General features: G+C 42.2%; 3 protein-coding genes across 5 annotated transcripts; all 3 read left to right on the plus strand.

Annotated features, from left to right (window-relative positions):
• Nucleotides 1-252: 252 nt before the first annotated feature.
• RHOA (ras homolog family member A) lies at nt 253-32219 on the plus strand. Its single transcript, XM_048489820.1, has 5 exons — nt 253-405; nt 24903-25060; nt 27699-27819; nt 28470-28600; nt 31399-32219. The coding sequence occupies exons 2-5, from the start codon at nt 24905-24907 to the stop codon at nt 31570-31572; spliced, it is 582 nt and encodes a 193-aa protein (XP_048345777.1). The 5' UTR covers nt 253-405; nt 24903-24904; the 3' UTR covers nt 31573-32219.
• A 15245-nt stretch (nt 32220-47464) lies between these two features.
• Nucleotides 47465-52541, plus strand: GPX1 (glutathione peroxidase 1). Its single transcript, XM_048491698.1, has 2 exons — nt 47465-47772; nt 51209-52541. The coding sequence occupies exons 1-2, from the start codon at nt 47539-47541 to the stop codon at nt 51557-51559; spliced, it is 585 nt and encodes a 194-aa protein (XP_048347655.1). The 5' UTR covers nt 47465-47538; the 3' UTR covers nt 51560-52541.
• A 2775-nt stretch (nt 52542-55316) lies between these two features.
• Nucleotides 55317-108995, plus strand: USP4 (ubiquitin specific peptidase 4). 3 transcript variants are annotated; one of them, XM_048488708.1, is made up of 22 exons: nt 55317-55508; nt 55800-55927; nt 58549-58679; nt 59599-59725; nt 63812-63957; nt 65780-65841; nt 73624-73764; nt 74954-75071; nt 79530-79703; nt 81051-81209; nt 83348-83572; nt 87575-87658; nt 89396-89490; nt 97921-98112; nt 99955-100043; nt 100647-100865; nt 100943-101013; nt 102756-102871; nt 104648-104797; nt 105682-105785; nt 106746-106834; nt 106968-108995. In XM_048488708.1, the coding sequence occupies exons 1-22, from the start codon at nt 55378-55380 to the stop codon at nt 107085-107087; spliced, it is 2871 nt and encodes a 956-aa protein (XP_048344665.1). In that variant the 5' UTR covers nt 55317-55377; the 3' UTR covers nt 107088-108995. The 3 variants fall into 3 exon arrangements, 2 of the variants coding, with proteins under 2 accessions (XP_048344665.1, XP_048344666.1); XM_048488709.1 differs by lacking the exon at nt 73624-73764; XR_007243859.1 differs by lacking the exons at nt 99955-100043; nt 100647-100865; nt 100943-101013; ... (3 more) ...; nt 106746-106834; nt 106968-108995 and adding an exon at nt 94830-94952 and having other exon boundaries at nt 97921-98046.
• The last annotated feature ends 1648 nt before the right edge of the window (nt 108996-110643 follow it).

A 110643-nucleotide genomic window follows, 5' to 3' on the forward strand; every position in this document is an offset into this window, starting at 1 on the left:
CTTCTCTGGACCACCACCTGAGTATCCACTTCGCCAATACAGAACAAGAGGCACAGTCAAGCAAAAAAACACCCTATCGCGGGGCCTCAAGCACACCCGGATATGCACAACCGTCCCTCGCGCTGCCCCACCCAGGCTCTCCACTGCCGGGGAAAGTTACCGCTCGGTCGTAAATAGATTGCAGGCTTTTATAGCGCCCTTTCCCGGCAGCCTCCGCGCGCCCGGTCGTGGATTGGTTGCCGGGACGCGAGGGCGTGAACGCGCACGTCGCGTTTTGTAGAAGGGCGTGAACGCGCCTCCCCTCCCGCCCCGCCTCAGCGGTTTCCGTTCTTAGCCGCTGTCGGAGTTTGGGCCTGTAGGAAAATAAGGAAGCGGCGCCCGGGAGACGCGCAGGAGCCCTTTCAGGTAGTGGGGGGGAGGCGCGGAGGGGCTCCTCGGGGGCCCTTCCTCTGGTCCAGGTGGGGGGGCGGGAAGGGGGGAAGGGGTGTTGAATCCGGCCCTGCTTGGTGGCCGCTCCCTCTGCGGCCTGCCCCACCCGCCCTTCCAGTGGCCACGGAGGGAGCGGGAATCTCCGCCGCTCTTCCTGAGGGGGCGGTGAGAAGAGGAAGTTTTCTCGAGCGGGGGCTGGGGTGTGGGGGGAAGAGGTGGGAGTCGGGCTTGTTTTAATGCGGCTGCGAGTGGCGGAAGTGGACGGGGGTTTGTTTTGCTGCTTCTCTAACGTGAAGTACCTCGGCTGCCGCCTTCACCCTCTGGGTGGAGTTCAGGAGCTCCTTGTATCTGGGGGAGGAGAGAGAGGACCGAGTCTCCAGATGGGCCTGGGTTTCTAAGGCATCGTCATTCGGGCGAGCAACGAGTGGGGTTTTCCCCTGTTTTTGAGCTTGTTCTTTTTCCCCGTTCCTCCCCCCATTGTTCACGTATCCTATTAAAAAGGACAGGGAAAACTAAGCTCAAAACTTTTTGATTTCACACTTGTGGTGGTCTATCTTTGAGTCTTTCTCTTTTGGGGGATATTTCATACAATTTGACTATAGCCTTTGGGTTTTAATTAAAATGTTATCAAATAATAGTTAGTAATTCCTTGGTAAATTTTTTAACCTACTTCTGATTTAAATTTGATCATCCACATTTTAACTTTCTGTTATACTTTTTGTTTTGTCATTATGGAGACTTGTGTATTTTAAGAATAAATCTGATCTGGAATTAGCATTCCCAAGATAAGTGCTAATGAGGTAGCCCATTGTCATTGAGCTGATAAGTCGGACAAAAATCGTTACTGAAAGGTTACTGCAATGTAGATGACTAAAAAGCTCTCTTTCTCACTGATTATTTTCTCCCTAGTGACTTGAAAGAGGCATTAGTAACATTCATACAATTCTTCATGGTTCTATGTTTTGAGGCACCCTTTTTGTTGAAATATTACTTAGTGGTGGTGATCCACTTTTAAGTAGTTCAGCTTAAGGATATTAAGTGTTTCATGGGCACCATTTGTTTAAATAGCCTTAAAAGGCATACTAGTGTCCCCAGATTGGGGTCACCAGGAATGATCTTGACTGTGAGATCTCCAACTGAAATTTATCAGAAACTCCTAAACCAGGGGTCTGCAACCTGCGACTCTCCAGATGTTCATGGACTACAATTCCCATCAGCCCTTGCCAGCATGGCCAATTGGCCATCATGGCAGGTGCTGATGGGAATTGTAGTCCAGAAACATCTGGAGAGCTGTAGGTTGCAGACCCTTGTACAAACTTCTTTTATGGACTGCTTAAGAAGTGGGGTAACAGAGAGTATTGTAGAAGCCTGAGTTCAAATCCACAACTGCCTAGGAAGCTTACTTGGTTGCCTTAGCCCAGTTACTGAATCCTGGACTAAATATCTAGCCTACTTTACACATTGTTAGGATAAAATTGGAAGACATTGTCATGAAGGAGGAGAGGGATACAAATCTAGTAATAAAATACTCAGTTGTTGACATTTATATAAACATATGTATAAAACACTTAAAATCTGAACAAAGTGACAGATGTTAAGTGTTGTATATGGTGTGTTTGCTAAAAAGAAAAATGAATAAAGCTAATTTGTTTTTAAGGGGGAAAAGACAAGATCTATGCTAAACTGATTCTCTAATATCTCTGCCTAATTTAAAATATGTAGTATCTACAGCAGGTGTCTGTATCATACCTGTAGTAATAGTGTAATAGTGTAAAGTAATATACTTTTGCCCTTGAAATGGGGTTTAGGCCCTAAACCTGTACTGTAGTGTTCATATGAGTGTATAAGGAAACTAAGCCTGAAGTACTGCTAGTGCAAGTGTCACTTCAGGAAGTAACAGGCAAATACTGGTCAACACCCCTGATCCTAGGTAGCTCATTCAGTATACTGTCTGTTGAAATCAACAGACTCTTTCTGATACCCACCTATCAAACACTATTGAAGGACTTCACTGTACTGTTGTTGTGACTGGAATTGCTATGGCAATATTTTGGTGTGTTGTTGCATAGCCTACCTTTCCATCCCAATCACAATTAGAAAGACAGCATTTGTACAATATTCTGTATATAAAATATTGTAAACATAGGAAGGATTGAGAAGCTGCAGTTTAAAATTCATAATCTTAAGTGGCGTTGTCACTATAAACTGTAAATCTTGATAATTTGAACATCCATGATAAGCTATAGAAGTGACTTGGATGCTGTGTGAAATTCATCGCTGAGTGTTTGTCATGTTCAGTGGTATGTGCTGATGTTGAATTAATAAGGCCAACCATAGTTGCCTCTTGCCTAGTAGAAGCCCTTCTCAAGTATTCACATACTCCAGCCAATAACACAACCAGTTCAAATGCTGTTAATAAACCATTGAAAACTCCCTCAACTTCATTTCCAGGCAGTGCCACACTCTTGCATTGAGTACTGTAGACTTATTACTTGCCTTTTCCTGTTTATCTAAAAAGTAGCTAATAAACATATATTATGGCTTTGACCTGAAAAATGTCCATGTAAGCTTCCTTTTCTCCTTCCACTTTGTGTTTAGGTTTTGTTTTGGCCTTTCCTGTGTCCACGTAATGTGCCAACCATACTGTATTAGTGTCCTGGCTGTTCCATTCCAAAGTGTATGGGGGGGGGGGTCCTCCACTGATTTTATCCTTTTTTCTTATCTTCTCCCCTTTTGTTTTGGTGATTTTTAATTCCAAATTATCCTGGCTTTTCAATCAAGAGTGCTAGTTGAGTAAAATATGTCAAATGTAACTTGGAAATACACAGGTAAACTGTCTTTGAGCTAGGGGTGAAAGTAAGCTGGTATGTGCTAGTATGGTATCCTGGAGCTCTTTTCTGCTCAAGAAGTAGCACCAGCAAAAATGTTTACATTACTTTCAGCCCTGCTTCAAAAATTAATTCTTAAATGGCTATTGGTATTTCTTAATGACCAATAGTTAATTACCATTTGATGTTTGTTTTTTATGCCTTGAGATCTGTCTTTGAAACCAGTTGTATTTAGACAGTGCCTTGTTGCAGAAAAAATTTTCATCCCACAGCTGAATGGAGAAAGTTAAAGGCCATTTAAAACAGTTATTAATCTTATTACTGCTATTCTGCAGTAAAGGAAAAGAAAGCTTAGTTGATGGGATGGTATTGAAAATGCAAAATGTGGAAGTAATATAACCTGTGTTTTGCTGTTTCCCAGTTCATTCACTTACTTTTTGGCAGCAGCTGATGCTTCTTGCACAGCTAGGAAAAAGGAGTGGGGAGTGGGAAACTCTTTTGTTGCTTAACAAACTGCTTCTTGATTATGTTCTTTGCAAGTTAGGAACCTTCTTACAGCTTCAGGTAGTCTTCCTCCAATGGAAGAGGCACAGGTTGGAGGAAGGCTTCAAATTTAGAGAGGTGATAGGATCCAGCCCAGCAATTTCTAATATTTATTTTCCTTTAATTTATTTAACATTGTTCCTTTTTCATATTTGATTCCTATTACATGAACAATAAATCATTGTACAACCATTTTGAAAGGGTCACCCTGTTGAGAGTAAATGTACTGCTTTTCATGGGGAAGTGGTACTTTAATCCTCCTTTCTTAAATAGAAAATTTATCAGTAAATTAATATAAATCTTATTGATGGGAGTACTCTGGTAAATTCTCATATCTGTACAGTTGGGTGCAGGAGCTTAACATATGAAAGATCCCTGTTAATTATATTTTCTCAATTTTATTCTAGTTTACATGGTTCTCCCTCATCCTTCAACTTTATCCTCATAGCAGTCTAGTGAAGTAGACCAGAGGTTAGCTAAGTTTGGCAGTCTAGTCAAATAATAAAGGCTTAACAGTTTGCTTTAACAGTTCTGTACTGAATTCAGTAAAATCCAAAAATGAGCATGCTTTACAATATGTAAATTAAGCAAGACTCCACCAATCTTACAAGGGATGAAACCTTCTAATTAACGCAAGATATTCTCTGCCCTTTTTTTCCAACTGGGAAAGTCCTACTCCCCATGCCATACAGTTTTAGAAGTAATGGAAGCCACAAAACACTTTTACTGATTCTGCCTTTTCCAAAATGCTATTGTAATTCAAGAGCAGCTCTCCATGTGAACATTGCTTAGTCTTGTAGCATCCCAAAGAGTGTGAATTCCTACAGTTCATTGGGAAGTTGTTGCCATAGAAAGGTTCTGATAAGACAATCAAGACAATCAAGATCCAGAAGTACTAGCAGAAAGGCAAGGCATTTGTAAGGGTTTACTTAGGGTACATGAGACCTCATTTCCTCTTTCTCGGTTGTATTCTCACATATGATATTATTTTGGTGTTGAAAAAATCTTATCCCTGACAAGCTGGTATATTCTGACATGACTCTAAATGAAATGAAGGAACCCTCTTGACTGGAGTTAATACAAGAGATTACCTGTATTGCTTCCCATGAGGAAACAGTTGGTGACTTACATTCTGTATGTGTACAGATTCAGTCTACTAAACAAGCAGTATCATTTCTAGATACAGGTGATCAGATGTTTCCACTGTTGTTTAAAAATTGCATTGTAGTCATACATTTGGGGCCTGAGTCTTAACTCTTGTACCCATGTACAGTTTCACTTAACCTCCTGCACCATACTGCTGTCTACTACGGAATGGCAAGAGGTATATAATCGGCTCTTCTCCCTTTTCAAAGCTGGTGGTGGTAGGGGCAGGCAGTTAATCAGTGGAATCATGTAGGGACCAAAGGTTATACATTGCACCATACACAGGTGCAATTTATAACTGGATCAAAATGTTAAGACCTGTTTTAATATTATTAAGCAGGGGTTTTTTTTCTGGGCTGACAAAATAAGCATCTTGGTATTCAAACCCTACTGTTAGATTTTAAATTATTTCCCTTAATGTTATAGACATCACTTTGAAAGCATTTAATGCCTGCAGAAAAGTCAATTTCCCAAGGGAGCACTGCAGAAGGAGAGTTGGATGGAGCGAGTCCAGTGTCTTAGATGTGTTCATGTGGTACTTAGATGTGTTCATGTGGTACTTGAACCCTGCCACTGCAGTGATCATGTTCATAACTGTTTCTGAAAGAATTCACAAATAGTGAATTCAGGGTAAAATGTGCATTTTTGTATACTTGCTAATTTTGCATTTGTCTGACTTTAGGCACAGTGTTAGCTTTCTTGGCTTTGAATTTTGTGTGTTGTCACTAAACATAAATGCTCTTTGTCCTACTGTTGCATTCTGAAAGCAAGACCTCATTATTTTTATATAGCCGGTTCACAAAAAGACAGGCACAGTTCTATGTATACTTGGAGGTATGCCCATTTCAGGGAGCTCAGAATGAATTTTTCTTTGTCCCAAGATCTCAGAACTAGCAACTAAGTGCACAGTCAAAAATTGCATGTAGGGTGTCAGACCACTTTTTGGTTTGTTTCCAGTTGTGTTGAATGTGATTGAAATTGTCCTGTTTGATTCTGGTTCAAACCAATAATGTCTTGAAAACATGTGTTTGACAATTCTGAAAGACTTCCATTCTAGTTCACATAGATATAAAAATTCTCATTGTGATTTGTGAACGATACAGGACAAGTTAATCTGTTTATTTTTAAAGTATTTTAAAGCTACTTGCCTCTAGCCTTTTTAAAGCCTGTGGGTAGTTACTGTATTCTGTCTTGCAAGCCTGCTATGACAGAATACAGCCCATCTGTAAGAGAAACTAATACTTGATGTGTGTGTGTGTGTGCTGCACACATGCATGTGGGCACACCTTTCTTTGTGTCAAGAAAAGTGAGATTTTGATTGCTGTAGTATGAGCTCTGCACTCTAGGAGGGCAGGGGTCTGCAACCTGCAGCTCTCCAGATGTTCATGGACTACAATTCTCATCAGCCCCTGCCACCATGGCCAATTGACCATGGTGGCAGGGGCTGATGGGAATTGTAGTCCATGAACATCTGGAGAGCCGCAGGTTGCAGACCCCTGCTCTACGGGAAGTAGACAGTACTGCAAAGGAATACTGTCCTCTCCCATTCCTTCATCAAGCTTATTTATCTTCCGTTTGCTAGGTTGGTTTAAAGTCCTCAGAACACAATGAAAGTTGAGTACAGAAGCATGGATAAACCCCAGATGTGTTTAGGCCTGTTGAGTTTATCATAACATCAGTGTGTGTCAAACTTAACCAGAAACTTGACCCCCACCCCCCCGTTCTCTAAATAATGTTTTGAGTTCATTTCCTAGTCAGATTTAGTTTAGTCTTCTGGATGTGCAACTTCTTTTGCAGGATGGATTTGATTTAGATCACTGATCAGTAAGGTAGTCCCCTGTGCAAGCACCAAGTCATTTCCGGCCCATGGGGCAAAACAATATCCCAGTGTTTACCAAGCGGAGTATTTTATGGGGTGGTTTGCCATTGTCTTTACCCCCAGCAAGCTGGGTACTCATGTAGCAGGCCACCAGGTCTTGTATTTCTTTGTTGCCTATTTGGGGAGGAACTTTATTCCGATAATATTCCCAAAGTGGGGCTCTTTTACAGCCTGCTTCCATTTTAGTTTTTTTCCTTCAGGGAGAGAATAATATAATAAATCTCAGACTATACATACAAAGATCCAAAGACTTGTGAAGTATTCTGTTTGCCCACTCCTCACAAGCCACCTCTGTCCAGCTGACACCAGAGCTCGTCCACAACAGCGACCAGAACTGTCTTGGTCCTGTGACTACAGCGGAAACCAGACTGGAAGGGATCCAACACCTTAGTATCTTCCAGAAACTTCTGGACTTGACTCGCCTCCGCTCTCTCAATTACTTTATCCAGGAACGGAAGGTTCGATTCTGGGTGGTAATTGGCCAGATCCTGAGGATCGAAATTTGGTCTTTTCAGGAGAGGGTGGACCACTGCCTCTTTCAGCTGACCTGGGAAAGCTCCTTGCTTAAGAGAGCTATTGATGATATCCAACAGGTGGCTCCATAGTTCCTCCCTGCAAGCTTTCACTCTGCAAGCTTTCACTAGCCAGGAGGGGTACGGGTCAAAAGGACAAGTGATAGATCTTACAGCTGACAGAAGTCTGTCTACTTCAGAGGGATTTAGCAGGTTGAAATGGTCAAAGCTAGGACCAAAAGATGAGCAAGGGACCTCCAGTTCTCTTATTGTATCAACAGTGGCCAGCAGACCTTAGCAGACAGACAAGATCTTGTCTGCAAAAAAGCCCACAAATGCCTCACAGCTAAAAGCCAATTCATGAGTTTGGGGGCCAATTTTCTCTTCATGCGACTCTCAATGTCCGAATCACCCAGAGGCATAGCTGGGCCAAACTGCGCCCGGTGCACAGTCTGTATTTTCTACCACCACCACCCCCAGTTGCGCCCCCCCTTCCCACTCTTACCTTATTTCCTTTCCTTTTCCTAGAACTTTTTCAGGCTGAAAAAAAGACCTATTTGCAGTTTAGGCTTAAAAACGGCCTGATGGGAACTATACTTCCCAGAAGACCTTGTGAGCCCCAAGGTCTCCTGGGAACTGTAGTTCCTCGTGCCGTTTTTAGCCTGTACTGTGAACAGGCCTTTTTTTCAGCCTGAAAAAGTTCTAGGAAAAGGAAAAGAACTTAGGTAAGTGTGGGAAGGAAGGTGGGGGGAATTGTGTAGGGGGAGGGGCATGGGGTGATTTTCTGTGCACGCCCCCAGGCGTGTGCATGGCGTGTACCCCCATCCCCTTGTAGCTCCGCCACTGGAATCACCTTAAATAATTGTGCTGGGCTTGAGCTAGCAGCCAAGATGGAGGATGCAAAGTACAATCCAGTGGGAGGAGCATCCTGCAAGATATTCTGGAATCCTTCAGGATCCATAAACCTCCGTGGACGGGCCCAAATACACCATCACCTAGACAGGAGGGCATGACAGCATCAATCCGGGCCCTTAGGACATAGTGGCCGGACCAGGGCACTCTGAGAACATTGTAGCGATTAAGGACTGCAAAATGCAAGTCAAGATTTGTTACTAGTAAATCAGGTCAAGCTGAGATTTTGTGCAAATTCCTCTCTGTAAAGCAGTACAAATTAAAGCTGAAAAGAGAGGGTCTTACAGTTCTAAGGACAGAAATACCCTCTGTGCTATTTAGCAAGAGTGGTAGGAGACAAAAAGACACTGCAGATCTTCCTAATGGCTAAATCTTACCTTTGAATAAAATATGTCCCTGAACATACAAAGATAAAAGTGTACACTGTTCACAATGTGGTGCTAGCAAACAGTATCTGCTTCCTTTAAAAACTGCCTTGCTTAATGACATTTTAAAAATTCTAGTGAGCCATTTTTGAGGGAGGCCTTGTGGGTACTCACAGTCTTTGGCATGAAGCAGCCAGGCAGTCTCCCTTCTTGCCTTCATCCTGTTCGTCCTCTGATCGTGAAGATTGCTTTTAGTCAACTTTTCTTACAACCAGTGAGATACCTTCATTAATTTTATTGGTATCTATTTTATTTTTGAAATTTACCAGTAGTCGCTGCATTTCCCACACTAGACTTATACTCGAGTCAATATGTTTCCCAGTTTTTTGTGGTAAAATTAGGTGCCTCGACTTATATTCGGGTCGACTTATACTCGAGTATATAGGGTGTATCAATGAAAGTCCAGATCCCTAACCCTGCATCAAGAAGTGAAAACAATTATTTCATGGGCAGAGAGTCATCTATTGTCAATTGCTGCTGAACATATTCAGGGTTCTCTTAGTATTTAGGCAGAGTGACTGAATAAACACAAGATAGACGAGAACAAGAGAAAGACCTTTCAGCAGATTGTGGACATTTGGACAACCAAAGTGATCCTCTTTACCTCAGCATCCAGTCATCAAGGGCAACGAGGATGATTGAGGGATTGGAGCACCTTCCCTATGAGGAGAAGCTGCAGTGTTTGGGACTCTTTAGTTTGGAGAGGAGACGTCTGAGGGGGGATATGATTGAAGTCTATAAAATTATGCATGGGGTAGAAAATGTTGGCAGAGAGAATTTTTTCTCTCTCGCAATACTAGAACCAGGGGGCATACATTAAAAATGCTGGGGGGAAGAATAAGGACTAATAAAAGGAAACACTTCTTCACGCAACGTGTGATTGGTGTTTGGAATATGCTGCCACAGGAGGTGGTGATGGCCACTAACCTGGACAGCTTTAAAAAGAGCTTGGACAGATTTATGGAGGAGAAGTCGATCTATGGCTACCAATCTTGATCTTCCTTGATCTGAGATTACAAATGCCTTAACAGACCAAGTGCTCAGGAGCAGCAGCAGGCCATTGCTTTCACATCCTGCATGTGAGCTTCTAAAGGCACCTGGTGGACCACTGCGAGTAGCAGAGAGCTGGACTAGATGGACTCTGGTCTGATCCAGCTGGCTTGTTCTTATGTTCTTAAGTACTGCAGTTCTTCTTCAGGTACCACCATTTTCACTCGGAGTAAGTGGATGCACTGACAGCTTAGTGGCCTTTTGTATGCCTTCCTGCCATTACGTGTGATTCCAAAAATATTACAGAAGATATGCCAAAAACACATGGAAGTGATAGTTGTGACTCCAGAGTGGCCTTTCAGACCAAGATTTCCATCTTTAATGGATTAGCTCCACGGTGTATTCCAGGGAGTCCAGACATGCTCCAGCAAAGTCTGTTGTGGCATCCAGATTCAGCATGGCTATGTCTGACCATGTGGCACTTAAAAAGAAATCTGCTCCTTGATGTGAAATATCCATCAGAGGTAGCTAAAAACATTATGGCTTCTAGGGAAACATCCACCAGATCCACATGTACAACAGCATATGGAAAATCTTTGCAAGATGGTGCCAACACAAATACATTAATCAGTTAAGACCATGGTTGTGGCAACTTCTAGACTTTTTACAAAGTGGGGTACAACACTATCTGAAGGTGTTCACCCTGTATTGCCAGGTAGTGGCCATCACAACCATTGTTCCTAGGATTACAGGGGGTTCCCTTAACAATACATCCTCACATCCTCTTAGCCCTATAATAGCAAATTTTTATATGGAACACTTTGAGGAGCAAGCCCTGGAAACAGCACCAAAAAAACCCGCCATGTGGTTTCGTTATGTGAATGACACATTCACCATTTGGAGCCACGGAGAAGAAGAACTCAACAAGTTCCTGGACCATATCAACAAGATTTACCCAAACATCCAATTTACTATGGAAAAAGAAAATGAAGGAAAACTGCCATTTCTAGATGTCCTAGTCAGCCGCAAACCAAACCAACAATTGGGCCACACAGTATACAGAAAACCTACACACACTGATAGATATCTACACAAAAACTCCAATCATCATCCAGGACAAAAAAGGAGCACCATAAAAACTTTGGTAGATCACGCAAACAGAATCTGTGAACCCCACCTCCTTCAAGATGAATTGAACCACCTAAACTGGGCTCTACAGGCTAATGGTTACTCTGCTATAGACATTAAAAGAGCTGCAAGACCAAGAACAAGCCACATGAACAAAGATAATGAGCCATCTAGAGGGAGAGTGTTCTTACCATACATCAAGGGAACCACTGACCGCATAGGAAAACTGATGAAGAAGCATAATGTTCAAATTGGTTATTAGCTGTGAGGCATTCATGAGCTTTTTTGCGGATAAAATCACGTCGCTTCGCCAGGACCTCCCCACCACATTATCTACAGTTAGTGAACTGGAGGCTCCCTTGCCGTCTTCAGGCCCAAGTTTGGCCCAGTTCTCCCTGCTCTCCAAAGCCGCTGTCAACAGGGCCTTGGCTGCTCTTAGACCTACTACCTGTCCTCTGGATCCGTGCCCCTCCTGGCTCATTAAAGCTTGCCAGGCGGAGCTACGACCCCATCTGTTGAACATCATCAATGGCTCCCTTGAGCAAGGAGTCTTTCCGGATGGGTTGAAGGAGGCAGTGGTCCGCCCACTCTTGAAAAGACCATCATTAGATCCTGGCGATCTGGCCAATTACCGCCCCGTTTTGAATCTTTCGTTTCTGGGGAAGGTAATTGAGAGAGTGGTGTTGGAGCAGCTTCAGGGCTTCCTGGATGACGCATCGGCCTTCGACCCCTTCCAGTCCGGCTTCCGTGCTGGGCACGGGACGGAGACTTCTCTTGTCGCCATCACAGATACACTCCGTATGCAGCTTGACCGAGGCGGATCGGCGCTGCTGGTTTTGTTAGATCTTACCGCAGCGTTTGATATGGTCAATCACGACCTTTTGACCCACCGCCTGGCCGTGTCCGGGGCACTGTCCTTCAGTGGATTGCCTCGTTTCTCCGGGCCTGGAGCCAGCAAGTGTGGTGCGGGGATGAAGCCTCTCGGAAGTGCCCGCTTTATTGCGGAGTACCCCAGGGGGCACTACTATCCCCGCTATTATTTACCATCTATATGCGACCACTTGCTCAGCTGGTATGGAGTTTTGGGCTGATCTGTCATCAATATGCCGATGACACTCAGCTCATTCTGTTGATGGAGGGGGGAGCAGTTGCCGCCCCTGCGGCTCTACAGCATTGTTTGGAGGCGGTAGCTGGTTGGTTGCAGCAGAGCAGGCTGAAACTGAATCCATCGAAGACGGAGATCCTATGGCTGGGCCGTGAGGGAGAGGCTCGGGATTTCCAGCCGTTGGTGTGGGAGGGGGCCTCATTGGAGCCGGCCTCCTCCGCTCGCAGTCTGGGGGTTCACCTGGATTCGTCTCTTTCAATGGAGACCCAGGTGGCCCTTACAACCCGGACTGCATTTTTCCATCTTCGTCAGGCCCGGCGGTTGGCCCCCTTCCTCTCCCAAACGGACCTAGCCACCGTGATCCATGCAACGGTCACCTCCAGGCTAGACTATTGTAACTCGCTCTACGCGGGCCTTCCCTTGCGTTTGATTCGGAAACTAAAGCTGGTCCAAAACGCAGCTGCGCGCCTGCTCACAGGAGGCGCCTTTAGAGAGCATAACCAGCCTGTGTTGCACCAGCTGCATTGGCTCCCGTTTGAATTCCGAATCATCTTCAAGGTGTGGATTCTGACCTTTAAGGCATTACGCGGTCTGGGACCCTTGTACCTTCGGGACTGCATCACCCCATATGTCCCTACTCGGCCTCTGCGTTCAGCCTCGTTTCTCCGGGCCCGGCAGAGGCCAATTTGCTGGTGGTCCCCGGGCCCCCAATGATGCGGCTGGCCTCCACACGGGCCAGGACTTTCACAGCGCTGGCCCCGGCCTGGTGGAACACCCTCCCACCAACTGTCCGGGCCCTGCGGGACCTTGGTGAGTTCCGCAGGGCCTGTAAGACTGTGTTGTTCCACCGGGCCTTTGGAGTGTCCAGCCCCTGATATGGTGCCCCCCTCTGCTCCTGCTTTGGCACTGGTACAACAGAGCTCCTCATATTGAGGGGCCTGCCGTCCCCCCCTTCTTGGGGTGGGTTTTTAAATTGAGCCTGGACGCCTCTTGTTTAATTTGCTAATTGTTAGCCACTGTTTTTGTGTATTTAAAGATGTTTTATTGACGGAGCCTATGTTTGTATTGTACCGGATTTGCTCCTGCTTATTGTTTATATATTATGTTGTTCACCGCCCGGAGCCCTTTGGGGATCAGGCGGTATAGAAATTGAATTAATAATAATAATAAAAAAATAATCTACAGACCCACTAAGAAAATTCAAGAAATGCTACGTTCAGCAAACGATAAGAGGGATCCTCTAGCTACTGCAGGAGTCTACCGCATACCATGTAGCTGTGGACAAGTCTACATAGGAACCACCAAACGCAGCGCTCAGACACGAATGGCACTGCAGACTATTTCAGCCAGAAAAATCAGCAATAGCAGAACACATAATAAATCAACCTGGACACCGAATATTATTTAAAAACACAGAAATTCTGGACCACTCTGACAACCACTACATCAGACTACACACAGAAGCCGTTGAAATCCACAAGCACATGGACAATTTCAACAGAAAGGAAGAAACCATGAAAATGAACAGAATTTGGCTGCCAGTGTTGAAAAACACTAGAGTCAAGACAGTGACTAATCAGCTCCACACAGACACAGGATGACTATAGACAATCAAAGGGAACAAAGCCCAGACTACTTCTATTCAGATGCCTCACCTATTGACCTTGCTATCTCCATTGTTACTCACATGCTACACTTCATTGTTACTCACTTGCCAGGCCACTCCTATTCAGATGCCCTCACCTATTGACCTTTACTCCACTTGCTTTCCTTTCCAACTATCAGATCCTCTGAAGATGCCGGCCACAGATGCAGGTGAAACGTCAGGAGAGAATGCTGCTAGAACACAGCCATACATCCCGGAAACCACACAGCACCCCAGTGATTTCGGCCATGAAAGCCTTAGACAATACATCCTCACATAGTTCAGTTCCTCAAAGGGGTAGCAAAGACCAGTCCCCATTGTTTCATTCATGGAAACTATGTGTAGTTCTATCAGCTCTCACCACAGCAATATTCTAGCCTTTAGGGGAGGTTCCTTTTAAATAGATATACATGAAGACGGCAGTGACCTCAACTAGAAGGGTATCGGAAAGAGGTGCCTTATCAGTCACAAAAGGACTGTGTGTTTACCATAAGGATAAGGTGATAATCTGACCAGAGTGCATTTTTATCTCTTAGGTTCATTCCTCTTTCCACAGCAGACAAGAAATTCACCTACTGTCATTCTGCCCACAGTTCAGCCATGCCAAAGAAAAGGTCTGGCACATGTTAGATCCAAGGAGGGCCTTTAAAATATGTATCCCATGCACAAAACCTATCAGGAAAACAGACTTCCTATTTATTTTCCTAGCAGCACCAGATAAGGAACAAAAAATGTCCTGATTGGCTGTCAGTTATAACTTCCGCTAATGTATCTTCTAGGCTTATAAGGCCAGCAATGTTTCAGTACCCCAGACATCACAGTGGACTCAGTCCATAGCACAGCTACCAATTTGTCAGACACTGCAAGATTAATTCAGTCTTATCAGCTGAAGCTGCCTTTGGAAGTAGAGTGCTACAACATGTAGAGGACAAAGATGAGTACCCAGCCAGTTGAGGGACTCTGCTATTGGAAGTTCCAAAGATAAAGATGCCCTCCCTCCGAACAAAAATGGAACACTGAATACTCACCATGAGGGTTCCTTCTGCTCTGAGGTAAGGAGGGCATCTTGCCCACCCAAATAAATAAAGGAACAAGCAACAAGAACAAAGAACAAACACTGTGTCAAGCAGGTTGCCGAGCGGGAAAAATACCAGAGTCCCTTCACTGATCAGTCAACATCTTAGACAACCAAGCATCAAAGGAGGATAGATGATACAACTAACTTTCACCCTAGAACAGTTTCTCTTATTCACTAACACCTTCCTACATTGCAACAGCATTAGCAATTGTTCTTGGTAACATTCTGTGTTTGTTATATTCCTGTTATTGATCTAGCTTGGGAAGTATTAAAACTGAGCTCTAGGGTTTCCTGCACAGGAGACAGGAAATAAACAAGTTAGCCCTGCATTTCTGAGCAGCTGGTAGGAATAACCCAAAAATCAAGATGTTCTCCTTACCTAAGAGCAGAAGGAACTCTCAAGGTGAGCATCCAATGTTCCGATTTATGATCCATTTCCTGACAGTTTTGAGACTTCATTGTCAAATTGTGATTTACTAGATGTAACCTTCAAAATGCTGTTTCTTTGGAATCTAGCTCATGGTCCAGGAGTAATTCCTAAGTACATTCAGCCCTGCTGGGTCAGACCAGTGGTCCATCTAGAGGACAATTGCAGGGCATAGAGGCCAGTGCTTTCCCTTGTACTACCTCCTGGGTCTGGTATTCAAAGGTTTACTGCCTCTGAATGTGGAAGTTCCTTTTAGTCACCTTGGCTACTAAGCACTAATTACCCTGAAAGAGGAGGGCGAGGTGGATAAATTATGTTGGCTAGTAAATAGGAAGGGGAGAGGCTATGGGGGTTTCGTTAAAGAGGAAATAAAGGGTGAAGGGAAATGTGATGCTCTCCCAATTGAATATTATAATATTGGCAGTTTTATTCTCAGTCTCTTTTCTAAGGATCCCAAGTATGGAATTTGCATTAGCCAATGCTGCCACACACTGAGTCAGTCTTTGCTCTAAGCTATCCACTGTGATCTCAGCTTCAGAACCCATCAACACACTAAAAGTTGGGATTCCTTGTGAACACTTTAACTATTCTCCCCCCTCCCCCAGTTTTTTCTGTTCCTAAGAGCACTTTCTTTGGTATACTGCTACAGCCACCTATGCATTCCCAACTACTCCACAGTTTCTTTTGGAGGAGGAGGAGTAGTGCCTGAGCATCAAACACATAAATTGCTTTTCCCTCATATGCCACAACATATGAGATTTATTTCTATTTGAAATATTTGTCTGCCTCCTTTTTATCCAAATATGGTTCCCAAGATAGCAAACATTAAAACTTTTCAGCTTTTAACAAAAACCCCTAAAATAAAGTATCTGTATTGTAATTGTAAAAACCAGGAAAGAGGGCAGTCAGTTATTGGCTTTGCCCTATCATTATCAATTAATATGTAGTAGCTTATTGAAATCTAGAATGTTGCAGTAATGTATTGCAGTGTATTGCAGTGGAATACTTGAATTTCTGAGATGCTTCAATCTAATTCCTCTTAGTTATCTCAATGAAGCTATAATAATGAACAGTTCTGTTCTTTCAGTCATTTTTACTTGAATTTTTGAGTAAACATGTTCCAGAGACATTTTTTGATTTGCTCAGAAGATTTTCTGCAAATAAGGCTTTTAATGTAAGCAGTCTCTTTCCCAGCTACCATCTCCGTATTGCAGGAAAAAAACAGTTGCCATTACAGCCTTTGTGATCTCTAAAATCCAGGTCAGGATTTATAAGAAGTATTCTTTCCTCTTGTCAGAGTGAAGCAATTCATGCTAAAATTGAAATTGCCTTAATTATCAGAACAAAAAAAAATGCAATTTACAGCAGTAATTACATAGCCCCATTAGCTGATATAACACTGGTCATTATCCAAACAACCATGCAATCGATTCTGCTTGCTCAGTAGGTTTGCCAAAACAGCAGCCCCCTGTGCTGAGCAAATGCCCCTAAGAATCTTCTAAGCCATTTGTGAAGGAGCGTAGGAGGCCATTAAGAGGGATCAGCTTCCAATGATCATGAACAAGTCCTTGGTTATGCCTCAAGTTGGTCTGTGGATGCTAGCTTATGTATATTTGTGGTATTAAGGGCGGAACCTTGAGTACAACATCTAAAGGGTGCACATAAATCATTATTTCTCTGCCAGAATAACCCCCTTAGCCTCAGTGAAATAGATTTGTGGATACAAGCTTAAACTGATTTTCTTTTTCAGTTTAGGTGGTCATGCAAGATAGCCTGTTCCAAGGTTGAAATATTGACTGAGTGAACAATTGCAGGTTAACTAAAACATGGCAAGCTTTAATGTAAGGTTTTGTTGAAGTCTCCTAATTTTCGTAAAATGTTGATACAAGATTACTCAATGCACCAAAACCAGAAATTGTGTGGCTTGGCGAAATTATCTAAAAACTGATATTTGATGCTTTTATGTAGAATTGCATTAGGTTAATTCTAAACTTGGACATTTTGGTGCAGGGCTTAAACAGATGGAACGATCTGTAGACCTTTTGTCATTGTGTATGTTGTAGTTGAAAAGCTGACATAAGTTGCCAAAGTAACACATACAAGGCAAGTTTTGTTCTGTTTTAAGTCTTTAATTTAGACTGCTAACGTAGCATTTGGCAGCTGGCAACAGCTTACCTCATACACTTAATTTAAGCGCAAGAAGCAACTTTTAACTCACAGACAACAGGGATTTTTTAATACATCATTTAGTGAACAACAGAGAAGAGATTTTGCAAAGCTAGCAGTGCATGCATGTATTATTTTTATTGATTTATGATTAGGATACTTGGCCTTTTATTGCATATAAAACTTGGTAGGAGAAGAAGAACCTCTTCACAAATAACCCAAGGAAGATTAGGAAAATAAAATGGAACAAAGGCCGTTTCCTAGTCAAGCCAAGACGGCGGCGGAATCTACAGGTCGTGCGCGACAGCCGACATTCGAAGACAGCTGGGACCGCCTGCATGGAGCCCGGTCCTGAGAGCAGTTAGGCAGCCCGAGCGCCCAGCTGAGGCGCCAGGCAGCCCAGCCTACTCAAGCTGTCCATGGCCTCATTTTATGCGTCGCCGAGGAGCCCGGGGATACTTCAGGCCCTGGCGCGCCTGCTTCCAGGGCCATGGTCATCCCAGGCTCGCGACGCACCGGAGGTCTCGGGACCCGAAGGTGAGTGCCAGGTGGGGAGGGCCGGCATGAAGCCGCTGCGTTAAGCTCGGCCGGTAGCGAAGCATGTCGGCTTCAAAAGCAGCCAGTTTGGGGAAACGCCACCAGTCGGGCCGGAGCGGTGGGCGAGACGCCGCCGCGCTGCAGCCGCGCCTTCGGTAGACGGCTGCCTGGAGACGGTGTTTTTACCGCCTCCAGGTCGCCATGACTGCCCGCAGAAACGCCTAAAGGCGTTTCCTTGCGGCGGCAGTGGCATTCTTGGCGCCCGACCTGAAAACGCTAGGACCGTCTGCATGGGTGATCCTTGAAAGCTAACTGGGCAGCCCGGTAGCATGACGCCAGCCCAACTTGACTGTATCCCTGGCCTCCCGGCGTCGCGAGCCTGGGGACCGCCTATTTCTGGCGCCTGCTTCCAGGGCCAGAGTGTCAGAGCACCGACGGCAACCGAGGAAAAAAGGTGAAGTGCCAGGTGGGGGGAGGCATGAAGCGTACGTTAGGCGGCTTCATGCGGCGATTTCAAAAAGAGGCGGCTGGGAGGCGCTCTGGGGAAAACGCCAGCCTTCGAACGACCCGGCAGCCGGTCGCGAGAAATGCCCGGTAGCGGCTGCGTTGCAGCTTCTGCCCCGATGCGAAGAATAAAGCTGACCTGGAGGCGGTGTTTTTACGTCTCCAGGCATACATAGTGCTACGATGCAAGCCTTGGCCTAAGAGGAAGTACTTGCATGCATTAATTCTTCCCAAATGTACACCTTCATAGATTGTATTTTCCTTCTTATGCATTCACCATGGATTCTCATAGAACAGGGGTCTGCAACCTGTGGCTCTCCAGATGTTCATGGACTACAATTGGCCATGCTGACAGGGGCTGATGGTAATTGTAGTCCATGAACATCTGGAGAGCCACAGGTTGCAGACCCCTGTCATAGAAACCTTTTATACCATAGCAAGAAACAACTGAAATATGTAACAACCTTTTATGTAACAATCCTTCATCTTATGTAACAATCTTACATCTTAATTTTCGTTTCTCTTGGCATATTGAAATAAGTTGGTGCAATAAAATCTGCACCCTGAATTTGCTTTTGTTTGTTTGCTTGCACTAGGAGGTTTGTGTGAAATGGCCCCCACATGAAACAATTTATCTCATCAAAGAGTTAAACTAAGTCCTTCAAAACACTTTTCAAATGATCTATTTCAAACTAGATGAAGAATGATCATCTTGGAAAATGTTAATGGATTGTATTTAATGAATTGTTTTAGTTCTAGTGTTCTTGGAAAATAAGTATTTGTGATGCTACACAGTCTTGAAAATCTACAAGTTACTAGCTCACAATTCTTTTTAGCCCACCTGCCTTCATAATATAACCTTGAAGAAAAATAAGCCTTATCTTTCTGGAGAGGGTGGCTGCATTACCAGTGTCATCAATAAACCAGAACTTATTCATGATGTGAATAAACCTCAAATGTTCAGGTCTCTGCATATCCCTGGCCTTGTACACCATGAGGTTTCCCAAATTCAGCTTTCACAGCTCTTCAACCTTACATGGCACACAGTATGAGTAGTAGTTTAAAAGCCTGAGGATTTGGGAGTTTTGTTCACAGTACAAACAAGTTGTGGTTGGTCCATCTGAATGTTGGCAACGTTTAACATGCTAAAGGCAGTTGAGCGAATGACATGGTATAAAACCTGGTGGTGAGGTTGATACCCAGCTTGGTAGGATGATAATTGGAGTCCCTTCTAATCTGTATCTTTCAAACTTTAAAATTTTATTTTTGCTGAAAGGAAAAAAATGTAACTAACAAATCATCAACAAAGCAAAATTTTGGGAAAGTTTTCGCCCTCCCAATTTCAGAATAAAACACATTTATATATGCACACACAAAGATTGTGCCAAAGTGTCATAATTCAAAATATAAATCAACAAAATAATTCATGGAAGTGGGATAAGTGGTATTGTGGACCTTGCTATATTCCAGTAATGGAGACCGTTCTATTAAGAAGAAGAAGAAGAAGAAGAAGAAGAAGAAGAGGAAGAAGAGGAGGAGGAGGAGGAGGAGGAGGAGGAGGAGGAGGAGGAGTTTGGATTTATATCCCCCCTTTCTCACCTGCAGGAGACTCAAAGGGGCTGACAATCTCCTTGCCCTTCCCCCCTCACAACAAACACCCTGTGAGGTAGGTGGGGCTGAGAGAGCTCCGAGAAGCTGTGACTAGCCCAAGGTCACCCAGCTGGCGTGTGTGGGCGTGTACAGGCTAATCCGAATTCCCCAGATAAGCCTCCACAGCTCAGGCGGCAGAGCTGGGAATCAAACCCGGTTCCTCCAGATTAGATACACGAGCTCTTAACCTCCTTACGCCACTGCTGCTCCTAAGGTGGCTCACAAAAAACTCCATAAAACAATATAAACAAAAGACCTGTCACCAGGGTCATAAAACAGCATTCAGCAACTTAAAATGTTATTCGTAAAACCCTCTCTGGCATAAAAACAGGTTTATAAGATAAAATCCCTCATTTAAAAGCTTCAGTTAAAAAGGAACATGTTTTGTCCTGCTGCATAAAGGTCAGTGTTCCATTACCATCTGGCTTTGGTGTTGTGATAGACTCTGTGATTGGCACCAAGACTTTGGAACTTGTTATCTTATGAAAAGCATTTGGTGCTATCCCTTTGAGACTTGGCTTTCTGAGAGTGATTCTGTTCTGCTGAGCTTTTAACTTTGGCTAGTGATTTATGGTTTTCCAGTGATCCGCCTTCTGCTAACAAAAAATCTTCTCTTGGAAAAGGCTTCTTCCATTAGATATCCTTCATCTAATAGAAGTCTTTTCCAACAGAAGATTCTTCATGTAGGCAAAAGGAATAATTAGCTCTAGAAGCTGATGTTGGTTTTGAACATGGGGACCTGCAAAGATGTCACAGGGGAGAGGGAATTCATTTACTCACTCACACATACACACAACCTGCTTCCATTACCATGATGTGTCCTTTCAATCGTCATGCTGCCACATTTTGACCCTCCCCAAGCCAATCTTTATTTTATGTTAAACATATCATTATAATGCTGATCATGATTTCACAATATTCGCCAGCAATTTGTTGTTTGACTTGCACAAGTGCAAACTTAGCTGTTCACTTCAGGAGGTCCCTTAAAACTTTTGTGGAGACTTTTCAAATATTTTTGCAAACCCTGGAGGTTCCCTGAGTTTGAAGAACCTTTCCCCTTTGTGTGGATTTTTTGATCTGCCTCTGGGGCTACTTTTGTAATTATACAAGTAGCCACATTTCAAGTGCCTCTATTTACTGTATTAGCCACTTTATTGTTTTGTGTTTAAATTTTGACTGTACTGTAAGCTGCTTTGTGGGTTATAACTGAATATACAAAATGTGAACATCATTATCTCTACATGCTTCTGCAGAATATTTCTATGCTGCCTCTTCAGAGTCTTGCACAAAGAAGCTTCCTATTAAAAGCCACAGCATAAAACACAAGCCATTAAAAATCAGAAATCATCAGACGTCAACAGCATAAAAATCTCCATAAAATAGGGCAGACCATTAAAACGTTGATAAAATAAAAACCACTGATTAAGAGTCTAGGTAAAAGGGTGTGGTTAGCATGTTGCCTGAAAGTAAGTAAATTAAGCTGTTTAGGTCCTTAAAGATAAGAACGTCAATGGAAAAAGAATTCCAAAGGCAAGGTACTACAAAAAATGTCATCTTTAGTTCCCACAGGGATTGAGAAGCAAGTCTTAACTGGTGGGCTGGATAGTGCAGAAGGAGTATCCTCCGCCCTTAAGCTGTTTAGGCCCTTAAAGGTAAAGTTCTTTAAATTGTGCCTGGAAACAAATGGGTAGCCAGTGCACATCTTTTCAACAGAAGTGCAATATGGTCCCAGTAACCAACCCTTGACAGTAGCCTGGCCAATATACTTTAGACCAAAAGTTTCCAAACAATTTTCAAAGGCCAGGATCTAGTAGCTCCCCCACCCCCAGCTATGACCATGTTCATTCAGCAGCAGGCAACCCCCTCCAGCACAGTGTGGCTCTCCTTTTTTTAAATTTTTGTCTTTAAAAGCATCAGAGAAAGAGGTAGCCAGTTATAGTTTCCTTTAACTCTGTCTTGCTTGGGTTCTTTGTAGGCTTTCAGGTATTGGTGTACAATGCAAATCTTCTGAGTGCTTAGTGGGAAAGTATTTCATTGAACTCTAAGCATGGCATATTGTTTAATTTTCAGGGCTGACTGTGCCATTGATTCGATTTTCTTGTGTGAGTTGACAGCTTGAAGGCATGAGAGTGCTCCTGTTAACATCTTGTATTTTGGTGAAATATCTTAGACTCAGTAAGATGCTCTAAGTAAGAAGCCCACAGTATGCCAGTCACTTCTATGTGATCTGTATGAAGACATGTTTTTACTAGCAGCAGTTTACAGATCAGATGACTGTACCTTCTTAGTCAAGATGCCAAGCACGTAACAGATTTTTGGAGGAGTAAATGAAGTTATGTCTATCAATTCTGTACCCTCTTAAAGTACTGCTTGATGTTGATTCCCAGTCAATTTCTTTAGGTTAAACAGAGCCTAGTGCCAATCACACAAGCAAGTAGAGACAGATCCTTAGTGCGCTATGTGAACTTGTCTGTCAGCCAAGAAGTAGCAGATACTAAAGCAAAACAAAATTACTTCATGTCTATTTCTGTATTCAAGTTTGTGTTACCCATTACTTTCCTTTTGTGGGGGGAAGCCCAGTGTGTTTCTTTAATCCTAAATGGCAATTTCTCTAATCTTTGCATGAGTGCAATTATTTAATACAGTATTTTACAAACACTAGTATACCCAATTAATCTCACAGCAAATTGCTATGATTCAAAGGTATTAATGATAGCAGTATTGTTGCCTTTAACTGGACTATTAAACCAGCAGAACTTTTAAGACATGCTGTTGGAAAAGTACTTTAAAATGTTCCTTGACAGTGCTGGCTGGGTATGCATTTGATTTAGGAGTCCACTCTAGATCTTCTAAGCCACATAATGGCAAAACTGTACAGATACTAGATTCTAATTCCTTGTTTCTCACTTACCTCAAATGCCTACCTTGTTGAACAGCTTATTTAATTTGATGTAGATTTGAAAACATAAACAGTTGAGAAACACAAATTAGAAAGCAGTTTTCAGTTCATTCAAACTTCCTGTTTTTCAGCCTTACAAATTCAGAACCAGAGCTATAGTGGCTGTTCCAGGAGTTATAATTATTTAAATTAGGATGAAGATGAAATAGTCATCTATTTGCTCATACTGTAGCTCATCAGAAATCATAGTTCTATTCAAATTGTGGACAAGAGGAAAGATGTATAATTTATTTGCTTGGATTACAAAAATATGTAGAATTGCAATCTAGTAAACAAGAATTTAAGGTCTCAGTAGTCAATTATATTAAATTATCTGTACAATTAAAAGTAATAATTTGTTGGATGAACTTACCCATCTTCTCATTAGCAGTCGTGAACAGTGCAGTCTTGTATCACCAATTTGTCCAGGTCATCCAACAAAAGGAGTTTTGAAAAATCTTTAAGTTCCAAGATGGATATTAAACCCTGAAAGAATGATTTATAGGGTTCTTATTTTTGCAAGATACGAGGAACAATGTCCTTAACTGTATTTGACCACACATGCCAAATACCAATGCCTTTGCATTTAAATAGAAGGCTTCTTTGGAAGCATGTGGTTTGATCCTAACTAGATTGTTGTAAGTGCAAGAGAGAAATTTGCCCCCCCCCCAAAAAAAAACCCACCCGCCATTAAATCTCATGCTTTTCTCACTTGGAGGAGAGTATCCTCCCCACATTGGGATTTGAAGGCAGACCAGTTCTCAGTTTATTATTGTGACTGGTTGATATCTCATTATTATAGAAATTTCAATAAAATTGTATTCCTTCATCACTGCTGTGTGCTTCTTGCTCTCCAAAGAACATCTTTGCCTCTTGGCAGTACAATCACCTGTTGAAATTAAATTACAAATTTAATATGAAGAGGTTCTTCTGCATTGGACAGCTCCATCAAAAACTGAAGCTGTTGCAATTTTGGTGAAGGCCCTACACAGGGGGAAAGTAAAGCATAGTGTAAGAGGTGGAGAGGTATAAGAATAAGAAGCCGTTATTAGTATGAAGCTTTGGGTGGGCATGGGAGGAGTAAATGTATCTGAAACATCTGTTTGAGTAATGTCAGAACTGTAAAAAAAATTATCAAGCAGGACCCAGAGGGATTACTAAAACATAACGCACAAGGAGCTGTTAGAATCTCAGCTAAACCATTCTCAAGAGAAACATCCGAAAAGCTTCAGCTTCATATACTAATGGGAATACACAGTGCAGTATGAATGCTACACTATACCTTCTCATGCCATGAGCACCTAACAGTGAGAATGAGGCAGAAATTTCCAAAGCAGAAATAGCCACGTCACTCCCCAGTTTTGACCAGGGAGGGTAGTAGACAAAGGCTTTGTGTTTAAAATATCCTTTGTTTTGTAGCTTGGTCACCATTGCTGCCAACATCAGCTGTCCCTCCCGTCTCTGGCCATAGCAGAGGAAGAACATAGCTGTTTTAGAAAGCATTGGCCCATCCTTGTGGTTAAGGGTTGGGAGGAACTTTACAAAGGTAGCTAAGCCCCTTCTCCAGTTATAGTCCAGGAGTAAGTTTTGGGAGCCCTAGCAGCCAAAAATGTGAAGTGCCATAATGAAATTTCTAGGCACATATTTAGGATGTTTTGAGCCTCAAGTGTAATGAGAAGAAGTTTTGGAAAGGCAAACAGTGGTATGGGATGGCATTAGATGGTATAGATTGGTATAGCTGCTCCAGCTAGCAAGTAGAAGCAGAAGAGATGATGACTCCATGTATTTTGGCAAGTAGTAAGCCCAAATATGGCATGCTGAGTTTGGATGGCAAGATACTCTACCACTTCTGCTGTGGTTGTGGTCTCTGGGCATCTGTCCCTTTGTTTTAAATTTCACTTTGGCCCTCTGTCTTAGATTTGACTCTCTTGATTTGGAAGTAATCATATTACAAAAATCTAGTGTTGAATGGTTTATGACTTACTTTCTAATATTCAGTGAGCCCCATGTTACAGTATAGCAGAGATTCTTGTGCTAATCAAATTGTTTCTCTTTTGCAGATATGGCAGCCATTCGGAAAAAGCTGGTTATAGTGGGTGATGGTGCCTGTGGCAAGACTTGTCTTCTCATTGTATTTAGTAAAGATCAGTTTCCTGAAGTTTATGTCCCCACAGTATTTGAAAACTATGTAGCAGATATTGAAGTTGATGGGAAGCAGGTGAGTGTACTTGCACTACAATATTTACTTTTTCGTATAGTACATGAAAGTTAGTATACGAAAATAAAGGGTTGCCTATTTTTAATCTCCGAAGTTTGATTGTATTTTTCACCCTAGAAACTTTAATTTTCCAGGTGTGCAGTTCTAAATGTACAAAGGACTTGTTTGCCTTGAAAATAGTAGAACTATAATGAGGAATGTTCCAGACTGGGTGATTGCATGTGATTGCTAATCCAAAGAGCCACAAGGGATGTTCTGCTTATGGAATAGGAGTTTCCTGCTTCCCTTGATCTGTTGCAGCCTACATCCTCTCTTTGCCTTCTAAAAAAGCAGCTTCTGAAGGGTCAGGTGGAGGAGGGCCTGTTCTCATGTAAAATGTAGTACTTGCTGCTTGTGAAAATGGAATTTTGATTCCAGCTGTGTGTAAATGGCACTCCCACTAAATTGAAGCTCTGGAAAACTGAATGTGTTAGCAAGGTTTGCCCTTATCATTTGAATGAAACCAAAGAAAATTAAAGAGAACAAGGTACTTAGGTCTGTTGTAAGGGTCTTAATCAGAATTTGCTAAAATCTTTGGTAGTAAGGCTTTCTGACAGCTCAGTTTGAGTTAGCTTCACAGTGTGCGAAGTGCTTGTAAACTGTAATTGTGATTAGAACAACTTCCTCAAAATCTGTTGCCAGGTTCAGGGATGTAGAAATTGTGAGTGTTAATTCATAACTGAAGTTATGCCATCTATTTCTGAAGCAGCTTCAGACCACATTTGCCTGTCAGATTTTTGCATGGACGCTGCTTGTGAACCAAGTTCTGCCTTCTCTTACACAAAGGCTATAACAGTAATAAAGCAGAGTTTATTTTGTTTTTGATTGGCAGATACAATGTATTTCAGAATCATATAAAATGACTAGAGTTGCTGTTCAGCCTGGGGTTAATAGTAGATGACCTCTATCCAGGCAGCACTCAGCATCTTCAATTGATCTTCTAGATACAATTTCCATAGATGTACCATAAACAACCTAGCTTAAAAAATTAGTAGCAAAGAGCAGTTGCTTCATCAAAGCAACTTGGGAAACTTTTAGAAGCTATATCTTGTATCTATGTAGTTTGGTGAATTTTGAATATGAGGTATGTATCTTAGAGCTACACGTGACCATTTTTCCCCACTGTAAACTGGTATGCGGAACTGATGTACAAATGGAAAAATTAATAATCTAGAAACATCCCTAGGCTCTCCCTCTTGCCCAAGACAATCTATTTGAGTGTTCCTCTCCCTAAGTGTGCCCAGTATCTCAGAATTTGGTGTAGGGGCAATTCAGCAAAATCTATACTAATCTTCATGTCAAGAGTTGTTTATATGTAGATAAAGATACGAATACAAAATAAGAATTTTGGAATAGTTTTTTAATGTATTTGCTGATTTTCTCAAACATAAAGGACCAGATTCTTCTCCACTCAGTATTTTTATGCTTCTCAAGACAAACATCAATTTGATGGTATACCATTATGAACCACTGAGGTGTGTTAATTTTGTGCTTGGTAGTAAACAGCCCTTAATTTCGTCTTTGTCTGTCTTCTTTACAAATATATTTCAAATTAAGACCCTGAACTTTTGGCCTTTCTGCTTTCAGAAAAATGATCACATCCATATGGATTATTTAAAATGTTAATTCTACTAACCGCATGACCTATATCAGGATGCCAGTGGCCCTGAATATGATAAAAGTTTTAAAGGAATTCTTTAAATTGAATTTTTGGACAGGAAATGAGAAGTTTTGAAAAGCAGATTTAAGGATAGCTTGTAGTTTCTTTGGTTCTGTGTTTGAGTTTCTGATGCCATGTATACCTTATTATTTACTGTTCTCCAGAATGACACACAAAGTTTTATAAAACAGTTAAACATAGTCACACTAAACTAAAAAGGCATATTTTAGTTGCAGTGACCCAAACCATTCCTTTTCTCTGCATTGCTGCTGCAGGATTGAGAAAAGGAGGGTGGGCACACCACTAAAAAGTCTCCACTTCAGACTTTTAAATGCTGCAGCAAGCATGGGGTTGGAGAGGGAGAATAACATTGCATACCATTGCTGAGTAACTCTGCTGTCATTGTCAGTATTCACTGGGATGCAGCTTCTCAACTGAGTTGAAATTTATAAAACAGTTTATCTTGCTTTTGGTGGAGTAGATGCAGGTGACTGTCTCAAACCTCCATAACATTAATCAAATTTAGTGTTAAAACGATCACACAACAATTTATAGCTCTTTTTAAAAATCTGCTTAATGCTTTTGAAGCAGTGCAGTTATAAGTTTAAACTTGTTCTTTTTAATCACTGAAGTGCTAAAGAAATAGGCTTTAAGTTTCATTCAGAGGATCAATAAAAACAAGTTCTTCAAACTCCTGAAGGAGGATAGTCTAAGGCCTTTCTTTCTTTGCTGAAAAGGCCCTGCTCCATCCTACAGCTGTTCTTGCCATTGTGAAAGGCATACAAAACAGGACTCTTTCTAAAATAATTCATAAGCAAAGGAGATTTATGGGGAGAACACACTTCAGATCAAGATCTTTCAGAGTATCTTGACCAAATTTGTTGGGTGTACTCAACGCAACTTTATGCCAATGCCTTGTTGCCCTTGCCCTTCTCGCAGGTGGAGTTGGCCTTATGGGATACTGCAGGACAAGAAGACTATGATCGACTTAGGCCTCTTTCATACCCAGACACTGATGTTATACTTATGTGTTTTTCAATTGATAGCCCTGATAGTTTAGGTAAGTAGATCTAACTCAAATCTATACCGTGTTCTTCTGCATTGTCCATAAAACCTTACAGGAAGCCACAACTTCACAGGATGTGCTTTTTCAATGTGCTTTTTCAATTTTTATTGTACTTCAGAAAACATTCACTGGAAATACCAGCTCCCTGTTGGTATAGAACTCTAAATCCTTTTTTTTTTAAATAGGAAATTTTCTTTTTAAAGTGTGTTTCACGTGGCCAACCCTACTGAGAATACATACAGCCCTACTAAACATTCAGATGGCACATCTGTACCAATGCGTTCTGTCATGGAGCCAGCCTATTTTAGAAGATGATGGAAATAATAAGGTCTAAACTGTGGGAGAGAATTCTGCATTTTTAGACCTTGAACTAGGAATAATTGTGCATTTGAAAGCACAGAATATGAAATGACACTTTATTCTGGTCTTAATGGTGCCATTATATGGTAATGAGGAATGTGGGGAAAGGGAGAAGTAGTTCCTCTACTCAAAACCAGAGAACTTTGGTGTTATCTGTGTTGGAACACCAGCATGTTTCTAGTTTATTTTTCTAGAATAGGTTATTTTAAAGAAAACATGCTATATGGATATTTGAAAAGTCTTGGTTGAAAGTTAGACCTTGATTTGACTTTGTTGTACTTCAGAGAACATTCCAGAGAAGTGGACTCCAGAGGTAAAACATTTTTGCCCCAACGTACCCATCATCCTGGTAGGCAATAAGAAGGATTTGAGAAATGATGAACATACAAGACGGGAACTGGCCAAAATGAAGCAGGCAAGTCTTAAACATATTACTTTGTCACTATGGAATAATCTTCATGCTTTTAGTAAGAAAATACTAATACAGGATTTGTATAAGAACCATAAAAGATTAAAATTACATAATACTTTAGCATCTGCCTTATTAAGTGTGTGGATTTTTGCACACACTTCAGTATCGGCAGTGGTTCCTTCTATTTCGGTTGTGATCTTTTGGGGTCCAGCATTCCTGCGAGATTTCAAAATGTCTTCTTTGTGCATGTAGCATAATGAAACATCATGATTACTTGTACAGAAACTTGCTAAGAGGTTCATTGTTTTAAGATTCTTCAGAATTCCAATCAGAAGAGTGTCTTTGGAATTAAAACCTGAAGTTCTGTTAGTTTGGAATCATGCTGGAATCTTAACATTTGTTAGCTATATTTTAACTGTGAGCTTTATGGGTGGAATAACTTCAAATAGGATAAAGAGATTTCAAGCTCAGGATTAAGTCAGAAAGACTAGAAGGCTAGTAATGTTTCCCAGGAGTGCTTGTGATTCACAGTGAGCTTATATTAGTTTTTTACTGCTTAGCTTCACTATTCTAATACACCAGAGAAAGAAAGAAATGTATTTTCAATGAAATTGATTGCTTTGCTTTAGAAATTCTAAGCATGTCAACAATTATAGCATTTTGCAATATTTTAAAATGATTGAAGTACTTTGAACATAATTTCCTTTTTCTGAATATTTCTGGATTTTAAAAGAGCAGCTTGTCTCGCTTTAGTAGACAGTGTTTCAAAATGTCCAAAAACAGTGTATAAATATGTGATATTTAAAGGTTTTGAAGTCTACATTCAAGATCACATCTTGTCTGCTGAAATGATTGCTTATAAATCTAATCTGTACCAATACCTTCTGTCATGGAGCCAGCCTATTTTATTTTATCCTGTACTTTATACCCTTCTCTGGCTGTTCTTGCAAGCTTTTAAAATTAAAAATAAACTGTATTTTGCCCTATAACTACATATCAAAGGGCTTTCAAACAATCCTTCAATGCTGTGTTTTCAGATACATTTATTTAACCTAACGAATGAAACAGTGGCTCTTAAAAGCCTATGCAGTGAAACGCTTGTAATCTATGTTGAAACATCTAGATGAATTTTCTCTATAATACAGGGCCTTGAAGAAAGAATCTCTCTTGTAGCTGTGTCTTGTCAGAAAATAGGTAGAGAATGCAGGAGAGCTTTGGGCTGACAGTCCTAATTAGAAACAGGAAATAGATTTAGCAGCTTTCTGTTACGCTTTTTGGCAACTCAAACCCATAACACTGATAAGGCAGCAATGCAGATGTGTTTCAGGGCTGGCTATTTATCTCTTCTGTATCTCATGCCCTTCCTTTCTTTTCTTCCCTTGCCACCACATCCTATCTGTCATAACGTATTCCTTAGCTTGGAAAACATGATGCTGTTTGGTCCCTGATGGCCCCTCCTCACAGTCTTAGAACTCTCAGGATTTTTTTGGCCTTTGGTGGGAGAAGGCTGATTTCCTCACCTTCTTTCAAATAATGGAGAACTGAGTAAGCATTGTACTGGGGTATTGCAACTGTCACTCTGTCTCCTGGCTTAAAAGTACGTTAATCTGTTAACCACAGTGGTACAGTTGCTGCTCAAGAAGGGGCTATTCTTGTAAATTAGTATTGTGATATATAGTTTTTATGATCAACCCCGCATCATTCTAGGAAAAGGATTACTTGATGAATAGTGTTCTAAGATGGAATTATAGCATAATATGGTGCTGAAGCTTTGGAACTGAAATAGTCATAAGAAATAATAAACCACGCCTGTTCCATTTGGTCTCCATTCAAGTTTCTCTGACTGCCTTCACATATTGTTGTTACCAAGGCAAGCATGATATTTCCAAAATGGCAATAAGATTTCCTAGCTACTCCGATTATACCTGGAAAAAATAGATCATAGCTTTTCAGTCCTCAAGTGGGCAGATGTTGTTAACTATACATTGAAACCTGTAGGCTTTGTTTATTATGAGGAAGCTTGGTAGGCAATAGGTTTATTGTCTAACACCTTACAGTATGGAGAAATTACTCTTTTCCATTATGTGACTTGGGGTTTAAATTGTGACTTCCATGTTTAGACTTCAGAATCCATTAAAATAATCAACAGCATAATACTCAGCTCAAAACGTCTATAACAACTGCACAGCAGTGTCAACAGTAAACTCCGTAAGTGTGGCAGTAACCAGCTCACCCTGTTTTTCTTGTGTCTTGCATTATTCATTCATAATTAAGAATTTTATTGTATTGTCGAAGGCTTTCACAACCGGAATCACTTGGGTGCTGTGCAGTTTCCGGGCTGTATGGCCATGTTCTAGCAGCATTCTCTCCTGACGTTTCGCCTGCATCTGTGGCTGGCATCTTCAGAGGATCATCTGAAGATGCCAGCCACAGATGCAGGCGAAACGTCAGGAGAGAATGCTGCTAGAACATGGCCATACAGCCCGGAAACCACACAGCACCCAAAAGAATTTTGTTATTTTCTGTTTAATGTGAGTGGGAAATATTGTTGGTTTAAGATTCAAACTCTTGGTGGGCATTGTTGTTCATACAGTCCTATCAAGCCTACTGGTAATATTCTATTAAGTGTTCCCCTTCAACTATAGGAGGACTCCCGTGGCTAGAAATCCATTGCTAAAAACTTGTTCCATTCATATTTGTAGCAGAATAAGCTGTTTGTATCTGAATAGAGACAATGCAAAAAGAAATTAACCTGATTTCCTGTTCAGCCCTGATAATGAGCTATTCTTGTGTTTGTACAGGAACCAGTCAAACCAGAAGAGGGCAGGGATATGGCAAACCGCATTGGTGCTTTTGGATACATGGAGTGCAGTGCAAAGACCAAAGACGGTGTGAGGGAAGTTTTTGAAATGGCCACTAGAGCTGCTTTACAAGCCCGGCGTGGCAAGAAAAAATCTGGGTGCCTTCTCTTGTAAAGCACAGCCAGTGGAAGATGGCTGAAGCAGCGCCCTGCACTCAATACATTTTTGAAGTGCTGTTTATTAATCTTAGTGTATGATTACCAGCCTTTTTTCATTTATCTATAATTTACTTAAGAGATTTAAAATTGAGTCTTGCTACCAGTATTTAGAAGCCAACCATGATTTTTTTATAATGGTCTGCATCAAATACATCTGTGCACACAAGGGTTAACTTCAACATTCCTTTAACAAATCTTTCTCTGCACTTGCAAGATATGCCAGGCGCTAATTGAAGAAAATTCTCTAATTTCTTGCTTTTTTTAGAAATGGGGATAAAAGCTGGTAACACTGAGAATTGGGCTGTAACTACTTCATAACTAACATGTTCTAGCCTATCCAGATGCAACAGACATGGCTGCAGATGAGGCCCTGAGTAACTTCAGTGTTTTCACATAGAGGAAAGCTTGACCTTCTTTCTGCCCCCTCTCCAAGGCTCTGAAGTATAAATTGGTAGTTGAAAAATGTGATCACTCTGAAATGACCAAAGTCCCATCCAGCTATGGAAAGTGACAGTTCTGTGGTTTCATGTTAGTTACCTTATAGTTACTGTGTAATTAGTGCCACTTAAATGTATGTTACCAAAAATAAATCTATATACCCCAGCCTAGATGTAGGTATTCTTTGTATAATTGGATTTCCCTAATACCGTTTACTTGTAACTTCTGGCGTATAGGTGTTCTAGGTTTTTAAGAGTGTATTTACAAATGGAAATCAAGATGGAGAGTGATGCCCCCTCTCCTCCCATTTGTAATTGTCCAGTTCATTTGTATTACTTAACCGTGCCCAGAAAGCTCATCTTATACCTCTTCCAGGAGCAAGGGAAAAGCAGCTGTTACCTTGACTGTAAGGGAATGTTTTGGAAGCTTTAAGTTAACCCCTGTTGGATCCAGCTCCAGTCTGAAAATGCAACCTCTTCTTACCATCTGCTGGCCAAATTCCCATCCTGCTTAGAGACTTCTTTGCTGTCTTTCTGCAGCAAACTAAACTCTCTTCTGTATTTCCTGTTTCCAATAACTAATAGAATAAAGGCAGTTTTCTAAGTTCCCTGTATTCTGGTGTTTGTGTTCCTTACTGTGCAGGATTCTGAGACTATAAACCTGCCCTGAGGCGTGAATACAATATAAAAACAATACACTTCACTTAACTATGTCTGTCCACAGCAGAGTGCTGTCCAACAGCAATGACTAAAGAGTGAAAAAGCCCAGCTATTAAATACAGAAAGAGAAGTTGCTCACTATGTCTAGTGGCTCGCCTTTCAGTTATGAGAAAAAATTCAATGCTGGTAGCATAACAGCTGCCTTCCTTAGCAGGATTTCTAAACAAGCCTAAAAGAGCCATGTTCATAGTACCAAGCTGACGCTTGCCTATACTACAAAGAATAATCATAACACAGTTTCAGGAAAGCAGCCACATGTTCCAAACAATATTATGGTGATGACATGGGTATTTGTCAGTTCTCCCAATGAGGCAGGAGGACATCGTGTGTGGTGATTCCCAGCCCTTTGCTCAATGAAGCAGGGTTACAGTTATCACATCCTGTCTCCATCTTGTGGAAATGGCCCAGCTTCAGTTTTCTTCCTGCCTCAGACAGGGATGGCAGCTTTAGCAGCAGGCTATTCCACTTCTTTGCTGTTCTTTCTGCTCTACACTTGGTTTGCTTCTTAATTATCCCCCTTTCTCCCCTCTATTCCTTCTTCTGCCATAGATGCAGTGTTAGTGTAGTTAGTTGCTAGGGGAGAGAAGACTTGCTGAGGGATGCACTTTTTCTAGAACATTGCAGTTCCCACCTAAATTCAACACAGGAGGATGGGATGAGTTCCTCGCCAACAGTGAACTAGAAGCCCCCTTAACTGCTGCTGCTCCGAAAGATCATGGCAGCGGCAGTGGAACTTGCCCAGGAGCTGGTGTCTTGGTTTACTCAGAGGCTGGGAGCACAGTGACAGGGGATCAAGGGAGAAAGCGGCACCTTTCCCCACAGCCACCAGAGATCACAGCCGCCATTTTAAGGGTAGGGGAAATGAGCCCCGTGGCTCCTTCGCTGTTGCCGGACAGCTCCCTCTCTGGGGCACAAGAGCAAAAGGACTGTGTGTGAGTCCACCTTACTCATTGGTAAGACCCCTTCCAGGACTCATCTTTCTCCTCAAGACCTCATTCAACTTATGAGGCAAACTATGAGGGAGGAAATGGAAGTTTACCATCAGACTAGAAGTTGGGGGTCCAGGGCTTCCCCCCTCACATATGTCCCAATCCCCCTTAGGAACACTCAGGTCCACACTGGTTCTTCTGCCTGGCCTATCAATGCAGCAAGTAAAATGGAGGTTGGGGAGAAAATGCATGCAAGATCCCCTGAAAAACCCACAGCAATCATCCCACAGTGAGAAGGATGAGGAAGAGACGGCCATAGAGCTACCAGAACCAGCTGACAGATATTTTAAGCCTGAGGACTTCTAGTACCTGCTAACCAGGTCTATAACAGCACTGGACCCCCAAGGCTCTGCATCTACAGAGGAACCCAGCTCTCTAAAACTACTGTCAAGGGCAGACCTAAGGGGAACAAGAATTCTTTCCTTCTGAGCATTCTGGACCCATGGTCTTCCCCATGCTAGAATTATTCGAAGGACAGATTAGGAAGGAATGGGTAAAGCTCACCACTAATAGGTAATCCCGCTCATTTGTCAAGAAAATGTATGAACTCCCTGAGTTTGCCAACAGGATGCTTCAGGTTCCATTGGTGGATGCCCCTATACAAGCTATTCAGTCCTCTGGCCTGGTAGAAGGCAGTCTAAAGGACACAGTAGACAAAAGGTCTGAATTTTCTCTCAGGTGAGCCCATGAGGCTACTTCAGTGGGTATGAAGGCTACAGCAACTGCTTCCATCATCACTAGAGCTTCCATAGTATGAGCACATAAGCTGGTTCAGCTCACTCCACAGGCTGACGAGGTATCAGGAAAGCACCAACAGAATTCTGAAGGCTTCAGTGTATGTGGCACATACCACATTGGATTCCCTCATCTTTTGCTCCAGAACCACAGCCTGCCAGGTAGGAGCCAGATGCAGTCTATAGCTATGCGCATGACAAGTAGAAACACTCTCTAAGACCATCATAGCCAATTTCCCTTTCTAAGGGGACATGTTTAAGGAACCTCTGGACAAAGTGTTAGTGGAAACCAAAGACAAAAAGAAAGTCCTACCCAGATTTATTCGGTCAGATAAATGCCGTCGGGCAACTTTACCTTTTGTACGCAATGATCCTTACCTAGGACATCTAGAGATGGCAGAAGGTCCAATTGGTTGCAGCAGCAATCCTTTCAGATGAAATCTTCCTTCAAACTATTCTTCCATAAATCAGACAAACCAGACTGGGATAACAAACCAACTGAAGCATGAGTATTCCTATCTTCCAGTAGAGGGATGCCTTCTCCTGGATGGTTTAGGCCATCTTGTTTGGGTTGTTCTCTACCGTCAATCAAGGAGGCAGGAAATATACTTTGGTCACTTCCTGTAGGCGGGTCGTAGCTGTCTTGCCCCAGTCCTGCCTCGTCAGGGAGTGCAGCAAATTCAACAGGCTCTTTGCTTATTGATAGGCTTTGTGTCCTTTGGATCCCCTAGAAACCTCCTTTCTACTGTGTCTGCTTGAGGAGTTTGTAGTCTTTTTTTCCTTTGTAACTTAGGGAATTGGTGGTCCCCTGCCCTCCTTGTGTTTCCCCTCTTCCCTGCCAAAAGCCTACCTTTTCAGCGTGCTATAGGCGTTGGGCGCTATTTCATTTTCTCCTCACAAGTGAGGGATTCTGCCGGGTCGGCAGCGGAGAACATTGAGGGCAGTGACCAGGTCTGCCAGTCGAGCCTCCCCCCCGCTTCCTCCCCCCCCCCCCAAGCAGCCATGTGTGGCTGAGAGGGATGTGCTGCGACCGGCCGGGTCCCAAGAACAGCTGTGGGGCTAGGGCCAGTGGGCCTCTTCTAACATTGTTCTCCTCAGCTGCCAAGAGGTCGGGCGCTACAAGACGCTTTCAACCAGCTCCCCTGTACAGGCAAGTGCCAGGGAGCCGCTCTGGGCACAGAGCCACGCGGTCCCAGAGCAGCCGCGGGGCTAGCCAGTGGGCCTTTTTTTTTGCCATCAGCCCTCTCTCTTGCACGCAGGTTGGCTGCACGCCTGACTCAGCCCCCTGTACAGGGTGCCAGGGAGCATCTGGCCGTGAAAGCTGCGGCTGCAGCCATGAAGAGCCGATGGACGCCTCTGTGGCAGAGGCCTCCAATCCAGCTGAACTCTCCAGGCAAGAGGGAGAGAGGAGGGGGAGGGAAAGCAACATGGCAGATGCCATTCGCTCGGAGTTGAACATTTTCTCCCCTCACCGGCTGGAAATCTTAATGCGTTCCTCCATCAGGGAGGAGGTCTCTAAGCAGCTGCAGCCATCCCCAGCCCCCTCCCACTCCCTTACAGGCAAAGGCCTCGCTCTAGATCCTGATCCCCCACATTCCCATCGTAGGGAGTGGGATAGGGACTGGCCTGGCCTCCTGTGCTTCATAGCTCAGAGGGCAGTGACATACCCCCTCACAACACATGAAGGGATTGATAATCTGTTTCTCCTGTTCAGGAAGGACATTCCAGATATCAGTGTCACAGGTTTCAGAAACCTCACGCTCAGTCCCCAACCAAAAAGGTCCAATGGGCTGATTCTGACCCAAAGCCAGTTGCTAAAACGCAGGAGGCCGAACTTGTCGGTGCAGCTAACGTATTACAGGTCTCGACTGCTCAGGAAGGAATCAGTAAGATTTACGGAGCCTGTGACGGGCTGAGGTGACTCTGATAAACCCCCAGTTTGTACAGAAGATCAGAGTGTTACTAGGCCGAAAAAATTAAGGTCAGAGGGAGCAGTAGTCCAGCCCTACAGAGGTGAAAGAGTTACTGGAAGCCCCAATAACATACAAGGACTTCCATGGAAATTGGACGAGGGAGTCTATGGAGGTATTTAGATCCCAATTCTATTGGGAATGCTATAGCTTCACAAGTTAATCTCTGGAAATTAGGAAGGCTTCAGTTAACACTAGGCCTAAATCTCCGATAGTGTAGTGGAGACTGAACAGAGACACCTAGAGGAGAGTGCAGAAGTGAACTGAGTATCATTCTGCCAGTCTGTAAGGCTGAAGGCAGCAGTAGCTTCCAGAGAAGTGATACAGAGTGTCTATGAGGAGAAGATGCGCTGCTGTTTGGGAAGCTAGAAACCAGTTAATCATCCCCAGATAGTATTAAATGCAGCTGTCAGAGTTAACGCACAAAACCACAGCGTCAGCCCACTTAGGCATTAGCAAAACCTGAGTGAGGCAGCAAGCTATAATTTATTGGCCTAACAATGGGGAAGGACATCCGTGAATTCTGCAATTCTGTCCTATATGCTTGACAGCTGGTGGAGCAAGCTAGAAGCATAAGCAGGCAGAACTCCTTTTGCATTCTCTCTGCAGGTGGGAAGCATTTCCCAGGACCCTACGGATCCAGCTCACATAACTGCCCTGGCTACTCTCGAGTAGGATCTGGGGACAAAGAGCCTCTCATAGCTGAGGACAGCTATTCATTGGAGCCCCTTCTGAGGGGACACCTTTGAACGCTTTATCTGGGGTGTCCCTTGATGTTCCCCCTCACTGTCCCTTGAGACCCGGCCCCCCCGGGTTGGAGTGGGCTTCCACGGGACATCTACCAGGAGCATTGTAATATCCCATGGGGTTCCATTTTGAAGCACCTCAGTGAGGGGGGGAGATTGATCTCTGGCCTCTGGATAGCACTTTTCAGAGCCAGAAGAAAGCAGGATTCTGAGGTGGCTGAGGACCCAAATTCCTCCAGTGCAAGCTAAAGCCATTCAAGAGGTTGCCCTAGGACCCTTCCCTCGGTTTTTTTTTCCCAGTAGAGGAGGAGATCTCCTATTTTTTCCCTTTGCCTGGAGGCAAGTGTCTAACAGAACAATGGGGATGGAACTGCTGGCAAACAAAAAGTTTTCCCCCAGTTTTTTTTTTTCAGAAGCTCTACTCTGGCTCCTGGAGCCACTTTAACAGTCTTATCAAGACCCACTCTGGTGAAGGCGGCACAGTGGCCGGGCGCTTCACCTCAGGTGGTCTGGGTCTGGAGGGACAGAGGGGAAAACTAAGGGATCCCCTGGATAGAAAGGCAAGACCTACAGCCTTAACAGGATCCATTAGGGCTCACTATAGTTTCTAGGATCCTCGGCCCCTCTGGGCGCACGGCTGACTAGACTTCTACTATCACATCTGGCAAAAGTGCCTTCCCCAACAATCATTCCCTCCTGAGGACCAGGGTCCTCCAGAAAGGGTACCTGTAAAGAGGTACCCCCATGGCTGTCAGCAACCTCTTTAGTGGGATGCCACACCCTAAGATGTCTTTTGAGCCACTTCACGTGATAATGGCAGCTGCCCTGATGGCACGCCACACCACTTTGGTTTTAAGTCAGGGGTAGGGAATTGCGGCTAATCCAGATGTTCCAGGGACTCCGTAATTCTATCCAGTTTCCTATCCAAGCATGGCCAATTGGCCATGCTGGTAGAGACTGATGGGAACTTGTAGTTCCTGAACATCTGGAGAGCCGCGAGGTCCCTACCCCTGGTTTGGCCACATGGCAGGCCAGGAACCCATTCCTAGAGACAGTTGGTTTCCAGTTTTGAAGTTCTCGTGGGGGTGCCCTCTTTGGTTCGGAGTTTGATAGGATCCTGGTTGAAACCACAAGAGATAACAAGAGAGCCATGCCCCCCGGGATTCGTCAGGTCAGACAAACCCAGGTTTACACCCAGAGTCGGCCACCTTTAGGTTCCTCTCCCCACCGGGACGGGAAGGGACGAGCCCAGGCTGGCTTAGACGCAAGGCCTTGGACGGAGTGACCCATGTCAGCCCAGTAAGTCCAGGAACATAGTTTCTTCCTCGTTACTCCTTAGAGTTCCGCTTTGTTGCCACCAAGACAAGGTTCCTCCCTTCACCAAGCAGCTTCACCTGGAAAACAGGGACCCAGGCTTAAGAGGGCAATCCTCTCTTTACCTTAATCAGGGCCATATGAGTCTGTGCTGTTGAGTCCGTGCTGTTGGACCAAGAAGTGGAGGGGGTATCCTCCCACTTCCACAGCCCCCCCCAAGAAAATGGGGATGTCCCCAGTGAAATCAAAAAAATTCTGGTGCACTAAACATTTTAACCGGAGGTTTTGACAAGTTTATTTATTTCAAATATGTTATATGCCATACACTCTTTAAAAAATACATTTCAGACTTTGTCTGGAATCTTTCACAAAGGGGGCAAGAGAGAATGGAGTTTACCTTTGGCAGCTATTCATTTATAGAACAAAAGAACTGATTTTAGAGTAGTAATAACTACAATTCTCAATTCCTAAAAGGAATGCTAGTTCTCCTCCTTTGAGTCAGTTAGTTAACTAACTAGCATTACACAGCATGAGGCAAGTTTCAGTCTAACAACTCCCACCTGGAGTTGTAGGGTGGCTCTATAAAGGCTGGGCTTAGAGACCAACTTTGTAGAGTAATCTAGGATGACATCTAGTGACAGAGTCTCTGGTATGATTAGCTTCCCCTGCACCAGCTTAACCAAATGCTTTCCAGGGAAGATCTGTGAATCCCCTGGTGGTGGACAGACAACATGAGGCTAGTAACATCCTCAGTCATGTTGTTTGAATAGCTCTTCTTTCTCCTTGTTCTGTCTTAAGGAACCATGCGGTCAAACTGGTCTACAGATGCCACAGATGCTCACAGGTGACCCTGGGATAACCAATCTGGAACCGGCCGTCGAGAAGGATTAAGAGCGGTGTCTCTGATCATCCCTCGAGATCCACTAAAACCGTGGAGTAGGGGAGGCTAATAGGGCATCCATCAGAGATGACCCTTGCTCTCTGTCTGTTGTCATTTGTATCCCAGTGGTGACATGCAGTGATCCCATCATACCCCCCAGTGGGATCACTTAGACAACAAGCTTCTGCAATCCACTATCCTTATTAACAAAATAAATATTTTAAGTTGGGGACAAGACCACCCAAGGACAAGGGAGATGAAGTTCTGCCTAATAGCTTTTGCTCCAACTCCTACCCATCCCAGGGAACACATTTATGGCACCACCTGGATATGTGTGTGTTGGTCCCTGAGGACCTTTCTCATATGCAAAGGAAATAATATCAGAGGAAATGTAGCAGGTCCCTGTTTATTAACATGGTTCCCCTAGGGTAGGTGTGAGGGTCATGTCCTCTGTGGTCAAGTAAGTTCCAGCATTAGGGCATGCTGCCATTGAGGGCAAGCAGAGGCCATGGCTGTCTACCGGGTACTCCAGTGGCATTCACGGCCCACTCTACTCCGAGTGCGGCCACTAACGCAGCCTTGGTCCAAGCACGCAGTCTCCTAGGAGATAGATATGTAGGGTGGGCCACTGGGAGGCCTCCCCGTCTCTCTTTGTGGTAGGAGGGGCACTATAGGTTGAGAGCCCTCTGATGGACTGTTCAGGAGGCCTCCTTTGGAAGGAGAATCTCTGGAGTACATTATCGAGGAATTAATAGAACCTCGTCTTACCCTACAGGTCACTGTTTAGGGAGTAATTAAACAAGATGGCCTACACCATGGTTCCAAGAGTAATCCACCCATTGGATACTCACCGCGGAAGGGGTCTTCTCCTCTGTCGGTTGTAGGCCATCTTAGCCCTCCCTGTTCTCGCTCTTACTCTGGTAATGTGTTTCATACAGCTCAAAATGTGCATGGCCAAGGATTTAACATCTCCAAGATAGAGTTTCAGATTTCCCTGTGAAGGGAATTCCTTTGAGCCTCGGGTCCCTTCCAGTCAGTTGTTTAGGTTAGGTTTGTTTCTTTTCAGCATGTTATTGTGTCAAGTTTGGTTTGTGGTTCAGCCCATTGTTCTTGTCTTATTGTGGTGAGTTCTGATCCTCGGCTGAGTCAGATGCACTGGGGCAAGACGGCTACACCGCCTACAGTGTGTGAAGTGACCAAAGTATATTTCCTGCCTCCTTGATTGACGGTAGAGAACAACCCAAACAAGATGGCCTACAACCACCCAGGAGAAGACCCCTTCATGGTGAGTATCCAATGGGTTGTTCTTTCATTTCAGGACACCTGGATTTGTTATCAGGCAGATGCGTGGATTTTGGAGATGGTTTCCAAGGGCTGCTCTGGAATTTGCATGAATGCCACCATAAGGGATAATCATTTCTACTCTCAGCAGGCGACCAGAAAAAAAATAGGATTCACAAAGCGGCAATCAAGCATCTGCTGGAAATCAAAATCATAGAACCGGTCCCGGCCTCAGAGAGACTTCAGGGAGTCTATTCTCATTTTTTCACAGTTCCCAAGAGGAATGGAGGCTGGCATGTGATCCTGGACTTGAAATTCCTCAATCAGTTCATCAAGCTCAGAAGATTCAGAATGGAAACCTTGAGATCAGTCGAAGAGGTCATGAGGCCCAGAAATTTCCTAACATCACTGGACCTCACAGAAGCCTACTTTCATGTTACCATATTTTAGGGACACAGTTGGTTTCTTCACTTTGCAGTGGAAGACTAACACTTTGAGTTCAGGGCCCTGTCCTTCAAGCTCTCAATGGCTCAAAGGTTTTTCCCCAAGGTCTTACTAGTTCCCATAATCAAACTTCAAGACACACAACGCACCAAGTTTTTTCAGAAACATGGGTTTCTGATACATATTCAGAAGAGTTATTTTCACCCCACACAACAACTAGTACACCATGGGATTTTGGTAGACTCTTGTACCAACTCCCTGTTCTTATCGGAGGGCAAGGTATCCAAGATCAAAATCCTGGCCATGGAGGTGAACAAGAGCAAGACCTCATCTTTCATGGTGCTGACAACATTTATGGGCCTGCTCATCTCAGTGGGGCTACATGCATGCCAGGTCATTACTACGATTTCTGGGACCTTTTCTGTCAGACATTGTGCACAAAACAGATCTTTTCAGATGCCAACCTACAAGGCTGAGGGACAGTGATGGAGGAGATGCTGATCCAAGGACAGTGGTCAGACTCAGAAGCAGTTCTTCCCATCAGCATTCCGGAAACTTAGTTCTCCGTCTCTTCAGCCCGTACATCAGAGGCTGACACATCCTCATCCAAATGGACAACATAGCTGCCAAAATATTTATCAACAATCAGGGCAGGTCAAGGTCATCACTTTTACACCTGGAAGCAATGTGTAACACAGGGAGACCCATGACCAAGGCAGCCATTAGTTCAAACCTGAAATTGTGCATAATAGAGGCTTACAAAGCCCAAAATTTAAATATACCAAAAGGCATTACTGCTCCTTCTATTAGAAGTTCAGCTACTAATGCAGCCTTAGTCAAGCACACATCAGTGGAAGAGATTTGCAGGATCATTATGTGGTCTTTTTCCTCTTCCTTTTTCAGACATAAGTTAGACATAGTCAGTTTAGAAGAAGCCACCTTTGGTAGGAGAGTTGTTGAGACTTAAGTGATGACCCCACTCTTTTCACTAGGGACACTGTTTTGGGAGGTCCTGCACGAGATTTCCTGCCTTTACTAATAACATCAGTGCATTATTTAGCATCCTGAGTGTGTCCTGGAAGTACAAAAATCTGCTACTCCCTTTGGTGTTTGCTCGTTACCCATAGTAATGTTTCCAGGCAGAGAAAATCCCATAGAGTCCCTTGATTATTTTCCAAGTGGTAATATTCCTTGAAACTCTCTGTTCATTTACATTGTGTTAATGCAATTCTCAAGTCCATTAGCAGAGAATAACAGCAGCTCTCAAGCAGTGTGAGACAAGATGTCCTCCCTCATTGAGAGAACACTCACCATGAATGGTCCTCCTATGAGGTCAGGACATATTGGTCCTCCCAACATCATCATACAGTTGTCACACTTTCTTATCAATAATTCTAACAGCATAGGAGCCTAAAATAAATTAATCATTGAAGCTTCTCATAGGAAGACTATCAGAAGTACCAAAAGTGAAGGTAGGCAATTCCTACAAGATGAATACAGGATGTGACAACTTTAACCCTGCCTCCCTGAGCAAAGGGCTGGAAATCACCATACAAGATGTCTTCCTGACCTTTCAGGAGAAGGCCCATTCACAGTATGCAACAGTCCATTTGCTTTCTAATGTCTAGTTCACCTGCACATATGAACCAAAAAACTTTCATTAGTATAATGAAGTTAGAAAAAATGCTAAGTTTACATTTACTTAGGGCAGTGGTGTGCTAACCTTTGGTACTCCAGGAATTATGGACTACAATTGAGCACCTTCATCAGCTTCCTGCCAGCATGGCCAATTGGCCATGCTGGCAGGGGCTGATGGGAATTGTAGTCCATAACAGGGGCTGATGGGAATTGTAGTCCATAACATCTGGAGTGCCAAAGGTTCGCCACCACGGTTATAGGAAGTAGATTTCATGGGAGGACCAATATGTCCTGACCTCATAGGAACAGTCTCTGACCTTTGTGGGCAGACTGCTGCCTCAGGTGTCATTTGGAGACCAGGAAATGATGTTCAGACCCCACACCATCCAGGTACTCTAATCCTCAGAGGACAATCAGGAGTGGCCTCTGGCCTTTTTAGATAGACTCCACTGCCTCAAGTGTGACTTTGGAGACCAGGCCAGCAGAAACAGGGAGTTTCAAAATGGCTGCCACACCATCTTTTCCTGGCAATTTGCCAGTGTAACACAACAAATGGACCAAGGGTCAGTGGAGGTTTCCCTGGGTGTCATCTGACTTCATGGGGAAGCCCACAATGCAATTGGGCAAAAGGTAGTCAGGGGCCCCACCTGTTCACCCACCCCCAACAGAAAAGAACAACATGGAGGGAAGAAACCAACAGGCAGCTTCTGCCCCACCCCAGAAAAAAACACACCAATGTATGGGCTCTCCTGCAGGAGATACGTTATCTCTATTCATTAAGAATGCAGCTGCAATGAGAAACAGCACAGCATGAACCCAGCTGGCCCTTTGAGGAGGGTGTGAAGCAGAGCACAAGACCTCCAAATTCTCTAAAATCTATGTACAAAACTACAGGTTCTGAACTGTAAGATGCTCAAAGAAAAAGAGTTTTTTTTACTCATTATGCTCTGTAAATCAAAGGCATCTGGACTGAAAATTATTACACGAGTACTTGCTCCTACCACTTTCAAGATTACAAGCCTAACCAGACTTAACACCTGAATTCAGTCACATTTTCCTTTTTTCTCAATAAATGTGTTTTTATTAAGCAGCACACACACACACACACACACACACACACACACACACACACACATTCTTGTCGCAGCTGCCATTGTGCCGTTTGGTGTAGAGTATGTGTCTTGGTTCTTCAAAAACTCCCACACATGGGAGTCTCTAGCAGTAGTTTTTTTAATTGTCTGAAGTTCGTTGCATCATCTCTGCCTCAGAAAGAGAAGACAAACATTTTTCAATATGAAGTTCCTGGCCCTGCTAGGAAAAACTTTGGGCAGCTGCACACATGACCACCTTCCCACTTATTGTTGCACAATTTCACAAAAGGCTCAGCTGAGAATGATGTTATGCCTGACGGTTTCAGATATGAGGAAGTAAAAAAAATAAAACTTCCTCAAATTAACTGTCAACTTTCTAGAAAAAAAAAGAGAACAGCCAAGGCAATTTATTTGTAGAATAAACAGAATACTGGGATATGCCACTGGAGCTCTCGTAGGCAAGGAGCACTATGAGAATTGTTTTGTGTGACTTCCAGTATTCATACAGGTACAACCTTTATGTTTAAAAAACAGGTTTAAGAAATTGCACCAGAACACTTCACCAATGGAGATTTAAATCGTCCCAGAAAAAAAGACAGGGAATATTTTATTTTAAATTTGAGATCTAATAGGCTGCCTCTCCCCTAATTTTAATGATTTCTTGGGGGAAATAGGTGCCTTTTTACTACAGCATTTACATGGATCAGATCAAACTCCATTAACTTCCAGCAGGAGCCAGGGAGATGCCCCCAAGAAGCACAGAAAAAGACCACAAAGCCGACCTTTCCGTACACCATTGTTCCTGTACTGGGCACTGAGGCTTTATTTAATATTGCAGGTCCTCTCAGAGCTCCAGATGGGCCCAGAATACTTCCAGCTTTTGAAGCCCCTAGCCCAGTGTTTCCCAACCTTTTCGACATTGTGGTACCTTTGACCTCGATCTTCATATCTCAGGGTACCCCTGAGGTTCATTTGATTTTTTTTGCATTTTTAAGGTTTTTTTCCGTTTTTGGCCTGTAGGTGGGGGGAGTGGCAAGCAGGGGGAGGGGAGGGAAAGCAGCATTGACAGCCGCATTGCTTGTTTGCCTAAATTCGACATGGATTGGGGGGATTTAAAGGGAGAGCTCCATTTAAATCTACCCCCCAATCCACACCGAATTTAGGCAAATAAAACAATGCTGTTTTTCAGTGTTGTTTAAAGGGAGCCCATGAAGCTTCCAACCCCCCCTTCAAAATCCATTTGATTCCGGGGGGGGGGGGGGCAGGCGGTAGCATTGTCATTTTACCCCTGGGACGTGCTCATGGTACCCCAGGGTACCACGGAACCCTGGTTGAGAATCACTGCCCTAGCCAATGCCAGATTTACCTATAGGCTTGGCAGGCTGAATCCTAGGGCCTCAAAATCTAGAGGGCCTCCAGTCATGATGTAGAATATTTTTGATATGATCATAGGTCTTTCTCACACGCTCTATCATAATACAGTGTAGTTATGAATTTTAAACACCTGTCATCATCCTTCACTCTACTAAATTTTGTTTAAAACACTCGTTCATCTTCCTCTAGCAGTGAGGGTGGAGGATTGGGAGGCACCTCAGAACCTAGGGCCTCTCTTCATCTAAATCTGGCACTGCCCCTAGCCAGCTTTTTTTTAAAATGCTGATTTGACTTGAATACAGGGACTTCCATATCAGTGAATTATACAACAAATCTTAAGAAAGCTTCCTTTTATGGTTATCCCATATTGTGTGTGTGTGTGTGTGTGTGTGTGTGTGTGTGTGTGTGTGTGTGTGTGTGTGTGTGTGTGAAGTGCAGTCAAGCCATAGCCAATTTATGGCAATCTCACCAAGGTGTTTTCAAGGTAAGAGAAAAGCAGAGGTGGTTCTGTAGTCATCCCCGCAGGGTCGTCGCTAAGGAATAGGCGAGACGCGGAGGAGGTTTCATCTGGTGGAGAGCGTCAGCAACAGGAAGCGCGGGATTTCGTGATCCTGACAACTCTGCCCTGTGCTGGTCTCTGGCACCTTTTATTAGGGTTTCATTGTGGGCGTGTAAAGGAGGTGGGTAGGGAGATGAGCGGGAGACCGGGAGACCTGGAGATCATCATGTGATGCATGATCTCACCTGGCTACGCGCGGAGAGGAGCGTAAGCGTCTGAGCCTAATCCTCACCTGGGGGCAAGACCATTGTCCCTGCGCCCGGTGACTGAGCCAGACAGTTCATGACCCGTGACTCATAGGGGGATGAGGAGTGGGGGTGCGGTGCGACCAGAAGGCCGTAGGTCCGTTGGCGTCCCAACGTTCTACCACGGCGCTGCTGGGTCAGCAGTGCATTACTACAGGTTCGCCATTGCCTCCCTCTGCAGATTCTTCCCTGGAGGTCTCCCTTCCAAGTACCAACCTGTCAAAAAGTTATACCCTTCTGGTGAAACAGTGTTTAGGATTCCACTCTAAATGCCACAAATCTAACTACTGATCCATCTGTGACTGAGTTAAAAGTTGGATCAGCTGATTTGAAATAGATCCTCATGAATTCATATGATTTTTACATTAGAATGAAATGAAACCACCATGATACTGTAATGTATTTATCTACCACAAAAATCATGCATCCAATGCTTTGTGAAGCCACAGTGGCAGAAAAATGTAGTTGCAAAGCACACAGATCAAGCATCCACTGATTTGTGGCACTGCCACGGTGCAAAACATGGTTCTGAAGCACTGATTTTGGGCGACTAGTGCAAAAATCATGAGGATCCATGAGAATCCATTCTTTGTGACCACATTTTGTGCCATTGTGGCACCACAAAGCATTTGATGCATGATTTTTGTTGTTCTGCCTACAGAGTACAGCATGGTCTACAGTAACGTGGTTTTGTTTCAATGTAAAAATCATATGAATTCATGACGATCTGTGTCTCGGATCCATGTTTTTATGTAGCTGCAGCACCACAAAGTGTTGAAGTCCCGTTTTTAAAGTCCATTCCATAGTCCTGACTTCCATGTGCAATCTGATACTGGTTTGGGGGCCAGGGAGATTTCTCCTTTTAAAAAGTGGAGGAACCGGTCCATGAGGATCCGTGTAGATCCCCATTTTACCTTTCTCCCTCCATCCTAAGAAACATGGGTTGTTTGCAGTTTAGAAAAGTACTCCTGAAAAAAAATATCAGCTATACTCGTAGAATCTCAGAGATTCCACTCCGTGGAATTATTTTGAAACCTTTTCAATCTAGTTCAACGTTCTAACCATTTATACATTTGTATAAATTGTGAGTCTGAGGTAGCAAAGATAAACAGGAGCCCAGCGGCATTTTAAAGGCGACTAACTTTTTACTTCCGCAGAAATTTTCACGCGCTAGAAGTTTTTGCTGAAGTAGCACGTTGCTGGCTGTTAACGGTACCAATGATGTGATTCAATTAAATTATTGGAAGAAGATAATACCGCGTATCCAGCAAGAAATTATTGTATAGCGACCTGGAGTCTTTTGAATTACGGGCAACCTAAACAACAAGAGGTCGTTGGAAGAACTTTCAGGGTAGCTCCATTCGCCGCTATCAAGGGTGTTGCCTCCCTCTGAGTCTTGAAGGTCTTCCTGGGAAGGACGCCGGGGTGGGCGGAGTTTGCTCCGAGCCCTGAAAAGCGGGTGAGCGGCGCGACCTACGCATTTGCTTCTTATCCGAAGGGATGGCCGCGTCTTCTTCGCTGTCCGGGTTAGCGGGGCTGCTGCTGCGGCCATTGGGCGCCGCGGAGACCGTAGAGCTGGGCTCGTTTCTGGGTCGAGTGATCTTGGTTTCCAATGTGGCCTCGCTTTGAGGCACCACGGCCCGGGACTTTACTCAGTTCCGGGAGCTCCAGGAGCGCTTTGGACCCCGCGGGTTTACGGTGCTCGCTTTCCCATGCAACCAGTTCGGCCACCAGGTACTGTAACCGCAGGCGGAGTAACTCGGCGAGAGTCCTTGCCTTTGTTTGCGTAACTGGATTGGAGCAGCTGCCTGGGAGTGAGGTGTTGAGGTGTTGGAGAATCTAGGTCCCAACTTAACCTGCAAGCTACCTTTTACTCTGTGGAAGGAGATGTGCCGGAACCCAAATGTCCCTGCAAGGGGTATTTTGTAAATTTAGGAATAAAGACTGCCTCGCTATTTGCGTGGAGTGCAACGTGGGGGTGCACTTTGCATATACTTGGAAGTATTGCCTAGTCATAATGCGCCTTTATTTTAAAGGCGCCTTTATTTTAAAATCGCAAGGCCTGTTGCGTAGCAAACCACAGATTAAGCTGTTTAAAAAACTCATTTTCTTGGCTGGAGTGAAATGAGTCGTGCAGGTGCTGGAATTTGAAACACGAGTTGCTGCGGGGTTTTTCCAGGAAGGGCTATTATATCATTTTAGAGCGGTTGTAAACGGATAATAAACCTCTCTTTCTGTGTGTCTTATCAGTCACCTTGTATTGACTGAGGTGTCCCTCTGGGGAAAATGCCTCTCCAATCCTGAGCCTCAGAAACCACTGAAAGAAATCATATCACATGCTTTCTACCATGGCATCTTATCCGCCATCAGTGGAAAGAGAAGAGGAAGACTGTTAGAATAGCTATTCTCAAGCGGAAATATTACAGTGGTGTTGTGCAAATAGTTTTCTTGGTGCCTGTTCAATGCCCTATTTTTGGGCCCCTTCCGTATTTCTTTTCGACTTCCTCATTCTCTGCCTTTCTTAGCCCCAGTTGTCTTTCCAACCTGCTTTCTTTCGCTGTCTTTCATCCCCTTCCTGCGCCACTTCTCAAGATGGCTTCAAAGTAGGCTAAAGGCGAGGGGAGGATTCTGACATTGTGGTGCCAGAAAGGGAATGGGGAGAAAGATACTTCTGAGCACACAGCTGGGTTCCGTTTTTGTTGGCTCAGGTCATATTGGTTACGAAAACTACACCTCTGGCAGAACAAGAGATTGAGAGGCTTCTGGAAGAAGTGAAAGTTAATATAAGTAGAGCTGAAAGAAATGGGGGAGGAGTAGGAGACTGGAGAATTCAAAGTTCTTTACCCATGGAAACTATCCCCACCTTCCTAGCACCTGTTACACCTGCAGCCTTAACAACTAAAGTCCATTGAACACAGGTTTGTGGAGTCAACAGTATTGGCTTCAATTGCACATCATCATCAAAAACATCCTCCTCAGTTTATTTCAATAATTTGTCCCAGAGGACAAAATATTAGTGAATTTTGGAAATTGTCGTATTACCTGTATGTTTCTTTGACCCCTCCCCTCCTCCCTTGAAAATGGAAATCTTCAATTTTTCTAGTTGATGGTTTCAGTTAACTAGGAGAGGGGGTTGTGAAAAAAAAACTCCCATAAGTCAAAGTATATTGGAATATGTATTGTCGAAGGCTTTCACGGCTGGAATCACTTGGGTGGTGTGTGGTTTCCGGGCTGTATGGCCGTGTTCTAGCAGCATTCTCTCCTGACGTTTCGCCTGCATCTGTGGCTGGCATCTTCAGAGGATATTGGAATAGTCAATTCATCAGTCCCAAGAAACAGAAATCTAGAAGCAACTCTATCTACCACTATGGCAGCCATTTTGTGGCAGTGCCCAGATCATTCTCAAAAATTCTGAAAGTTGGGGACGGCTGTTCTGCAGGTGGCTGAAACCCTTCCCCTTCTCCCTCCCTGCTTACTGGCTGAGTTGCTGCATGTTGTCTCCTCCCCTTACCTTGTAAAAAACTTCTTTCTTCTTCCCTTGTGCCATTGGTTTTGGGACTAAAATTACCCATCTCTGTAGATCAGGACTTTCCAGCATGGGGCCCATGGACTCCTTTGCTGGTGTCCACCAAGTGTTTTTAGAAAATTGGAGAGACGCTTGTCCAACAGGGCTTCTGATTGGCCACTAGAGATATGATTGGCATATTAAGATAAAATTGCTTCAGCTGAAGCTGCTACTATGTTACTGGTTTTATTCAGTGGTGGGATTCAAATAATTTAACAACTGGTTGTTTACAAACACCATTTTATCAACCAGTTCTCCCGAAGTGGTGGGAACCCACTGGTTTTATTCTCACTCCTCTTCCCTAGTGTATTTTATAAATTATCTTCAGTCGTTCCGGACCTTGGGTGTCCTCTGTGGCTGTGACTCCTGAGGCAGCCATTTTTTGATTGCACTCAGTACTGCCAGGATTCCACAGGTGCTCACAGGCTCAAAAAAGTTGAGGACCACTTCTACAGATATTTATTACTGCAAGATGTAGAATAAAGGAAGACTCTTTTACTGAAGGGAAGCAAAAGCCTTTTGACTGTTCAAGATGTGTCTTTGAAAATTGAAAAGGAGGACAAGAGTTCATTCACGTGCAGCCTGTCTTTCTTAGTACTTGTTCTGTAGGAACCAAGTAGAAGACAGTCCTAGATCATTAATACTATTTTTAAAGAACACTTAGACAGTTAACCAAACCCTGAAGTTGAAAAACTCATTTTCACTTTTACCACTTGGTCTGGATCATGTGAATTTGCCAAATTTGTCTGGTTTCAAAGTTTCAATTACATTGTTGGTTCAAAAAAGTATTAATTTCACTCTTGGTAACTTTGTGAGACATATAATTAAACACCTTGTACTTTGCCTACTGTGAAACTGCAAAGATCTTGCTTGAGAAGTAAGGGAGTGGGATTAAATGGATTGCTTATCTTGTGTTTAATGATTACTGGAGTTCAAAGGATCATAGTCAAATCTCAGCATAGTACAAACTGGGTTGGATCCCTGAATCAACTGGGGTTTCCTGGAGCTGCAGCTTCCTGCCACACCTAAAAGGGGAATGATGATGGAATTTACAGCAGATGAAAAAATATACCATAGGCACTGTTAAGAACATTACCTTGAGAGTGCTAGGAAGCTGCAGGTAGTCAAGTCTGTAGGAAACAGATGCTATAGTATACTTCAACTTTGACTGCCACACTAAGATTTTATATGCAACAAGTTCAGTTTTAGGAAACTGAAGTAGTCATAGGGTAACATTAAAATGTGTTGATAAAAATGATGTGGTATAAGGTTCCCTAATTTTTTCAAGGCTTAGAAACATGAAATTTTATGTCAGAGTATTTTTTGCTGCTATAGCAGAATACCTTCCAAAACTGGTGGTGGAGTTTGGCTCCCATGTGTTTGCTAAACTAGATAACTTTCATACCAAGTAACACCCGAATGCCTTGGAGGTATTTACAGTAAAAATACTTTTTGGTATCTGTATTTCAGCAGAGTTCTGATTAAGTTCTTGCTGAATATATTAATGTGTGTTGTTAAGTGATGTCTATTGATATCTGCTGATGTCTTCTACAGCTCGTGTAGTACTGATTAGAATTTATCTGTGCCTTCTGTGCCCTTTTACAGGAGAATTCCACCAATGAAGAGATCCTGAATTCACTGAAGTATGTCCGCCCAGGCAATGGGTTTGAGCCTAACTTCCCTGTATTTGAGAAGTGTGAGGTGAATGGAGCAAATGCGCACCCACTTTTCAAATTCTTGAAGGAAGCATTGCCTTTCCCACATGATGATCCAGTATCACTCATGACCAACCCGCAGTGCATCATCTGGTCTCCTGTGTCCCGCAATGACATCGCATGGAATTTTGAGAAGTTCCTTGTAGGTCCTGATGGTGTGCCTTTCAAACGGTACGGCAGGCGGTTTGAAACTATCAAGATCCAGGATGATATTGAAAAGCTTCTTCAGCAAGTTCCATAAAATTGACCAGATTGTCTTTCAGAAATTTCCTCTTGTGATAAAGAGCTATTGAGAAATGTCTGTCTAAATCTTGGAATCCAGTTACATATTGAAGATTTAACAGATAAGCATTCAAGATTTGCATTGCAGTTGGGATCAAAATACATAGACATCTGGTTTAAGTTGATGTGAACCACCGAATTCTATGCCAGCAAGCCATGTAATATGGCTGTTCAATGTATGTTTCTGTGGTGTGCACATTTAACTTGAAACATTACAGATTAATATGTATACAATTGACATCTTGTATTTGTGTAATGCAGGGGTCCCCAACCTTTTTGAACCTGCAGGAATTCACACACAGGATGAATGACTGTTTCAGGAGGTGGAGCCAAACAAAATGTCAGGGAGTAAGGTTGTACATAACTAATAGCAAATCTTTAACATTCCAGGCAAAAGTCCTATTTAAAGAAAGCCTTTTAAAATGAATACATTAAATAAATAAATATATATTCTTGCATATCCACAACTTTCAATCATGTAATTGAAGATCCTTCTGCTGTGATGGCAGCTGTAGCCAAAGCAACTTCTAAAAAACTGCATAGCCAATTAGAAATCCTGCAGGGCAAAGCTCCATCTGACCCTGCCCTTTTTCTAAAATATATTTGTTTGGCTCCAGGGAAAATATCACAGGCGCCGTGATGCCTACAGGCACTAGATTGGGGACTCCAGTATAACGTGTAAACTGGCTAGTAAGTCTTCAGACTTTTTTCTTTCTTCTGCATTACCTTTTTTATATTGCCAATTGCTAACTCTGGCAGTAAATTTCTATTCACCATCAAAATTTTATTAATGATGGTGCTTGTTCTAAACATTTGAAAAGCACTTGATACACCTATAAAATTTTGTATGTGATATGGTAAATCACTCCAGGGAAAAGTTGGGAAGCTGAGCAGTTTGATGTGAAAGCCCCTGTACACCAATAAAATGCTTGCAATACTGATAGATTTGTCTTTTTATGAGAAGTTGGGTCACTTTGGATAGTAACTAGTAACTTGAGTCTCAAACTATTCACACACTGTTTTTCTTTTTGGAAGTTCACCTCACAGGCATTATAATTTAAAATACTACCAAGGAGGCAGAGATTAGTCTAGTTGAACAGTAGTCATACCTGAGGGGGCCTAACTTTTGAGAAACGTAAGTAGTAGTACAGGTGCGTCTATTTGTACATTCTTAATATAGTGCTTTCTAATCTTGACCAACATGGGCAAGACAAGTAATAAAAATGATGTTGTTCTTTCATAGAACTTTTTACCCTAATCTAGGGCAAAAGGAGGATTTTTTTAGAGATAGCAGAATATACTGCACATAGATTCATATAGCTCTTGAGAAAGGCTTTGCTAAAACTTTGGAAATGATAAATGCTGAAACCCTGGGTTAAATTTATAGAAAACTACCATTAGTAGCAAACTTCCATTACATTCCATTACACTCGGTGGCTAGACTAGTCAATAGAAGCCACAACCTGGGCAGTTGGTGTGATTTTTATGCCACTATTCCAAAGACTGAAGAATGCTTTGACCTAATTTTTGTTAGATTTATCTGATGCAAGACAGCATGGTATTGCCCAGTGATGGCAAACCTTTTCGAGAGTGAGTGCCCAAATTGCAACCCAAACCCCACTTATTTATCGCAAAGTGCCAATGCGGCAATTTAACCTGAATAACCCCCTCAAGCAGGGGGCAGCCTGCTGTAGCCTCCAGCAAGTCCCACATGCCCTGCTCTAACATTTCTGCCACCTCTGCCCCCCTCTCCCACCCCTGGGCAGCAGCCACCTGGAGCACAGGCACCAGGCCCGCCAGCCAAGTCCTCCCTGCTCGGTGAGGTGCACAAACATCAAGTCCAGCGGCCCAGGCCAGCCTAGATGGGGGGGAGCGATTCCCCCCACATGACAAACTCTGTGCATGCGTGCCCACAGAGAGGGCTCTGAGTGCCACCTCTGGCACCCGTGCCATAGGTTCGCCACCACTGGTATAGCCCAATCTTGTAAGATCACAAAAGATAAGCAGAGTTGGTACTTGGAAGGGACAGAGCCAAGGAAAGCAATAGCAGGCCACCTCTGCTTCTCACTTGCCTTGAAAGCCACTTGGTTGTGACTTTATAGCACTTTATACACACTATATAGCACTTCATACACACACAATTAAATTGGCAAAAACTTATTTTTCCTGCAAATGTGTATACTTTGTGCTTCAATATATTTATAATCATAGCAAAGTGCCCCAAAGTATCCTTCAAAACTGACCTCAACATACCCATGGCCTTACACCACTAAGGAGCTGTACAGACTCCAGAAAATGACGCAGTTCTATGATATACAATCTATTGCATTTTAATCTTTTTATGAATAGTTGATTTTCTACAGGAGTCATTTAACAAATTCTCTAACGCCCCCCATTACACAGCACAGTGATAGGAACTTCACACCATGTGAAAGAACTGGAAAGTGGAGATCATTAGAAGTAATACAAAAATGCAGAAAAGCTGGAATCCTGAACACACAAGCATAATTAAGAGGGAGGTATAATATTACAAGGGCAAAGGTAAGTGGACATAGTAGGGGAGAGGAATATAATTGAGAGTTGAATATAGTGACCAGGAGGGTGATAGTGATTCAGAAGGTTCTCAAACTTTTGGTGTTGAATTTGAAAGAATTTGTTTTGATATGCATGAAAGACAAAACTAGTCTAAATAAATAGGCTTGTGTCATTTTAAAGACCAACGGTTATTGTGGTATATGTTTTTATGAACTAGAGATCACTTCATCCCATGCATGTACCACCTTTACCTGGGAGACATCCATACATACAGCATCTGTCCTGAGGACAGCTGTTCATTCATCTGAGAAAGTGAGCTCATGGGCATTTGTGACATAATTATCTTTAAAGTGCCACAAGATGCTCCTTTGTTCTTACAACGACAAGTATGGCTACTGTTCTGGACCCTAACAACAGATGTTGTATACAATGCAACCATTTTCATTCCTGACAAGCAATAAAATAAAGCAGGAGATTAGAAATTAACCAGATTTCTTACTTATCAGAGCTTACCTGGACAGCCCAGGTGAGTCTGATCATACCACCTCGGAAGCTAAGCAGGGCCCTGCTTTGTATTTGGATGCACCAAGATAGTCTAGGGGTGCTAAGCAGTGACAGATTGCAATGGTAAACCACCTCTGAATGTCACTTGCCTTGAAAACCCTACAGGGTCGCTAAAAATCGACTGCAATTTGACAGCAAGCCCCCCCCCCCTTATACTGAACCACGTTCATTTCAGTAGTACAGAACTGCTGTTTTGTGTTGCTGCAACACCTCTCTCTCCATCTGCAACTGACAAGGAGTGCACTTCTACGTATTCTGCGTGTCCTGGAAAAGCTTTAGGCAGAAAACTAATGAAACCCTAAGTGCAGCATTTCGCCAAGTTCTTCTCCAAGGCTTACAGCTAGCAGAGTAAAAGGGCTTCTCTCGCCTTGTAGAGCGCCTTTACCAGCAGGCCAGTTAACGAACGCCACGGAGAGGAAGCGAATAAATGCCGGGATTCTCAGGCCTTTGATGCACAGCCGAGCGTTCTGGCCGCTCCAACGGCCGCTTTTCAGCCCTTCAGGGCAAGAGGTGCCACCCCGCTCCCTGTTCCGCCTGGCAATGGCCTTCCCTAGAGGCCGGACAGCCCATCCGACGTCTACGGCAAACAGTCAGTGCGCCTGCGCAGCGTCGTTCTGTACGCGCTACCGGACGAGCGAGGAGATCCGCGGTTGGGGACAGCCGGGCGCGCGGACTGTCATGGCGGCGGCCGAAACTGGGATAGAGGGTGCCGGCGGCGGCGTGTCTGCCGGCCCGAGGCCCGACGCTGGGTCTCAGCGGGCAGAGCTCCTGCCGCTTCTAGGAACGGCTCTGAGGCCGGGGGAGTCCTGGTGAGAAGAAAGCGGGAGAGACGGATGTGCGGCGAACGGGCTCCGGGGAAGGGAGGGGGGGCCGCGCAGGACGATATAGCTTGCGGAGGCGCCTTCTGCGGTCTTCATGTTGGACTTCGGCTGTGGCTAAGAGTGGGAGGGGGAGAAAGAAAGGGAGCAGCAGTTCACGCGGCCTTCTCTGGGACACCTCGGTGCTGTCCGGGCTGGTTCGGTGCCGATGCTGAGTCACTCTGTTGCCCCGCCCCCTCTTCTTGTAGTTATGTTAACCCTCCCCCGTTTGCTTGCTTATAGGTTCCTGATTGACAGCTGGTGGTTCAAGCAGTGGAAGAAATATGTGGGCTTTGACAGTTGGGACCTGTACAACGCTGGAGAGCCGAATCTCTTTCCGGGACCGATTGATAACTCTGGGCTTTTTGCAGGTAACATTCGTGGGGTGGGGGAGGGGGGTGAGATAGTGTGGAGTGTTTGCTGGAACTTGAGAGTCAGGAGTGCAAGAAGTGGGAAAGGAAAATAACTTGTGTGCCACTTTGGAATATGTTCTTAATATGCTTCCCCTTTCAGCTGTTGTTTTGCAACTCTTAGGTGGACATTGGATCTTCCCTGTAATTCTCTGCAGTGGAAAAAAACATATGGTTGCTCTCTGGCATGATTGTCACAGCTGGTATTGGTGAAGACATTCCACCCTTAAATTAGTTCCTCATTCATGAGTTCCCACATCAACTGAAGTGGAAGTATGTCTGTGGCTGAAAGTAGATTTGGGGTCTTTCTGTAAATTGAAACAGAAAGAAAACTAGCCAGATTGATCATGACATCCACTGTTTATTATGACTTGGTACAGCAATTTATATTTTGTCTCAGAACTTAAGCTAACTAGACATAAGCTGATTAGTGATATTTTGACAGTTAGAAAAACTTTTATCTCCTGAGTTCCAGCTTTATACCAATTGCCGTGGCTCAGTGCAGACTCAGATTGTTGGAAACCACAGAAAATCAATATCAAGGCACACACACGGCTTTTCCTATCATGTTGAGGAAAGATGTAGAAGAAGAAGAAGAGTTTGGATTTATATCCCCCCTTTCTCTCCTGTAGGAGACTCAAAGGGGTTTACAATCTCCTTGCCCTTCCCCCCTCACAACAAACACCCTGTGAGGTGGGTGGGGCCGAGAGAGCTCCGAGAAGCTGTGACTAGCCCAAGGGCAGCCAGCTGGCGTGTGTGGGAGCCTCCACAGCTCAGGCGGCAGAGCGGAGAATCAAACCCAGTTCCTCCAATGTAGTGATTCTTTTCCATGTAAGAAATCTGTGGAAAAGATTGTATGCATCTATATGAGACTTCTAATAAGTTTTCTCTTTATGTGTATACATTGAAGTCTTTGGGTCATAGTAATGCAGACTAGGTGGGTAAATAAGCAAGAAAATTAAAATAAATAGTTGTGTTGTGTATTAAATTTAATGAACTGTACTTTCTTACAAAGGAAAAATAAGCAATTACAAATGTATGAATTATTAAGATTTTTCAAACAAATATATTTGCAGATAATTATGTTGAATTAGGCAAGCTACCTGCCACTGTTTCAAAGCCCTGCATCAGTTAATATATTCTTGTTTGGAAAAACTCTGGTATAGAGGTCAGGCTAGGATCTGTTAGGCTAGGATCTGAGAGTCCTATGTTCAAATGTGTACTCTGTCACATAAGTTTGCTGGGTAATATTATTATTATTATTTATTTGATTTATATTGCACCCTATCCTGACAATGTTGGGCTCGGGGCAGCATACAGCATGTTTAGGACAGTCATGAAACTCTCAGCCTAACTGACTTCTCAACAGAGTGCCATTGCTAAAAAACCTTGTCTTTGGCCCCTCCTATCTCATCTCTGAAGGCTCAGAGCAGGGCTTGTGAGAAAGATGTTAAGCTGAAAGGCTGGCTGGTATGAGAGGAAGAGGTCATTTTAGTAACCTGGCTGCAAGCCATCTAGAGCTTTAAAGTTAAGAACCAAGTAATTTGACTTTTGCCCTGATTCAGATATGTGTTTGGGAACTGGCACTAACAACAAAGAGATGGTAGTCACTGTGAATTCAGTGGCAAAGCGTTCTGAGGTGTCATGGTAATTTTTCCTGCCCAGCAAGGTGAAACTAGTTTATAAGGGAAGTATTAGTAACAACTGCAAAACTAACTTGAGATATGTTGATGTAAGGCCTCTGTGATGTGGCTTCATAGGCCACATGCATTGCAAAAGTACTTTAAAGAAGCTTAATAAAACCTTTCTCACTCTTTGGAATAGCCTTTATTACAATGGTAACCATTATAAAAGACTCCTATCATTTGTTTAGCAATGCATACTGTTATTGAAATTGCTTCATATATAAACAAAAGGATCATCTGTGAAACAGCTTCCGTGAATTAAGTAAACCAGAGTGTTTCCCTGTCATTTTTTGAATGTGTATTCTTTAAACAAAAGTCCTGTTGCTGAAATGAAAGGTGAAAGTGCCTTGTTTATACCATCTCTTGACACAAGTAGTTTTGGTTGTAATAATCTGGAGGGGATTTTCATGTTTTCATGCTTTGTCTGAGGACATGTCCAGTAATTGTCAATTTGGTAGTTGAAAATCAAACTGTTAATTAATTTATTTACTTTATAGCTTTTCTTTTTTTGCTCAGACTCATGGCAGATTGCAGAATTTTAAAAATGTAATCATACAGCATAAAACTTCCCAACCAGTATATGTTTTAATTATTTATTTTGAGCAAAAGAGTGCCTGAAGCTGCTAATAGTGCAATCCTAAACAGAGTTGCAACCTTCTAAATCCATTGACTTCAGTGGATGTAGAGCAGAAAGTGACTGTTGGGAATTACTCTGTAAGTCTACTGATTGAGGTTTGTTTTGAGCACTTGTTTTGATATGACTACATGTTCAGAGATTTTCAAAAGTGTATGAATTCACCTGCCATTTTGAAAGATTTTTAAACAGATGTAAATAAGATACTTGAATTTAACGAAGAGCTTTAATCTTCCTTCATGCCAATATCTTTCCCTTTTTAGATTCAGAAACTCAAACCTTGAAAGAACACCTAATTGATGAATTGGATTATGTGTTGGTCCCTACTGAAGCCTGGAATAAATTAGTAAACTGGTATGGCTGTATAGAAGGACAACAGCCAATTGTCAGAAAAGTAAGTGTTCAGATGTATGATTTGTTATGTACCTTTTCAGATGTTCCTTTGCTTCTTGAGAGTAGAATTATTTGGGAGGGGTTTTTTTGGGGGGGGGGATATCCACTAGCTTAGACGTATGTTACTTAAATATGCTGAAAACATTTAAAGTAACCTTCTCACGCAGTAGATGCAAAACACATAATTTAAGTTATAGTAGTTTTTTGTAGACTTAATGCTCTTCAGTTAGAGTTTCCAATACTTACCATTCTCCTTGACATCCCTACTGTTTTGTTTAGTGAGCATGTTGGTTTGGTTTCTTGTAACATAATCCTAAAGAAGGTTCAGTAAGTTTTGTAGATGTGGCAGAAATACTACAGACTGCATTGGAGGAGGTCCTAAAGGATCAGTGAAGTATAAAGCTGGGGGGAACCCTTTTTTGGGTTTAAAAATATATTATTGGATTACTGGATCAAAATGTAATTTTAAAAAAGGCAAAATTTATTTGGTGCGTCAACATGCTGTTCCAGAATGTCCCCCACCTTTCGAAAATGACCTGGAAAAGGCTGTCAAAGTATTACAATGAAAGGGGGTCTTCAGAACAAGACTGTGGCTATGACAGAGAAGAATTACTTGCAACTTGTGTAGTCAGCTAATTTGTTTCTATGTTGTCTGAAAATTAAGCCCATAGTTTGGCTCAGTGGAGCTTATTTCCAATTAAACATACTCGGTATCAGACTGTAACGGGATTATCTAAAATCACATAGCTAGTGGTTCAGTTGGGGTTAGTGAAGTTTTTTTGTTTGTTTCTGCCTACCGAGATGAGATACAAATGTTTAAAGATAGGAACCTGTCAATTCAGATTGTGATATTTTCATTAGGAATAAATAAAGCTAGCTGTGTAGTTGTAATTGCTTTACAGAAACTATTTTCTTCATAGGTGGTGGAGTATGGTCTGTTTGTGAAGCACTGCAAAGTAGAGGTTTACCTTCTGGAGTTGAAACTGTGTCAGAACAGTGACCCTGCTAATCTTGTGAGCTCTTATTTCAGTAAAGCAGATACTGTAGGTAAGTAATGCCTGTTAACTTTGTTGAACATTTTAAAAGCAGACATTGCTAGTACCCTCCAAAACTAAACAGGAGTCTTGGAGTATTTATCTTTAAAATACAACAAGTCTCCAGTTTGTTGTTGTTCAACATACTAGCATTTCGGTCCTGCTGGAATTAGTCCCATTCATTTATTCGTTAGAGAACTAAATGAGGCCAATGGTATCATTTTTCTTATTCTATTTTCACATATGTGAAATTACACATTTTTTCCCCTGATGTTGCTTGTTGCTTTTATAAGATCATGACTATCATTTTTCACTCTCCCTGGGAATTGGACACTGGATTTCAGATCCTTTCTGTCTAGTCAGTTCTGCCTTTATACTAATATACTTGTGGAAGCCTATTATTCACTAACCAAGCCACAGTTCGTTTATGAAATGAATGAGCTTCAACTCCTCAGGCTTGTGTGCTTCCTTCCCCTTCGTGTTGAGTGTGTTATGAAATCACACTTCACCCAAGTATATGCAAGAATGTTCTATTTCACTTTTTGAGTGTTGGGTTTACACTCAGTGAATGCTTCCAGGTTCAGCTTAAACTGCCCTTGTAGGTCATCTATATCTTGCTCTCTCCCCTCCCCCTTTCTTAATTCCTTCTGGATTCCTGTCTGCTTGGTGACTGTTAAAGCTATTAGTATGCTTATGAAGAGAAGGGACCTGCTGGCAGGTATGCAGTGGAGACTGGGAAATCTTCTAAGTGATCAAATGCTTCCAGCCTTTTCTTTTCCCTTCCTGGTGAAATTGCTGGGGCATGGCTCTTGAAGGTTGTGGGGAGAAGGGCTAGATTTCAAGAATGGTGCAGCCATTCTTACAGGCAGGCTTTTGTCAGGATCACAAGGAGGAATGTGAGGAGACTTTGTCAGGACTCGGAGGTGGAGACACACTGCCACAGTGCCAGAGGACAGGTGATAAGCCAGGTGAAGAAGAAAGTAATCAGAAATTATCAGAGCCAGAACATCAAGTCTGGATCTATTAAAATATTTCTGTGTACCTGTTTAACATCACAGAAATAAGTTGTAAACCTAAGGAAAGAGAATGCAATTATACTTTGTTTTCTCTGTGCTCAGATGCTACAGTCTTTTAATAATAATATTTAATTTCTATCTTGCCCTTTCTCAACAAAGTCAGGCTTGAGGAAGTTAACATCGATACAATAAATTCATACATACAGTCTTAATAATATAATTGTAACCTATATATATCAACAAAACAGTTTTTAACAATTTATTTATTACTTAGATTTTTATCCTACTCTCCCTGACCCAGCAGGTTCAGAGCAACTCCCAATATAATTTCAGATGAAATGGTACTCAATTCATTATGATACCTCAAAAATCCAATCAGGGGTGGAACAATTTAAAACTTAAAACATTTTCCCCAGCCCCTATCCCCCACAATCCAATCAAAGAACAGAAGGGGAGGGGAAAGAAGGCCATACAAGATTAATCAAACTCTGTTGTTGTCCTCTGCTATACAGTTTTGTCTTAAAGGCCTTGCGGAATTAAGTGTCACAACCCCAGACTAGTTCAATAAACAGATTTGTATCTTGAAAGCAGAATTCTTATTTTTTGATTACAAGCATAGAAAAGTTGATGACTTCTTATCATCAGAACTGAATACAATAAAACAGGCAAAGCATTATATCCCCCACAGTGGCAATGTTTTTCCCACACACACCCCACTCCACCTTTGGGCAAGAAGACACACTCACACACATTCCTTGGACAGTGAGAAACAAGCATCTAAAACCTACTCCCGCTCCTAGCTGCAGAAGCCATTAAGAAGTGAGATATGAGACAGGCTGGTACAAGCTGAAATCAGAGCCAAGGCTGCCTCTAAGAGTGACCATGAAAGAAATATGGCAGGGCCCTGGCTAACATACTTCTGGGCCATGACATTTAGATAGATCTTGCAAGGCCCTATTTTCATAAGACAGAGCATTCTGCAAGGCTGGGGCCAGAGCCAAGAAAGCTCTGACTGTAGTTGAGGACAGCCGGACACTTTTGGGGCCAGGGATCACCAGTAGAGTTGTTTGCAGAGTGTCTTGTGGGTACAATAGTCCTAGATTGTTCAGGGCTTTAAATGTCAGTACTAGAACTTTGAACCTGATTTGGTACATCACCTAGAGACAATGCAACTGGTAGAGTGCTAGTCAAATATGGGTTCTCCTCAGCACCCCATGCAGTTAAAACCTAAATTCACTTAAGCTTCTTAAAGATGACACCTTCACAATTAAATTCCCCCTTATATTACATCACCCATCTAAGAGGGAAAATCCTTCTCCCATGAGTGATTTTTTTTGCAACTTATGGCAGCAGGAGGGCCTGGGTCTCATTTAACAGAGGGTTCCAACAGGTTAAAGACAGGGCTGAGAAAGTCCTAGCCCTGGTCGAGGACCACCAGTATGTTGTTTCCATTTGAGGCCAGCGCTCTTTGTGGGGTATACTGAGAAACAGTGGTTCCAGACTACGTAGGGCTTTAAACTTGATTCAGTACTTAATCTGAAGCTAGTATAGCTGGCAGAGCACTAGTTGTATATGTACTGTCCAAGGGGCCTCTATAAGGACCTGCACCACTACATCCTTAACCAGTTGTAACTTCCAGAGCACCTTCAAGCGTAGCCCTGTGTAGAGTGAATTACAATAGTCTAGTCTGGAGGTTACTGTTCCATGGTTCACAGTGGCTAGATCAGGTTAGGACAGGTAGGACATCAGCTGTCTGGCTTGGCGAAGATGAAAAAACACTGCCTGGCAGTATTTATGACCTGGGCTTCCAAAGACAGACAGGCATCTTATGGCCACAACTGAATTCCTGATGGAGGAATTGGCATAAGTTGAACCTCGTCAAGAGTTGGGAGTTGAAGCTCCTGCCCTAGGCCTCCCATTCCCAGCACTAGGACCTCCATCTTTGACAGATTCAGTTTTACTGTTCAATTGAATTTTTTGCTAGCTGTATTCATGGATTGCTTTTATTCTTTAAGATAAAACTTTTTCTCTGAAATTGCAGTTACTCTGTCTTTGTAAACATGGAAAAATCACATTCTCTGGCTCATATTTATTAAGGTATGAGAGATGGGGGTGTCTGCCTCCCTGAGTATCTCTTATCCAGTGAGATTTCAAGAATTTGCCCTATATCTCTATACTGGGTGAACAAGAGAAGGGATTGTGATTCTTTTTTTGAGAGGAAGATAATCTGACTGCAATTTTGTTAGTGGCCTGCTGGTGCTAATGGGAAGTAAACCCTATTGATTAATGTATTTTGCTCATTTATACCCTACGTTTCTCCCCAATGAGGGCCCTAAGCAGCTTGCATAATTCATGACTATTTTGTGAGGTAGGTTAGGCTGAGAATAGCTGGCCTAAGGTCATCCAGCGAGCTTCCATAGTAGAGTGGGGATTCAAAACTCCCTACCAGATCCTAATCTGGTACTCTAATTGCTATACACCATACTGTATCTCCGTGGAAGAGAACAAGTGGGAGAGGTGGCATAGAGACCTTGGCCAGTTGAGTAAAATCCCTCATTCTTGATGATAAAAACAAAGGCCTGTGGGATTGTTTTACTACTGAGTGTAGGGTTGCATTTGAATACATCCTGGTTCAGAAAGTCTTGTGACATCCAAACTCTGTCACTTTTAACAAATTGGCCCTGTCTTTTCCCCATTAATCACAGTGCTAAGGTAGAGTTTAACCTTGAAAGTTATGACAAATTAGATTTTAGTTCAGAGTTGTTAAACCCGAAAGTCTTTCATGTGTGCGAAAGCAGGAAGGGAGCTTGTAAGCCTGAGGATTTTAGCCTTATTTCCCTCATTGGCAAAGCGCAAATGTCTGTGATGTTGGAATTGAATCCTAGATGCATTTTGAAGAAATTGCTTTTCTTGAAAATGAAAATTCTGTATGTTACATAATTGTCATTGGATTCTGAATTTGCAGGAAAATCAGTGTGCATAGGCATAGTTAGTAATATGAATGCAAAGAAGTCAAAGTGTCCATAATTTAAAGCATTTCCCCTCAGGTATACAGCATATAAAACTTTTTTTCCCCTTAACAGCTACCATTGAAAAAGAAATGAGAAAACAGTTTAATATCCCAGCTGACAAGGAGATTAGGCTATGGAGCAGATACATGAGTAATACGTATGAACAGCTAAGCAAACTTGACAGCACTATACAAGACGCGGGATTCTATCAGGGACAGGTAAATTATATTTGCTCTTAGTTGTTTTTGGAAATGAATAAGGCTGGAAACCTGTACTGATGGAGTGGGGGCCATCCTTCATCCTAAAAACTGTCATTTTAGGGATTTGTACAAGCTGAGTTCTCTTCTCCGCTTTCCTTTACTTGGCACTTAGCTACTCTCAACATACTGTCTCTTCAGGAGCAGATCTAGTCATTGTAAGAACTGTTTTCAGGGTTTATTTATAAGCCATATTTTTCAGCATAATTGGGAAGTTCCCTGGATACTTAAGGGCTTCTGTTTGACCTAAGTTTGCAGAGCTACTGTCATCCACACAGTCTGCAGATTACAGCTAGAAAGAGGCAATGTAGCAAAAATCCCTAATAGTATTGGTTGTTTGGTTTGTTTGTCTGACAAGGCGACAGGAGAACCCAGGAGGAATAGAAATGCAGGAGCTGTGCAGTACTGTTGTTTGGGCTGGGGAAGGTCATAAAAGTATATATGGTACTTTTCCGCCTATAAACTTTTGCCAGCATCTGCTGTGTTGTGATAAAACATTCAGGTTGTAGATGGTCTACCCCAAGCCTGCTTTCAGAATGTGGTGGTGGAGGTTTCCATGCATATAGCCCTGCTGCTAGCCTTGAATATGAGCCCCTTTTCACTACATGGTAGAGGATGGAGGAGGTGTCTTGAAAGGGAAAAACATTGTCAGAGCTTTTGAAACTCTCCAAAGATGTAGAAAGCCTGAGTCTTTTCTAGACCTGAGAGACAGATGAGAACCAGCTTTCAGTCCAGCAGCAATCTGGAAGAGCAAGAGCTTTCACATACACACAGGCATGTCTCTCTTGGTTTTGAGGGATGTTGTTGTCTTTTGGGCAGTGGAGGAGGACGTGGGTATTTTTCTGGATTCCTGGGGTTTGGATAAGCCTCCCTCTTTCTTGAGCCTTGCCCCAGGGTGCTGTTTTTATTATCTACACAGGGGTTAGGCAGGGGTTCCCAACATGGTGCCCATGAATGCCATGGTGCCCACTGATGTCTTTTCTGGCACCTGCCAAATGTTTTAGAAAGTGTGAGGGGCTAGATGGACTTTTGACTGGCTATACAGATTAAAAGTTTCCTGTTAAACAGAGATTCTCTCTGAAATATTGAAAGGTTACTATTACTATATATAACCTCACTCTCTGCCATTTTGTAGTTGGCTCTACAACCTGAGGCACCTGTGCTGTGATTGTGCTTACTGCCCTGTGTGAGAATCCCACAGGTGCCCACAGGCTCAGAAAGGTTGGGAACCCCTTCACTGATAGTTACGATGAAGCCATATCATTAGTCCTGGAGAATGTTACATTTCTAGAAAAGAGTCACTGATTATATGTTGATTACCACCATTATGTAGTATTACAAAAAAATTTGAGACCTGAATTGGTTTCTAGAGAATTGACCTGCATTTAGACAAATTGCAGCCCTTATGTGAATATCACTGGATTTATAACCCACTAGCACATTTATAGAGGCCCTGTGAGAACGGTCACCTGGATATGGAGGCTATCCATGCCATACCTGCCTCTTGTGTGATTGCGCAGGGCCCTTTTCAGGCTACCATAATCACAAAAGTTCAGTAGCAGGATAAAAGCCCTCATGGGGCCTCTTCCTGAGTGCAGCTGGACCATGAGGCCATGCACAGGAGTTATGGGTCAACTAAGCTGTGGGTCATCCAAGTCAAACCAAGGGCATGATTGCTTTTTTACTTTTCAACATGCATTTGGTTGTTGAAAGAAAAGATGCTAAATAAAGCACACTTTTAGTAGCGATGCTTCCGCCTAGCTTTCATTTTTTTTCTTTCTAGGTGGTATTAATAGAAGTGAAGAATGAAGATGGAACATGGCCCAGGCAGTCTTCTTTGGCAAAGTAAGCAATAATTTCTCCATATTTTCTCCCTCCATTCATTTCAAAACCTTACCTCCAAACCACAGTGTGGAGATTGAATTGATAATATCTGAATTAAGCTTCTTTGTATCTCCAACTCCTGGGACTGATACTGCTTCAAAGATGTCCTACTAGTGAGAGAGAGTTTTTAAGTTGTAAATAATTGATATGAAAAAGTGCAGGCTTTTCAGGTACTTCTCAGGCACTTTTGATTTTCTTGTCCCTGTACTACTGAATAAATAAGTCTTTTGTTAGAATCTGCTTCTGTAAAATGGATAGTAGAAATAGACAAGAAGCTCAACAACATAGGTCTAACAACTAATCGCTTTCAAAACATGTCTGCCACAAGAATCTATAATGAAATCAAATCCGCATTAATTGAATGAGAGAAACTGAATGATGCAGGAGGAGGGGGGAGTTGCTTCTCACAGTCTTTAGGAATCTCCTGGTCAGATTATTGTGCCAATTATTTGTATATCCTGAGCGATCCCAAACAACACAGAGCATACTCACTAGCTCGTTTCAATGCTCTGCCTAACACGATGACATTTGGCAGATATAATAATATCCCTATGAGAATAGGCTATGCTAGTGTAAAATGGCTGTTGTTGAGACTGTCCGACATGTACTTTTAGAGTGCCCTATCTATGATTCTCCTCGCTCCATGTATATCCATCCCTTAATAGAGAGGTTAAATATTGATGTGTCATCTATTATGAATTTTTTGCTCAATGGTTCTTCTGACCTCATTTATGAAAATGTTGCGAGCTTTCTGAAACATTACCTGGCCAAGCGTAATTATTTTTTTACAAAATAGTCATGGTTAATTTATCTCTCATCGTGTTACATATATATTATAGGGGTTTGTATGTGGATACTCAGTGTGTTTTTTAATGTACTTAACGGGTTCAGTTAACGGATAAATGGTGTGTTTTTTTAATACTGTAATTTATAATGCCAATAAAGGCTTCTGTGTGTCTGTCAATAAATAAGTCTCCTAATTTTACCAGGAATAATATTTTACCCTTAAGATGTAGAGAAACATTCAGTTAAAAATAAAGCAATTCCCCACTTGGCCATGAAAGCTTGCTTGGTGACCTTTGGCCAGTCACACTCACTAAGACTAATCTACCTCACATCATTGTTGTGGGGATAAAATGGAGGAGAGGAGAATGGCCTCTTAACTTAACATTTGTTGCGGGCTATTCTGTCAAATAACCCGTGGCTTTGCAGCACTCCCCACTACATCCGCGGTGGCAACACAGCTACCCCGTTTCTGCCGCTCTCCTTCCCCCTTCTTGCGCGTCTTTTCGACTCCTGGAAGGAAGAGCAGCTTTTTGAAAACCCCGCAGAGAGTGCGGGGCAGTGAGGAAGCCCAGGCGTGACTCCGCAGTTCAGTTTCCCGCCCCTGGTGTTGACGTGTAACCTTTAGCCCAATAAGGAAGCAGTGGGTGGGACAGGATGCGTGCGCAGCCAATTTTGTTTTCGTAGTGTTTCAGCCCAGCTCACTGAAAATCATTTTTGCCTCTTTGATGCAAACTCTAGTCTAGTAGATGTGCAGGTCTGCAGGAATGCCTCTCCAAGTAGCTGGCAGCTGCCCTTTTCACAGTCCTCGGCCCCATCCCCCCTCCAGGGCAGTTTTGGAAACTTGGGCTTTTCTTTGCTAAAAATAAACCTCCGTGCGTGACTTAAAAAAAAAGAATAAATGCAGATTGTGGGGGCGGGGGGGGAGAAGACCGACCACTCAGTCAGCACTGGAACGTCAATTAAATCGTAAAGGCAGCGTAAAGCTGAGCTGACCAGAGAGGGGGGGAAATGGAGGAACGGCTGTCTCGGAAGCATTCACACCCGGAGTGCTGAATGCTGAACTCCTAGGAAATTGGAGCCTGGCACAATACTAACCCTTTCAGCAACTGTCTGATTCCTTTTTTCCATCTCTTGCTCTTTTAGCACAAGGGAACTTTGGGGAAGACAGAGAGCCAGGTCTTTGTTCCACTGTTTACATTCACTTACAGGCTGGTATTTCTCCCTTGCAACCAGCAGCAGCTCTGTAGCTCAACTAGCTAAGCCTTGTGCTGCTGTGCAAAAGGTAGCTGGCTCTAGTCTAGGCAGTGGCAAGTATTTTGGGTTTTTTTTTAAAGAAGCCATTTCTTCATCTCCACTTTGCTATATTGTATCAATCTGCGCATGCTCGCACAGAAAAAGAAAAAAAATCCCTTCCCAGCAAGAGCAGCAGCCAATCAGGATGGCCCCTGTGCTGAACCCGCTTTCCACAGCCTCAGAGTGGGAAATCTCCGTGGCTGCTGCCGGAGCATCCTTTGAGGTGCAGAAGCTGCGGTGGGGAACATGAACCCACGCCCAAAAGGTCCCGCAGCAAACAAATCCAGTGCATATCTCCTTCTTTTTTGAAGTGGGGAAACGCCCAATAATTCAGGTCAGTTTGGGTTCCCATTTGAGGTGACAGCAGAGTATGAAGTAAAATAAATCAGTTATTCAGGTTTATATTGACATCCCAATTAAATAGTTCATTCATTGTGGAAAATTTTTAACTGTTACGTTCAATGCATTCTTAAAATAATTTGACCTAACATTCATCTAGATTGGTTGGTTAATTAAGGTTTCCAGGTAATCTGGATAAAGTATATGATCTATTGTTCACAATTAATTTTTCTTTTTTCATAGCCTTTTAGTTATTTCCTAGGTACATTCTTTTATTTCAGATATCGTGTCTCTTATCTATGCATATCTGTCTTTTGTGGTAGGCGTAATTCACTTTTTTCTATTATTGCCATAATTTTTCCAGTGTACTCATTGGTTTGGTTGCTATGGCTATGTGAACCTCATACTGCCAGCATCAGCTGGTACGATTGTGTTGCTTGATAATCTTTTTATTGTAAACAGCCCTAATGTTTAATCAGCTATATTTGTTGTTTGTAAGATGTATAGGCATAATGCTTTTAACAGTGCAATTTATATGCCCTTAATGGTCATGAAGTAAAATTTTTGTTCAGTTAGCTTGCTTTTTTCACCAGGCACCTGGCCATCTTTGTTCTGAGCATTCCTAAAAAAATTTGGGTAACTTATGATCTTTCATGTAACAGAAACTCTTGTTCATCAGCATTTGAGTAGTTGAGCTAGACAGGATGTGTACATCTCTGTATTGCAAATTGTGGCTTACAGCGCATCAAGGTTCAGCCTACTTGGATTTTCTTCTGATCTGATTCCACAGCCACAGTTTTGGATGGAATCAGTGACCGTTTTCTTAGCACATGCGAAGCTGAGTCTTGTATGTATTGGACAAATATAGTTCTTACAGGAGGGGAATTCACAAGGATCTGCAGAAGGCATCTCATTGTCCCTTTATCACTACATGGCCTTGCCTTTCCCCCAAAGCCCCCATAGCCTCTCTCCTTTCCCTGCTTCCTGCTGTCCTTTCCGCTTACTAGCCAACCTACCTTTATTTGTCCATCCACCTCTTCTGCTTGCCTTCCTTCCCTTCCCCTGGCAGCCTCTGCCCAGGAAAACTGTTGCCCAGTTGTATTGAACCAGCTGAGCTGGACCCATTTGAACTGGGGGGAATGTGCAAGGACTTGCAGGGGGCACCACTTTCTCTTGTATTTTCTCCCCACACTATTTCTCTTTCCCTCATCCTAGCAACTTGCATATCTTCACCTTCCCTACTTTCTTCTCTCCCTCACATCTACCACTAATATAATTTTTCTCTGCTCTTCCATCTTATTTAGTTCATTTACATCCTGCCTTTCTCCGCAGTGGATACCCAGTGCAGCTTACATCATTCTTATGTCAACTTTATTCTCACAATAACTTTGTGATGTAAGTTAGGCTGAGAATGTGTGATTGGCCCAGAGTAACCCAGTGAGTTTCCACTTCAGAATGGGGATTCAAAGTCTCAGTCTGGAACTCTAACCACTGTACGGCACAGGCTTTTGTGAGGTAGCTACTGTTAAACAGTAGTAGCAGTCTTTCCTGGGTTAGTTATGCAATTCAAGTGGTACCAAGTTGTGTGCCAGGTCTGGCCTCAATGAATCTTCTCTCAAAGGACAAAACAGCCTCCGAAAGGATCCTGTCTCTCCCCTGCACCATTCACCTTTACTGACAGAAACCAGTCCTAGAATACTGGCCAAACTATTGTGGTTGCCTAGCAACTGAAGGCATCTGTCGGTGAAAGCTTCAGGTACTCTGTTTATTATGTAGGCAGTTTAATCACCCAATATCCTTTTTTAAGATTTCAGATTTTTCTTTAACCCCAAGACATGTTTCAGGCTTGTTGAAAGATCTGTCTTGTACATTCACTGCTCTGATCTCTGGATTTAAGTATTCTTAGATAGGGCCATATTTCACTATTAGAATACATAACAACCTAGAGAAAGATTCTCTGGACAAGTCAGAAAGGCACATTTTTGCTGGCAACAGCTTATTTTGTGTTCTGTTCACCTTGATTCTATTGATGTTCTTCAGGCTTGACTTCATTTTTTTAATTGTTTCTAAGAAGGAGCCATAAATCTATAGAGAATCATTGAAAAATCGCTTTTTGAGTATTATAGATCTTTTCAGATCCTCAGGAAAGGGTGACTTCTGCTGGAAACAGTCCAGCTTCATTTCTCAATCAATAATACATCATGCTATGGAGCACCTGTATGCTTACATTTTTTAAAAATGCATGTGATCCAATAGATTAATGTTAGCCCCCCCTAAAAGGAAACTTGTGCATTACTTTGTTCTTTAGGGAGAAGAGATAAATTTCTTTCCCTATCAGCCAGGATTCCCATTCCTTTTTCAACTTGCAAGCACTTTTGGAGTTCTGACTCAGGGTGGCAGGTGGAACCAAAAGATGTCATTATGTAATGAGGTTACCCCTAATTCTGATAAGTTTTCAACATTTCAGGCAGAATCATTGTTTAATGGCCTGCTTTTTAAAATTAACATTCAATTTAGAAATATTTTCTTGCGTACATACAAAGTAAATATACATATTAAGCTGTGATGAATCCCTCATCTGGCAGGATCTCTTCATTTCATAGGCATCTAACACATTTAAATAAACAAAACAAAAACCTGCCACACCAATGACTACCAAACTGAAGCCACAAAAGAATGTAGTGTATAAGGAAGTAAGTGGTCAGAAGACATAAAACACAGTGTGTACAATAACAATATAAAAACACAGTACACAATCAAAGCGAAATTTACCTGTCGTGACCCAGACCCCTGCCAAGCAGGAGTCAAGACAATAGTCTGGTACTTCACTGTTTTTTGGAGTCACTGTACAGGCCCTCTTAAACAGCAGTGGAGAATACAGAGCTAATAGTCCAAGGCAAGGATCAACACAAGCAAAGGCTCACTCATCCCAAAACAATGTTGCTGCCACACTGCAGCCCTGATCTTACAGCCTTATATACAGAATGGCCTTTCCACTAATTGCCAACATCCCGCAGCTGTGCTCCCTAGCCTGGCTCTTGCAAGGACTCCCTGTTTCTCCTTGATTGCTCTAAAGCTGCCAACCTGCTGCTGCGCCTCCTCTCCTGTAGGTGGCTCCGCAGCTGCCTTCGTCATTGTTCCCCATGTTCAGGTGACCCTGGGGGTGCAGGAGCTGACGAGCTGTCCCCTGACTGATCAGCCGAGTATTGGGAAGGAGAAAGCTGGGGACTGGCAGTAGCTTTGGGGTAGCAGTTTCTATCCCAGAGGCTTCTTCCTCAGGTGTTGCCTGAGCCCCTGGCCCTGATCCTTTCCCCACTACTGAAGGCTCAGGCTCTAAGTCTGCCTCAGTTGGCTGGACCTCTGATGGCCCAGCCACAGCCTCCTCTACTCCAGACTCCATATCTGAGGCTTCTGCCATGCTGTGCGTCCCTGATGGCCCAGTTACAGCCTCCTCTTTTGCAGACTAACTATCTGAGGCTTCTGCCATAGAGCGCAGGGACCTGACATTGCCAGAGAATAGCAGGTAAAGGAAAAGGAAGTATGTCCAAAGTGCACAAAGGGAAAAAGATGAAACTAATGGAAGACTTACCTGTTTGAGACGATTGCGTACCGGGACCTACTTGAGTCTTCCCTTAGTTTTGCCTTTTTCTCTTCAGTGCCTTGGACACACTTCCTTTTTCTTCACCCACTGTTCTCTTGTAAATTATGCTTTGATTGTGTACTGTGTTTGCAACATTGTTATTGTACACAGTGTTTTATGTCTTCTGACCACTTATCTCCTTACACAGTGTATGCCCTTGTAGCTGTAGGTTTTTGATCTGTTTATTTTGGGTGCTCACCGCCACATCGTCCTTTTTGCATTTTTTCGTATGTAACACACTTATGCAAGAGAAAAAAATAAACCCTCTTAATTATCCCACCTTTCTCTCATGGGCCCAGCCATTTTTAACATACAATATTATTTGCAATGGTGACAGTTGGTGCTGGAGGGCTGGTGAGAACTTGCACATGTGCACAGTAAGAAAAAGCTTCTGGCCAAATCTTAATGGGAAAACAAATTATTTTTGAAAAATGAACAAAATGTAATGTAATTATGTTGTTCAAACTGAATTATAAAAATGCATTAAAACTGGGAAGAGATGGTGATATTGGTAGGCATCCCATTTAGGGGCATTAAACAGTTTAACCATGCTGCAGATTTGTACCTTCTGAGAATCATCCCACTGTTTTTAGAATATAACTTCTCTATTTGCACAGATAAAGTACTATATATACATCCAGTCTCTGCATTATAAACATTAAAAAAACCCCTCAGTGGTTGCCATGGTGCCCATGGGCGCCACATTGGAAATCCTTGCTGTAAGCAGTGCAAATAAGGATCTAAAGAACTGCACCAATTAAGATCAGTTCTTTATCTAGTCTAGTGCTGCTTAACCTGGGTGCTTATGGATCAAATCCAAATTCTCAAACATGGACCTTCTCTAGCAATTATTAAGCAGTCTCTTAGAATGGACATCTAACTTTGGAGCATCGTGTCAGTACAGTAAATATATATTTACAGCAGAAAATTTTGATATGGAGTGAACAAGCCAATGGCCCCTTCCGCACAGCAAATGTATAATGGGTTGCAGTCAGGATAAAGTAACCCGTTTTCGCATTCACATGCATCCATGCAGGCAGCAGTTGGAGGCAGAGCCCACAGAAACAATCCAGGTTGCTGTCATACCTTCACACTGAGACGCATCTCTCTCTCTCTCTCTCTCTCTCTCTCTCTCTCACTCTCTCTCTCTCTTTCTCTCTCTTTTTTACTTCCCACCTATCCGTAGCTACACAGGCATGTTGATGTCTCACGATTCAACTGTCTGCACCTGCATAGTAGCTACGCAGATGTAAGCTGCGAAATTAAAAAAAAGGAAAATGGAGGCGAATAAACCGCCTCCTGCCCGGCAGTTCACTCGCGAGCAGCTGCACCTGGGATTTTTAAACAGATTTGCTAGTAGCGTGATTCCCAAAAAACCCAGTTTGGGGGAAATAGCTCGGGGCAGACTCATTTTAGGGACGGGATCTGTGCCAAGTCTCCCCCCCCCCAACTTTTTTTACTGTCCTACACCCATGTTTATTGGCCTGTGTGGAGTGGGCCTAGGAATGTAGTACTAATTTTCCTTAAGGATCAACCTATCTTGAGTATCTAATACATCAGCTATTTGAGATTGCCATTTTGATAAACTAGAAATATTTAAAAGGTTAAATGATGAGGCTGTGCCAAAGGTGCAGTGCCAGAATCATGAAAAATGGGTGTACTGCATGCTTCGTCTTTTCTTGTAGATCTAGCACTGCGACTAGAAGTCTAACTACCTCTTCAAAATCACCAGCCAGCTCTTGCTCCTCAGTAGTTGCCTCTTCATCCATCACAAATGGTGATAGCAATAACTCTTATGGGATGAACTGTTCCAGCCTTGGCAAAGGGTGAGAGCAAGAATGTTTTTGCTGTACTTTATGTAATTTCCTTCCCTAAATCATACATTCTCTTCTTTATTAAGTAGGATCTTGCCCTGAAGGCTGTGCTCTCAAACTAGTTTTCCAAAACACACACAACACTGTAGCTCATATTCCATGGAGCCAGTTGTACTTCTTGACTTTGTAATGAATAACAGTTTGTATGTAATGCTAAACACAAAACTTATTTAGGACATCTGTCCCGTGTACTATTATCACATAGGCTTCCCAACTCCTTAAGAAAAGTGAGGAGGTCAGAAAAGCTCTTGCACTTTCATCATTTCACAGAATGTACAAAACAGAAATGTTCAGGATGATGTTTTCATAAAGGAATTAGAACTATAGTATAATGGAACATCTCAGAAGGTCACTCAATAGGATTGTATACAGTTTATTTATTTATGTTATTTATTCATTCGATTTGTTAGTCGCCCTCCCCCTAAGGCTCAGTTTAAATACAATGTACAATTTGTTTGTACCACCTTGCTTTTACTGCAGAAACTCATCTTTCTGTCAGAGCCATATGAATATAAAGAAGAAAAATTGCCCAAAAGCCTGAGGGAGATAGAAAATCATTATGTTTTTGCCTAGCTTTTAAAACTGAGTCATGCAAAGAGCTGTGGTGAGGGATTTCCCCAGCCTAGCCACTCCCATGTAGAACACCCTATCTGTGGTTAGCAGCAGTAGTACTGAAAATTAAGATAAAATAATTAATGGAGAATACACTTTAATGCCACTGTAATTGCTGATATCTAGGAACAACAGCAACATCAAAAAGTAAATGAGATACCATGGCCTAGTTTTCTGAAATGTATGATATGGTATATTTGTTTCTCAACGCTACTACTTCAGACTGAAGGGGGAGGCTTACGTAGACTGTCCCCTTAGCATGCCATTTTTTTCCTGTGAATAGAGAATTGTTCATATAGTAGTGGCTTTCAATCATGTGAGCGCCCTTCCTATTTGCTGTCTGAAGTGGTACTATCAGGATTCAAGTATGCCTCCTCTTGATCTTCTTGTGAAAACTAAATCTGAGTGGCATATTCAGATGTATAAAAATATGCATGCTGTTCATTAGATACATACATTATTTCTGAGCTTGCTTTTCCCCTATCTTTGTGAATATTTTGATAGCTGTAATTGCACTCTTGTTTTTTAGAGGCTCTAGCTTTTCTTGCAACTCCTTCAGCAACAGGGAAAGTCCTCCTCAGACACAGCCTGGTCTCTGTGGGCTCAGTAACCTGGGAAATACATGTTTCATGAACTCTGCATTACAGGTAAAGAGCTGGTAGATATTTGGAGTGGTATACTAACTGCTGTTTATGTTTTCTCTACATATTGTAACTCCAACTGCTAGGTTTCATTGCTCCTTAAAAAGCTGTATAAACATAGGCATGAAATTAACCCAATATATATTTTTCCTCTCTTTTTGCAATACCAACATTCAGTCCCTAAATTCTGGAATTATGTTTATGGTCATTCTTCTCTATCATCACTGTGTATCACAAATGCTCTTACACAGAGCCTGCCTCAGAACCTATGAAAGCTGTAAAACTTTGAGTACAAGTTTACCCACCTTCAGTGGTTGTCTATCATACATGGGTGGAGCTGTGCTTACCTGTCAGTTCTTTTTGAACCACTACAGCAGCAACCTAGAGGAACCTTCATGTTGTGTCTTTTCAAACTACCTACATACTATGAAAGAAAGGAGCAAATAATAGTTATTGGCTGCATTCTTATGGCACAGTGCACAACATTAAAAATTGTTCTGTCTGCAGGAAGAAAAACCATAAACAGATGGACGTGGACTTAGTCTTCTGCATTTGGGAGAGAGCATTAAGCATCACCTTAAATTTGCAAAACAAGCTAGATACAATCATCACAACAGACTAAAGACTGTTGTGGGAGAAAGCTCTTCCCTCAGATCAAAGGGTTGCATCTTTATCCATAGTGCTGACATTGTTAGCACAGACATTAGGTTCTATAGCGTTGGTATGGAGTGATCCAAAACCATCGAATGACTCCCAGTCTAATTAGTAGAAACAGAGTTCCCATGCTGTTTACTCAATAGAAGCAGAAATTAAAGACTGCTAAATATGCTGCTTCAGCAGATCTAGCAAGTGACAGTTAAAAAGATAAGGAACAGATTAAAACATGAGCTGCCTGCACCCACTGACACTTCAGTGGGACTTGAAGTCAGTACTGATTCAAGGCACAGAGGTTGTCATAACAATTCTGCATGTTTTCCAAAAGAATTGGGAAGGAAGTCAATTGCCAGAGAAGTTAAGATCACTGGCAGTGTCTCTTTCAGAGCATCAGATTGAAGATACTTCACTACATGTGCCTGCAGACTGAGATACAAAACATCAGTTCAAAGGGCAGGAGAAAGCAGACTCTTGGTATCAAAAGTAATTGATACTGTGACTTGTAATAAGGCAGCAGCCTTATTTCTTCCCAGTACTGGGAGACTTCCCTAGTGAGGAATTTGACTCTGCAGTTTATGGAGGTTTCCGGGGAAAATAGTCGTGGAAGGTGAAATGATCCACAAGTCTTTGTGGGTTGCCACTTGTCTATTATTACTGTCATACTGGCAACCAAAAATATTATTCTTCAAAGAGGAGCTGTGGGGCTACACCCCAGCCTGTTCGCTATGATGCTTCAGAAAGTCACGTGGGATCAAGAGATGAGTCATCAGCTCATCAGCTTTGAGGAAGAGAATTTTGCTGGAACACAGTACGAAGTGCAGTACATGGCGTCTGAAACAAAACATACTAAAAATTTGGGAGTTCAATCACCTAAGCAGAATTTTCTTCAGTCTATAGAAGACCAGAGCAAGTCACACTCTGTGGAACATAGAGATTATGTGCATAAACAGAAAAAGTCCTGCACCCTTTACATTCAGACATACATCATTTTGAGTGTTCACCTACAGTTTCAGGATTAGCATGCTCTGATGGAAAATAAGATTTGTCTTCTGATTTGGGATCATATAACAACACTTCTGATTCTTCACCTACATTTCTGATTTCTGAACAAAAGCTTCCCCCACCATCAGAGGGCATAAAGATGTATTTGAACAGATCACAGAAATGACTGCTGCGTGCATTGGCTTTGGAAATGAAACAACCACTGCCATCAGTTGCAGATCCGGTATTTGGATTAGTGGATTTTGATTTGCTAGTGTTTCCAGGTTATGAAGACTGCATGGGACAAGCCAGCACCAGCACTGTCTATGGCACAGTGATTTTAGGGCATGCATAAAGTACAACAGGAAGACTTTATATATCCAGACTGGTATCAGATTTGATTGTTGTAGAGGTGTCAATGTCTAACAATAAGCAAAAAGTTTATGCAGCACCAGCTGACAGAGAGGGCAGGAGAGTGGGCACTGTGGGCAGAAAAACATAATTTTTGCTTCTGTCCTCTCCCCTTTCAGATTTCAAACTATGCAGCATGTTACAGCTAGGTATCAGACTGAACTGAGGGATTGCATGTCACCTGTGAATCTCCATCTTGCTCCAAAATGTAGAGAGCCAGGTGGCATGGTTCCAGCAGGGACACTCAAGTTAATGATGCAGCAGAGAAATTACATTGTGCTGCAGGCAGGCAAGAGCTAGAGTGTGGCTGGACAGGCCAGAGTCAAGGCTGGCAGCACATGAGGTGCAGTCAACCAGTCCAGTGTCAGGGCAGACAGCAGGCAAAGTCTTGGTCAAGGCAGTCCAAAATCAAGGTGCAGGCAGAGAGAGATCAGGTAAGTGGAGCTTACCAGAATGTACACTGGTTGCACCCAGGCAGAGCTAAGCCCAAAGTGGGATTTATACAGAAAGTCCTGGCTAATGAGGCTGGGATCCTGCAAGAGCTCAGTCTTCAGCAGATGCAGATGCCTCTGTTAGGCATAGACTTCTGCCATACCTTGCAGCAATGCAAGCACTTCTCCTTTGACTATGCAGCTGTAACTTCTGTCTTTGAGCAGCTGGCTCATTACTTGGTTCTTCTGACATTCCTGAAGGCTCTCCCAGCTGCATGGCATCAGGCTGTGCCTCAGCTTTCAAGGAAGGGCTTGAAATTGAGTCTGCTGTCTGCATTTCCTTGCGAGAAGCCAGCTCTGAATGCACGGTGTCTTCAGGCTCTACATCAGAGTCCTCAGTGCCCAGAGGCTGACTTATGACATGCATCATATCATATGAGAGCTAGCGTGGTGTAGTGGTTTAGAGCGGCAGACTCTACTCTGGAGAACTGAGTTTGATTCCCCACTTCTCCACATAAGCAGCAGACTCTAATCAGGTGAACTGGGTTTGTTTCCCTACTCCATCACATGAAGCCAGCTGAGTGACCTTGAGCTATTCACTGTTCTCTCAGAACCCTCTCATCTCCACCTATCTCACACGGTATCTCTTTTGGGGAGAGGAAGGGAAAGGAGTTTGTAAGCCACTTTGAGACTTCTTAAGGTTGAAAAACGTGGAATATAAATCCAAACACTTCCTCCTCCTAAAATATTAGCACTAAGATACCATCCTTGGCTGAGATCAGTGGCTTCCACCAATGAGGCCAAGCATTTATTCAGAACCTGCCTTTTAAAGGGGCAGGATATTCAGTGCGAAAACTGCTGATATACTGGAAAGAGTTCAGAAATTCACTCCACAGCAAAATTGATGGGCTTCTCTTGGACTTACACATTTCCTTACAAGCAGCAGAATAAGTTTAAGGGAGGTTATATGTCAGCTTTGGTGACAGAAAGTTCTTTAAATTGGAGATTTGTATAGCTCATTAATAGAGGATCAAGATCGACAGCATATCACGACCATGCCATTGAACAGGGTCATTGACTTAGACGTTGTGGACAGACCTTGATTCCCAGTTCTCAGAAACTAATAATCAAGGATTTGCAATGTAACCTGTTGTTTTCAAAGTTGTGAGTCCACAACTGTCACAGCTTATATGAGATTGAAGATGAGACAATTGCAAATTTTGCTTCAGCCCACAAATTCAAAAACAGTTAATTGTTCTGTATCCACCAAGATGAGTCCAAAACTCCTTTGTGTGGTGGCTCAATTAAGACAATTTGTTAAGGGGTAGCAGAATCATCAAGATGTCATATCTGGTCACATTGGCAATAGATATGTCAGTTTGGGTATATGGAGCATACTGCCAAGGACATTCAGTGAGCCAATCCTGAACTGACAGGAAAGCTACAATTCACATCAGTGTGTGTGAGCGTTTCATCATGCTCAAGGTGGTTTTTACCCATCATCCAGGCAAGTCCATTCAGGATGTGACAGACATATTACATCCACAAAGTGTGAGGAATTCTTTCACCTACTCTGTGCACCCTAGCATGCAATCTATGCGATACTCAGAATCATGAAGAAGAAAGACATGTTGCTTACCTGTAACTGGTGTTCTTTGAGTGGCCATCTGTACTGCCACACACCCCAACCAGTTTCCCCTATAACCGGTATATTTAATGTATCTAACCTTCAGTGTCTGATAGGAGAGTGTGGCTCCATTGACTGGTTGCACACAATGAACAGTCATTGTAGGTGGTGAAGCTTGCACTCAGTTTTATAAGTTCTGGGGTGGGCTCTGTCTGCACACTTGAGATTCCACATGTGTGGCTGCACAGACCACTCAAAGAGTCTTTTTGCTTTAGGATAGTGCTAGCTTGTTTTTGGATGAAAATGGAGAGTGGCATAACTTTCTTACATAGCTTTTTTTTCCTCTGGATGCTATTCCAGTGTTTGAGTAACACCCCTCCACTGACCGATTATTTCCTGGAAGATAAATATGAGGCTGAAATAAATCAGGACAATCCTCTCGGAATGAGGGGAGAAATTGCAGAAGCCTACGCAGAGCTCATCAAACAGATGTGGTCGGGGAGGTACTCTCATGTGGCTCCCCGCATGTTCAAAGTAAGTAGACATTTTATAAGCACAGCATAGCTAGATGCACATTTGTGCTGCCATGCATACTATGTAAAGCTTTTACACCACACTTTAAGGGCGGTTATTTCCAAATCTTAGAAGCTTTTAGCATAGAAGTTTTTCGGGTTGAACCTAAAATAATTTCAAGCCTTAAAAGTTAGCCCTAGAATTATAATGCCCTAGAGGTCCAATTTGAAACAAATTCTTTAAGATTTGATGGTGGTTTATAAGTTTGCATCACTCTCAAATTGCTTGTGCACTGAGTTGCTTTGGAGTAGTTTAGAGAATTGATAGATATAAATTTGGATTCTAAGCCTTGCTTCTGTTATGGTGGCACAGGCACATGATCACATAAAGATGCCTTATATTGAATCGCACCATTGGCCCATCAAAGTTGGCATCGTCTACTCAGACTGGAAGGGGCTCTCCAGGTGGAGGTCTTCCATATCACCTGTTTTCACTGAAGATGCCGGTGATTGAACTTGAGACCATTTCATGCCATGGAGATGTTCTACCATTGATCTGTGGCACTTTTCTAAGTCCTCTGTTGTATTCCTCTAGCTTCCATTCATGAGAAGCTGGTTGTCTTTAAGTGACAGAATACTGCCTAGCATCAGAAGAGCATGCTTTACAATGGAACACTGTTCCCATTACAGACAATGAAGGGGTTTAGACAGAAGCAAAGGTTTTAGGATCCAAGTCTTGGTATTTAAACACTTGTTAGTACTGTGTGATAGGTCAGATAAAGAATTGTGCCCCATTAGATCGATTTCTCACTGACTTGGATAGCCCAGGTTACTCTGATCTCATCAGTTCTCAGAAGCTAAGTAGGGTCTGTCCTGGCTAGTATTTGAATGGGACACCTCCAAGGAACACCAGGGTTGTGACGCAGAGGCATGGCAGCGGCAAAACCCCTCTGAACGTCTCTTGCCTTGAAAACCATACAAGGTTGCCATAAGTCAGTTGTGATTTGTCAGAAAAAAAAATCATTCTGCAGTATGGGTTATAAAATGCATATTCTCCCTAGAGCAGGGGTAGGGAACCTGCGGCTCTCCAGATGTTCAGGAACTACAATTCCCATCAGCCTCTGTCAGCATGGCCAATTGGCCATGCTGGTAGGGCTGATAAGAATTATATTCTACTAAACAGTGGTAGTAATTAACAGAATTGGTCCTGTAAACTAATGTGTTCTCTTCATTTCAGTGTGATTAATGTAAGCAAACTAAAGTAAAAGCTTTTTATCTTACAGAAAGGAAACCAAAATTACTGAGTTTATTGTGCAGTTTATCTGCAGTTTTCGCAACATTTCCTCTGCTTTTTTATTCTTAATTTTAGACCCAAGTTGGCCGATTTGCCCCTCAGTTTTCAGGATATCAGCAACAAGATTCCCAGGAGCTTCTGGCCTTTCTTCTAGATGGTTTACATGAAGATCTAAACAGAGTAAAGAAGAAACCTTATTTGGAGTTGAAAGATGCTAATGGCCGGCCTGATTCGGTACAGTATAAAGACAGTCGTCTTCTTTGAGTTCAGTTGCTATTATATTGCTATGTGAAAGATTAAAAAATGAACGAGAGAAGTCAGATCTATGATCTTTTCCTATCTATCCTATTTCCATGTCTCTCATTGAGCACATGTGTCTTTTCCCTCTTCACTAATCTAATCCATAATCATTCTACTCAACAGCATCTTCCACCCAGTCTCTCCTCTACTTAAATGGGTTTCTATTTGTGACTCTGTTCCCAAAGAATGAGTGAAAGGTGAATGATATAACAATATTATTGTAGCAGGGACTGTAGATCTTTATTGACTCAGTTCAGAAGATTCTTCAAACCATTGTTTAGATAAATTTGGGATAAGTCCCAAGCTTGTATGTTCATTTCCTATGTGCATTTGAATTATTAAATGTCTCATACTGAATCCGACTGTCCCTTTATTGAGGTCACTGTTGACTGTTGATTGGCAGCAGCTGTCCAGAGTCTTGGGTAGAGGTTTTTCACATCAGGTGCCAACTACATTCTTCCAACAGCCTTCTCCTTATGGTGCCCTCCCTTAGGTCATGGGGTTTTTCCACTGTGGGTTCATTCCTTTGGAATGGCCTGCCAGAGTGGGATGAGAATTTTATTTCAAATTTATTTAGTGGAAGGTAAACCAATGTGGCTGCAGTAATTGTAACATACCTGCCTTGAGTCTGGCTCATTCCGCACATGCAGAATAATGCACTTTCAAACTGCTTTCAGTGCTGTTTGAAGCTGTGCGGAATAGCAAAATCCACTTGCAAACAGTTGTGAAAGTGGTTTGAAAATGCATTATTTTGCATGTGCGGAAGGAGCCTCTGTGTGTTCTCACATGTGTGTTGCATGTTTGCCTGCATGCAAAATTGTGTTCCTCTTCATTGGCACCGTTCCACAATATAAAAGCCTCTCGTGTAACCAATGCCTTGAAGGACTCTGGCAAGGTTGCCTCGGAACAGGTACAAAGGGTAGGGCTTCCAATTACTCTAAGTCCTCCTGTGCCTGCTTGTCCTTAGCTTGTCTGAGTAGTCTTCAGCATGTGAATGTGCTTTGATCCACAACCTGCTTTCTTAAATGTGAAAGAAGCTTTATGACTAAAGATTAAACTGGATCACATACATGGAAAATAGCAGTCATGCCTAGGAGGTATAGATCTAAGGAAAGAAAAACATAAGTCTAGCTACATTACATTATAAGACTTATATTAGAGGGACCAAACACATTCCCAGATTCCCTACCACCTTTTCATAGAGGAGGCTGGGTCTCAGCTCAGATTACAGCATTTTGACAAAGTATATGAACAAAAAATGAAGGAAGATTCTACCTTTTAAATTGCCTGCCTGCTTACATGAAAACCCCATCACCACCCTCACCCCCAAATTCAGAGTAGAATCCTACCCCTTGTGGAATATACTCCAAGCTCCCCCAATCAGATCTTTTGACATATCTGAGTGTTTTTATGACCAGCCATTCTTCTTTTGGAATGTAGGTAAAATTGAGCTTTTTCCAGCTAAAACCCATGTCCGGTTTTTCCTGACTCTCCCTCTCTTGCAGAAATAAACAGTTTCCTTGGTTTAAGAGTCCCTATTCATAAAAGTAATAACATTTTGCAGGTCACACTTTTGACCTGGTATTTTGTTCTGCCTGGAAGGAATGTGATCTGAGGATGAAGGAATTGATGGTCCCATTGCAATGGACAGAACACTATTAGACTTACAGGGATACCAGATTCTTTAGGAGTGGGGGATCTATGAAAATGATCTGCCTTTGAACCACATGGATCTAAATGGCTTCCTGGTGGCTCGGGGGGATTTCTGGTTGATATGGTTGTTGCTTGTGCCAATGTCTTGTTGACCTCTGGAATGAGAAAATGACTCAGGTGGTTGCCACCATCGCTCCTACGTGCCCTTTCTAAAGTGAGTCAAATGGCCCTTTGATTTCCTGAGGATACTTGGAAGTTTGAGGCCCACCACCTGTTTGTATGACCTAATTTTCAGAGTGCCCTATCTTATCTGTTAGGGGATTGGCATGTGTTCATACATACATGACAGATATTTCTATCTGCTGTTAAAATGAGTTAGACTGTGTACATCCTTTTCTGCATCTGTTTTCCTCTTACAGGTAGTGGCAAAAGAAGCATGGGAGAACCATCAACTCCGTAATGACTCAATTATCGTTGATATTTTTCATGGTCTTTTCAAATCCACGTTGGTTTGCCCAAAATGTTCTAAAGTTTCTGTGACTTTTGATCCCTTTTGCTATTTAACCCTTCCATTGCCCTTGAAGAAAGATCGGCCCATGGATGTGTTCTTGGTTTTTGCAGATCCTCAGCGCAGACCTACTCAAGTAAGTAAAGAATATTTGTGAATAGGGAACAAATGGGGAGGCCAATGAGGAATTGTACTGGAAACAATGAACATCCTTCTCTTATATATAATTCAACAGTAGCAGCTTAGTGTAGCTCTTTGTACAGCCCGTAATCCATGGACGTAGGTGGGGGGGGGGGGTTTCTCGGGTTTGAACCCCCGCATTCATGTCCAAAGCTCCGCCCCTCCGTTTGTGGGTTTTAAAAACATTTTAGTTCTTTTTTGGTTTTTGGCCTGCAGGGGGCGCATTGTTTGGGCTAGCAGCACCAAACTTTCAGGGATTGTTTGGGAGACTCTCCTTATGATACTACCCGGGTTTGGTGAGGTTTGGTTCAGGGGGTCCAAGGTTATGGACTCCCAAAGGGGGTGCCCCCATCCTCCATTGTTTCCAATGGGAGCTAATAGAAGATGGGGGCTACACCTTTGAGGGTCCATAACTTTGGACCCCCTGAACCAAACTTCACCAAACCTGGGATGTACTATCAGGAAAGTCTCTTATTGATACCACCCAGGTTTGGTGAAGTTTGGTCGAAGGAGTCCAAAGCTATGGATTCCCAAAGGGGGTGCCCCCATCCTCCATTGTTTCCAATGGGAGCTAATAGGAGATGGGGGCTACACCTTTGAGGGTCCATAACTTTGGACCCCCTGAACCAAATTTCACCAAACCTGGGTGGTATCATTAGGAGAGACTTCTAAAGATACCCTGAAAGTTTGGTGCTGCTAGCTTAACAATTGCACCCCTGACAGCAGGCACCCCCCAAATTTCTCCAGATTCTCCTTTTAAATCCACCCCCTTCAGCATGGATTTAAAGGGAGAATCTGAGGTCCTCAGTTTAGAAGAAGAAGAAGAAGAGTTTGGATTTATATCCCCCCTTTCTCTCCTGTAGGAGACTCAAAGGGGCTTACAATCTCCTTGCCCTTGCTCCCTCACAACAAACACCCTGTGAGGTGGGTGGGGCTGAGAGAGCTCCAAAAAGCTGTGACTAGCTAGCCCAAGGTCACCCAGCTGGTGTGTGTGGGAGTCCACAGGCTAATCTGAATTCCCCAGATAAGCCTCCACAGCTCAAGTGGCAGAGCAGGGAATCAAACCCGGTTCCTCCAGATTAGAATGCACCTGCTCTTAACCACTACGCCACATTGAAAGTGATGCTGTTTCAGGGTGGGGGATAATCCACCCCAAAACAGCATCACTTTCAATGTTGTTTAATTAGGGACCCCAGATTCTTCCTTTAAGGTGGATTTAAAAGGAGAATTTGGGCTCTCTAGTTTAAACACCATTGAAAGTGATTCTGTTTGGGGGTGGATTCCAGCATCACAGCGGCTGCCCGGGAGGGGCCCCCGCAAAACTCAGATTTTGCACCAGTCTCCATTTTCCCTCTATGCCTCTGCCCAGAGGGAAGGTGCAGGGGAGGGCAGGGCAGGGGAGTCTGCCATCCCCAACCTCGGAGAGCTGCTTTTATAAACACTAGGCCAGGGGCGGGGCTTGGGGAGCCGTGGCCATGCCCTAGGGGCGGTTGGGGGTGTGGCCCCACCCCCAAACCCCCCCATAAAAATCTATACCAATGTCCCTGCCATAATCTGAACATAATAATCACTTGAAAGCAAGTGTATTATCTTCCCATTTTGTATGTAAAAGTTCTTGTTCAAGATGGGTTGAACCTTACTACTGAGAGGAAGACTACAGGAAAGCAAACTGCTTCCTTGCTCTCCTTCCTTCCAGCTTGTGGGCAGTAGCTTGTGGGCAGAATGTGGATTTGGGAAATTATCTATTATGTGCTGTTAGAGGTAGAAACTTGCAAGAAGATGTTGTAGACTGGTCACTCCAGCCTTATAGCAGCATCCATGTAAGACTATTTCCCAGCTTAGTGGACTTAAAAGAGACAGGTTGCTATTTTTTCAGCTGAACCTACCTCTTAAAACCCCAAGGCAAGAAACACAGCCTTGTGAAAGAAGTCATTGTTGGTGTGTGCATAGGTTCTAGGTAGCTTGTTTTTAACTTCATTTTTCTATTTAATTTATGGTTACTAATATTTAAATGAATAATTTGCTGTAGAATCAAACATTTTGTACTTTCATGAATGCTGCTTTTTTGGTATACTTAATGCCAAAAAATTCATGTGTGTCTTTTCATACTTTTCGTATTTCATATTTTTTTGGCACTTGGTGTGTTGGTAGAATTGTGAAGGGAAGGCACTAAAAAGTGGTTGGCACATATTGACATGTGCTCGTGTTCAAACTTTTGGGGATGGAATGCTGGTTCTGGGGTTGTATAGCCCCCTCCCTTTCAGGACTCAGGATCTTGCCTTACCTCAATGACTGAAGTTGGTTGGAGATCTAGAAAGTTAAATATTTGAGAGTTTTTGCTCAGTTTTTGCCCAAAACCTAGGCCAAAAAAATTGGGGGGATTGACATTTGAAATTATTTTCTTGGGAGGAGAGGAGAATTCCCAACAACACCCATGTGCTCAGATTCTGAGCTGGGAGAGACAGATATGCTTTTTCAGAACTCTCAACTGAACCAGCTCATAAGGATTAAGATCATTCCAAATTCAGCTGGTGGGAGTTGGTCCATCACTACGGGCAACACTGATTGAGAAACTTGAAGATCTGTGAACTGATTTACTAAGTGTTTTTTATTGATAAATTATAGTTGTTGGGGAGGATCACTTCCATACATGATTTACTGATTTAGACACTTGTTGTCTGCTCTGACTGTAACACCTCTCAAAGGTCTCAAACAAAGGTATTTCATGTAACTTCTATCTGATCTGTCTTACTCCTGCTCCAAGTGAACCTCTGGAGCCACTTATTTGCCCTGTTGGAGGAAACATATAAGCTGTCTTTATAGCCTGTTTTACTGAATCTGTATCCTGCCTTTCCATTATTATGCTTAAGGCAACAAACAAAAATCAAAGTTGTATCAACACAAATTAGAAATGAGAAGGTTGGTAAAGTTATGGGAAACTAATACATTCAAGTGATTACAATGGGATAGTACAATGAGGGCTATTCTCTGGCTTTCCCTCCGCAGCTGTTATTGTTGTCTTCTCTGCCATCTTCAGGAATGCAAATAAAAGGCTGTTGAGGTCTCCATATATTAGAAGCCTTTCACACCCATTCAGAATAGCGTAATATTTTGGGGATTTCACAAACTGCCCATATTTCTCTTCCAGTTATAATTCTAAAAGGTGATTGAAGTTGGGAAAAACAGTATGGGGGAAAGGGGAAACTCCCAAATTGAGGTCTACCACGTGTGCTTTTTACCAATTAAAAAAAACTGTTTTGGAGTTACATTGATCCATTTTCTAACTTTATCTAAACTTCGAACTGTATTCTAACCTTCTAACCCTGTTTTCAGTCAAAATCTGAGGATTTAAAAAGCCATCAAATATATTTCCCAGTTTGGAGTATGACCTCCATCATGCTGATTTTTAAAATGTGTTAAAGCAGCTAGACTGCAGAGTCCTAGGTGGCAGAAGTATTCAAAACCAAGAAACTAAACAAAGAAAGGAAAAGCTTCAGGGAAAACCAAATGTGATGTTAGCACAAGCTACAGTGCCATACCTTTTACATTTTAAGGTGAATTCCTGGCAGTTCTGAGCATTGTTGGTGATGATGGATTGCTGGAATCATCTAAAAAACGTGCTGTGCTAAGGAAGATGGCAATGGCATAACTATTGGGAATAGAGAGTAAATAAATATAGAGATCTTTTGCTATACTGACCCAACTTGAAGTTTAAAAACAAGATACATAGCAACATCCACTTTATAGTAAGAACCTGATATGCCTTTTCTACTTTTTCCTACAGAGCGAGTTACCTTGAATCTGAATCAAAAAAGCAAACTGTGGTTTTACTTAAAACCCATAGAGGCATTCTTAGCTTTACATAGCTAGTTTACTAGTGGTTTTCTGCTTGTTTCTTAATGTATGTTCCATGCCAAGGTTCATTTTGCCTATGATAAATTTGTCTGTTTATTTCCAGTACCGGGTAGTTGTGCCAATGATGGGGGCTGTATCTGATTTGTGTGATGCACTCTCAAAACTTTCCAGCATCCCTGCAGACAATGTAAGCATAAACTGGATGATCAATTAAATGTGTGGACTCTGTTATAAACAGTAATCTTAACATATTAGTCAGACAGCTGTAATGACATTTTTTGAAGCTAGTTTAATATGTATAACTTTTTAAAGAAGAAAAAGACCTTATAAAGGGACATTTTTATCGAATAAGTTTCCTCTAATAGGGAAATATGCACATTTAGAGAATAACTGCACAATACTGAACATTTTTTATATCTCTTTTAGTTCTGTTGTTCATATTCAGCAAGGCTGTTCTTTGAAAGCATATGTCTTAAAGGGTTACTAAGTTTTGTTTTTAGATGAAGTGAACAGTTTGGTTCAAGATACAATATCTTAAAATGTTTGATGTCCACATGGTGTTCAAACAGAAAAGAAAGACAATGAAGTAAGATATATATCTTAAATGAAAATTAACTGATCTTGGTGCAAGGTTATAGTCTGATAAAACATGTAAAGAACAGCTACTTAAAATGTTTGAAAAGTGGTCTTGTCAAACGGTTAATGTTACCAGCCCTAAGCATATCAACTACACCACCTTGGGCTCATCCACTTGTAGATCATCTAGCTTGATATATTTCATTATGTGCCAATAATGCCCTTATACTGTCTGCATTGGACAGAGTTTGATCTCTGCATGGGAGAATCAATGAAGACAAACTGTAAAATAAGAAATCACATCATTCAGAAACCATCAGGGAACAGCCTAACCTACCTCACAGGGTGATTACTGTGAGGACAGAGTGGAAGAATGATGAATGATGTATAAATGATGTATTTTGGGTTCCCTGAGGGAAGAAAAGAGGTGTGTTAATTTTTTCCATCCTTCCCTTCTATCCAATCTGAATTGTCTTTGGCCCTCTTAAAGCCTTGCAGATATTGTTTCTTTGGCAAGCTGTTTCAGCAGCCGGTTGCTCAGCTTAGTAAAAGTCTGGTTTCTGACGGTTTTTTGTGATAGAAGCTAAACACTTTTTACAAAAATGATTTTTTTAAAAAATGAAAGGAAAATGGATAAATCATGCAGAAGGATCACTCATTCATGTTTTTAAACATGCTGAAGAACTACCATCGTTAACTTTGTTGTTCCCATATCATTATAAACAAAACCTTTTCATGGATTTACCAACCCTTGTATTTTCTGGATCTGTAATTTTGTTTTGAAGTGGCAGCTTAGATATGAGAGCAGTGTTCCATATTTAGATCATTCATTCATTAATGTGGGGGACCACAGAAGACTTCCAACAGAATGTGCACATTTCGAAGCTGCTAACAACCCATTATAAGCTCTCTATCTGAAGCAGTTACTCAGCCATTAATATAACATAATGAAGCAACCAGAGGGTCAGATGGTAAAATCATGGCTGGTTAATTCTAAAATATAAACAAAGATCTGGTTCTAAACAACTTGCATTTTAGAACGTAGCCAGAGAACATGTAATAAAAAGACTTGTGTGACTTTTCCAACCTAAGTTCTGGTATCCAGAGAGGCTAAATTCTTTACAAAGAAGACATTGGGCATTCCTATGCTATTTGTTCTTTCCTTTATTGGTTTATTAACCTTAATTCCAGGCATCTCATGAACTGCTGATGCTGAACCCCTTCATTGCTGCAGAGACTTTTGTTAAAAGTTCTGTAGAGAAATTATCCCTTGTTCTGAAGTGAAAGAAACTTAACTGTACCATATTTGTGGTTTCTAACTTTTAACCCTAATTTTTTGCGGTTTCAGATGATGGTGACAGATGTTTATAACCACAGATTCCACAAAATTTTTGAGATGGATGAGGGCTTAAGTCATATTATGCCAAAAGACAACATCTTCGTGTGAGTAACCACTTCTCTCAACAGGATGGATATTACTGTACATTGTACTTAATTTTTGGCTACCTATAACAACCTGATGCCCATAATCTCTTTTAAGAGTATTCCAACAGTTCTTCCATTGTGGTAGAGGCTGTCCTCATGAAATAACATGTGGCCTACCACTATGTGTACCATATCATCAGTGACTTTGCGGATGCATCTTTGTTAAATATTGCAGTTTTTCCAAATATACTGTTTTAGGGTCAGAATTCCAATTAGGAAAGGTAGTTGCAAGTTAAGGGTTTTTCTTCTGCTGTTTCCTCCCACACCTTGACTTGCAGTGTGCCTGATGTGGACTCAAATTGCTGAACATTTATTTCATTATTTTTGTTGATTTGTATAGCCCTGTGAAGCACTTATCTAACACTTGAGGACAAACTTAGTATGAATAGTTCCTTATCAGTCTGTTGTCATTTGAATACACACTACTAAAACTTGTCTTGTGGTAGTGGAATTGGTTGCCTTGAAACTGGTTTGGTCAAACATTATGTATAAATTGTGTTAAAGTGGAATAGAATCTGAGAAAGCTACAAGAAACTGGTAGACCTTGCATCTATTATTATTTCCTTCTATGTTGTGGCTATTTAGTGGGAGCATTTGATGCTTGTCCCCTATGTTGAAGACACAGATATAGTGATTGATGTCTTGAAAGAGAGAAAGATATTTACTTTATTAGCAGCAACAAAACACCTAAAATATACACATGGGCAATTACATTTCTAATGGAGATCACACATGTGATGGTATCCTGGTAGTTTTAGGCCTAAGAGTACATGAACACAACACATTTTGCAATAGAAGAAAAATAGCAGTACTATATTAATGTTATAATTCTGATTGAATTCCTTATCCAGTATTGGAGCTTTAAGTGCAATGCAGCTTAAAGCTCAAGTGAAGGCTACAAGAAAAGAGATCATTATCAAAGCTTCTGATGACTGAGTCCAAAGGCTATAATATTGTAAACGTACATGTATATATTTATTGGATTTTCACTTCATACAGCTTCTAGGATCTATTTATTTATTGTTTCAATTTCTATACCGCCCGATCCCCGAAGGGCTCCGATCTAGTAAATCATTGGCAATATCTGTTTGTGTATAAAAGTGTTATCCAATTCTTTAGTAAATTTTTTAAAAGGTTAGAGTTTATTCTGATTGAGAAGGCAGAAGAAACAAAAAACCTCTTCAGCCTCCCAAAAGCCCCCCATAGAGGAAAACAAGCTTCACCACCTAAACGGGTGGCGTAAATCTGTCTTCCTCGCCAGTGCCGTTCCTGGGGCCAAAGCCCAGTGGGAGCCGATTAATGTCAGCTCTGCTTCTGGGAATGCCTCCATTTTCATCAGCCTAAAAGTTAGGCCAGTGCAACTCTGGAAGCAGTGACCAGAAGCAGATCGGGTACCATGGAGCTCCACCTCCCTGTTTGCCCTTCTGGCTGGGACAAGTGAAAGCCTTGGCCATAGAATTCAGCGGGTGATCATAAGCAGGCCACTGTTCTCTGCGTCAGACTTTAATTTTGTAAAGGAAATCAGTGATTAGCAGAGTATCATTTTTGAGCAAGTTAGTTTTTAAGGATCTGTGATTTTCATACTTAATTTATTTTTAATCCTGTAGTACTAATAAGGAAATATCATGAAAGCAGTTCAGGATCTATGGATTTAAAGTTGTCTCAATTTTTCTGTGTAAAAATGGATATTATGTGTAGATTAATTTGTTGTCTGAAAACAAACTGTGGGATATTTCTTTTCCTTCATGAAAAGGAAATGTCTAGAATGGCTCTAGTGAAAAAATGACATCCAAACTCATGTTATTTATAGGTATGAACTGTAACTGGGAACGGATACTGGTACTAGCAATAGTTGAATACCTTTTTCATTATATTTTCTTTATTCTTATTCTGCCATAACACTGTTTTCATGGATGTTCTTAACACGTGAAGCTTTTGGGTGTACCCTAAGATTCTCAGCTGGTGTTAGAACACTAAATGGATTCCACAACTTGGGTTCAGTTGTGACCAAGCAGGTTTCTGTGCTTGCAACAAAACTTGGATTTCATGAGGTTGTGATTTTGGTTTCAAACCAACCTTTGTTGTTAGGGTTAGAAATGCACGGATATGAGGTTGAATCTGCTTTTCTGTTGGCAACAGCAAAGTCATGGTAGTATAAAAGTATGGCAACATTTCCCTGTGCGTTTGACAATATTGTAAATGCAGGTTCTTTAGCTGCACTGTGAAAGTATTAGTACTGAACAACATGGTCCTTATTTAAAAAGCATTTGGCTGTTTCATTTTCAAATAGTGCAGTCATCAAATACCTTTTGTTAACATCTACTAAAATGAAACAGAACTGTGCCAGCTTCTGTAGTTCACGAGAACTCTTCATCATTTACAAAATATTTACAAATAGTCAAGCAGGAATAACAAAAATAACATTGTGACATTTTCACAGTAAGGCCAGTGTCCTTCTTCTGTCTAACCAGATATTGTGGCACTGAAAATAATATCTGTGTCAAGTGTTTGATGTACTTATATTGGGATACTATCAATCGAACCCTATAAAATCTGCTTTTTCACAAGAACAAATCCAGTGGCATTATCTGTCTTTTCATGGTTTGCTAGTTGAGGCCTGCTTTACCTACAAACATTTGTGCATTCATTATATATAGGAATATATTTCCCTTGTCTCTCAATAAATGTAATTATCAAAAAGCATATCTTGTTTTAATATTCAGACAAGATTCAGGGTGGTATTTCAGTTTAAAAAGGAGTCAAGACTCCTATTGCTTCCTTTTAGCAAAAACCACAATTAAGACCTTGAGACTTATTACATAACTGAATATATTTAAGGCCTTCATAGAGGCTTCCACAAAAATTACCTGTATAATTTTACAGACACACATCATTTTCTCTGCCTGCAAGAGATTCATCTGTGACACTGTTGACCAGATAAATGGCTGTTCATGTCTAGCCTAGGAAGTAACTTGGATATAAACATGGATATAAATATGTTCTGGATGTTTTGAACCCATAAACCCTAGCCCTGAAGAAAAACAATACAGAAATTTGGGAGGGAAATCAGTAGATCTGCAATACTTGATTTCTTATTGGTCCTAAATTGCTTTAAGAACATAAAATATATTATCTATTACTTGTTATATAAAATTATACTATTTGGCATATTTATGAAATTTAGAAGTATAATGTCTTAGGTTTGCTACAATTTCTGCCTTATACTAAACAAGGAGACAACTGCTAACAGCTGTACCTTATAACTGCCTTATACTATCATAGCTTTTTGATGAGAACTGTGGATGGGGCAGGGGAGAAATAGAAAATACAAACATTATATAGTAACCAATAAGGTTTATTATTTGGACTTAGGATCAATCTCCATACAGTCTCAGTATTAGGGACTCTCAGCAGGCTTGTATATTCAGTTGAACTTAGCACTGAAAAAATTGTGTTAGATCCCATGGAATATTTCTTAAAACACAAGATAGGAATTGCTAGTAGCCCTTGCATTCCAATTTGATAATATCCTATCTTGCATTTCCACTAGTGTAAAACACAGTGCAAGGTATATTTCAGCAGCCCTCCCTCCAAATAATTATTTTTCCTGATTAAACTGTAACCCACTTCCAAATTGGACTGCAGTGACTGTGACCTTTTCCAAACAGATCTCCTAAAACGTTTGTAAAATGTTTTCAACCCCCCCCCCCCACACACACACACTCTCTTTTGTTCCCCCCTTGAAACGATTCCTGGCCACTATTGCGTGATTTCCCCCAACCTTTTTTTTTTAGTACTGTGTAGAATTTATAAATCAATGCTTCACAGCATCATGCTGCATTCTATACTCTTCTTTCTCGATGCTTCAAAGATTGGCAGGGGATGATGGGAACTGTAGTCCATAACATCTGCAGGGCCGCGAGTTTAACACCTGTGCTTTAAAGTGTAGCTTTGATCAACAGTTCAATAAAGTTACTAAAGGTCTTACTTTGTAACAGTTACTACATCTCTTATATGGATGTTACCCAAGCTATGGTGTAAGATTCCATATATACTGGCAAATTATGGTTTGGAACTGCTGGTCTTAAATTTTCCATCTGTTCAGTTCTTCCACTTGACCCGCAGAGGTATGTAGATGTACAGCCATGGCTGTAACTATGATTTGTCATTTCCATTATCTTGGGGCCTTTCCCCACTATCGTCGTTCCCCTCCATGCCGCGTGCTGCTCTCAGCGCGCTGCATCCCAGGCGCACGCCCGGCCATCCCCACGACCTCGCGCTCTGCGCGGGGCCATCAAAAGGCGCCGTTAAGAAGAGCACCTGGGATGCTGCGCGCTGAGGGGCGCGACAGCAGCAGCTTCGGGGCGGCTGCGCTGTCGCCGCCCCTCTCAGTGGGGAGTGCCGAGGGACCACGCGCTACTCTCCTCGAGTAGTGCGGGGCTTAAGGTAAGTGAGGAAAGGCCCTTGGTTAGCACAAACAGCGGCTTCTGATTGTGGCCTGCCCGCCTGCTGCACACCATGGATAGGCAAGTCAAACATTGCCATAAACTTATTTAACCTTGGCTTGGTATGATGTCTGATAGGAGGCAGTATATACAGTTGAAACAAGATGTATCTATCCATATCAGCAGTTATACCTGTTGTGAAGTAACAAACTAGCACAATCGTCTGGCAGGTTGAGTAAACAGAGTAATTTTATGCCAAGGGAATTATTTTAAAAGGGTATTAGTTGACATAGTAAACAGCAAACAACTAATGCAAGTAAACAGGGAAAAGCTGCAAATAAAAGTAAATCCCATACTGTTTTATAGCTTCCATTTTTAAAATATGATTCTTAATATGTAATGCATTTTTGTATGACTTTGTTCTTCTTTCCGTGTGGCTTGTGACACTGTCTGGCTTCCAAATACTTTTTTTTTCCTCTCAGTCATCTTGCCCCTATCTTCTGCTAGCAGAAATGGTGCAGTTAGCTATGCTGTAATCTCCCATGGAACTCTTCTCATACTTAGTGGTCAGTTACCTGATTAATCTGAAACTAGCAGATGGGTTAGAAAGTTTCTTAATTGCAAGAAGTTTCAGCTTGATGAAGGATGTGTACAAAAACATGAATTAGGAATGCTTCTAATTGAATCAACATCTCTAGGGAAGGACATATTGTCATAAAGGTGATCTGCAAATCAGTCTGACAAACATGACATTAATATGGGTTGTTTATGCTGAATGCCCCTTTTACTTGAGGCTTAACTAAAAGGAGCATTCGGCACACAGCCCAAACACTTGCTATCTTTTTTCCTTAGGTCCCATGATGTCCAGCCCCACTAGGCTCCTGCTCCGATGTAAATCCCCAGCATACACCATGATGGTGATGTCACATCACCCAGAACTCTGCTGGAGCATGGAGCCAGCCTACAAGGGGTCAGGTAAGTGTTTCTCAAATTATGCTGCACAAGTATGCAGAGTCTTTGCTGGTTGGTTTTTTTCTTGGATTTCTTGTTTGTTTCCAATTGGTTTTGGCTCATGCAGCCTGAGAAATTGAATATGTTTGAGAGCCTCTGTTCTTTTAGCCTGGGTAATGGGGGCATTCACATATATATAATTTAAATTTGACAAAACTTAGCCAAACTGGTTTGCAGGTCACCTTTAACTTACAGAAATGTATGAAACTTCAGCACCAAATAACATATATTCTCATGTCAACCATTCTTTTCTCCCTCTCCTTTGCTCTGGGCTGTTCTGAAGTGGTGGAAGATTGAATGGCTTTCAACCTAATATTTAGAACCAAATTTATCATATTTGATCAAATAGGCTTGTGTTGTCTTTCTGTTTTGTCTCTAGAAACTACATGTTTCTGATTTGTTATGCAAATAGAGCAGTTTGCAATTAGGAAACAGTTTGACCCTGGAGTGTTCTCTGTTAAAGGCTGTGCATTCTGAAATAGAGAGGTTTTGAATTGTTCTGCCCTTTGCCCTAAAGGAAAGTTCTGATTTGCTATATGATTTGCTATCTACTTGCTTTTGAAGTAGGAAATATTAGTTCCGCCTCTTTGTAACCATTTAGTGCAATTTAAAACATTGTTCAAAGTTGGTACTTAACTGAGGCTGGGATAAGAAGCACCTGAGTAAAGCACAATTCAAATTAGTCTGTTAATATTGTTAGATTAAGAGCTGTAGCTGTTCAGTGAACCAGCTCTTTTCTTGGAAGCCACATTGTTGTAGGTGCTAGTGCTGCCTGGTGGCAACAGGATTCCTGGTATGGTGTTTTTCTGCATTTGGTCCTCAGTAGGGAGCACTTTTTCAAGGATTTTCTTAAACTAGCAATTGCTGCAAAAATATATTGTATTGGGATATCATATGTCAATTATAAATTTAAAAAAAACACCTCAAAAAGCCACTCTGCAGACTCTGGGGAAGGGAAAATGGCTGTCATCTAGATGGGAAGGTCTGGTTTTTCTTGATCCCACACACATAGTACTTAATGTCATCTGGGCTCTATTGCCATCTTCTTAGACCTTCACAGTGAAGCAACTTTGGGAAAGATCAGGGAAACCCGAGGAGGGGAACATGTGCACCATCGTTCTATGGATATAGCATCAGACTTAGGGTAAATAATCCATGTGCAACAGGTCAAGGAGGAATTCCAGGAAAATTCAAGCACCAGCCAGCGACTTTAGAGAGAGGTTAGGTACAGTTTGCACATTGTGTCCTGGGTATTACTTATTTATTTGGCAGCTCTCTCAAATGTCAATAGAGAATAAAGTAGGACTGTTCTGGGCAATCGACATTTCATTACAAGTTATGCTAGAGGATAATATCATTTGGTCTCATGTGTTATTCATTGAGCTTGTTTGCTTGACAACGGAATATTTAGTTCAGTCTTGGGAGTCTGTACTGTTGGATGTATTTACCATGTGAGAGTTTATTATCAGAACTGTTCTTGTGCTCTGCACCTTGGTTAAAGCTCATGAATATGATCTCATAAAGGTGTATTGGGGATAGTAATCCCTCTGATAAATATGGGGATTGCCAAAGTGGCTTTAGTTGCATCAGAGCCGTACTTTAACTCAGGAATCTTTTCTGTTCTTGTGTCAGCAGCCTCTCAGTTCCATATAACCAAGCTAACATGTGAAGAATTTTATATTTAGGATTGTTGGGGAATATCTCAGGTGGTAATTGTAGTGTTTATGTGTTTGTGCAGCTGGGTCAACAGGACTAGTAGAATCTGGCTTGAGGACAAGGTACCAGAATTTTAATACTGGGGTCCAGCAAATAGAATATCTCTTGGTTCACCCCACCCCCTCCAACATGCAAGTACCATGTACTTAATTGCATCAATTAAGTACATGAACTTAATTGCGTATCACTTTCACTATGAAGAATGGGTTTCTTGTTAAGTAGCCCTGGTAGGGGCAGTCCCTGTGCCCTGCCCTACAGAGAAGTGGTGAGTGAATATAGCTTAGCTTATCTGCTGAAAATGTTTGTCTATTAATCCTGGCTACTAATATGTGTAGAATTCCATTTGATGGGGAGCCCTCAATACTATGCATGGCTGGGTAGGGTGGGGAAGAGAAGAGAAGCAATGGGGAGGTTTGCATTGGGCAGTAGTAAAAATGTTCTAGTCTGTCACTTCATCTTTTATTGCCCTTAGAAGCTATTGCTGACTTCTAAATTCTTGTGTATCCTTTAAACCATTTGTTTAACCTGGCTGTTAAAATCACATGCTGAGACTTTCTACTGGTAGTACTCAATATTTTTAATGAAGTCCAGCCTGCAATAAACTTTGCTGTCTGTGCTTTAGGTTCACACAAAATAAAGCAAGATTTTTTAGTAATAGCATGAATAAGAAAGAATTTACAGAAACCCCACAGCATGGCAGAGCCCTGCCTACATGGCTATATGGATAGTCTCTTCAGGGCTCCAGTAGTGCAGTTTGCCTAATAGTAGCCTGTGAACTGTTTATGTTCTTCATTTTCTCAAGTTAACATTCTTAGCCCCCTCTTATTGTTGCTTTAAAAATGATCTTTCTCTGAAAATCTTTAGATTGTCATGTCAATAGCAAGAGTAAAAGGGAATGGTACATTATGTTTTTCTTAAAATGAGAATACATAAACCATGATAAATGATTAATCAAGCAGGAGCTTTAGTTATCACAGGCCTGGTTGTGTGAATGCAATTAGATCATCCTTATGTGTCATTTTTCAGGCCAGTCCCTGTGACTTTTTAAAACTGTTATGCAGCCCCTGATGATTTCCGAACCAACAAAAAGCATTCTCAAATATTAGTGTTATACAATATATGGTTTCTCTGATCAGAGATATTTAGAACTGGTGTGGTGCTTAGTAGGGAGCTATACAGGAATTTGAAATTGCCAACTTGTTCCTATCTCCTGCAGGTATGAAGTTTGCAGACCAATGGAAGACAGTTCAGAATGTGTCACTCTTTCAGTTTACTTCAGAGAGAAGAAAGCAAGGCAGTCTAACACGGCTCCAGGAACTGTTTTGTATGGCCAGCCTCTACTCCTGTCGACATCAAAGCACAAGCTCACCCTAGATTACTTGTACAATATTATTTTGGAACGGATTAGGTGAGTATGTGACTTATTCTTGTCAAAGCAATCCATTTGCAGAGGCGTAGCAAGGGGAAAAGCGCCCGGTGCACTGCTGCATCCTCCGCCCCGGAGCGCCCCTGCCCCAGAACGCCCCACCAGGCCCCCGGAACACCCTCGCCACACTTCCACAGGAGCATGCGCCTGGTGTGTTGCATGCGCCCCACCCCATTGGAGTGACACCTCTGAATAATGTGCATTCTTAGCCACTTCTCTGGCAAGCTTGCTCTCAGGAACTGTCTCCCTCTCAGAGAAGAGGTGGCTATAGCAGTTCTTCCCTAGAATGGTTACTCATGTGTTCCATGTTATCGTAGCCTTTGACATGTAGACAACCCTTTATTGGCATTCCAAAATACAATAAAACAATTGTCCACAAGAGACAGATAGATACAACAGCCATTCAGAGTCTTATCAATAGTTTAGTCCAAATGGACTCATCAAAAGTGCCATTCCTATACACCTCTCCACAGACCAGACTGAAAACCCACCAACAGAGCCCAGGCATCACAACAGCATACAGTATCAACACTCCACTATAAAACACAGAGTTTGTTAGAGTGGCACCTAACACTGAACAAGGGATAAGGGGCGAGGAAATGGGCAAACAATTGATTTGACTCCCATAGGTTGCCACAGCCTTCAGTTGTCACTCCATCTGGCAATCAATAACAAAACTACGACATCTCTCAATGAATCACCCACAGGTTATTTGACTGTGGGTGATCGTGAACCCAAAGGTTGCTGGCAGAGGTAGGCATTGTATACCAGTAGCAAATAGTTAATGTAAGCAACATTGTTGTTGTTATGATAGCAATCTAATGCTTAGTATCCATCTAGCTTTGTGTCTATAATCTTTAAAAGATATTTTGCTACGCTTTCGCAAAAGTAAGGATCAAGATTATCTAAGATTAAAGGAATCCTAAGAGCATCAGTTAAGTGATTGAATAGGAGTGAAGCAATGATGGGTTGGGTCATTCTGATCTTGGCAAATCTTGCACAATGAAACAGTGTGCTCCAGTGTCTCTACTTGGCCTGAGTTATCGTAGCCTTTGCTATACTACCTCCACCATTCAGGAGCTATGTAACTTTATCATGAAATTCTTACTTTATAGTTGCATGGATTCCTTTACCTTTGTGTCATCTTAATATCTTCCTCTGCTTAGGATAATGAATCTAAAATATTCCTTCTCCAGAAAGTACTGTATAAACCCAAGAAATTAAAAGAGAATCTAAGGAAAACCCTGCTGGGTCAGAGATAGTCCAGCACTGCGTTGCTAATAGCAGCTGGGCAGGTGCCATGGAAGTAACAATGGCCATCCAAAGTACATTGCTTCTTTATGCGGTTATTCCATTTAGATTTCATGAATTTGCCATACTTTTTTTAAAAAAAAGATATCTAAGCCGTCAGGCACCACTTAATTTAAGGGATTTTATTTCATACTGTTTTAGCCATCATGAATGCGGTAATATTTCTATTACTGGCCTACATATGAAAACAGTGGATTGGATCAAACATTCATTTCCAGCAAGCAGAAGACACTTATGTTAATGGAACCATACTTTCCTGCCTCTTCCTTCCCACCAAGCTCCCTGAAATGGTGATGAGGCACCTTTGGAGAACACCATAAAGGGAGGATTGTAGATTTACAATGAGAGAGAGTGGAGAATCAACTAAAACAACAACACACCACCTTTCCACTGGGAGAAATTAACCTTAGATGCAGCCTAATGAACTTACGCTCCACTCTTCAGATTATTTGTTTGTAATTGAGGAATCAGGCACATTATTGGAGATTAATGGACAAAAAACATGTCTTTCAGCCGTTATGTTAAGGTTCCTTTGGTGGAAGAATTTTCTGATGCATCTACAAACCATGGATCTTGTAATGGCGCCAGTGGTGTTTCTGAAGGTAAATTCTGTTAAGATGGAAATAGAGCAAATTTTTTGACTTGGATCCATGAGAAAAGCTTATCTTGAAGAAATTTAATTATTGAACTTGGCTTTTCTGGGTAGGATGAGATATGGCTAGGGGGCTACATTGTGAAGTAGAAATTTACAGAAATTGCCCTTCATGCATAGAAAGGCAGGGGTGGATCTAAGCTCAAAACTAATTCCGTGTCTACATTGGTTGAAGACTGAATTTTACTTCTGTTCAGGGCTTTAGATTTTAATATTACTATGGCTGCTTGGGGACAAAAAGAAATATCTCTTGAATTGGAAGGGACTATCTGCAAAGACACTAACCTTCAGTCCCACATAATCTCTTGTTTTCCTGTGGTATTTGTAAAAGATTGTATGAGATGTATAAAATGTTATAACTTAGAATTCCTGACATCTCCATCTCAGAGAAAGGCTCTTTCCTCTGTCTTCCATATGGCCATATTTTTTTTCCAAAGCTAGTATTATTAATCAGTACATTGCTTTCATGCACAGGATATTGCAAATACTGGAGGGGGTTAGTTGTGTGGAACAAAGATGGGAAAATTGTATTAACCTTTCAATTATGTGCTAGGGGAAATTGAAGAGATGGAACATCAGAATGAAGAGGAAGAAAACAAGGAGAAAGTGTTGGAAACAGATGCCTGCCAATCAGAAGACTGCATCCAGGATGAGTTGGGAAAGGAAGACCTGCAGCACAGGAAGTATCTCTTCAGCTTCAGCCTTGTGAATTCATATGGGACATCAGAAATCAATTCCCTTACCACTGATGGAAAGGTCCTCAAGTTGAGTTGTAGGTATCCTCTCTAAATGTCCCCTTGATAGCTCTCATTCCTGGCAGACTTTTGAATGATCCTTGTTCTTTTCCAGCCCATGCGACTCTTGCTATTGACTGGGATCCTGGCACTCGCAAGTTGCTTTTTGATGAACAAGAAGCTCAGGTGATTTATGCTTCCTTTTTGTTAAAAGGTAGTGTTGTGTGCTAGAGTTTAGTCCATGCCAGGATGTTAGACAGGTGACATGTGCAAATAAGTAGTGGTACAGGGAAACTGTTGGGAGTTGCTGATCTTAGAAATAGAGATTGGAGCACTTGCTGTAACTAGTATAGACTGAAAAATCCATGCTGTAAGGTTTCCATTTTCCTGTTGTACCTCCAAAACTTCACATAGAGCACTTTCCCCCCTCCATTTCCCATATGGTTGCAGAGTTTGATGAGCAGCTGAAAGTCAGTATTACATGAGCTGGAAATTGCTCATCAATGTCATGCTATTGGTGGAAAGATTTTGTAACTGTCTCCTACATCTTTCTCACCCTACTCTTGTAGTTCTTTATGGATTTTCAGTTTGTTTAGAATAATATCCCACATTCCAGCCTGTAGTGCTTTTGACCCAGTAGTATTCTTTGGTCCATTTTACTATTGCTTCACAATATTTGGTCCATTTTACTATTGCTATTGCTTCACAAGTCTCTCTTTTCTAAGAACCAGCCTTCAAAGTATTGCTAAACTGTAATATTCACATTTTGGAGCGAAATTAAATACTTCATTAATCTCAAAGACTTCCCTGGGATCTCTGAAATTCTTTGGTTGAATTGTATTTAATGTTTGTTCTTCTCCAATTCTCCAGCCAGTAAGCTTTGTGTCAGCGTCTCATTTTGCCTTCTTTGTATACCACTAACACACAAATGCACTAATCCCTCTGAATTCATGTTAACTGGTACAAGTAAACTTCTGTTCTCATTTCAACAGCTGAATTCATTGTTGTAATTCTTAACACTGTAGCCTACATCTCAATAGATGTAACTTTGCTGTAGTATGTGATTACAACAAAGATAGCACAGTTGTTCTGTGCATGTATCAAAGAAGGCAGGCAGCCCCATCTTGATGCTGAGGGGCGAATGTGCATAGGAAGCGACAGAGAACTACACTGGCACATTTGCCCCCCACTGCAATGTAAGGAGCAGCCCCACCAGCTGCCCCTCAACTTTGTGATGGTGAAAGCCAGAAATCCAGGCTGCTGCAGAGCTGTGCTGGTGTTCAGATTGGACACTGGCATGGAGGCGGAGGGGCAAGGGTATTCCCGGGGTGGAACTGACAGTAGTCAGCTTCCACCAGCTTTCTAGCCTGGGAATGCTGACCTGGGAGCCTGCAGCCTATTTGGGCTATGAGGTTTTTCAGGCAGCAGGAGAGTTTGTTGTTTTCTTTCCCTTATGTGCCTCCCAAAACCCCATTGGAGGGGGCTTGGTGGCACCTTCACTGCACCACCTCAGCACTCCTCCTAAATTGCACTGATAATTGTCAAGTTACAGAGGAAGGAGGCAGAGAACTGAGCTGAGGTAAAGTTGTAGACTGGAGAAGCAACCCTGGAACGTGAGCCAGATAATTGCATGCCACACCATTTGGTTTGGCACGCAGGTTTGGTTCTCAGCCCAGGCACCTGAAGTTAGTTCCCAAGGGACTGTCAGCACACTGGAGCTCAGCTTGCTTCTAGCATTGCCAATGCACCCAGTGTTTTCACAAGTATATGTTGTGTTGGGGGAGGGGCTCAGGCAAAAAGGTTGCTTAACCTGTTCAAGATGTTTTGTGAGAAGATATCTGAAGTGTCCAGGGTAATATACTGGTTATTAAAAGAAATCAGCATGCATTTTGCAGTAGAGATGAAAAATATGCATTTGCTTTTGGTAGGCATTTGAAAAACACAACAGTATGTTCCAGCCACAGAAGAAGAAAGCTACTGTAGCTCTTAGAGACTGCATTGAACTCTTCACTACAATGGAAACACTTGGTGAACATGATCCCTGGTAAGTTTATAATTTTTCTCTTAGAAGTCATATCCCTGGCAGTGAATGAAATGTTCCCACATTATGTATGCCTTTTTCATTGCAGCACAGAAAATACAGCTTAAATGGCTGATTTACATAGCTGCTTTTTTGGTGACCATCTCAAATTGCTGGTACACATGGTAAAATGTTATTAAAGTACCTCTGCCCAGTAAGGCCAGGGTTTAGCTTATCTTGGAAATAGAGGCATAGCTGGGCCAGAGTGCGCCCGGTGGACACTTTGTGTTTTCTGTGCCCCACCCCCCTTATCTTAGTTCAGCCTGAAAAAGCGGCCTATTCCCTTCAGGCTGTAAACAGTCTGATGGGAACTACACTTCCTATGAGACCCTGGGGCTTTTTCAGCCTGAAAGGAACAGGCTGCTTTTCCAGCCTGCACTGTTTCATTAAGGTAAGTGGGGGGATGGTGCGCCGCAAGGGGAGGGGGGATTTTCCACACACACACACCCAGGTGCGTGCCCGGTGCAACGCGCAACCCACCGCCCCTCTGGTATCTCCACCCCTGCTTGGAAAACAATTTGCTTCCCTTGCATACAGTTGAGAAATGCAGTATGTTGGCACAGGGAAAATTGTGTGTATGTATTGTATTTTTTATTTTATTCTATTGGGCTTATTATCTTGCTCTTTCCCAATCGAAGGCGGGGCTTAGAGCAGCTAGCACATAATTTAATAACACATAAGCCATATCAAAGAATATCAAATAATAGACAATTTCAGTATTATAAACATTAAAATTCACGAACACAGCGATGGCGGTTAAAAAATTCTAAACAGTAGTAGGACCCTGGTAAGGTCAGCAAGTTGGAAAACTGTAGCTGCCTCAACCAAAGGCCTGGTGGAACATCTCTGTCTTGCAGACCTTGTAGAACTGAATCAGATCCCACAGGGCCCTGGTCTCAGGAGACAGAGAGTTCAACTACACTGGGGCCAAGGCCAAAAAAGCTCTGGCCCTCGTCGAGGCCAGCCAGAAAGGTTACTACTGGTTGAGCACAGTGCCCTCTGGGGGCAGTATGGGGTTATGTTATCCCATAGATGCAACAGTCCTGGTCTTTTTGAATTAATGAAGCTTTGCCTAAAGTATCCCACAGCTTCAGTTTATTAGTATATTTGATGCAGCATTCCTATGATTTCTACTTAATTTCTTACATCCATTTCTGCTGCTGTCAACTATGTTGAAACAGGACTGGAACTAGTTCTTTGATCTGTTGTTCTGTTCCTTCAGCCTTTATCCTTTCAGACTGTCAGTCTGTAGTCTGAGCAGAGAAACTGTAAGAAATTAACCTAGTTTTGTCTATAGCCTGTTGTGATAACTACCTATAAAAGCTGATGCCTTAAAAAGAATCAAATGGCAGTCTTTCTTGTTTGTGTCTCACGTGAAAAAACAAGTCTCATAGGCCATCCCTGAAAGTGTAACTCTTGATTTTAACTGCATTTTCTGAGTTGTATATTCACTTTATTTGCAGAAATTACAGAGAGTAAGGAAAAGCAGAAGCACCTAATCCTTACTAATCCAGGTTATTTCCTCTCCCCTTCCCCCATTTCATATACATTTGTGATTTATATTTATTAAAATAGCATTTAATGTAGACAGCAGTCCTCAAGAGGAGAGCACCATGTATACCTTCCTGGGTTGCTTAGAGGAAGGACAGGATAAAAATATGATGGATTGAAATGATGGAAGGTGAGGTTTCTGCAGTAATATTTGACTTTGGTTACTTTCCATTTGTCCTACCCTTTCAGGTATTGTCCTAATTGCAAAAAGCATCAGCAAGCCACCAAAAAGTTTGACCTTTGGTCACTTCCACGTATTCTGGTGGTACATTTGAAACGTTTCTCATACAACAGATACTGGAGAGATAAACTTGACACTGTGGTTGAATTCCCCATCAGGTAAGACTTTCATTTTAACAGGTGATCTCCAGAGCAAAACAGACACACAGTTTGATTTGGGCTAACTCCTTGGTGCTGGATAGCTAAAGCTAGCCTGATCTCATCAGATCTCAGAAGCTAAGCAGATTAGATCTTGGTTAGTACTTGTGAGGACTTCTGGTGGAATTTCACTCTGGTTGAGTTTACGAATGCTCCCAGACTACACATTGCTGATAGGGGCTATTTTGCCAGCTGTAGAGCAATTTTTTCTTTCTTACCTCCCCAGATAGTGGGGACCTTAAAATTTGACAGGTGAACTGCAGAGATTTGGATTCAGACCCATCAGTTCCAAAAAAATCTAGAATCAGCAGTGTGAGTGAGCTGTTGAGCTCTCGGAAACAGCCTCCCTTCCTCCTCCCCCTTTTCTTTGTTCTTTTTCCCCCTCACTAGTGTTTCTCTCCTTATCTTTTCCTGTTTTATCTTTTTTTAAATAACTAACGAAGACCATGCTTGTTACATGGAGGCAAACCCTACAGGAGTCATCATAAATTAGTTGCAACTCAGTGGCCGAAAACAAATGACTGGCAATACGACTTGAAACTGGAATCTTTTCTTGAATCTTAGCCCTTCAAAATGTGGGGATCCAGAAATGTCACATGCTTGAAGCTTCATTTCAGCAGTAGAGTGATGATTTTACAATCTTGTGAACTGCCCCTCAGGCCTATATCCATAACAATCTTCTTGGCATTTCTTTTAAATAAAAGGATATTCAGGGCTGTTCAAACAGACAGTGCTGTCTTTGAGCTGGCAGAAGTTCTACTCTCAGGCTGACTGAGAATGTAATGATGCTGTGACATTATTGTCATATCTTAATTGTGCCTTCACTTTATTCCCCTTTCTTCTAGGGATTTGAACATGTCTGAGTTCGTTTGTGACCCAGCAGCAAGCCCATACACATATGACCTCATTGCTGTTTCCAATCACTATGGAGGCATGGGTGTGGGACATTGTGAGTAATTTTTTTTGGAGGGGACTGCATAACTATTCAGTAGATAACATGCTGGATAAAAGACAAATGACTGTTTGGGAACCTAGCCTTCTATGACCCATGAAATGGCAATCTAATAAGGTGTGATGGACAGGAGGCTGTCCTGAGAGGTAAAACAACGACTTTATCACACCTGAGCCTACGGGAGTACTGCTCCAGCATCCAGTCTCTTTTCAGAGAGGGGACGGAGGATTAGAAAGGGAACAAAAAACCCCACAGGAGATGAAAGTTAGGGGCTGCCCGGGGGAGAATGCAGACTGAAAAAGGGAATTGTCTCAGCAAGAAAGCAGACAGTTTCATGTGTAGCTGTGCCTGGTAGTGTGGCAGAGAGGCTTAACTACTTCTGGAAGAGAATGGAGTTGTGAGGCCTGTCTGGCAATCAACAGACCTGGTAACTGCAGGCTTTAAAGAAAATTCACCACATAACCTGCACATAAATAAATCTTTGTTGCTTCATTAAACTCCTGCTTCAGTGATCTCTGTGCCCTTCGGGGACCTTAAAGCTCACTTCACACCAGCATTGCAAAGACTTGTCATTTACTGCCTTAAGAATATCTTATAACTGAGGAGAAATCAACCAGGTTACCCAAATTTGGCAGAAGGTTAGTGTCTCCTCAGTTTCAAGAAAGGGTATGTCATAGAAGACCAGTGGAGGGCTCAGTAGGAAAGGTAAAACCATGGCTCCTCCTGTCAGAGCACTGATGAAAAAAGGAAAAGGGACTGCAGTCCACCAATTCACATGGCTGTTGCTATATGTGAGGCCTGTAAACCCTGGAATCACCTTTACTATGTTAGAGTGAATACCAAGTCTATTTAAAAAAGAGACTTTCTTACAATCTTGGAAAGTGCATTTATGATTGTCATTACTTGAAAATATGCTTTACCACTAAAGCAGGCCTATTCTTTTCCTGTCCTCCCCAGATACTGCCTATGCAAAAAATAAAATAAATGACAAATGGTACTACTTTGATGACAGCAGTGTGTCTCCAGCCTCTGAAGAACAAATAGTAGTAAGTATTTGGGAGTGAATCTGATGAAAGATGAGTCTGTGAAGTTATATCTGACTCTGTGCCTGCATGTTATTAGTCCCATGCTTCGTGTTTCCGTGCTTTCTACCATTTTTGTCTTATCCATGTCTTGTAGACAAAAGCAGCGTATGTACTATTCTACCAGCGCAGAGATGGCAAAGCCAAGAGAGATCCATCTCCATGCACGAGTGTTGAGCCGACATCTGAAGAGTGTGATGGCATGGACACCAACTGAGCCTACCTGGCAGTGTTTCAAGCAACCAGATTGTTAATTTGAAAATGCATTGGAAGCATCTGAGAACTGCTCCATGTGTACAACACAAAATGGAAAGTCCAGTGCAGGGATATGCAGTGAGCAGTGACAATAGCACAGGGAAAGCAGTAAAGTGACAACACTGAGTTGCATTATAATTTAAAAGCTCTTGAAACAAATTTTACCTTTGCCCTTCAATAAAGTATTGCTGAAAGCAGAAACTTTGTGGAGCCAGACATTACATAGTGTGACTGAAGCAGTGCATGTACCACATGGCCAGAAGAAATTCAAAACCTTGGCTGTAAATAGGCTTCAGCTGAGAAGCCATGTGCATTGTGAAAGATGCATGGTATCAGGAGCTCTGCAGAAGTGCCGGCTGACATTTTAGGCCAACTTCTTAACGCATCTGGGATACTAGAGTGCTGCTAAAATAGTTTTTAAATTAAATATAACCACAACAGTATTCACCTGTTCTCACCAATCCAGTGGGTGTCTTAAGCTTCTTGAGCAATCTCACCAAATCTTCTTTGGTCATGTTCCAGTAGTAATTTGCAAACAGCAATGGGAAGGTTTATTCTTTTTCTTTCTCCTTGGGACCCACCAGGGAATTGAAACAGTTTATCCAGGAATTTTAGAGGAATGGTCATCAACTCTTCATGCAGGTTTTTTTTTTTAGCAGAACCACTAAAAGTTTAGGACTTTTTCTGTCATAAAGTCTATGCCAGAGTAGATGTTCAGCGGTTTGTCTCCCTTTCAAATTTACAGAGACATGGGAGTATCCCTGCTGCCCCTCTCCATTCCATTAAGATAAGTTTCCTTGTATAGAGATTGCAGGAATTGTTCCTGATCTCTTCATTGCCATTTGCCTCTGCCTCTCTAAACCCCCGTGCAGTTGGGTAGACACTGTAATTATACTTCTCCAAATAGCTTAAGACATAAGAGCTTCGAAGGGGGGTGAAGCTTTGTAGTTATTCTACAGAAGCACTCAAACCGCTACGGTTCACCTGCCCTTTGTAGCCAATCTCAGCATCTATGCAACAATGGTGTTCCACTATGTTCTCCACACTTTCCCAGCATTTGATTGTCCTTCATCAGACTGGGAAATACCCTGTGTCCCAATTGGTTTTATGCTGATCTCGCTCTACCACCCAAATCAAATTGTACCAATAAAATAGCCAGGCCACTTGCCATTTTAGCAAAACTGATGATAAGTATCCGAGTGCCCACCCACTGTAGTTTTCTAGCAGAGTCCTCCTTGCTATCTGCTACATTCTGCTTATTGACACCCCCCCCTTTTTTTTTTTTTTTTGAATATGATACAGGACTGCAGAATGATCCTTATAAAGCACTGAGATTTGGGTTGTTTGGTTCAGTTACTGATGCTTCTGGGTTTTTATGTTTTAAGGTTTTACCTTGACTGGATATTTTTTCCCTTGCACTCTAGGGATGGGGTTGGGTGGGTTTGAAATTATTTAATGGCTAAGTTGAATTACAGCACTGCACTGTGTTTTCCCTGTTGGTTTTTCCCCCTGTTTTTCTGGGGTTCTGTAATCTTTTGGAATGTAATTTTTGGAGAAATAAGGAAACATATTTAAAAGTAAAGAGCAATTTAATGTAAACTGTATATCCCTTCCCCATACTGAAGCAGGAACCTATTTTGTGTTCTTAGTATGGTCGGGGTTGAGCACATTTGTGGGTGATCTTGGGCTTCTGAGAATCTTCTAAATGCTGTAAAGATGGTGTTAGGAACTAGGCTTTGACTCTGACCGGGCGGGATCCTAGCTGGTGTGTACATTCTGTATAGTGTCAAAACCTGTTTTTAGACTAGCACTTTGTAAGTGGCTGGCTTTACTGTATAAAGGAAAAATAAAAAGGAGTGGATTTCACAGAGCCTGGACACTTTGCTATTTCTGCTTGTTCTACATCAAACATGCTCACTAATCTGTTAAATATAGCTGAGGGGTTTTTTTTGTTTGATTGTTTTGCTGTCATGTTGCAGCTGACTTGGGACAACCCTGCCCAGTTTTCGAATTGTTTAGATTTGGTTTGCCATTACATGCCTCTGCACAGTGACCCTGGTATTTCTTTGTAGTTTCCCATCTAAATATTAATAAGGGCCCACCCTGCTTAGCTTTCAAGATTTGATGAGATTGGGCTAGCCTAGACTTAATTCTGTGGAAGAGTTTGTGGTCTTTATGGAATTAAGAAAGCAAGGATAAAGTCCATGGTGACTTTTACTCCTTTAAGATGAAGACTCCCTCGGTTATATATCAATTTTATTAGGGTCTGCTGACGCTAACAAATAACCATGTACAAGTCATAAAGTACAATACCAAGTCAAATAGCCAAACATCAAATAAACAAACTATTGTTTGCACAAGAAACAAACTATTAATACAAAACAATTTACACTATGCATCAGCATTTGAGGTTGCCTGGTTTTTCAATCTGTACACCTCTGCCAAAAATTTTGTTGCCTCCGATTAAATCCTGCCACTAACAAAAAGTGGACAGAGGACTGAGCCGAGCTTCTCAGTAAAGAGCCTTTGTTGGAGCTCATGATGGCACGACTTGCAATCTAAAAAAATGTGTTGAGAGTTTCTGTGTCCTGGGAGTTACAAGGGCACTCTAAGCAAGAAAGGAACACCTTTGAACCTATCCCTCAGGTATTCAGAAGGAAATACATTTAACCTTGCTGTTGTTAAGAGCCTACACTAATTAGGTCTTTAAATAATTAGCACAGCAATAGGATGTTTTGGTTCTCTTGGATTTCTGCTGCTGTCAATAAGCACCCATTATATTCTTCTGGATTGCCTTTCCAAAAAACGGATTGGGAGGTATTGCTTTGTAGTGAATTTAGAATATGTTTTGAAGAGGACATGGCCTTTGGTTTAAAATGCTGCAAGGTTTCATCTCCTATACTGATGAAACTGTATTTGAACATGCTGAGTGGGATTTGGAGCACAGTTCATCACTGTACTCATGACATTCAGCTGTCTTGCCTTTCCAGCTAATTAAAATGAGGGTCCAGAACTAGCACTTGGGGGTCGGTGACAGAGACTGGATTAGAGTGAATAAATAAAATCTAGACAAGATAAAATTGTGCGAATTGGTTCAGTCTGGAGTTAGGTATTCAACCTATGTTAGATGGGGTTATCTGGAGGTTCACACAGTTACAACCTACAGTCTTACTCCTTAAAAATTGTATGTCCCGTTTGCCCTGTGAAATGCTGTAGTAGACAGGGCCCTCTGACTTCTCCGGGAGCCTGTTTTGGAGGGTGGAAACAGTAAAGGGAACAGTGTGTGTCATTTATAGCGAAGATGCCATTAGGAGAGCTGCTGAGCTCAGTTGGAGTAGGTCACGAGCACCTTGAGTTATAGCTGCTTCAGTACAGGCATGATGCAAACATAATGGCTAGGGCCTAGTCAACAAACAGGCTAATCTTGTACAATTGAAGCTTTTAAGTTATCTTCAAGGGGAGTCCCCTATAGACTGTTAGAGTAATCTGGTTTGAGCGGGTTCAATGCATTAATTGTT

This window comes from Sphaerodactylus townsendi, linkage group LG03, assembly GCF_021028975.2.
Source record: "Sphaerodactylus townsendi isolate TG3544 linkage group LG03, MPM_Stown_v2.3, whole genome shotgun sequence".
Lineage (NCBI taxonomy): Eukaryota > Metazoa > Chordata > Lepidosauria > Squamata > Sphaerodactylidae > Sphaerodactylus > Sphaerodactylus townsendi.

Coding starts and splice junctions, on each gene's coding strand:
- RHOA (XM_048489820.1), top strand. CDS start 24,905: ATGGCAGCCATTCGGAAAAAGCTGGTTATAGTGGGTGATGGTGCCTGT. Junction 25,061..27,698: donor TTGAAGTTGATGGGAAGCAG/GTGAGTGTACTT, acceptor CCCTTCTCGCAG/GTGGAGTTGGCCTTATGGGA. Junction 27,820..28,469: donor TGATAGCCCTGATAGTTTAG/GTAAGTAGATCT, acceptor GTTGTACTTCAG/AGAACATTCCAGAGAAGTGG.
- USP4 (XM_048488708.1), top strand. CDS start 55,378: ATGGCGGCGGCCGAAACTGGGATAGAGGGTGCCGGCGGCGGCGTGTCT. Junction 89,491..97,920: donor CCAAAAGACAACATCTTCGT/GTGAGTAACCAC, acceptor TATCTCCTGCAG/GTATGAAGTTTGCAGACCAA. Junction 105,786..106,745: donor AGGCATGGGTGTGGGACATT/GTGAGTAATTTT, acceptor TGTCCTCCCCAG/ATACTGCCTATGCAAAAAAT.